The following is a 132,314-nucleotide window of genomic DNA, read 5'->3' as shown; positions in this document are numbered from 1 at the left end:
CTGTCCTTCTCCTGGGGAAGTCGCTTCCTGCAGTGCTGTGCTCCGCTGTGGAGGAGCAGTAGCTCAGGCTTTATTCCCTCGGGGTGATCTGGAGGGATCCTGTCACACAGCGAAGCAGCCGGGCTCATCGCCTCTGCTTCTGCCCGCCTTCAAACACCAAAACGCCCCCAAAGGCCGGCTGAAAGCCCAACTGGAGCAACTGCCGGAGTTGGACTGGTGGTACTGGTAGGGACTGGCCGCTAGATGGCACGGAGCGGCGGCGGACGGGCAGCCTCGGCCCGGGAGGCGGTTGTTTACTCCGGGAAGGCCGGAACGAGGAAGCGAGGGCGCCTGGCTCCATCCCTTCCTGCATCCCGAGCCAAGGAGCAGCCGGGCAGATCCAAGGCAGGGTGGGGTGTGCTGGGTGTCTCTCGGAGGAGGGCTGTTGCTCTCTGTCTCGTCTTGTGCGTGAAGGACTTGTCTGTACAGGCAGAGTTGCCCCAAATAACTCCTGGGGGGGGGGGGGAACCGACTGTTTTATCCCAGGAGAGGAGGAACGAGGCGTTCTCGTTTAACCCCCTCTTCTGGGACACGGCGGATGCTTCGTCCACGTCCTGCTGCTTGAGAACCGCTGGGCTCCAGCCATCCCAGCTGCAGCCCAACCCTGACGGAGCCGCTGCCGAGCCGGGGCTGTGGCGGGGCGAGGTGGGTCCCAGTCCCTCCTCCCAGTTACATCACGGGCAGCCCAGTTGTTGTTCAGCTTCGCTCGGTTCCTATTCCCACAGCTGCCTTTGGCACGCAGGAGGTGAAGCCCTGATGGGTCCTAGAAAAGCCCTGAAACTGCATTAAACAAGCAACAAACAACCTACAGAGATGGCTGCTCTGTAACTGGGCACCCAAAGATTTATTTTTTGAGATTTTATCTATATATTTAATCTGTAAGCTCCTTATTTTCCCCAGCTGCAGTGACCATGCCCTGGTGGCACACGCCCCGCAGCCAGCTGGCTCCGGACCTGCCTTGCTGCTCCATCCACACCCCAGAGGGGTGAAGGAACGAGGTGACTCCCAGCTGAGGCTGCTGGAGAAGAAACCCGGCCGTGCACACGCCTTGGCCTGCGTGGTTTTTTTTTTTTTCTTCCCAGAGTGGGTTGTTCGTAGCCCTTGTGTGTCACGTAGCACCCTGGCCTCTCTAGTCCCGCTTTCGATTCCTTCCTTGTACGAGAAGGGAAGGCCCTTGGTTCCTCAGCCTCTTCTTCCTTCATTTTCTGCGAGTGTTCGGGGCAGCTGTGGAACAAATCGAAGCTATAGTTGCTCGTGGCTGAGTCCCCTCCTGCCCCGGGCTGTAGGGCTATGTGTTCTGGAGGGGAAAAAACTGACCCTTTTGTTGCAGCTAGTTACAGATAATGCTTTCAGAAAAGGTTAGTGGAGCTGTCACACTCTCCAGAAGCGATGGAAATGTTCAAATGCCCCCCAAATGGTACAAAACCACCAGGTTTCGTTCGTAGCCTAACGTGTTGCTCCCCAACAGGATGGAGACAAGTTCTGGAGGATGCCAGAGTGCTACATTCGGGGCAGCACGATTAAATACCTGCGTATCCCCGACGAAATCATTGACATGGTGAAAGAGGAGGTGGTGTCCAAGGGCAGAGGCCGTGGTGGGATGCAGCAGCAGAAGCAACAGAAGGGCCGTGGCGTTGGAGGTGCTGGACGAGGTAACGATCCTGTTTGGTTTTCAGCTCGGAGAGGGGCGAGTCGGGATCTCTGCCGTTAAATTTCGCCTCTTGTGCAAGGAAAGGCTCTTGTTTCTCCGCTTCAAACGTGGGACTGGGTGTCTGGGAGAAGCTGGAGCCGCTCCTGTGTGCAAGATGTAGCCGAGCGAGTGTGTTGCCTCGCTTGTAAGGCAGCCTCTGCCGAAGAATAGAGAGGATTCGTGCCAGGGATGTGCCTCCCTCGTCCCTGGGGTTGGGCAGGAGCTTGAGAGAGTCTGAACTTGACTGTTGCTACCCCTCCTGGCTAGTTTGGGAGCGTGGCCCTACAAAACTGGTGTCTGTTAGCTCAGCGAGTCCGGGAGGGGAATGAAATGGCTCTTCTGTTTGAAAATAGACTGGGCTCTGACCGTGGCAGTGATAGGAAAACATCATCTTTTCCCCCATTATAAAGGGGCTTTTGATCTCCTGACTTGTTGATTTATTTATTTTTTTTTTTTAAATATCTGTGGGTTTGTGTTCCTCCTGCTCAACGTGAATAATTCGTGTTTCTGATAAAAGGGGAGGTCGCCACTTGGGAAGAAATAGGTCACCAAAACAACTCTGCCTTCCCTGCCCCGCTCTGCGTGGTTAGGGGATCTCAGAGCCCCTCAGCTCGGGGATATATTTGCTCTTTTCTCCCCAAGCTGGAAGCCCAAGGGCTGTTTCTCTCCTTTTCCCGCTCACCCCTCCTGCCACGTCTTTGTGACTTGCTTTGTGGTCACCTCGCTGGGCCCCGGGGTTGATCCCGGTACAGGCTTAGCCGGCAGCAGGAGCTTAAAACCCCGAGTGCTACAGCAAAATTGGGTTTGGGCTGGGAAATCTTGAGGTTTTAAAAGGAGCCCTGGGGACTGAGGCAGGGAGGGCGAAGCCTTTCTGCCGAGCACCCTTAACGAGCGTTTTGGCGACGCGAGGGATCCTGGTAGGACGGCTGGGATCGACCTGGGGCCATCACGCCACGCCGCGACGCGCAGACGTGCAGCGTCTCCAACTCCCAGGGACTTCTGGAGGGGAAAAACCCCTGTGACTTCTGCTGCCCTGGAAGCTCCAAGTGTGCGAGAGTGACCTTTACAACTCTGAAGGCGCCTTTTGTTTTCCCCTCCTTCCCTTTTCAGTGTCCAAAGCGCTTGGCATAACAGCTTTTTTGGATATGGGTATTTGGACAAACATTTTAGCTGAGATATTTTCTCTGCTGTGGAAATATCCACCTTGTGGAGAGCAGAGCTGAGCTCTGTTTGAGGTGGAGTTCCCTGCTGGTTTGATGTGCAGCTTGAATTCGCTGATGGAATATTTTAAAGGGAAGCTTCAGCGTTTGCTAATTAGCTACAAGGTTTGGCGCTCGTTACTGAGACACGAAGGGAGGAGGAAGACAAAAAAAAAAAAGGCAGGACAAGTTTGTGAAGAGGCCAGCAGGCAGAAGTAAAGCTATAATTGTGCACGCAGCTGAAAGGATTATTGTTTCTGACACTGGTAATCCTTCGTCTTTGACTTCTGGGCTTGCCAAACCGAGAAGCACGGCAGCCTTTGCTCGGCTTCGCTGCGAGCAGCCGGAGCCCCGCGAGCATCCCAAGGACTGCAGGGTTTGGAGCAATTTTTTTAGTGTGGTTTTTTTTTTTAAAATTTTTCTTCTGGTTTAGGGACGTCTCCTTGCTGAAACAACCAGCACAGAGGGCTCTAGAGATGCTCTCCTGCCTGGTGCCCGGAGTGGGTCTCCTCAGCTCTGCCTTTTGGGCTTTGTGAAAATGCCACACGGGTGTGTCGCTTGCAGGCCAAGATAAAAAAATGACTGCCCGGAATTGCTTTTTTTGGGGGGGAATCTGAGCAGGGAAGGGAGGGCGGGGGTGGGCTCAGCCGCTCCCATGACAAAGGTGGCCGCGGTTTTCGGGTACGAGGGTGCTCGTGGCCCTGGCAGCGCGCCGTACCCGGCGCCTGGCAGTGAGACTCAGAGGCAGGTGGGGGTTTTTTGTCCTGTTTTGTAGCTGAGCAGTCGAGTCACCCTCTTCGTTGCTTTTGCTTTGGCCTCACAGCTTTCAGGGCACACGGGACAACCTGCTCATCCCGCTGGATTTCGGTATCGCTTCCTTGGTTCCGTTTTTCAGAAGAAGTTAACTCCACGATGAGGGCAGGATTTACGAGGGGGGCATGTTAACACACGCTGAACTTGCTGGCGAGGGGGGACAAGTGTATGCACCCTGTAAATACGGGGTCTGGAACCAAGGGAGAAATCTAAAAGTCCCCTTTCTGCTTCTAAAAAAAAGGTGTGTGTTTGGGTAAAACAGGAATAACTGTAAAGCTCCGAGACGTCGCTGGCTGACGGGGATGCTGTTACCTCCGTGCTCTTTCTTTCTGCCCCGTAGGTGTGTTCGGTGGCCGTGGCCGAGGAATACCAGGCAGTGGAAGAGGCCAGCAGGAGAAGAAGCCGGGCAGACAAGCAGCAAAGCAGTGAGAGGCTGGCTGCCCCCTGGCTGGGGACAGTGCTGCCGTGCCGTTTGGGTTGTTTTTTTATCACCTCAGGACTTGCCATGTGTTCAAAAGCGTTCCCTTTCTACTCTTCCGTCAGTTGGTCAGTGCCCAAACCGCATAGTTTGGAAGCCCCTCGCAATTGAAGCTGGTAAAGAAGGAGTTCTTTGCCCCTTGTAGTCCACAAGTCATTGGAAATATTTTTTAAAGTCATTTGTCATTAAGGATCTACATTCTGTCTTCTCCTGGGAGTGAAAGCACTATGTAATTTTTCAGGGTCACCAGGTTTAATTTAAAAAAATTATCCTGTACAGAAGGCGAACACTTTCTGGATTGTTTGGATTATTATTACTATTTTTTTTATACTTGAAACTTGGGGAAACTTGTTGCATTTGTAACAGATGCGAGTGTTTTGGTTTAACAACACTGAACGTGAGGATATTGTGTCTTTACATGAGTAGTCTTAAGGGTTTGGGGTTTTTTTTTTTTAAAAACAACAAACTTTTAAGCTATCGCTTCTCTTCTGTTCCTGACCAGTCAGTTCTGTCTCTCTGCTGTGGCTTAAAGGAGAACTTGGGATGAACGTTGCATTGGCCCTCAAGGGTTGTTTCCAAGAGAGCTTTGTGATAAATGAAGGTTTCCCAATTCCTGTATTACTAATTTGACTTCAGATTAGAAGTTTCCTTTAAAGGAAAGGGATTTTCTGTGTGTTCTTGCGGGAGGCTGCTGTGCCCCTTACTCCTCATGGGTGTTGTGTTTTGGTTTGTTTTTTTTTTTTTTCTTCTGAAAAGCAACCGAGCTGTTAAGCTGATTTATTCCCCCCGCTTTGAAAACTCTCTCCCTCGTGCCTGTGACACACAGGCCTGAACCCTGACGCTGTTTCTCAAGCTGATTTCTCCTGGTACCTGGCGATTGACTTCTCTACATGTACCTGTCCTTTCCTTCTCTAGTCACCGATTGTCTTTCCCTGGGGACACAGAGCAGCGTGTGAGCGTGTCCCTCCTGTAGGTTAAGAAAGCTCCTGTGAATCCCCAGGTCGAGTTGCTCCAGTCTTCCATCCCACGGGGTGCAGGGTCCCGTGAGCAAAACGCACCCGCAAAATATCCTGGCTGATGGGAATTGAATGTCTGTGGGGGGGCATGGGGCGGGGGGAAGAAAGAGGCTCTGGCTGTGCCTTGACCCCCCCTGAATGGACGAGAGAGCTTAATTTTGGGGGGAAAAGCTGACATTGTGACTTGTTCTGAACAGTGGTTTTGGTTTTGTTTTTTTTTTTTTTTTAACAACTGGTTCCCATATTGAAGCTTACTCTCTGCCATCACCACTGCATTGAAAATGAGTGAAGAACATGCTTTTATATATACTTATTTTTTTAATGTTTATAGAACTTGTGCGCAGTGGTGAGTAGGAATAAACCACCAACCTCTACAAACCCGACTCCCTCTCTCTGTCTGCAGCGGCGCTGAGCCCCGCCTGACCCCGCGCAGCCGCCGGGCTTCCCCTAAACCCTTCCTCGAGCCCTGGTCTAAGGAATAAATCCCCGAGCAGATGGGCTAAACCTTTAATTTCTAACAGCAGCCGTGTGCTCTCCTCTCCTCGGCGAGGCGTTAACCAGCAGCGTGAGCACCCGATCCCCATCCTGGGCGAGCCGCCTTCTGCCGAGGAGCCACTTCCAGGCGCTGGGGACGGGGCACGTGTGTGTCCTCCCTCCTGGAAACTCGGTCTCAACGTAAACACCCGTGTGGCATTTTCACAAAGCCCAGGCTGAGCCCTGTGTCAGACTTTCCCTTCCCAACCTGCTCCCTCCCTTTCGAGTCCCTCCAGCCACAGAAACTCCATGGGTTACAGCTGCCCTGGTGAAAAAGGAAGCGACCGCAGCGCTGTCTGGATTTTTAGGTCTGTTCTGGCCAGATAAATCTTCACCGCAACAATGGGACCTTTGGCTTCGGCTCAGGGTTGAGTCCTCCAAGTACACCTTATCTCCTGGCGCAGCTCTGGAGCTCGTTAAGTTCTGCTTTTGTTTAATGACAACCCCAGGCTTTAGCAGCCTGCCCTGTTTGCCTCCCCCCTTCTTTTTTCCACCTTTGTAGGGATATTTTTTTTTGTCCTGAGCCGTGGCGGGGGGCAACTGGCCCCCTGAGGCAGCAGGTTGGGTGGAAGACGGCTCCGTCTGAAAGCAGCATCGATGAGACTCTCAGCTGTGGCTTTGGCCCTTTCTGCCCCAAAAATGGGGGCCGTATGTGCCGCCCCTGCCCCATGGCAGCACGGGGAGGCGAGCTGAAAAAAAAAAACAACACCCAACAAACCAACCCACCACCAAAACAGGGAGGAGCGAGATAAAAGCAACAACCAGAGAGGAGGAAGAAGGTCTGAACCTCGCTGCCGGCGTGGGTGGGTGTGCGCAGCCTGGCAGGGCGAACACGTCCTGGCCGGAAAGACGGGCTGGGTTGGGGGGGGGGGGGGGGGAAACGACCCAGCAAAGGCCCCCGTGAAAACCCCAAATCCCTCCCCGCTCCCTTCGCCTGGTGTTTTTGTGGTGGCCGGGCCCGTGGCAGCTCCGGCAGCCGTGGGGCCGTGTATCGGCGCTGCTGGCCGCCCCACGGTGACTCATAACTTCTGTGCCTCGCCGGGGAGGCAGCACAGGAATAGTTACACACCAGCCGCCTGCGACGCGGAGGGAGTGGCTGCCGAAATATTTCAGGGCTGCGCTAAGCAACTAAAAATACGCGTCAAACCCTCCTCCTCCTCCTCCTTTTTCCTTTTAAAATGTGTTTTCTTTCTTTCTATTTTTTTTTTTTTCCCCCCTCCCAATCCTTGGTTTTGATTGTTGGAGGCCTCCGCACCCGGGGGCAGCGCGGCCCCTGGGGGACCAGTGTGGGTTTGGGGGCAGGCGCTGGCTGGCCGGTGACTTCTTGTTTTCCCAGTTTGGTTCCTCTCTCCCTGCCTGCGGTGATGACTAAGAGGTGGCTTCCCCAGTGCCTCCAGTGCAAATCCCGGGGTGGCAAATGCTCTCCTGCTCGTTCCCTTTTGGGGAGGGGGGGGGGCAGCTCGGCGTGCTGGGAGGGCAGGGGGATGTGGGTGCATCTACATCTCGGGGGCACCTCGAGCTTTGGGTCCAGCCTGTGTCCTCGATCAGAGCTAAGGGTGTCAAGCGGTGGGTGGCACCTTGTCCCGGCTCCTGGCCGGAGCGGTGGAGCAGGATCAGGCCCCACCGGTGTAATGGGGTTGGTTGCACGCAGGGAACGGCCCCGTTGGGGCCGGGGAAATGAGGGGAGCAGGAGCTGTGGGGGGATCCGCCCCGCTTGGAGGATGCTCTGGTGGACGTGACCCCGCTGGAGGCTCGTCGTGCCTCGCCGAGGTCCGGCGGCGGCGTGGGTTCATCCGAAATCCGCGTTGCCTGCTCTGGGGTAAATATAGCCCGGCTGGCAGGTGGAGAGGCGCAGCGTGACTCAGTGGGCGCTCGCGGGGCCGAGCCGGGCTCCGGCGCCTCTGGGAATAGCAGCTTCGGCCCCCAGCCCCCAGCTGAGGTGACGGTGGCCCTGCCACCGGCTCCGTGGATGGGGACCGCCCCACTCGTGCGCCCCACGGGTCTGCCCTCCCGGGAGGCGGAAGGGGCTGCTGAATCATGACCCTCATTAAATGCTCATTAAGAAAATGAAGCTGCCGGCTCGCCGCGGGCATCGGGCCGCCACCGGCAGGACAACCTGCGGTGTCTCCGCTCTGGGGACAAGGGACACGTGGGATGAGCACCAGTGGTAGAGTGGGAGCACACAGAGGGGGACACAGCAGGATGAGCCCTTGGGGTGCTGCGACCCTCGGGGAGCGACGCCGGGGAGCGGTGGGGTTTTGCCAGCGGGTGCCGGCGGCTGGGCCCGGCCGGAGCGCGCGGCTTGTGGCTCGCATCCCTGGCCGCCGGCCAGCCGCTCTTCCAGGGAGGCCCCGGGGCCGGTTCGTTCCTCCCTGCAACTGATTAAAGCACCTACAGCCAAAGCTGGTTCTCATTTCGTCCCACCGCAGCCCCCGGCTTGCGACGGGGCGGGGGGCGCAGGCAGGGTGCGGGGCAGGAACGCGGCCCACGGGCGTTCGCCGGTGCCCGTGGGGCGCAGGCAGCCACGTCAAGGGGTGCGTCCTCGGCCAGGGGGTCCCTGCGTGGTGGTGGGGAGGTGGGGGGAGCCACCCTCCCCAGGTCCCTGTCCCTCGCCGAGCGGGTTTCGTCAGGACGGAAAGTCTGAACTTGCCGGTCCTGCCGCCGGCCGCGCCCCTAATGATGGGTTTGCGGCGGAAACATGGACGGCGGCGGCTTCACCTGCGAGCTCCGAGCCTCCGGAGACACCGGCACCGCCGCCATCCCTGGGTCAGGACACCGGGGGCTGGCAGGGACGGGAGGACCCCAGGCTGTCCCCACAGCCGGTGCCGTGTTGCACCATGCCCCACGCCGTGCCGTGCCATGCTGTCCCACGCCGTGCCGGTTGGCTGTGGTTGGGCACGCCGGGATTCCTCGCCACCCCTGCCCGCACCGGGAGGGCAGAGGGCACAGGGTCGGCGCGGCACCGGCACAGCCGTTGCCTTCGGCCCGGCGCCGCTGGCACGGGGTCCCACTGGGCCCCCCGCACCCCCAGGGCTGACGCCGCTGATTTATTGCCCTCGTTAGCGCAGGCCCGGGACCATCTGGCTCCAATTAGGGGCGGCTCAGGGTCACCCCGGCCCCGGTGTCGCTGCGGTCCCGCCGTGCACCGCGTGTCCCGGGCGAGCGGTGCTGGGACCCCTCGGCCTGCGCCGCGGGGGCCGTATCCTGCCAGCGCGGGGGGTTATCGTCGGTGACGTCAACTGGTGACGCCGATCCACCCCCTCAGCCGCCCGCGGGCTTGGCCGGCTGTGACGTGCGCCCGCTGCCACCACCGCTGCTGCCGCCACCGCCGCTTAACTCCTTCCCCGCTGCCGGTTGAGCGGGGCCGCGGGGGGGCCGGGGCCGGTTGACCCACCGTGCCGCAGCGCCAGGCCCAGCCGGAGCCATGATGGTGTGCCCCCTGGTGAACCGTGCTCGGCCGCCCGCCATGCGGTGGCGCGCACTGGTGCTCGCTGGGCAAACCCCACCGCCCCCGGTGACACCGGGACACACCAGCGGCAAACACCGGGGCTGTGGTGCCGGGGGGGGGGGGGGGGAGGGGCCAGTCTGTGACAAGGGAGGTGCCGGCGGGCACGCACGCCGTGGCGGCTCCGTCACACCGGGGCAGGGACCGGACGGGCGGGTGGTCTTCGGTGCGCCCGGGCACCGTCCAGCCCCGCCGCCGGTGCAGGCGGGTCACGGTATGGCCGCTCCCGGAGGATCCCGCCGAGGCCCCGCGGCCCGGCCCGGTGTGTTTATTGATTGATTGACTGATTTATTGATCGCTCAGGGGCCCGGCCCGGTGCCGGTGCTCGGTGCCGGGCCCGGTGCCCGCTCCGCCCCGCCCCTCCCTTTGTGCCCATCAACCCCGGCGGGGCGCGCGGCGCGGGGCCACGTGACCGCCCCTCCCCCTCTCCTCTCCTTTCCCCTCCCCCCCCCCCCCCCCCGCGCCCTGACGTCAGCCCAGGGGCCCTCGCGCTGTTGTCCCGTTTACCCCGCCGGTTTCCCCGGGCGACCGGCGGGGGCCAGGAGTGGGCGTGGCGCCACCTTCCCCGGGGCGGAGGCTCCTCCCCCCACTATGCAAACGAACGGCGGGCGAGGACGTCATCTGCAGCCAATAGGGGCCCGGCGTGGTGAGGTCACCGCGGCGGCTCCGCGTATTTAAGGCGGCGCGGGGGCCGCGGCGGCGGCAGACGCGTGTGTGCGCGCGCGCAGGAGCGGGGCCGCGGCCGGTGCTACCGGCGGCCTCCCCCGCCCTCCCCTCCCCCTCCCCGCGCTCCGGCGCAGCGACTCGCCCCGTTCGCTTCCCCTCCCCCCCGCCCCGGCGCCGTTCCCCCGCAGCCGGGCGGGGGAGGAGGATGGAAACACCCTTCTACCATGATGATGTGTTGAGCGGCCTCGGCAGCGGCTTCGCCCCGTCCTCCGGTAGCAGCGGGCTCCTCCTGCCCTTCCCCGGCGGCAGCATGATGAAGAAGGACGCGCTCGGGATGGCGTTACCGGAACAGGTGGCGGCGGCGTTGAAAGCACCGTCGAGCAGCGAAGCGGCGGGTTTGCTGGGTTCGGCCGAGCTGGGTCTGCTGAAGCTGGCGTCCCCCGAGCTGGAGCGGCTCATCATCCAGTCCAACGGGCTGGTGACCACCACACCGACCAGCGGGCAGTTCCTCTACCCCAAAGCCGCCGCCTCCGAGGAGCAGGAGTTCGCCGAGGGTTTCGTGAAAGCGCTGGAGGACTTGCACAAGCAGAACCAGCTGGGCGGCGGCGCGGCGGGGAGCGGCGGAGGAGGCGGCGGCGGCGCCGGTGCTGCTGGAGGAGGAGGAGGAGGAGGAGGCGGCAGCAGCAGCGCGGGCGAGTTGCCCGCCGCCGGCCTGGCCCCGGAGCCGCCGGTGTACGCCAACCTCAGCAGCTACCCGGCGGTGAGCTACGCCGCCGACCCCGGCCCCTTCGCGGCGCCGCCACCGCGGCTCCCCCCGCCGCCTCCACCCCCGCCGTTAAAGGACGAACCACAGATCGTCCCGGAGGTGCCGAGTTTCGGGGAGAGCCCGCCGCTCTCCCCCATCGACATGGACACGCAGGAGCGTATCAAGGCGGAACGAAAGAGGCTGAGGAATCGCATCGCCGCCTCCAAGTGCCGCAAGAGGAAGCTGGAGCGGATCTCCCGCCTGGAGGAGAAGGTGAAGAGCCTCAAGAGCCAGAACACGGAGCTGGCCTCCACCGCCAGCCTCCTCCGGGAGCAGGTCGCCCAGCTCAAGCAGAAGGTCCTCAGCCACGTCAACAGCGGCTGCCAGCTCCTGCCCCAGCACCAGCACCAGGTGCCGGCTTACTGACCCACGGGGGACCGAGGGGGGGCTCCCGCCCCGCTCCCCGGGCACGGACTGAGGGGGGGCGCGGGCACGGACTGAGCGGGGGGTGGCGGCCCCGCGGGGGTGAGGGAGGGAGAGGACAGTGTTTTCTGAGGCGGGGGTGGGGGGAAGCGGCCGCCCGCCCTCCCCCCTCGCCCCGCGAACGGACTGAGCGGGGGGAGCCCGGGCCGTCCCCCCGTGTCCCCCCGCCCGCCCGCCCCCGGCGGGACTCGCGGGCCCCCCGCGCCCGAGACATTCCAGTCAGGCCCCAGTAAAACCCCGCGACACGGAGACCCGCCTCTCGCTGTCTGCTGCGCCGGGGGAGAGCGGGGAGGGGAGGCGGGGGAGGGGGGGGGGGGGGGAACGGGGACGGATGGGCCTGGCGCGGGAAGGAAGCGGCGCGGCCGGCTGCCATCTTGGGGCGGGAACGGGGGGGGGGGGGGGGTGAGGGCCGCCGGCGGGGGGGGGGTGGGGGTCGGAAGGGAGGGATGTGGGGAGAGTCGGGGTTACCCTCGGGGATGGGGAGGAAGGGGGTTGTCTGGGAGTCCCGGGGTGGGGGGGTGGGGTACGAGGGGGGTGTTGGGGGTTAGGAGGGTTGGGGGGTGGAATTCCGTCAGGTGGTAGTGGAAGGTTGGGATGGGGATGGGGGGGGGGGGGGCTCCCTGGGGCTGAGGGGGGTGGTCTCGGGTTGTTTGGGTTCGGGTGTGGGTGTGTTTGGAGTTACTGGGGCTCCCGTGGGGCTGGGGGTTCCCCGCAGGTGGGGAAGGGACCCTGGCTGCTGATCCTGGCTGTGGCTCTGTCCCAACTGCTGGTCCTGCTAGACCCCTGGTGAACGTCCATGGGGGGGGGGGGTTCACTAACCCCCCTCTGCCACTGCCCTGGCACCACGGGATCACCCCGTGGCACCCGGCTGGGCCTCCACAGCTCCTCCCTGGACTTTGGCAACCGCCCGCCCGTCGCTTCCCGGCGCCACCATTGTTCTTGCTCCTGCTCCTCGTCCCCCACCTGCGAGGCCTGGTCCTTGCTCCATCCCATGGAGCAGCACCCAAGGGACAGACCCCTCTTTCCCCGGAGCGTTTGGGGACGGTGGCACCGACGGCAGGGAGCTTGGCCCAGCTGCCGCCGCGCCGCTCTGGCCTGTTCCAGCCATGGCGTGCCGAGCTGTGCCATGGCGTGCCGAGCTGTGCCATACCATGCCAACACCAAGGAGCTCGGCGTGCTGGGGCCCTGCCGTGGGTGGCAGCGGTAGGGGGGAGCATGGCCTCCCCAGGCGCCTGGCGTGGTGCTGGGCTGGCTGCGGTTTGCCGGGAGGAAGCGCCCTTCCTCGCTGCGCGGAAGCAGCCCCGGCGCGGCGCGGCCATGCTGCACCCCGGATGTGCTGCTCCGGCACCGAGACGGACGGGGCTGTCCCCTGGTCCCTGTGGCAAAGCCAGCGCAGCCCCATGGCTACCTCCAGCAGTGGGTCCGGTGTCCCCATGTGCCTGTGGCCCCAGGTCCCTGTGTCGCTGCATCCTCGTGTGCCCAAATCCCGAGGTCCCCCTGTGTCTGTGTCCCACATCTCTGTCTCCCCACGTCCCCAGATCCTTTTGTCCCCAAGTCCCCACATCTCGGTGACCCCATGTCCCCACGTCCTTTGTCCCCATGTCCTCACATCCCCCCCCACCCCGCGTCCCCACCTGCCCCCTCGTCCCCCCTCGGGGTGATGCAGCCGGGGGCGGCTCCTGCTGCCCGGGGACATGGGGGAAACTGAGGCACGGGGTGGGTAAGGGGCGGGGGGATCCTGCCGGGGGTCCGCAGCGTCCCGGGGCTGCGGTGCGTCCCGGGGCCGGTAGGGGGCGTCGCGGGCGGGGTCGCCCCCGCCTCTCCCGGGGCGGATAAAGGCGGCGGCGGAGCGGGCCCGGGGCGGCGGCATGGCCCGGGGCGGGCTCCTCCTGCTGCTGCTCTGCTGCACCTCTGCCCCGATCGCTGCAGGTACCGGGGGATGGGGGGGACCGAGCACCAGGGTGGGTCCGTGCACCCCGGGGGTCTCCATGAGGTCCTGGGGGCACTCGGGGTCTGCGCACCCCGCGGCACCGGGGAGGGCGGGGGGGGCTGTGTGCTTCCCGGTGGGTCCATGGCCTCCCCCTGCCCAACCCTGCAGCACCGGGTAACGGGGGGGGTGGGTGGTCCGGGGCACCGGGGAGGTACGGGAGGGGGTGCCCGGGTGCTCCCCCGCGCTCTGCACTGATGGGTTCGGTGTCCTCTAGGACCACCGGGCACTTGGAGGGGGGGTCCATGTGCCTCCCGGGGGGGTCTCTGCCCCACTTAGCCCAGCCCCTGATGCTTGCAGTGGGGCCAGTTCCATCCCTGCCCTGGGTGGCCGAGGACCTGTTGCACGGGGATGGGCTGCACCCGCTCCCCGGGGGTCCCAGGAGGCCGTTGGGGACTGTCCCCCCGGGGGGGGTCGCCAGGCTGGAGGTGAGCACCCTGCCCCTCCCGCAGCCGGCAGCACCCTGGGACAGGATGCAACCCCGGTGCTGCCAAACCGGCTGGGCCGGCTGGTGCTTGCGGTGGCGTGGGCGCTCCGGCACCGCCTTGGCACTCCAGGGGCAAAGCACCCCGGTACCCTGTGCTGCTGTGGGCCGTGCTGCACCGTGATCCCCCTGTTTCCAGCCTGGGCCCCCCAGCAGCCCCCCCTGCACCGCGAGGTGCCTCCGCTCACCCGTCTCGGCACGAAAGTCGGCACCCGGCGCTGGGTGCTTGGCCCTGGGTTCATCGCCATCTCGACGTAGGGTGGCAGCTGGGGGTGGGAACAGCTCATCCTCGTGGGCCCAGTGGCTGTGGGGAGCCCCAGCATGCAGCCACACTGGTCCCTCTGGGTGCTGGGGCTGGGTGCCAAGTTTGCCATGGGGCATTTCACTGCGGTGTCCCCTGTGGGGCTGGGCTGGCCCCACTCCTCCTCTTGTGCAAACAGGACTTTGGTGGATAAGGGCACTGCCGGCACTGCCCGACAAACCTGCCGTGTCCCACGTGGCCACGGAGGAGCCCCCTTCACAGCCCAGCCCCGAGCGCGTCTGGTGGGCGCTGCGAGGGCCGGGTTGGCGTGTGTCCCCATGCCGTGGCACATGCCCACCGCCGCCGTGCTGCTCTACTCGTCCCCAGCAGTGCCTCAACGTGCCATGACGGTTTGGGAGGCTCTTCCTGGATTTCTGGGATTGGGTATTGGCTAAATCCCTGTTTTCTGGTCCTCCGTGTGTGGTGAAACCACCTGGAAAACGAGCACTGTGAGACGGGGAGCTGGGGCAGGCACCACCACCCTTCCCGGGGCTCTGCCTGCCCCTGCCAGGGCTCTGCCACGTCCTGGCTGACCAGCTCTCTCCACGCTTTAGAGACAGAACACGGCGACAATGTCAACAGCACAGTGTCACCGTCTCCGTCCGGCTCAGCCACAGCCACCAGCCTGGGGACACGCAACATGTCTCTGTTCAGCTCTAGCTCAGGGACAGCCAGGGTGACACTGTCCAGCCCGGCCATGGCGTCGTCCCCGTCCAGCAAAGCGGGCACAGCACCACCTCCTCCCAGCTCAGCCACGGCATTGACTTCGGCCGGGACACTGGGCCCAGTGGGGTCTGCGACACCTTCATCTGACCCAGCTACGCTTCAATCTTCATCTGACCCAGCCACGACATCATCTCCCGCCGGGACAACAGGCTCAGCAGCACATCCAACACCTCCATCCAACACGACCGTGGCGCCGTCTCCATCCCACCCAGCTCTGCCCAGCTCCCTGGTCACAAAGCATCCATCCAGCCCAACAGCGCTGCCAGACCCATCCTCGCCTGGGCCCTCCAGGCCCCCTCCTGCTCCCAGCTCACCAGCACCCACGGTGAGCCCAGATCCCAGCAGCACCTTGGCCACCAGCTCCGGAAAGACACCGGCCATCGGCACGGACACTGCAGCCAACAACTCGGGTGAGAGCCAGGCACGGGGGGCACCGTGAGGGTAGGGGAGCCCCTGGACCTCCCCGTGGCCATGGGTGCAGCTGCAGCCCTGGCTCCCCCTTAGACCCCCCCCTGCTCAGGGGCTGCGCTCCCAGGATGGGGCAAGGGGGACTCTGCAGGACTCTGTGTGAGCCCAGAGCCCCCCTAGGCTGCCCCATCCTCCTTGGGGGGGGGCGAGTTGAGAGGTCCCCCTTTCTCCCCCAGCCTCTTCATCACTGGACCCCAGCTGGTCCCCCGTGGGTAGAAGTGACACAGGAGCTGGGTGCTGGGTCTGTGAGGGGTGAGACAGTGGCAGCGGGGGGAGCTGGAGCTGGTCTTGAGCCCCCTCTCACCCCAAGAGCCTCTGCGGTGCTCGGAGGCCGGGCACGAGGCTTGACGGTGCTCGGGAGGGTAACGGGGTGCCCATCTCGCCCCCGCAGCGCGGCCCCCCGCCAAATCCAACCCTGGCGCCATCGTCGTCATCTGCCTCTTTGTCTGCGTGCTGGTGGGGGGAGCAGCGGTGCTGGTGGTGCGGCTGTGCCGGCGCAGGACCCCCCCCTTCCACCGCCTGGATGAGGTGCCCATGGTGCGTGGGGAGGCTTGGGGGGTGGGGGGGGGGATGCTGCAGGGCCAGGCTGAGGGCGCTCACCCCCCCTTTTCTCTCTCTCTCTCTCTCTCTCTCTTCCCTAGAGCAAGGTGACAGAGGCGTCCCCCATCACCCACTACGGACCCAGGTGACCCCCCCGCCGCTGCCCCCCGGCCTCCCCACGCTGCTGAATAAAGAAGCTGCCTCCTTGGCTCTGGTTTCCCGTCTGCCCTACGCCCTGCACCCTGCCCAGGGAAAACCCCTGGTCCCAGGGGAGGCCCCAAACCGCTTTTGGGGTCCCCCGCCCTGGGCTGGAGGCCCTAGGGGTGCCCCTAGGCCGGGCAGGGTGGGTGCGGGGTGCTGTGCGGTGGTGCGCAGGGTGTGTGTGGGGGGGTGGGATGGGAGGGAGCGAGCGGCCAGGCACGCACGTCGCCTTCCTTCTGCTCCGTTGCACTCGGCCGGGGCCGCGGCACGCTGCGAGGACCGGGTGCCGGTAAGGGGCTGCGGGCGAGGGCGGGGGGCTGGCGGCAGCGGGGACCCCCATACCGGGGATTGGCATCCCCTGGGCTTGGGGCTGAGGCTGCTCTCGGTGCCAGCCGGGGTATGGGGGGGGGGGGGCCCTCAGCCCCGGGGGGACGGGGGGGCTTTGCAGGCACAACCGCCTGAGCCACCCCCCCACCCCCCGCTGCATCCCGGTTCCGTGCGGCCGGTGGGTAACGGGTGCCGGCGGTTGATCGTTAACGTGGTGCCAGGGGGTTAACGGCTTGGTGGGTGCTGCGGGCTGGGGGCCATCCCTGTGGCCTCGGGCCCATGTCCCCCCCGGGTGGCCGGTCCTCGTTCAGCCTTCGGGGGCACCGGGGGGCGGGGGGAGCTGAAACTCAAGGCGGGGGCTAAGCCCGAGCAGCCGCCGTGGCCGAGACCCGGCTCCCCCAAATCAGGGGCGGGAGAAACCGCGTATCCCGGGGCCTGGGCGGCCCCGGGAGGGGGCGAGGGGGGGGTCCCACTGCCTACCCCCTACCGGCCGCGGCTCCCGGAGCTCCCCCCCCCCCTGCAGGGACGGCGATGCGACGGAGCCGGACGGCGCTGCCCTTCCTCGGCGCGGAGGTGAGACGGACACCGGTGGCGGGGGGGGGGGCGAGGGGGGTGTCCCCGGGAGGGGGGTGGGGTGTCCCCGGTACGAGTGTCCCAGCTCTGGGCCCCCGGGCAGCAATAACCGGGATGGCGGCGCTCAGCGGTAGTTAATTATCCCCTTAATGGGCAGTTAATTATTATTCACCTCTGCGTAATTGCGCGCCGGCTCCGGGGTTTTTTTCCGGCGGGGTCCCGGGGGAGGCGGGGGATCCCCTCCGGTGGCCGGGGGGGGGGGTAGGGACAGGGACAGGGACAGGGACGGGGTGTCCCAGTGGCCCCCTGCGCTGCGGACTGAGCCGCTCCCGGTGCACCGGCTGTGCCATCAGCCCCTTGCCCCCCTCCTCCAGCTCCCGGTACCCCGGGGGTGCAGGGCGGCACCGTGCCCGGCAGGGGGCGCCCGCGCGCTACCGGCGCCCGGTGTTGGGGGGTTCCCCGGGGGAGGGACACCCCCGTCCGTCCGTCCGTCCGTTCTGGTGGGACACACACAACACACGGGACCACACGGACACCGAGCAGCACCCTGCAGCGCTCCCCGGTACCGGTACCCGCGCCCCTCACCGTCGCCCCGTTTCCCCGCAGCGCTGCCGCGACGCCGCCGAAGCCGCCCCGTCGGGAGCGGGAGCGGGAGCGGCGGTGGGAGCCGTTCGCCGACGTTTCTCCGGGAGCCCGTTGCTGCCGCCGCTGGGCTACCGGTTGGCGGAGGCGGCCCGCGTCCCCGAGCCCGAGGGCTCCCGGGTGGTCTTCACCATCGAGGAGAGCGGCCCCAGCAGCGGCGACGAGTCCGAGCCCCCCCGGTAAGAGCGGAACGGGGAGGAGGGGAAGTGTTTGCTCGCACCGGTGGCACCGGGATGGGGTTACCGGGCAGGGTGATGCCGTCGGTGCCGCTCCCGGTTTCAGCACCGGCGGGCGGACAGCGGCACCGGGGCACCGGCACCGGCACCGGCAGAGCATCCGGTGCCAGCGGCCGCTGCGGCACCGCTGGGCTTGGGACAAATCCCTCTGTCACTGTCCCCACTGCTCCACCCCCGGGATGTCCTTCCCGCTCACGGGCTGCTGCTGTCCCTGTCACCCGTGTCCCCATCACCTCCATCCCCAACACCCCATCCCTGTCCCCCACATCCCCAACACTCCGTCCCTGTCCCCCCAATCCTTACGACCCTGTCCCCGTCACCTCCATCCCCGTCACCTTGTCACCCTCATCCCAGTCACCCTCATCTGTCACCCTCATCCCTATCACCCCCATCTCTGTCCCCCCCATCCCTCATCCCTATCCCCATCCTCCTCACCCCCTCCTTGTCCCCATCCCCTCTCCCAGCTGGGTGGCACCACAGGGCTGGCCTGGCCCTGCCTGGAGGTGACCTCTGTCCCTCCCGCCGTGGCTTGGCCCCAGCTGCGCTGCTGCAGGGTTATTTTTGGGCTATTCTCCCCCCTGCCCCATGCCTGTCCCAGACCAGCTCGTGGGGACAGCACGGAGCTGGCACGGCTGAGGGACCTGACTCCGGTGTCACTTGCCGTCCACCCCCTGCACAGACACGTGTCCGACGGGGACAGCCGCAGGCCGGGAGAGGACAGGGACTGGCTGTCCTGGGGACAGGGACTGGCTGTCCTGTGGCCAGTCCTGCCCGGGCTGTCCCAGGGGCTGCCGGCTGCCAGGCAGCCCGGGGCGGGGGGGCCAGCTCTGCTCCTGCCCCACTGTCCCCTGATGTCCTTCTGTCCCAGCATCCCTCTGCCCTGATATCCCCACGATTGCGCTTGCAGTCCCTTGGAAGCGAGGGCGACCCCTCCACCAGCACCCCGATCTGGTGGGTTTCGGGGTCCCTGCAGGTGCTGCCGTGGCAGGGGGGCCCCACTGCCGTCCCTGGGTCCCTGCCAGCTGCCGGATATTTTTGTGGCCGTTGGGAACAGCAGGTATCCGTATCCACCCAGCTGCCGCGGCGGGGCCATGGCATCAGGCCTGGGCAGGCGCCAACTCCCACGGCCGGGCCAGCGGCTCCCCCGCGGGTGTCACTGCCACCGGCTGGGCTTCATCCCACTGCTCCCTGTCCCCATCGGGCACAGCCCTGGGGCTGGGGGGGGTGGCATGACGCGAGCCCTGGGGAGGGTTTGGCTCTCACAGGTCCCTCAACAGCCCCGCCACACCGCGTGTCCGGGATGCTCCAGGCTCAGTCGTGTCACTCGGTGGCACCGTGGCACGGCCACCGCTCATGTCCGGGTTGCTCGGGGCTCAGCGTGGTGTTTTGGCCGTGTGTTTTGGGCACAGCACCCCTGCCCTTTTGGGAGCAGCTGCCGCCTTGGGGACAGCAGGGTGGCCGGTGGCACAGGGCCAGCGAGGGGCCACGTGCCTGGGCAGCCGGGTGTACACCGGGGCGGTGCAGCCGGGGGGGACCCGCTCCATGTGCCGGCTGCCGGAGCCAGACAGTTGTTTAATTTCCCAGGCGCGGGCGGGGAGGGGGATGGAAAGTTTTTCCCGGGGACGCTGGAGCCGGCGCTGGGACGGCCACACGCTTCCTGCTCCGCATCGGCGGGCAGCGTGGCCTCGCCGCCGTGCCGGGGGTCCCTGAGCCCCGCCATGCTGCCCACCGTGCACCGCTCGCCGGGGGCTTCACCGGCACCGTCCCCCCGCAATTCCCCCCGCAATTCCCCCCGCAATTCCCCCGTCCTCTTCAGGAAGCTCCTGATGAACCAGAGCATCCGCCTGCAGCGGCGCTTCACCGTGGCACATCCCCTCTGGTAAGGGGGGGGGGACGCCGACGGGTCCCCGGCAAGGGGCCGCGCTCGGCCCTGGGCAGGTGGGAGGGGGCACCGGGCTGCGCTGCTGGGACGGGGTCAATGTGGACCCCCCCGATGCCGTAGCACGTCCCCAGGGCTGTTGGCCCACGGGGGACAAGCAGGGGACAGCGGGGGTCACCACGCAGCCAGGGGCCGAGCCAGGCAGCAGAGAGCCGCCGGCTGAGCACGGCTGAGCACGGACGCACTCATTGCAGCGATGGGCAGGCAGGGACCCGGTAGGTGCGATGGGTGCCTGCCCCACAGCGGGGGGGGGGGGGGGCTGTGGCAGGGGGGGAGAGGGGCTCTTCCCGGCACAGTGAAGCACCAAACCACCCACCGCAGCACAGCCGGGCACCTCTCTGCCCCCCCCCCGCCCTGCCCCCCTACAGCTTTGGAGCTACATAGGGCTTGGTTTGGGGTGCCCCTCTGCCCACCCCCCCCGGGGTGCCAGTGGGTGCCAGCCCCACCTGCGTGGGCACCGTGGGGATCAGCAGATCCCTCCTCAGCACAACAGCATCTATTTATAGCAGCCCCCAGCCCCCCCGCCATCCGGCACCGCTCGGCGGTTATTAATGCCGACAGCCCGTCACCGAAACGAGGGGGTTTAATTCGGCACCAGCCCCTTCGCGGGGGGCTTGTGTCTCCCCTGCCCGCCGCGGGGGCTCAGGGCTGTCCCTTGGGGTGGCAGCGGGGTCAGAGGTGGTGGCCCCGGGGCCTGGAACAGACGCGGGCATCACCCGCGGGGCTGTCGGAGCCACAATGCGGCTTTGTGTCCCCGGTACCATCGGGGACGCGAAGCAGAGGCAGGAAAACAAGGGGCTGCGGGATGGCGTGACGTGGTGCCTGGCCGGCGCTGCTGGGGACGGCCACGCCACAGGGACCGGGGCTGCCGGTGGCTTTGCCGGAGTGGGGAGATGCTGCCGGGCAGCCGGTGCCCGTCCCGAAGGCACTCCTGCATCGGGTAGGTGCCGAGCTCCCAGCGGCGCGATGGGGACGGGGTGGCCCCAAGTGGCACCCACGCTTTCCCGGTTCACCCAGTGCTTTGGGGTGACTTGTCCCCATCCCCACGGGGTGGTGGCAGCTGCGGGAGGGGACAGGGGTTGGGTGGCCCTCGCCGTGTTCCAGCGCGCAGCCTTTCCCATGACCCCAGGGCCAGCGGAGTGTGGGTTGGAGGGGGGGGGCGTGAGGCAGCCGTGGCCACCACAGGGACACCGCAGGGTCGCCGTCCCTGTGCCCGCATCCCCTGTGCCCCCATGGACCCGCACAGCAGTCAGGTGGCTCTGGTTGGGGTGTCCCCAGGCTGCCACCAGCGCGTCCCCAAGGGACAGGTCTTGGCTCACCCGGCGGTTTTTGTCCTTCGATGTCCCCTGGCTCTGTGCCGTGGCCAGGACACTGTCCCCCTCGTGGGACACAGCGCCCCGAGCCAGGCTGGATGGAGGCTTTGGGGCTTTCGAGGACTTGGAGCAATTGGGGACCGTGGTGTGGGGGACAGGGAGGGGACGGGACAGGCAGGACCCCTGTTCCTGGGGCCTCTGGAGCCGGGGGCTTCAGGGCAAGGGGGTCCTGTCCCGCCTGCGTGACATGGGGTCAACCCATCTTTGCTAGCTGGTGTCCCCAGTCCCAGACCCCACTGTGCTGGCGGGGTACTGAGGGGGTCCGCGTGCACTGAGTTGTGCCCGTTCTCAGCACCGGGGTAAGCAGCCGGCGGGGCCAGGCTGGGTGGTGGCCGGTGTCACCGCAGGGGCCACCGAGCCAGGGTGTGCTGGGCTGAGCGGGGTGGTGGCACGGAGAGCTTGGCAAACCTGTTGGCATCCCCTGGGCTGTGCCCCTACGCCTGTGGGCTGAGGTCCCCGTGCCACCTGCCCCTGTACCAGCCTTGTCCCCCTCTCCCCTCTCGCAGCTTTGACCTCGACAATGGCCCCCCAGGCCGGGGTGCGCTGGACCCCCAGGCCAGCCCTGGTGCGGGGCTGGTCCTGCAAGGCACCTTCCCCCACGGCCAGCGCCGCGAGTCCTTCCTCTACCGCTCCGACAGCGACTACGACCTGTCCCCAAAAGCCATGTCCCGCAACTCCTCCATCGCCAGTGACCTGTGAGTGTGTCCCCTGACCCCAAGACCCCTGGGACCCCCCTGGTCCCCTCCCTGAGCCTCACGCTCCCTTTTCTCCCGCAGGCATGGAGAAGACATGATCGTCACGCCGTTCGCCCAGGTAGGTGCCATCCCCGCGCTCTGGCGAGGAGGGGACACTGCACCCAGCTTCGGGGGGGGTGGTGTCCCAGGGCAGGGGGTCCCGCCTGGTCCCAGCCCTCTCTCTCACCCCCCCAGGTCCTGGCCAGCCTCCGCACCGTCCGGAGCAACCTGACCCACCTCCAGGACCGCGCCGGCATCAAGTGAGTTGGCCGCGGGATGGGAAGGCCGAGGGTTTCGCCTGGGTGGGGGGCTCTGACCCACGGCAACGGGGGACACACACACGCAGCACCCTGGGGGTCCCGGCTGCTCAGCCCCTTCATGTTTCGCAGGCGAGCATCGAGCAGCAGCCTGCCCTCCGGGAGCAAGGCCAGCCTCGCCGGTGAGTGCCGAGGGGGGGAAGACGGAGAGGATGCTTTTGGGGTGAGCTGGCTGTCCCTATATCCCCAGGGGTGGGTCCCGCTGGGTCCCCAACCAGTCAGGACAGAGCTGTGGCTTTGCCCTTTGGGATCCATGTCTGGTTTTCGGCAGCTCCTCCCGCCTGGCCGCCCTTCGCGCCGCGGCGGCAGTGGAAAGGCTCCCGTTGACGTCAAACCTTCCATTAATAAAACCCAGGCGGCGAGCGGGGCCCCGCGGGAGCCAGGCTGCCCCGGGGCTGGCCGTCCCCCCCCCCATGGGGACAGCATGGCACGCCGCGTGCCGGGACTGCCATGCGACGGGGACAGCGTGACGGGGCTGAGCCCCGCTACTCGGCGATGCTCGACCCCGTCCACCAGCCCCAACAAGTCCCCCGCATCCCCCTGTGCCCCCGGCTGCCCTGCTCAGGGGGTGATGTGAGCAGCCAAGCCGGTGAACCCCCGGGCTCGGTGTGGCACAGCCACCCACCGGGGCTCGGGGCACCGCAGCCGGGACCCTGCGTGTGCCCCCGTGCCGGGTCGCCGTGCCGTCGGCAGGTCCCTTGCCAAGCTGGTGGGTGCTTCCAGCAGAAGATGCCCACCAGAAGCTCTCGAGGGAGACCCTGGAGGAGCTGGACTGGTGCCTGGACCAGCTGGAGACGCTGCAGACCAGGCACTCGGTCAGCGAGATGGCTTCCAACAAGGTAAGGGTCCCCAGCACGGAGCTCCCCCCCCCCCCCCATCACCCTGGGGGGCACGGAGACCCCTGCGCTGCAGAGCACCCCCCCCCCCCCCAAGATGGGCAGCTGGGGGTCCTGCCTGCCCCCCTGCCCCGCTGAGCCCTGCCCGCGGCCCCGCAGTTCAGAAGGATGCTGAACCGGGAGCTGACGCACCTCTCGGAGACGAGCCGCTCGGGGAACCAGGTCTCCGAGTACATCTCCAGCACCTTCCTGGGTGAGGACAACCCCCCCCCCCCCCCTCCACCGGTGACACCGCCTGGTGTCACCTCTCTGCCAGCAGCAGGGTGGGCTTCGAGGCCGCAGGGACCTGGGCACGGATCCCGTGGCACCGGGTGCCCGTGGGGATGGGGCCAGGGGCTGGTCCCGTCTGCTCCTGGCAAAGGAATTAAATGGGGGGGAGCAGGGCGGGGGGCTTTGTCAGGCGTCCCCATGGGATTTGCTGCCTTGGAGGTGTCGCAGCTTTTGTCCTGGCTGGGACTGCTGGTGTATACTGGTGCTCACTGGTGCTTAGTGATGCACACCGGTGCACTGGGGCTGTTGGGGCCACCCCTGTGGCTCCGGGGGGGGGGGGGGCATCCAGAGCAGGGTGTGGGTCCCACAGCAGGCGGGTGACCCCGTGCGGGGGGGAGGGGGGGTGAGGGAAAGCGCTGGGCATCCCCCCACGCAGCCCCCCCGGTTGCCATGGTGTTGTGGTGTTATCCGTGCCAGCTGACGTCATCGGCGTGACCGGGGGGGGGGGGGGGGGGGGGGGATGCCGCCGGGGATGGGGGGGGGGGGATTGGCCTCCCACCCTGCTCACGGCCCCCCCCCCTCCCCATGCTGGCCCAGACAAGCAGCATGAGGTGGAGATCCCCTCGGCGCTGGCCAAGGACAAGGAGAAGGAGCGGAGGAAGCGTCCCATGTCCCAGATCAGCGGCGTCAGGAAGCTCACGCACGGCTCCAGCCTCGCCACCGCCGGCATCCCCCGCTTCGGGGTGCGGACGGACCAGGAGGGGCTGTTGGCCAAGGTGGGCCCCAGCGTGGGTGAACCCGGCTGGCCGTGGGGTCCCCGGTGCTGGCCCCGCATAGACCTTTGTCCCTCTGGTCCCCAGGAGCTGGAGGACACCAACAAGTGGGGGCTCAACGTGTTTAAAGTTGCCGAGTACTCGGGCAACCGCCCACTGACAGTCCTCATGTACAGCATCTTCCAGGTGAGCACCCCAAGGGGATGTCCCCGTCCCCGTGACCGAACGGGGACGAGCCACCTCCTGCCTCCCTGCAGGAGCGTGACCTGATGAAGACCTTCCACATCCCCGTCAACACCTTCATCACCTACATGCTGACGCTGGAGGACCACTACCACGCCGACGTGGCCTACCACAACAACATCCACGCCGCCGACGTGGCTCAGTCCACCCATGTCCTCCTCTCCACACCTGCGCTGGAGGTGAGTCCTGGTCACCCAAGGACACCGAGGCCACCAAGTGGGTCTGGTGAGGCCATAACACATCTGCAGTGCCTTTTTCCACCATGCCTAGGCTGTCTTCACGGACCTGGAGATCATGGCTGCCATCTTCGCCAGTGCCATCCATGATGTCGACCACCCCGGTGTCTCCAACCAGTTCCTCATCAACACCAGTGAGCTGGGGTGCAGGGATGGAGCTGGGGTGGGGGGGGGAATGGGGATGGGGGACCCCGGCATCCAGGAGCCACCCCAGGGTGACCGGCACCACCTTGCAGACTCAGAGCTGGCGCTGATGTACAACGACGCCTCGGTGCTGGAGAACCACCACCTGGCTGTGGGCTTCAAGCTTCTCCAGGAGGAGAACTGCGACATCTTCCAAAACCTGAGCAAGAAGCAGAGGCAGTCGCTCCGCAAAATGGTCATCGACATGGTACGGAGGGGTGGAGGGGGGGCTGGACCACCCCAGGGTGAGGGGTCTGGGCTGAGGGAGGGGCTTTGTGGTGGGGTCAGGCTGAGCCCTGTTCTCGGCTTGCCCTGCCCAGGTGCTGGCCACGGACATGTCCAAGCACATGAATCTGCTGGCGGATTTGAAAACCATGGTGGAGACCAAGAAGGTGACCAGTCTGGGGGTGCTGCTGCTGGACAACTACTCCGACCGGATCCAGGTGGATGCGGGGATGTGGGTGGGAAAATCTTCCTGGCATCGCAGGAGCCGGTCCTGGCTCCGGCCAGGGCTGCCAGGATGTCCTGTTTGGGTGCCACCATCCCTCTCAAGCCCAGTTGGCCATGGCCGGAGGGGGTTCCTGGCACAGGGGTGGTAGCCCTGGGGGACAAAGGACTTGGCGTGAGCGACGCCGTGTCCGCAGGTCCTGCAGAACATGGTGCACTGCGCCGACCTCAGCAACCCCACGAAGCCGCTGGAGCTGTACCGGCAATGGACCGACCGCATCATGGTGGAGTTCTTCCGCCAAGGTGACCGGGAGCGGGAGAAGGGGATGGAGATCAGCCCCATGTGTGACAAGCACACCGCCTCCGTGGAGAAGTCCCAGGTGGGGCAGCGGCGTGGGGCTGGGGTGTGGGGGGCCGCAGGGCCAGGCTGGGGGCTCAGCTCGACCTTCCCCTTCCCCCCTAGGTGGGCTTCATCGACTTCATCGCCCACCCGCTGTGGGAGACGTGGGCCGACCTGGTGCACCCCGATGCTCAGGAGATCCTGGACACGCTGGAGGACAACCGGGAGTGGTACCAGAGCATGATCCCGCGCAGCCCGTCCCCACCGCCCGAGGGACCTGGAGTGTCCCCCGCTGCCACCGACAAGTTCCAGTTCGAGCTGACGCTGGAGGAGGAGGAGGAGGGCGAGTCGGACACGGAGCTGGAGGGGGCTGAGAGCCCCTTGGATGAGGACAACAGCGGCTCCAAGACACCAGCCACGGACGACTCGGAGTTGGCCGACACGGAGCATCTCTCGCCTGACCCCGGGGACCAGGACTCACCCGTCACCCGCCCCAGGGACGTGGACAACCAGCGGGCACTGGAGGAGACGCTGCCGAAGGATGGCGGTGGCGGCGGGCGCTCGGTGCCGGGGCCCGAGGGCAGCCAGGGGCTGTGCCTGGACATGGAGGGCAACGTCACGTTCCTGCCCCTGGACACGTAGCGGCACCCGCCGGCGGGTCCCCTCGCCGCTGAGGGGGACGTGGGACTGGGCGCTGCCCCGGCAAGTGCTGGGAGCAGTGGAGGGCTGGGAGCGGAGAGCACCGGCACTGCAGGGACCAGGGCAGCCACTGGGACACGGAGGGACCCAAAACGTGTCCCCATGCGGGAGCTGGGCAGGTCCTGATGGGCATGAGGATGCTGCTCACCCTCTCCCAGCGACTGTCCCCTGCTCCCACCCACTGTCCCTGTGTACAGCTGCTGGGAAAGGTCCCTGTCCCCTTCAGACAGGCCTTGGGGACACTGTGCTCCTGCCCCATCCCAGCTCTGGGGATATCACACCCCACGGGGCTCCAGGAGGAGGTCGCCCACGGGGCCAAGCACAGCCAAAAGCATTTTGGTGTCTCTCCAGGTGGCCCCTCGCAGAACAGCAGCCCCACGGTGGGACAGCGGGGTGGGCGAAGGGTGCAGGTGGCAGCCCCCCCCCCCCCGCCCCCCCAGCACCTCAGCGTGGCCAGGCACCGGGGCACAGCATGGGCACGAGTCAGTGGTTTTATTTATTTGGGGACAGGTTCACTTTTTAAAGCCTTTTGTAGCTCACTTTTTAATACAAGCCTCACCTAGGTGCACTCACACGCGTTCCTGTAGCAGAAAGACCACGTTTCTGCTCCGTGATCAGCACTTGAAATGCTGCATTTGTACTTTGCACTGCGGCCCCAGCGGGCACTGTGACCCCCCCCAGGGCAGCCCCCGGGGTCCTTTCATTTTCTTCCTTCACCTCAGAGATTAAACACGGTTTGTTCTCCCCGAAACATGAGCCTCGTAAGCGCCTCTTTCCCGCGCGGCTGCCACGCGAGCTGTGGTGGCGCTGGCTGAGCCACTGTCCCCAGGGACCGGCGCGGCTGGTGGCCCCACGTCTCCCGCCGGGCGCTGGGCAAGGGCGCTGCTCCTTGTTTGAACAAAAGCGAGCTCCTCCCTGGAAACGTCGCTCCATCGCTGGCAAACACGACCGGCGAAGGTAAATATTTAATCGCCGGCTTGGCGCGGCGCAGAGCCCGCTCCCCGGCTCTTCCGCATCGCTCCCCACGGTGATTTATAGCCGCAAACACGGCCCCACCCGTGGCACTGCCTTGGCACGCGGGGCCCCACCAGCTCTCACCCACTTCACGCCCCGATCGGCAGTGGGGCCGCAGGAGCCGGACGCTCCTTTCCCAGCCCAGCCCAGCCCGGTTTCCAGGGCTTGGCCGGGAGGGCTGGGTGCCGCACGGGCTGGCGGGTGGCCCTGTGCCACCCCTGCCCCACGGGTGGGTGCTTGGCGTCCCCTGGTCTCTCCCAAGGGAGAGGGGCTGTGCGCCGGGAGGTTGATAGGGACCGGACGAGGCTCCCAGAGCTCCCTGTATGGCCTCGTGCCACACGCAGCTGTAGCCCCAGTCTCTCCGCCGGGCTGGGAGCGGGGCAGGAGGGGGTTGCAAAAGCCTTTTTCACCCCTTGCATGGCTGAGAGGCTGCAGCATCGATGCACCAAGGGGGACGGTGGCGTTCACGCCCCAAGGAGGTGGGGGGGCAGCACCCGTGGCGGCTGAATCCATCGCTGCATCCCGGTTGTGCCATGAGGGGCTGCCTGGGCCGTGCCCCTACCATGGGGGCTGCCGCCGGGCAGCCCCCAGTGCTCACCCAAAAAGCCAGGGGTGTCCGGCTCCCCCTTCCCACGGGTTATGGCATCCTCGGTGAGTCCCCGCGGTGCCGAGGAGCTGCACCAGGACATCGGCCCTCGGGTCCCCAACGCGCTGCCGCAGGGCAGGGCCGGCCTAGGAGGCTCCCCGGGGCCTGCGGGGCTGCGGGGCAGGGCAGAGGCAGGCCCGGGCGAGGGCAGGGCCCGGCGGGCAAGGGAGAGCCTCTGCCCCGGGGCCTGCGCAGCCCTCGGCCGGGCCCCCGCCACCCTCCCGCGGGGCCGCCATATGCTGCCTCCCCCTAATCCCCGCCGACTGCCTCAGGGCAAGGGAGGACGCAGGGGCCTGGGCAGGACATGGCGGCCCCGCTGCACATCCCCCCCTGGGCCGGGCGCTGGGAGCACCGGGCCTCGCCTCAGGGCCAGGTGCTCCTGTCAGGGGATAGGGTCAGGCTGCCTGTAGGCCTGAAGGGGGGCGGCGGGCCGCGTGTCGCGATAGGGGGTCATGTCGAGACAGGGGAGGCTGTGAGGGCTCCCTCCCCCGGCTGAGCGGAGATGGCTCGGCCTCCCCCTCAGCGGGAATGGTCCGCCCCGCGCCCCCCGCCCGGGGAGGGGATGGTTCAGCCCCCGGCCGCCGGGACGCCATCGGACCGCACCACTGCGCGCTGCGAGGGGAGGGCGGCGCCCACCACCGAAACAGGAGGGGTGTGGGGGGATGACACCACCCCGCCTTCCCCCCCCCCGGCGCGGCGTGGCACCCACCGGCTGTCCATCACAGAGCGCTGCCGGCCAATCAGCGCTTCCCCCGGGGGCCCGTCCGCTGACGTCAAGTTCATTTACATACATCGCCACGCCCACCACACAACCCCCACCACCCCCCCACCACCCCCCCCGCGGCGACGTCATCCGGGCTCTGCAACCGGCGCGCGCCGCTGCTGCAGTTGCTGCAGGAGGAGGAGGCGGCGGCGCGAGCGCGGGCTGGAGGTGAGCGCGCGCTCCCGCCCCCCCCCCCCCCCCCCCCCCCCCGCCTCCGCGCCCCCCGGGCACCCACCGGCACCGGCACCGGGGGCGGCGGCTGCACCGCGCCGGGGCGGGGAGGGGCGGGGGGCTCTGCCCGGGGAGGGGGTACCCGCCAGCTGGCGGGGATGGCGGCTGCAGCGAGGGGGGGGGCGATGATGATGATGCAGGGGTGGGGGGGAGGGGGGGTGGTGGTGGTTTCTCGGTGTACCGGGATGCAGCGGGGACCGGCCGGGTGCAGCGGGTTCGGGCCTGCGGGGAGGGGCTGGGGCTGAGCCCCCGCCTTGCAGCACCCTGCACCTCCTCCTTGCAGCACCCTGCAGCACCCTGCATCCCCCCGCCCCCAGCACCCTGCTCACCGCCCCCCCCCCCCCCCCCCCGCAGCACCCTGCACCCCCAGCATCCCGCGCCCCCGCAGCGCCCACCGCCCGCCATCCCCGCGCCCCACCCTGCAGCACCCCGCACCGCCCCGCAGCCCCCCCGGCGAGCACCCACCTCCCTGCACCCCCTGCCCGCCATCACCCCCCCACCCAGCGCCGAGCACGCACCCCGAAGCGAGCACGGCGGGTGGGGGCACCGCTGCAGGTGCCATTTTGCGGGGGGGGGGGGGGAGATGCAGGAGAGGCTGCAGCGCCTTGGCTGCCAGCTGCACCCCTGCCACAGGGTCGTGGCTCCCCCCCACCCTGTGCTGCCAAACACCGGGGTCGACGCACCCCGCTTTTGCTGCGGGCGCCTTCTTGGGGGTCCCTGCGCTGGGGGTGGCGGGGGGTGGCAGGTGATGGCCTGGCAGAGCCCTTCGGGGCCGAGTGACCCCGCTGGCGGCAGCACGCCTCGCCCTCGGTGATGCTCGCCCATCCCAAACCAAAATACGCCTTCACCGCGCCACCACCGGTGGGAAAACGGCTCTGGACCGCGGCACCGGGGGCCTGGCGGCGTCGCGTGAGTTTGCAACCACCGCCCCGGCCGTCCCCGGCGCGGCCTCTCCTCTGCCTTGCAGATGGCGTCCGCTACCGACTCCCGCTATGGGCAGAAGGAATCCTCGGACCAGAACTTCGATTACATGTTCAAGATCCTGATCATCGGCAATAGCAGCGTGGGGAAAACCTCCTTCCTCTTCCGGTACGCCGACGACTCCTTCACGCCCGCCTTCGTCAGCACCGTCGGCATCGACTTCAAGGTCAAGACCATCTATCGGAACGACAAGCGCATCAAGCTGCAGATCTGGGTGAGACCCCCCGGGGGGGTGTCCATCTTGGTCCCCCACGCCGGCACGGGGGTGCGTGGCGTGGCGTGGTGGGGGGCGGCGTGTTGCTCCGCTGTTTGCCGGGGCTGGAAGTGCCGGTGGGTGATGCCGGGAGTGATGCTGGGAGGGAGGGATGCGTCCCTGGGGACGTCGCTCTCACCCCAAGAGGTGGCCGGTGTCCCCAGGGGTGACATGCTGCTTCCCCCCCCCCTCCCCGCCACCCCCCCCCCCAGGACACGGCCGGGCAGGAGCGGTACCGCACCATCACCACCGCCTACTACCGCGGCGCCATGGGCTTCATCCTGATGTACGACATCACCAACGAGGAGTCCTTCAACGCCGTGCAGGACTGGTGAGCACCCGGGTGGGGCTCTGGGGACCCCCCCACCCCTCCTTTCACCGCCATCCCCCGCCCCGCTGCCATGCTCTGCACCACACCCCCACCCCCCCCCCCGCCCTCCACCGCATGATTTCCCCTCTTCGCCTTCTCCCGAAGGTCCACCCAGATCAAGACCTACTCCTGGGACAACGCCCAGGTCCTGCTGGTGGGGAACAAGTGTGACATGGAGGACGAGCGCGTCGTCTCCTCGGAGAAGGGCCGCCAGCTCGCCGAGCACCTGGGTGAGTCGTTGAGGGGGAGTGTGGTGTGGGTGGTGGCCACCTCAGCGCAGCCATCTTCCCGCAAATAATTTAATTAGGGGCTTCATTCCCTCGCTGGAGTCCTTCTGCTTCAATAGCAGCGGTGACTTGTCACCTAAGGGAAAAAAAAACAAAAAAAAATGTGTAATTAAGCCGCGAGCTCCGGGGCGTGATGGTGGTTTCTATTACAGCACCATAAACCCGCTGCCGAGAGGTGCTGGGTGGGGAAAACGGGGTGTCCCCCGGGTGGGCAGGTTGCAGCCGGGGGGGGGGGGGGGGCGTCCAGCACCCACAGCCCTTCAATATTTAACGAGGGGAGGAGGAGGAGGAGGAGCGGGGCGAGGGTTCTATATTGGGCAGCTGGATGCAGGGCGGCAGCGGGGGGGGGGGGGGGGGTTTGCAGCCCTGACGTGTCGCGTGTCGTCGTCCCCCCCCCCGCTGCCCGCCCCCCAGGTTTCGAGTTTTTTGAGGCCAGCGCCAAGGACAACATCAACGTCAAGCAGACCTTCGAGCGGCTGGTGGACATCATCTGCGAGAAGATGTCGGAGTCGCTGGACACGGCCGACCCGGCGGTCACCGGCGCCAAGCAGGGCCCGCAGCTCACGGACCAGCAGGCCCCCCCGCACCAGGACTGTGCCTGCTAGGGCCAGCCCCCCACCCCCTCCCCCCCAAAAATCGGTCAGTGCACCCCCCCCATCCCCCCCCCCGCTCCGCCTCCGCCCCCATCCCCTCTTCTTGGGATCCCGCGGGGGTTTTTGCTGCTGTTACCTCCGAAAGGGCTGCAGCCCCTCTAGGAGCGCCCCCCCCCGCCCCATTCAATTAGGCTGTGCCCCCCACCCCCCCTTAATTTATTTTTAAGCCTGGGCTGGTAGAAAACTCCCCCCGTTCTGCTTTTAATCGCTCCACGAGCCCCGCTCTCCGAGAAATCTTCATTTTCTCTGCTCGCCCCCACCGGCTCCCATCGCCCCCCCGCCCCGGTCCCGTCCCTCCCCAGGGAGCACGGACGGGCCCCCTGCCCAGGACGGGGGGCTGCGATGGGACCCCAAAAAACCTCCCATCCCGGCTGGGACTCCCCGTGTCCCCCCCCTCCCCAGCCTGGCAGCGGTCCCGCCTGCCCAAAGAGCTCCTGGGGGCTCTTTGTGCCCGGCTCTCCCCCACCCCCTCCCCGAGATGGATGGATATTTCCTAACTCTTGTTTATTTGTATAAATAGATGCTAATTTATGCTCCCGCCGTCTTCCTCCTTGTACATAAGAAAAAACTCCTTGTAAATAGGCGTAGGAAGTGACGCTGTGCGCGTGACCTGCTGTGCTGTGACCGTGTTGGTGCATTTATTATTATTATTATTATTATTATTATTTTTTCTCTCAGTGTGGTAACCTTGCTTGTGAATATCATGATCTTTTAAAAAAAATATATTATTTAAAGGTTTAAAACAACAACAACAACAAAAAAACCCACACGAGCGAGGCCAGCCAAGCCGCCTGTAGCAAATTAGCCCCGGTTTGGGGACGGGGAACCTTTGCAGAGCCCCCGGTTTTGGCTCGTGGGGGGCGAGTGGGGCTCGGAGGAGCAGTTGCTAATTTGCTCCAGGGCGTTCGGCTCCTCGTGTGTTCCTGTAGTACCGTGCTTCTGTGGAGACTGTGAATAAGTGGATATTCCTGTAGCAACGACGGACCCGGAGGTCTCGCTGCCCTCTATTTATTTTTCTTGGAGCGCTGTGTCTTTATTTTACAGATTTTTTTTCTCCCTTCCCTGACCGTGATCCCATCTTCCTCCCCTTCCCCTTCCCTCTTTTTTTGTGAAGTTTACTTATGGAAGAGTTACACTGTACTGTACAAATGTCAAAAGTGTCAAAAAAAAAAAAGAAAAAAGAAAAAAAAAAAAAAAAAAAAGAGTACAATTTCCTAAAAATCACTGTATTAAAGAAATGTTGTGAAGAAATAAATCAATGCTGATCACCGGTTCCTCGGGGTCATTGCAGGCAGAGGTGGGGCGGCGGGACGGTCGCGCCGCTCGGCGTCGATAACCTCGGCCCCGCGCTGCCGGAGAGGAGCAAAAACCCATCTGGTTTCTCCATTTGGCGTTCACCAAAGGGCTCCCGGCGCGGCTGAGCAGCTTGGCGGGGGGGTGGGCGGGATGGCGTGGCCCCCGCTGGGGGTGTGTGGCAGGAGGGACGAGGGCAGAGCTGGAGAGAAGGCACAGCTTTCAGCTTCAGGAGACCAAAAAAAAAACAAAGGCAAGTTTTCATCCCTGCTGGAAAGAAAGAAGTTTCCAGGTGCTGAAGTGAGTGTCCAGCTTGGCCGGGAAGCTGCGGGGGGGGTGGGATGAGGGGAGGTGCCACCCAAACCCTGGGGTTTTTTGGCCTTAAAAACCCCCAACCGCCTCCCTGTCGCCTCTGCTGCCGGCACCGCTATTTTTATGAAAAAAAAAGGGGCGGCTGCAGCCCAGCCCACGCCAGGGAGGTGGGGGCAAGGGGGAGAGAGAAGGAGCCGAGGCAGGGGGTGCAGGGGGGGCGGGGGTGCGGTGTGGAGTGCCTTCTCCCTTCCTCTGGAAGCCCAAAAGCAGCAGGGAAAGGGCTGAGGAGCGGCGCTGAGCGCCGGGGAGGGCGCAGCATCCCTCTGCCGAGCGGCCCGAGCGGGAGCACGGCAGGGACCCGGGGGGGCTGGCTCCGCGGGAGAGCAGAGGAGGGGAGCCAGGGGCCAGCCTTGCCCTGGAGAAGGGAAGACAAAAGGAACCCCAAAACGCTGGCTGCCGCAGAGGGGGGAGCGCTGGGGACCTTCCCCGGGGCGCCGGAGGCGAAGCGTGGCTGCGGCAGCTCCTCCCGGCCCCGGCGCTGCCGGCTCTGTGGAAGAAGATAAAAATTAATTCACTTCATGGGTCAAAATACCCAAAACATTGCAATCTGCGGATGAGATAATCAGCGAGATCCAGCCAGGCTGGAGACGGTGGCTGCGGTGGGCTCCGGCCACCGCGTCCGTCGGACGGAAGGCGCCACGGCCGCCACGACGCCCCGAAAACCGCTCGCCGCGGGCGGGAGCCGCCGAAAGCATCGCCGGGAGCCGCCGCCGCCTCTTCACAGCCCGGCGCCGCGCCGGTTCTCCCGCGGCGAGTCACGCTCGGCGCTCGGGGGGTTGCCGGGCTGGAAGGATAAAGAGAACCACGGCGCGGTCGGCGTGATGGCGGCCGGCGAGGCGCGGCCGCGTGGCACCGCAGTGCCGGCGCTCACCCTGTGCTTGAGGTAGGAGAGGTAGGTGTCCCAGCCCAGCGTGACGACGTTGACATAAACCACCCGGTACTTGGGCGGGACGAAGAGGAAATTCAGGAGCTGAGCCGCCGGCCAGACGCACCAGTCAGCCTGTCGGGAGCGAAGAGCAGCCGGGGGCTCCCCGCCGGACCCCAGGCCATGCCGGGGGGCGGGCGGGAGAGCTCGGAGAAGGTTGTATTTACCTTGTAAAACTCCCAAAATTTCTCCTTCAGCTCCTGCCAGCTCTCCTCGAGCGACTGGCCCTCCAGCGTGCCCATGCCTGCGGGGACAGATGGACGTCAGCGGCGACGGGAGCGCTCAGAAGGCTCCACGCTGGGATGGGAATGACCCTCTCTGCCGTGTGGGACACTAAAAAAACCGCCCCCCAAAATACCCCCCCCCCACCGTGGGAGGGAAGGGCAGCGGCGGCACCAGCCAGAGGGAGGGAGCTCCAGGAAACCCCCGCCACGGCGGGGGGTGGGGGGGGTGACAGGCGTCCCGGGCAGCGCGGGCCACGCTCGGGGGATGCGGCGACGTGGGCGCGAGGCGAGCGCCGGCCACGCACCGAGGAAGTACCAGGCGCCCAGGACGGGCGACGCCACGAGCTGGTCGATCAGGACTTTCTTCAGGACGGTTCTGAGCCCCCGTACGCCCCGTGCCGGGAAGGCAGCGTCCAGCCAGAGGTACCAGTAGTGCATCAGCGGGCCCATGCTGCAGCCGACGGCGAACATGCGCCCTGCAACGCAACACCGCTCCGGTGCATTATTGATGGGACAACCCCCCCCCCACCACCCCCAGGGCCGCCCCAAAAGCAGATCCAGCTCTCGGGGGAGGCACAAAGGGAGCCGTGCCGGGGAGCTGGACCCGAATTCCACCCGAGCAGGAGTTACCCAAGGTGTGGGGTTGCCCTGCGCCCCCTCGCCGGGTCTGTGGGTCACCCCCGCCCCCTCCAGCTCCCCCTCCTGCGGGGTGTCACCTGTGCGGGCCACTTGGGGCTGGGTGTCCGGGTGGTGGCGGCGGTGCCAGGCCTGCTGCAGGGTGTCGCCGGCGGCCAGCAGCGCGCCGCAGCTCGCCGTGTTGGTCAGGAGCAGGAGGCGGCCGGTGAAGAGCGGCTGCCAGCACCGCAGCAGCCGCCGGCCGCGCGCCAGCATCCTGCGGGCAGACCCCGGCGCCCCCCTGCCGCGGGGGTCAGCACGGATTGGGGGGGGGTGGGGGGTGGGGGGGGTGTGTGTCCCCCCAGTTCCCCTTGAGCTCACACCCCACCCCGCCCCGTCACGCCGTGTCCACCAGTCACCCAGGCTGCGCCTCCCAGTTCTTCCAGTTAGCATGGCTGTGCCCCCCAGTTCCCTGTGTGCTCCAGTTACCCATGCTGTACCCCCCCCAGTTCCCCCTGTGCCTCCCAGTTATCCATGCTGTGCCACCCAGTTCCCCCAGTTAGCACTGTTCTACCGCCCAGTTCCCCCTGTTCCCCCCAGTCATCCATGCTGCGCCCCTCAGTTCCCTGTGTTGTGCTGCCCAGTTCCCCCCAGTTATCCACGCTGTGCCACCCAGTTAGCACTGCTGTACCCCCCCCAGTTCCCCCTGTGCCTCCCAGTTATCCATGCTGTGCCACCCAGTTCCCTCAGTTAGCACTGTTCTACCCCCCAGTTCCCCCTGTTCCCCCCAGTCATCCATGCTGCGCCCCTCAGTTCCCCATGTTGTGCCGCCCAGTTCCCCCCAGTTATCCATGCTGTGCCCCCCAGTTAGCACTCCTGTACCCCCCCAGTTCCCCCTGTGCCTCCCAGTTATCCATGCTGTGCCCCTCAGTTATCCATGTTGTGCCCCCAGTTCCCCGTGCCCCCCAGTTATCCATGTTGTGCCCCCCAGTTCCCCCAGTTACCACTGCTGTACCCTCCCATGTCCCCCTGTACCCCCCATGTCCCCCTGTACTCCCCAGTTCTCCCTGTGCCTTCCAGTTATCCATGCTGTGCCACCCAGTTGCCCCAGTTATCCATGTTGTGCCCCCCTGTTCCCCCAGTTCCCCGAGTTATCCATGTTGTGCTCCCCAGTTCCCCCTGTTCCCCCCAGTTATCCATGCTGTGCTCCCCAGTTCCCCCAGTTAACACTGCTGTACCCCCCAGTTCCCCCTGTGCCCCTCAGTTCCCCTTACCCCCCCGTTACCCTGGCTGCACCCCCCAGTTATCCCTGCTGGACACCCCCCACTCACTCCAGTTACTCCCCAGCCCACCCCCATTTATTCCCCTGGGCCCCCCAGTTCCCTCTCCCGTGCCCCCAGTCCTCCCAGTTCCCCCTCCTGGACACCCCCCCGGCACCCTGGGCCCCCCCAGTTCCCTCCATGGACCCACCCAGACCCCCCCCCCCGCCCCCCATTCCCCCCCCCCCTCCGCTCACCGCCTCGCGCTTCCGCCACCGGCACGCGGAAAGGGCGGTGCGCCCCGTGACGGACGCCTTCCGCTTCCGGTGTCCGCCATGACACCTACCGAGGCACTGGAGGGCGCCATGACACCTACCGCGGCACAGGCGGCCGCCATGACACCTACCGAGGCAGCAGCGGGACCGGTGGGCCCAGCTCTCCCTCTGCCCCGCACCGCGGCGGGACACAGGCCGCCCCCTCCCCGCTCCCCCAAACACACGACTCCGGAGCCTCTCGTTTTTCCACTAAACCCATCCTTTTTATTCGCCGCTCGCTCGGTGCTCCCGCGCTGTCCCTCAGCGCCTGCAGTGGGCCAGGGCCTTCGGGGCCCCCGAGCCCCCGCAGGCTTCGGGCTTCTCCCCCTGCCAGAGAGCGGCTTGTAGAGCCCCGGTGGGGATGGGGGACGTGTCCCCCAGTCCCCCCGGCCTCCCCCTGGCCCCCCCATCCCACCTGATAGAGGCGGCAGATCAACCCCAGCAGCGAGGCCTCGGCCTGCATCTGCAGCTCGTCCGTGTGCTTCTGCATGGCGGGGGAGAGGGGGCTGGTCAGGGCGGGTGTCCCCACGGTGCCCCGGCCCTGCCCAGCACCCCAGTTCTGACCCCCCCCCTCCCCGCCGTACCCCATTGATGACGATCCAGGGCACGTATTTGTGCGGGGGGTCGAGCGCCTCCGTCAGCTGGGCGTTGCGGTGCATCAGGGCGGCCCCCGTGTCCCCCTGCACGCAGGCGGCGATGCGGCGCCCGTCCAGCTGCGGGGCGTAGACCTGCAGGCACTGCCGGGAGAGGGGACACACACACACACACAGAGAGGGAAGTCAGGGGGGGACGAGGACATCCCTGTGTTGGGGTACGGGGGACGGGGACATACGGCCTCCAGGTTCTTGGTGACGGAGCTGCCCGACTCCAGGCAGAAGATGACGGGGAAGTAAGTGCTGAAGTTCTTGGCCTCGTGCATCAGGCAGGTCTATGGGGACAGAGCGGGTGGTGAGGGGTCACCAGACCCTCCCCCACCATGCTGGCACTATGGGGACAGGGAGTAGGGATGGCCACCGTCACCTCGATCATGTTGCCCAAACACTCCTCCGGGCCGTGCTGGCACTGGAACTGCCACTTCCCGCTGACGTTCCTCTCCTGCAGGACCAACCAGTCTGAGCGGGGCCGGTGGCGCCGGGGCGAGCGCCCACGGCACCGGCTTGGGTTGGCTCCTACCTCAGCGTTGCCGTAGGGCACCAGGGTGATGCTCAGCGCCTCGGCGGGCAGCAGCAGCCAGGCGGTGAAGAGCTCCTGGACCAGAAACCCCCGGCACGCCGGGCACAGGCTCTCGTAGAAGAGGGTCACCTCCACGGGGGCGGCCGCCAGACGCGAGAGGTTGGCGCAGCGGCTCTCTGCCTGCGTGGGGGAAGGTTTCGGGGTACGTGGTGGTGGGGTACGCTTGCAGCCCGCCCCGTCCCTATTTGCAGGGGACGGGGCAAAGCTCCTGGGATGTGGGGCAGGAGTGGGACGAGGGTGTGCAGGGCCAGGAGGGAAGTGAGAGCGGCCATGGGCCCCCTGCAGCTGCAGGATCCCATCCGCTGTGGGCAGGCAGCGCTGGGGCTTTCCACGGGAACTTCCCCAAAATTTTGGGGGGGAAAACATATCTGGTGGTGCTGGGATGAGCCTGGGTGGGGGCACGGCCCAGCGCCCACTGCAGGGTGGTGGCTGCAGCCCCGCGGAGCTCGCAGGTTGCTGCCGGACCTGCCATCGTGGCGGTGTCACCATCCAGGGACGTTCAGGGCAGAATAAGCTGAAAAGCTGGTTTATGCCGCAAAAGCAGAAGTGCCAGCGGTGCCCGGGGAAGGGTCGGGGTCCAGCGGCAGCACGGCGCTTCCCCGGGTGTCCCTGCGAGCGCCGTGGTGCCGGCGTGGCGCGGGGGCTCTGAGCATCCCCGCGGCGTGCCGGCCTCTGCCACAGGGATGCTCAGAGCAGGCACTTGCTCCAGGTACCGTGGCCGGGCGATGCCATCCCCGCTCCCCATCCCCGCTCGCCAGGCCGGCACCCAGCCCTGCACGTGCCGTGTCGGTGGGACGTTGTCCCCGCACGCCGGGTGGCCCTGCCCTTCGGGGGCTGCCAGCGCGGGTGGGCAGCCGGGGGCAGCCCTGGGACCGGTGGCTCTGACCTGGCAGGCGACGGCGATCTCCGGCGAGCTGCACCAGAGGTGGGCCGGGTAGTCGCAGCTTGGGAAGGCCACCCCAAGCCCCGGGGCCAGCAGGGCCACCAGCGCCAGGGGAGCCAGCAGCGCCGCGGGGGCCATGGGGACGGTGGGGTGGTGTGGAGGCGAGCCCGGCCCCGCGAGGACTTTTAAAGCCCGTCTGCGCCCGCCTCCGCGCGCCCTTCCTGCCCGGCTCAACCGGCCTCCTCCGGTGACGCCGACGCTGCTGACTCACGCAGGGCCGCCTCGCTCCGGCCACCCAGTCCCCATGGTCCTGCAGACCCAAATCGGGGCTTTGGGGTCACGGTCCTTCGCCCCAGCCCCGCCGGCGGCTGCCGCTTCCCCGCAAGTTGTGACAGGTCTGGGACAGAAACCCAACCCCGAGCGGCCCACGCTTGGCGTCTCCCAAACAGGCAGGGGGGTGGCTCCTTGCCAGAGCCCCACCACGCTCTGCCGAGCCCCCAGGGAGCCCCCCGGGGCTGGGTGCAGGGGCTGAAGCCCCCCCCAGGCTGACAGCTCTGGGTGTGGGCAGGGGGTGCTGCCCAAATCAGCCCCTGGGCTCGCTTCTGGGGCAGAGCGTGGAGGAACTTCCCCCGCCGTTTATAGCCGCTGTTTCCATCCGCTTCTCGCCCCGTTGGGCTCTGCTGCCGCCTCCTCGCTCGCCTGCCCGCTGAGCCCGGGGCTGGCCGCCCGCAAGACCCCAGGGAGCGAAGTCCTGGCACAGCCCAGGCGATGGGTCACATCCTGCACCCACCCCAGGAGCTGGGGCACAGCCCCAACGCCCTCCTGCATCCGCTTCCCCGGCGTAACACCCCTCCCACAGACATCCCCACAACCAGTTCATTAATTCTGTTTATTTCTTTCTCTTTTTTTTTTCTTTTTTTTGGGTGTTTTTTTGGTGGGGTTTTTTTGAAGTACCGTACAAAAATTCTCTTACAGTAACAAATACTGGGTTTACATTAGTAAACATCAACAGAAAGAGCATAGAGAACTACTGCTGGTAACGAACAGCTGAAGTGGCAAGTTATTTATTATTGCATATACCTAGGAACTAACATCTCAGGAGCGCTCACGCAGCCGCCCCATCCTCTCCGAGCACAAAGAGAGCACGAGAGCCCTCGGGGGAGTTTACACGGGGGAGCGTGGAGCATCCCAAGCCGGGACACGGAGGGATAAGACCCGAGCTGTGCCCCGGGGGGGGGGGGGGGGGGGGGGGGGGAAGCAGGAACGGCCACGTTGCACCCACGGGAGGCGGGTGCGGGGCTTTGGTTGAGGGACACGGGGCGGCACAAGCAGCAAAGCACAGCCCAGGGCCTCGAAACACATCGCTACCGGGTTGCTCCGGCGGCGCGAACAGCACAAGCGAAAGCATCAAAGGACACATCACAACTAGCTTATTCTGGGGGAGCTGCGCCGCAGGCAGGGAGCTCAGGGCTGGGACTTCCACCCCAGGGAAGAAACGAGGGGAAAAAGCTGCGTTTTAGGGAGCCAAGTCAAGCACCGCCAGGGAAAGGCAGCCTCGGGGAAGGACCTTTTCCTCCTCGTTGTACATAGGACTTGTGAGCAGAGCCCTGGCGGGGATGGGCCACGGTGCTGGGTACCGGTGGGCAGCAACGGGAGTGCTGGAAGGTGTGGAGGGGGGACGGGGACCCGCTGAGCTGCCCAAGCTCCTGGGGAGGAAGAGGCTCCGCCTGGGCGGCAGGAAAGGCAGCACGGGGAGAACAGCAGAAATGAAGCCAAAAGGATTAAAAAACCCCAACGCATCAAGCTGGAATATCCCTGGCCAGCAGAGCCGGGGGCAGGGGGGGAGCACCAAGCGAAGAGTCGACAGGCGACGACTTGAAGCTGAGACTCTCCCAGAGGCTCCGCAGGTCCTGGCATGAGCCGGGAGCAAACCAGCCCCGAGCTCACGTTGCTGGGGTGGTGGGGGGGACATGGAGCCCGTGGGGTGAGCGGCTGGAGGATCCCACCCGCCTGCGGCCTGCCCTGTGGCGCACGGACGTGCTGGAAGCGCAGGGACGAGTGCGGGACCAGCAAAGAGTCCCCAAGCTCTGAAAATGTGCCACCGTGACCGGTGTGGGAGCCTGGCAGAAAGCTTTGGGGTGTTGGTGTGTGTCCCCCCCCCCAGCCACCCCACAGAACTACAGGGGGTCTCTGCAGAGAGGGCTATGAGCACCGGGGCCTCCCTGCCCCATTCCCACGTGCTCTCATCTCTCACGTGTCCGAGCTCAAACTAGTCCCTTAATTATCCCCGACAGCTTTTCCCAAGTGATCCCCAAAGCCAAACACAGCCTCTCCCGGGCTGTGGGCCCCGCAGCTCCCCCAAACTACTGCCTGCCCCTTCCGTGGGGGCTGCGATGGCTCAGGGACAGCACCGCTGTCCCGCATCCTCAGAGCACCAAACACCAACAAGCCAGAACCAAAACACAGGGCCCAGAGCGGGCATGCAGAGCAGGGAATGGGGTCTGTACAGTCAGGCATAGGAGAGCTGCCACATGCGACGGGAAGGGGACGTTTGGACCAGCAATCCCAGATCCAAAAGGATTTCGGGGACCAGCTCAGAGCAAGGCGAGCAGCAGAGCTGACAGGGGGAGGAGGGACAGCGCGGTCCCCGACGCAGACGGCACGTTGAGCAGAGCGTGAGCGCGCAGCACCCCCCAGGGCCGGCGGAGCCCGAGTCACAACACGAAAGAGAAGTGGCAAAGCCTACAGCATCCACCAGCCCGTCCTGAGGACACGGCCTCCAAAAGGGAAAGAGCCTCTCCGGCAAACCAAGAGGACAATCACTGCTGTCTTCAAGCCAGGCAGGCAGGATAACCCAGGAAAGCAAATGCCACCACGGCCTCAACTCCCAGCCCAGGTCCAGCTTTTAACGGCTCTCCCAGGGTCACCGCGTCTGTCGCCCTCGAGCCCTCTGGGAGCTCAAACACACCAAATCCCTGCCCACGGCCTCCAGCCGCGAGGGGCAGCGCTACGGCAACCCCCAGCTCCTTCACCCCCAGCCCCCATACAGTACTCAGGATTATAAGTGCTTTGCATACATAGTTCAACGTCATGCATATACATTTCTAGGCCCTTGGCCCAGCAGAGACACCGTCCTCCGGCGGCAGAGAGGTCCTTCATTTTGTGTAGGGCTCGTAGCGCGCGTCGGACTCTGGCCCCCTCCCGCTTCAGCTGGCAGGACCCGAGTCTGCAACAGCCTGGCCAGCTGCTGCCCTCGCGCTTGCGTGTCATAGCGGGAGTTCAGCAAACACCAGTACTGGGGAAGCAGCCGACTACGACAAGAACCATATTTACAGAGCTACAGTTAACTTCACCGGGTTACGTTCGCAGAGATTCACCGAAGACCGCCGGAAACCACGAGCTGTGCATCCCATAGATTCTGCCGGGAAAAACACGGGTACCAACACGAATTTCACAGCTTAGTTGGCACAACTAAGGCGAGAGATTCATCGCTAACCGGATCCTCCCTCCCCAGACAGCGACACTCAAGAGGTGGGTATGACACTAGGGAAGAAGACGGTGAGGTGGGGCACGGCACAGAGCGGAGACCTTGGCCGAGAAGCCCCCCAGAGGATGGGGTTTCTCCTTTCTAAACGAGTCTCTGCATGGAAGAGCAGCACCCCTCGTACCAGACACCACTGCAGCCCGCAAGACCACCGAGGGAAGCGAGAGTGGAGGATGCACACGCTCAACCGCCCAGCGGAGCCTCCTCTGGCATCCAGCAGCGAGCTCCTCGGTCCCAGCAGCGCTCGTGGCCGCTCGGCCGGGGTGGCGACCGACGCCGTAGCGCACCGAGGAATCGGGAACCTAGCTCTGCAGGGATGCGTAGCGGGGCGACCTGCCAGCAAGAAGGGGATCTGACCTGCTCGTCGGGGAAAGGGAAGGGGCTGTGCTCGCCCCCAGCAATTCAATCACAACTGGATCCCACCTCCTAGAGGCTGGAGCCCACTGGGAGTCAACAGCCCAGTGTTTTTGTCCCATCAGCCAACACGGGTTTCAGCTACTGACCAAAAGGGACATCAGGAACGGTCACAGACATCTCGGAGGCTCTGGAGGGGCAGGAGCACAGAGACTCAACTATACAGGGTGCAAGAGTCCAGAGCCAGAAAGCAGCGCCCTGGGGAGAAGCTGAAGGCAGCTGTTGTGTTGTGCACGGGCTGCTCATCTGGCTGGTGGCTGGGAAAGGACCGGGTGAGCCAGCGTGACATTCAGGGAGTCATTGTGCTGCACCAGGGACGTGTGCTTGTAGTGCAAGACCAGATCCTTGAGGGAGGCGTAGAGGTTGTAGGGTTCAGCGAACCCGTAGCCAGTCGCCGTTTTGTAGATCACGCAGTGCTTGGTGTCACCGTCCACCCTGCCAGGGAGACAAGGGAGCACGGGGTCAGCAGCACGCCAGGGAGCCCCGCTGGGACAGGGACAAGCGGAGCACAAGCACGTGCCACCAAAGCGGCCCAAAGATCCATCAGGCCCTGGCAGGAGGAGCCGAGGCAGAGGGGGAGACCTCGGGGAAGCCCGGCCTGACGCCTCCCGCCAGCCTCCAGCGCCTGGCGAGCGGAGGGCAGAGAGCGCAACGCAGCGCGGCCCCACCCTGCCACGTCTGCGCGGTGGGGGGGGGGGTTACTCACACCACGGAGCAGGCGTAGCATCCCTTCTGGCTGCTCTCGCGGATCAGGAAGGTGCCGTCCCGCTTGCCGCACAGCATCTCTTCGGCCTGCAAGCGGTTGATCTTCCCCACGTACCACGTCCGCTCCTCGTGGTGGGGCAGCTCCTCCTCGTCATCCATCATGGAGTACTGGCTGCAATCGAGCACGGGCAGGGTCAGACCTTCTTGGTTTGGGCACGCAGCCCCCGCATCTCCCCTCCCACGGCTAGCTGCCATCACTCCTTCCGGCCGGGGAAGACGTCCTCAGCTCCCAGATGGGAGGTGGGACTCGCCCCACAGCCCCGGAGCAGGCGGAATTGGCCGTGCAGATGCGCTCCTGCCGCCCCCTGCCCCCCCCTCAACACGCCAGCAGGGGCACTCACTCCTCTGTCTCGTTCTTGATGCCCAGCCACTCGTTGATCTTCTTCTGCCGGGCACCCTTCTGTGTCAGCCACCTGGGGGAAGGAGAGGCAGAGCTCAGCGCGGGCAGCGTGCCCGGCCCAGACATCACTTGTGCAGCCATCACCAGAGGGCAGCAGCCGTCCCCTTTGAGGGACCGCCCGTGCCCCGAGGCTGCAGGCTGCAGGGCTTGCTCCTGCACCGAGCAACCCTCCAGCCGGTCCAACAAGCCCCCAAAAGCCCTCAAGGAGCCAGCTGGATCGCTCCTGGGCCAGGCTGGAGGGGCAGCAGGAGCTCCCAGCCCTCCGCGGGGGCAGGCGCTACGTACACCAAATACTGGTCCCGCAGTTTGCGCAGCTGCATGAGGTCTGGCTTGAGGCTGTTCATGCGCTTGTCGATCTCCCGGTTCTCCGAGGCTTGTTTCTTCAGGTCCTGCTCCAGCTTCATCTTGCTGTCGTGGATCTCTGTGATGCGAGACTTGAGTTTCTCCGAGTTCATGAGGATCCTGGGAGAAAGAAGGGGCGGGGGGGGGGGAGGTTTAGGCTGTGAGCCAGAGGAGGCAGCCTGCCAGCTCCAGCCCACAGCACATTGCTGGAGAGACAAGGACTGCGCATGCCTCGGCTCTGCGCTGGGCCAGGATGATCCTTGCAGCCCCCAGAGCCCTTCCCCAGGCAGGGCAGGTCACCATCACCCCCCTGTCCTCACCGTTGCACCTCCTTCTCGTTGCCCTCCCGCCTGAAGCGCTCGATGTACTCCTTGCTGCATTTCTCCTGCGTCTGACACTGCTCCTCAAAGATCTTGATCGTCTCATTGAAGGCCTCGATTGCCGTCCTCTTCATCTGCAGCTCCTGAAAAGGGAGGGGAGAGCTGAGGAAGGGGGGAACGTTTGGGCAGATTTCTACCCATTTGCATCCCCTCCTTCCCCCTCCCCAAAGCAGCGCTGTCCTCGCTGCAGCCAAAATCCCCCCCCCTGCCCCCCCTCTTCAAAGCCCATTCTCTGGGGAGTCCCCTCCAGCCCAGGCGCAGACAAACAGGGCAGCGGGCGCCCAGTCTCTGCTCTCCTCTGTGCACAGCAGAGGGAGACGTCAGGGCAGCCCACGGGGGGGGAGGCAGCACCCACGTACCTGGGACGTGCGTGTGTACTCCTCATACAGCAGGTCGTACTCCCAGCTCTTGTCCTGGTACTGCTGGTGATAGACCTTTAGCTGCTCCCCGACGGCTTCCACGCTGTCCTCTTTCACCACTTGGTCCTGTCATACGCACAGCCTCGGTTGGGACCTGCTCCTGCCCTACCTCAGCCCCCCAGCCTGGCAGCCGGTCCCACGAAAAGAAGCCCTGCAGGGTGCCTGTCACCCCACAAAGCAGCGGCCCAGCATGAGGGAAGGGGTGGGGACACTGTCATCTACCAAAGGGTCAGGGATGGACGAGCAAGCGCCCCTGGTTCAGGCTGTGCCAGCCAGATGCGTCCCTCCAGCACAGGCCTCACCTGCTGGTACTTGGAGATGGGGTAGAGCAGCCTGGTGTCCAGCTTGGCGTTGTACTGGGCGAGCGACTCATGCCGGTAATGGGTGATGAGCTCCACCACTGAGCCGAAAGTCAGGGGCTCCGAGAAGCCGTACTTCCCTTCCCGGTGAAAGATCTTGATCAGCTTGTTATTGCCTCCCTTCCTGTAGCAGGGAGGGGAGAGGAGAGGGCACTTACCACCATCCCAGCAGCCTACACCGGCCCGACGTCTCGGGGACAGGGACACGTGCTGACAACTCCACCCCAGAGCAGCGGAGGCTCTCGGGGGACCCCAGCGCCCTACCTGAGCGTGAGCGTGTACTCTCCCTGGATCTTGCTGGATGCGTCGCGCACCAAGAAGGTACCATCCGGCGTGTCCCGTAGCTTCTCGTTCACCTCCTCCCTGCAAGGAACGTGATTGTCGTGGTCTGTGAGGTGCAACCAGAGCTGCCCTAAATAACTCGATGGACAGGGCACCCAGGATGTGAGCTGCTCGTCACCTCCTTACCGGGAAATGTCACCCCAGTACCACTCGGCGTCCTGCAAGGGCACGCTGTTCCCGTTGGCCAAGCTGGCTGCACTGGGCTTTGGCTTCGGCGGTTTTGGAGGCAAGGCTGTAGGAGAAGGAGGGTTGAAGCAGGGTGAGCCCAAGTTGTAGCTCCCCACAGGCAATGCCTTGGAGCGACGACTCCCTCCTCCCTGCAGTGAGCATCCTGGGATGCCCCCTTGGCCACCAGGCTATCAGGAGCTGCTCCAGGCACATCTACAGCAGCAGCTGAACGCCTCGAGCTGGCCTCCAGGCATGGCTGGGCTACAGAAATGCCCCTTGGCAACCCGCTCACGGGGGCAGAGGCTCCCCATCCACAGAGCACAAACACCAGCGCCTTGGGCCCCGAGGAAGGGACATCTCAGTACCTGGAGGCAACTGTTCCGGCTCCAATTCCTTCGTCTGCAGCAGCATCTCCAAAAACAGCACGGAGAAGTCAGGGCTGAGCTCTGGGCTGCAGGGGGAGAGCGGACAAGGAAGAACAGCAGTTGTGGGGGAGAACACGGCACCGCTCCCGTGGACCCCAGGCAAAGGGGCAGCCGGGGTCACCCCGTTCATCCCAGCTGCCAGATCCCAGGCTGACCCAGAAGCAAGGGCCCTGCCCCGGCTTTGAGTCCCACCTCTGGGCGCTGCCAGCAGTTTAACCCCACGTGCAGCGCGGCAGGGGCTGCGGGCAGACCCGCTGCTACGGGCTGGACTCCTCGTCCTGGCAGGCAGAGCAGCCGACTCTCGGTACAGGGCTGGAACCCGAAATCCTCACGTACCTGGCGCCAGGCAGCCGGAGGAGAAGGGGGCCGAAGATCTCTCCCAGGGCCCGAGGGTGGAGGCTGTTGCTCTCGGCCTGCTGCGATACCTTCCCCAGATGCCGGAGCAGGAACTGCAGGGTAAGCATGTTCTGGAGCGGGACCGCAGGCGACTCCAGGGCCAGCAGCAGCTGCTTCCGGCAATTCTCCGGCTGGGGGATCTCTGGGGAGGGAACAAGACACGATGGGAAGGGCTGGGACAGCCGGCACTGCTCTCCACGCTCTGGCCGCGTCATGGGAGCGCTGTCAGCAGCAGGGGCCGCGCACCAGACCCCAGAGGGACAGGACTTATTTCAACACCCCCAAACGCATCCATCCTGCCCAGCCACCCGTTCCCAAGCGCGGCCACGGGAGGCCCTTACCCTGCAGGACGCGGAGGATGTCTCCATGCACCGACACCGGCACCACGGGGGAGGGCAGGTCCTGCAGATAGCCCCGCAGGGCCTCGCCCAGGGAGTGCACCTCAAAGGGCTCCAGGTCACCCAGGGTCCAATCTGCCAGGGCACAGAGTTCCCGTGGGTGGCGGGCACAGCACCAGGCAGCCAGCTAGCAGCTCCGGTGCTGCCAGCACCCATCCCAGAGCCCAGCGCACAGCACCCGGGCAGCTATCCCAGGGCACGGCAGCCTGGCGCCACAAAGGGAGCTCAGGCAGCCCTCGGGCAGCAGCCCACACGACAGAGGATCCTGGAAGTGCGCCTTACACCCCAGAAATAAGCTGCCTCTGGGAATCCAGGCAGGTCCTTCCCCCAGCAGGGAGCAGAGGTCGTTTCTGAGCCCTGCCACAGGAATCCTGGGCACTCACGACTTGGGTGAGAGTTTTGTTCCCTGCTGCTGGTAGAGACAAGCGCAGACTGACCAGCCACACACTGAACCCAACGGGGAAAACACCTCCCTCGGCCCGGGCCGTTCCCTGAACGCAAGGCGCAGGCTGTTGGGACAGCACATAAAGCCTGTTCCAAAAGCAGCGCAGCCAGAGCTGACAGCACCATGCAGTTGGGGTTTGCAAGAACGTCTGTGGAAAGGGACAAACCAGCACAGTACTGGATGAGGCCCAAGCCCAGCCAAGAGGCGGACAGCTTCGAAGGCTCCCCGGCAGAGACATCAGCTGCCGGCACAGTGGAGCCAAGGCTCCAGCCACCAAGCTGAGCTCAAAGATCCTCCCCTGCTCATTAGTGGTGCGACAGAGCCAGAGAAGCCTCTGCCAGCCCATCGGCAGAGCACCCCGAGAGCGGGGCACCCCGAAGAGACAGCAGGAGACGAGCACAGGGGTTCACTGGTCGGCCTGCGAGTCTCTGAGCAGCGTCCCTTTGCTCCAGCCCATGGACAGCGGCAGGAATCCCCCCCCGCCCCGTGCTCCCATCCCTTCCACGTGAGACGGGGACATGTTGGGACTGGGATGGCCCAGCCCCACAGGCAGCGTGCCGGGAGTCAGGAACCGCCGGGGACAGGCGAGCCCAGCCTGGATTGCATTACTGCTGGCGCTGTCACATCCACTAATCTCCTCCATCTGAGCCGATTCGCCTCCTCACCGCGCCGAGCTGGTTCTTACCGGTTCTCAGTGCTTGCCTCAGTTCGGAGCCAGATGTCCTGTACAACATCTCGCTGTCTAACCCTGCGGAAGCGGAGAGACACCGCTGTTAGCTGCGAGCCGCGCCGCTCCCAGCACAGGCACCGTTTCGGTGCCAGCCTGGCAGCCGCGCACCCGCCGGGCAACAGCTAACGAGGCCTGGGTGGTGTCCAAGCCAACCTCCTGCAGATGCTGCTGCTGCTGCAGCCCCCTTGGTCCCCAGGACACCCGGTTCAGTGGTCCCGTTTTTCCCCCGACAGCACAGATCCGGGCTGGAAGTGCTTCCCAAACCCCAGCACCCATCCAGGACGTGTGTAGGTGTCCTGCATGCAGACCCAGCACCCTCATCCCAGGCCTCTGTGCAGGATGGGGCAGCGGGGTCAAGCCTATCTCTAGGGAACAGCAGCTCAAGCCAGGGAGGAGCGGGAGGGCCTCCCCTTCTGCAGGCAGCTGCGTCCTGCACGTCCCCTGCAGTCCAACGCCAACAGCTTTTAAAGACAGCTGCCTTCCCCTCTGCCCTCACTGGGGGGTTTCGGGGGGCTATCAGCCCCGCAGTGCTCAGCATCCCCACTTACCTTTCTTCTCAATAGCTTCCACCAGCTTCACCAGCAGCGGCGGTGCAATCTCAGGAGGGCTGAACTGCTCCTGCAAATCCGGGAGAGGAGACCCTAGGGGAGAGGGAGGGCGAGAAGGGGTCAGCCCCAGCTCAGACCCCAGCAGACGCTCTGCGGCAGAGCCTGGCCAGGCCACAACCAACGCTGCTGCCAACAGCAAGAAAAGCCGTGGCCCCCGCTGCGAGGCTGCAGCCCACGCCAACACCGCACGGAGGAGGCTGCGGGAACCTGCGAGCTGGCCCAGAAACCAGCGCTGATCGAGCCCAGCCTTGCGCCGAGCCCCCGATGGGGTGTGCGTGGAGGGATCCCTACTGCTCCCTGCAGAGGCTAGGAGGCAGAGCCTATCTCCCTGGGCACCCCAGCACCCCAGGGCAGGCAGCAGAGGGGTTACCAGGGCTCCTGGAGCTCAGGCTGGGTACGGTCCCTGCCCAGCCGAGGGGCTGCGCAGGGCTGGCGGAGGAGCACAGCCAGGGAGCTCGCTCACGGTGGTGAGCTGTGATTAATCCAGCGATTCAGACAGAACGCCAAGTCAGCAAATTCCTGCCCTTGATTGCTCGTTTAACATGGAAACCAGCCCTTTGCCTCTGCCTCCCCCTCCCCGTGAGCCCACAGCCTCCGTTCAAGCTCTTACAGGGCACAGAGCGCCCGCAGCACGGGACCGGGGTCCCTCCCTTCCTGGGGTATCTATGGCCCCGCATCGGGTGGCATTTCACTGCCACTTCCAAAAGATCTTGAGGTCCCAGGTCTTGGCACCCCCCTTCCCCTGTGCCGGAGGGGTGACGCATGCCGGGGCAGGAGCACGCAGGCCCGGCCGGGCAGCTGCCAGCGGGAGGCTTGCCGAAGGACGAGCTGTGCCAGGACCCATCTCGCTTCCAACTGAGCGCCAGCCGGTGCAGGAGGCTCCTCCGGGCTGGTCCACAGCACCAGGCAGACCCTGGGGAGCCCACGGTCGCTGAGGACACCCATCACGCTCCACTCTGGGGAGGCAGAGCCAAAAAGCTGCTCCCCATTGCGAAACACAGCTCTGTTGTCACGGATCTGACCCGAACTCGCCCGGTGTGGTCTCGCCACGAGGCGCCGCAAGCTGAAACTCCGCACCCGGCGGAGCCTCCCGCACCCACGGCCTTGCAGGGAGACAAAGCAGCTCGGGAAAGGGAAGCAACACGGGGCAGGCACCCAGCAGTTTTGCAAGGGTCTGTGCTGCTGGGGAGAGGGGCAATCCCCCACCAGAGAGGGCCCCTGGGCACGGGAAAGCGCCCAGCATGGCGCTGGTTGGGGTGGGGAAGCTGCAGGCAAGCTGCCAGGCTGGCAGCTTCGAGCCTGACCCTTGGGAAGGGCTGAAGGGAGAGTAAATACTGGTGTTGCCCACGTGGCCCAGCCGGGAATGTGCTGCTTCAGCAGGCAGCAGCTTGCCTTTTTTTTTTTTTTAATCAGGCAGCCTGTGCCGGAGCCAGCAGCGGCTCCAGAGCCTGCCGGGCCTCCGGGCTGGGCCGCTGCGAACAAGGCCACTCACAGCACGGCTGGGGCAGCTGCGGAAATATTTCCGAGCCGCGTTTTCCGTTCGCGTTCTCCGCGGAAGGCAAACACCAGCAGGTCGTAAATTCACCGGCAGAAAGCGCTGGGTCGCGGGTCTCGTCGCCCTGCGGGGCCAGCCCTGCTCCAGGGCTGCGTGACAGCCGCGGCGCTGGCCTTGCTTTGTGTGTGAGACACTGGGGAGCGAAGGGAGCCCTGCCAGGCAGGGCAAGACCCAGGGAAACGGGGCCGAAATGCCACCAGCTATGAGCTTCATGGGGCAGCCAAGAGACATCTCTGCAGACCACGAAGAAATAACACGGGCTGGGCTTAAACAGAGCTGCTCAGTTGCAAAAATGCCTCTCCCCACCAGCATCCTGGCAAGCTGCACGTAAAACGGCTTTGGGCATTTGAATTGCCACCCTGCAGGCCCTGGCTGTGCCCAAAGGGGAGGCTGGCTGTGGGGATGCACCCACAGGGGACGGGGCTGGCACCCAAACCCTGGCACCAGGCAGAATGCACGCAGGCTGGGTTTTGGTTTCTTTCCCAACCGCGTCTTCTCTGTCTGTCAGGAGCTTTGGCACGTATCTTCTTCCACATCCCAACGATCCCCACCCTGCGCAGGGCAGCGGCTTTGACCACTCAAGACACACCTCCACCAAGCCCCGCTTGGGGAGAAGAGGAGGAGAGAGCCCACGAAGGCATAAATACAGCCCCCGAGGGAGCGCAGGGCTGGATGCAGGCAAGGCCGACGCATCCACCGCAGAGCATGTCCCAGGCTCCCAAGAGGAGCTGCTTTCTTGGAAAGGCAGGTTGCGAGTGGGATGACTCAGGTCAGCGGCTCTGGCTGCCAACCCAAACGCACGGCCCGGCTGCATTCCCACCTTGCGGAGATGTTTCCTGGGGCTGGCCCTCCGGGCTCTGGGAGCAGGAGCATGGGAGGCAGCTGAAGGAAGCTGCACCAGCCCCACCACCCTGGTTTCTGAGACAGGGGCTCCTTTCTATTCCTCAAGACCCCAGCGATGGTTCACATTGCTCGAAGCTGTGGCTCCCATGCGGAGAGGGACAGGGAGGATGTAGGACTGTCGGCCAGGAGCGCGCTCCGATGCCCACCAGCTCCTGCTGCTGACCCTACTCCTCCTGTGTGCACCAGCACGAGGTCTCCTGCAAGGCACGGGAAGGCAAAGTGGGGCTACCACCCCTATTTGCCACCTCAGAGCACCTGCGGGCTGCTGAGCCCCTGACACAGGGTTTGTGTCTGGGAGCAAAAAAAAATAGGCAGCGCTGAGGCACAGCAGCTCTCCCAGCTCCCGGACCAGGTCCGTGCCAAGACCGGTGCTGGCTGGGAGGCAGCCGCAGGTGCAGGATGGCCCATGCCTGGCCTGAGGGCGGCTGCCCAGTCCCAGGGAGAGCTCTGTGATCCGTGGGGAGGGACGGGTGCCAGGCAGACAAGCAATTAGCTCCAGTTCTCGGAAGTACTCTTTTTAGACCCTGACTTTTCTCCTCTTGCCCAGAGACAAGTTATTGTGTGTGTCAGCAGGGCTGAGCGGCTCTTGGCAGGGAGCGACGCCGCAGGCGCTCCAGAGGCAGAGGCAGGGAGGTCGTTGGGAGAGGTCAGGACTTATTCCTAAAGCGGGGGAGCGGGACAAAACCCTCAGTGGAGCAGGGAGAGGGAGCAAGGACCACGGGGATCCTGGCTGGTTGTGGGCCAGAGAGAGAGAGAGAGAGACAGAGAGACAGAGAGAGAATGATCTTGGAGAGGTAAAAGCGGGACAAGGCTCGCCGCAAGAAGCTCTAAGCAGACTGGTAAGCTGGAGGAACAACGGGCTGCTTCTCTCAGCGAGGACTGAACACGAGCCCACAAGCCCCAGGCAACAAGACCGCGCTGCTGCCGGCAGAGCAACTCCGTGCTGCCGAGCCGAGGGCTTCACCGCTGCCCTCTGAAGCCACTCGCACACCGGGAGTGGAGGTCTCCTGGAGGACCACGGCGTGCAGCAGGGCTTACCTTGCTCCAGGGCCTCCTGCAGCCGGCAGCCGCTGGCCCCTGGCGTCGCGGGCAGGGGTCTCTGCACTCGGGGCCGGTGAGAAGGGACCGAGATCTTCACAGGCCCCACGTACTCCACGTACGTGCCGGGAAAGTCGCCCTTCTGCTTGGTCCGCTCGTTGACGCCCAGGATCCACCCAATTTGATTGGGGGTCTGCTCATCCCCATCTTTGAAGCCCAAGGCTTGCAGGGCCCCCTTGCTCACCACCAGGATGTCCCCAGGCAGCAGATCAATGTCCTCCTCGCGCTCCTTGCGGTAGGGGTAGAGCGCACGGTACTGGAATCCATCGGTGCTGCCCATTCTCTCTGCCGTGGGGAGAAGGGCTCTGAACGGCGAGGCAGCGTGTTTCGGGCAGGAAAGGAGGGATCTCAGAGGCAGCTCTCCCCCATCAGCACTCTGAACGTCTCTGCATGAACCAGCACCTCAGGAGCCTGGTCCGGGTGCCCCGGCACGCTTAGGTGCAGCCCCTTTTCCGTAGCTTGAAACCACGATTCAACCAAATTATGGAGCAAAGGGAGAAGGAGACAAACATAATCCAGCACTTGTGAGCGGGCATGCAGCAAAGAAACAGGAGATCAGGATCTGCTTCACCAAAAAAGAAGCAGGCTTCTTGGAGTCCAGGGGGCAAAAGCACAGGAGGCTTCCAGCCCAGCACGGTGTCGCACGCTACGTCTCCCTTCCCAGTGCCTGCAAAGAGAAGATGACTTGTCACTGCGCAGCCAGGCACCCCACGCCCTCCCGAGATGCAAACATTCAAACTAGGGGTTCAACTGAGCAGCTGAGAGAGGCAGGACTCGTTTCTCTTCTACCTACCAGCTGATGCCGAGCCCTGGATCCAACCAGGACATGCTAATACCAATTTACACTCCCAAAAGCAAGAGAGGAGCCAGGGGCTGCGGGCAGGAATGCCACCTCCTCTCTGCTACAGTCAGGCACCAGCTCTGCATCTTAAAGAGGTTCACTCCTGCTTCTTCAGCTTACCCTCCTCGAAGCACTTATGCAAACAAGAAGACAACAAATGGGACAAAACAGCCTTTATGCAGGAACTTTTGCATACAGAAAAGGGTGACCCTGCAACCACCAGCTGGAGGCCTTGAATAGGAGCAAAACAAACAGATTTAACCTTTCCTTGTTAAATCGATTAAATTTCACAGTTCACCTTTACATCTCCCCATGCAATCCCCCACAAAGTCGTTTTCTGAAGGCAGATGCCCACAAATGTAGGTTAACCAAGCTTTCAGCGAAAGGCTTTCGAGGTGCTTTGCCATTCCCACAGAGCAGCACTTCAAAGCTTTGCTCTGAGCAAAGTAGATTTTTGAACTTTTCAAAAGCAGCAACAGCATCAAGTGCGGGCATGGGTTCTTTTTGCCGAGATGGAGGTGAGAGGAGTGAAAATAATCTTTAGAAGCCTTCAAGTCTGCTTAAGAGCTGCTAACTGCCTTTCAGCTATTCAGCGAGAAATTGAAGAATATGCTGCCTGCCCTGCCCAGAAATCCACCAAAAAGAACAAACCTGGGTTATAACATGTTGTTGAAGGGATGTACGAGCTGGGACATTCCCACCAGTTGAGCACGTCCTCTTTTCCCATCCCCTCCCGGCTGCATGGGCCAGTTTTCCACCTCCCCCAGGCAAATCCCAGCGCTCCCATTCCTGCAGCCACGGCATGCGACCAAGGACCAGACCTACGAGGCACCGGGGCAGCCAGAAACCAGCCTTCCCAGGGACACCCTAGGCCTGCTGGAACGCTGCGGGTCCTATGAACAGCTTGAGTCGTTTTGGCCCAGAAACCGCCAAACCCAGCTCAAACTCTCGAGTCTCATCTGAAAACTATTAGCGAGCAGGAAGGCGCTTCTCAGGGCTGCAGGAGCCTCTGCGGAGGGAGGCGTGGAGGCAAAGGGAGCCAGGGCACCCTTCCCAGCAGGGTCAACGCACAACCAAGCGCGGCACGAAGCCAAGGCCGCTCTGACCGCTGGTTGGACCCTGCGAGAGGCACTAACGTTGGTGACCTGCAGTATTTCAAAATAACCCTTCCGGGCCAGCACCACATCACAGTTCATATCAGCTACAAAACCTTCTTTCCTCCTGCACACGCTACCGCCCCTGCACGCCACCAGAAAGCCTGAGCTCGGTGTGAGTCCCCTTTGAGAGAAGGCAGCTTCACCTCCCCGCAGCCAGGCTCTCCAGCCCAGCACCACGCTGCGGGCTCCTTCCCTCAGCAAAGGAGAAAGGCAAAAAGAGGCCGTGGCACACGAAACCTGTGCAGCAGCCAGGACCTGCGCTGGTTGCCTGAGTTTGGGCAAGCGTCCCAGCTGGGTTGTCTTGGCCAAGAATGAGCAGGCACTGCCCTGGGGGAGGAAAGGCACTTGCGGCCAGGCTCTGGCTCTCTGGGGAACAGGATTGAGCCTGATCCGGGTCGCTGGAGCGCTTCTCCGCAGCTCCAGGAGCAACATCAGGCTGCAGGACTCACGGAGAGACCCTGGGGAGAGCGGGTGTTTGCGGGAGAAGCAGCACATCCCAGCACAGCCGCTGTGCAAGCTCCCACCACGCCAGGAAGGCTGCCGCAGGGAACTCGCAGCAAAGCCCGCATTTCCCCAGTTCAACCAGCCGCGGCCAGGAAAATATTACTTCATAATCCAGAGCATAAAGAGAGATTTATGACCAGGCTCACTGCCTGCCCCTCGCCCCTCCGAACTCTGCCTGTCAGGGTCCCACGGAGGCGAGTCGGCAGCGCCGGGGGGCACCGTCTGACTGCCGGGGGCCCAAGTGGCTGCTGCCTGCTGGGAAAGACGCCGGCAGCTCCTGCTCCTCCCTGGACAGACCCCGTAACGCACCCAGAGGCAGTAAAGCCCAAACCCAGCGGGGTCGATGTTCCCCTCCAGCTCCTACCCGCAGATCCCAGCCCCGACTCCAGGCGCCTCAGACAAGCCGGTGCAGCCGAAGAGGCTGGAAGGACAAAACGCTCAGCCCTGGCAAACTTGTCGAGTAGCTTTTAAAAGCAGACCTGCGTGGAGGGGTGGGAAGAGGAGAAAGTTGCTCTGGAGCACCGAGTCTCTCCAAAGAGCAGGTCCCGCAGCTTCTGCTGCGCCGTGTGGCTCGACCGACTCCTTCCAACCTTCTTCTCTGTGGTGGGAAAGCAGAGATGCAGCTCTGTGCCACCCTGCTCTCCACCTCCCTCCCAGCAGGTCACTGGGCACATGAAAAAACACAGATAACTTAAGAGCCAGCCTGGTCCTGGAGCAGCCTCACCTGCCTTCCCCACGCTCAGCCCGTACGGGGATCAAGTGCCCGCGAATGGGGACGAGAAGCCCACCGGGAAACCCAAATCCACATGGTTAACGCCGACGCTGTCCTCTCCAGGGGAAACGCTTGTCCTCTGTCTGCCACGGACCCAGCGAGCGGCTTCCCAGGCTGAGCCGCGCGTGCGGGACGGCAGCTGCCAGTCGGGAAAGCACTGCACCCCACGGAGAACGGCCGGCCGAATCGGCGTGTCCCAAAGCCCTGGAGCAGCTCTTTGGAGGGAAGGCAATGCCGACAGCCTGGGACACGCAGGAGCCTGTCGGCTGGAAGCACACCTCCGAGCCGGGAGCTCTGCGTGCGCAGGAGAGAGGGAGCAGCTTGCCAAAAGATTTCAGCTGGGCCCGGCTCCAGGTTCACTCGGCTCTTGGAGAGGAACCTCGTGTGTCCGCGCTGGCGAGCACTTGCTTAGGCTTCTCTGAAAATCCCATGCATCAGACATCTAAATACCTTTGGTAAATCTATCTCAGCGCCCAGAAACAATCCTTCGATTCATTAACTGCTGTCAATACTTTCTTTGTTTAATACATCAGTTTGAAACAAAAAAAAAAAAAAACCCAACACATTACAAGTCTTTTTGTGTGTGCCCAGCACATAAATAAAAGCATCTTAACGTTTTAAATGTGGTTCCTGTGCTTTTTAACCCAGTTCCAAATGCAGTTCAAAGTGCAGCTTGACTTGAAGCGAGCCCGAGCATTACTTTCCCTCCAGTGAGGCGAAAGAATGCACAAAAATACTTAAAAGAAGAATATGCTTACAACAATCTACACAGCTCAAATCTTTTCAAGTTACATCAGATCCTCAGCGAGCTCAAAACCACCAAATCAAGTTCTGAACTGCAGAACGCTGCGTGTTAATGGGTTGCAAACAATGAGACCAAACCTTTCCTTTAATAAAAACAGAGAAAACACGACAACACGACGAAGGATGGAAATAAAAACGGACACGGAACCGCCTGCCACGTTGTGCTCTATCGTGACAACTGCAGCTGCAGCGAGTCTTTCTGACCAACGCAGCCAGGGCAGCTCTGCTGGCCCTGCACCCCACCAGAGCGGCAGAAGCCAGCGGTGCCAAGCACACCGTGGGTCACGCTGGTGCCCACAAGCACCCGAACCACCGAGCAGCACTGGGGTGGACAGGGGCAAAACCTCGGCAACCCCTGGTTTATCACCGGGGACAAACAGCACAGCAACCCCCCGCGCTTCTGGGCAGCTTCCCGGGCCGGCTCCCTCTCCGGCGCTGCTGAAGAGCCCAAATGATGACTTGGAAGGCTTGAGCCGCAAGCCAGGCCGTGGCAGAGGTGGCAACACCACGAGGAGCCGTGGAGGAACGAGCCGGGCGAGCCTGCAGGGAGCTGGACACGCTCCACCAGCTGCCCCGGGGGAAGCAGCCAGAGGAGCCGGGAGAGCCGGGGCCGTGCCGGGGGCTCACGCTCCCGGGCTGGCAATGGCCACGGTGCTGCCAAGCCAGCTGGTATTTCCCTCCAAACAGGGAAAAGCATCAGGGGAGGCGAGTTACACCGTGAGCCGTGCCCAAGCCAGGCTTGGTGTCCTGAGCAACCACATTGCAGCAGAGGCACGGGGCAGTCTAGGCCATTTTCACCTCTTTTCTCCCCAAGAAACGCTTCCCATGCAGCAGCAACAGAGCTCGAGGAGATGCAGCATCCTGCCCACGGCCACCAGCTGCCCTTTGCCAGGGATACACAGCATTTACTGCTCAGATTTGGTTTATTACATACCGTGCTTTATTCACCGAAGCCCAAGAAACTGCAGGAATATCTGAAACGTTTAACTGAAAAAAGTAAATGTTACGATTAGCGGGGACCTGAGGAGCCCAATAAATCCCTGTCTCGGGGTGACCAAAACCTTCCTCATTTTTGAGAGGCAACTGGAGGTCTCAGCGACCTCCTCCTCCAGGACTGGACAGTCTGAGAGCTTCTCAGGCAACCAGCAGACCAAGACTTCTCATACTGTCTGGAACCTTCTCCTGACATCGGATTTTCTTACTTTAGCTGAAGCTTGTCCTGTCTTACCCACCTCAGAAACTTTCTCCTCCTCCCTGCAAGAGCCTTTTACTTGGCCAGAGACCTTTACACACCAGCACTGAGCAGAGAAGGACCAAGCACCCTATACCAGCACCACTGCTTCACTCCAGGCTCCCTTTACACCAACCCCCCAAGCAGCGAGAACACACTGCTTCCATTTTAGGAGCATTCATGGGGCTGGGTTTCGGGACTTTTTTCAGAAATAAACCCAGGAGCTGTATTTTGGCTACTTCCCTCAAAAACTGCAGTTCTAAAAAAAACAAGTACATTAAAAAAAAAGTAAAAAAATCCAACTGCTCTTGCTGACTTATCTGCTTAAAATCACACTCCCCAGGGTATTTGGAACTTAGGACGATTTATTAGCAGCTCTGCACAGCGCAGCGATCACATGAAGTAACCTACAAAGTGAGAAGCAACCACGTTAGCAGGCCAGCATTATTCAGGTACTGGTTGAGAGAGATGAGACCTTCCAACTTGAGAAGTCCACTGTCCCTTCCTCTGTTTGCTTTTTATCTTCATTACTCGCTTACTTTAGCTCCAAGCTGTGGCTCCAGATACTCCCAGAGGAATTAAAAGAGCCCTCGATATTATAAATACTCTTTTTCATTGTAAACACACCCCAGCACTCGGAGCGAAGCGCCGGCGCTCTGACACGGCTCCAAACTGGCTCTGCAAACCACTCTGCTCCTCGCCACATTCCAGCTGAGCTGCGGTTTCTCCTCCAACCCAGAGCTTTTGTCCAGCGAGACCCAACTGCGGGCAGAAAGGATTTTCCTGTGCGCTTAAAACCTTGCTCTAGTGAGTTAAAAACTGAGGGTTTGGGGCAGCGATCACCTTTTGGAAGACCAAAGCCTCTCCGCGAACCGCACAGGCAGATTAAAGCACGATCTTCCCACGTCAGAGGACAGAGTCACCAAAGAAACCAAACCATAGCTTGGACTTTCCCACATCATGGAAGAGTCGATGACTAGAGCAGAGGCCAACCCAGCCTCGGGGACACACCAGCCCTTCGCATGTTAGGGAAGGGCGGTGGAATGGCCAGGAAAGCAGTGATTTAGGCTATATTTACTCAGCTGCCTCCATTCTCTGCTCTCACAGAGAAAGTCACAGGGCCAGTTCCCCAGTGGCTCTAAGAGCTGCTCGGGAAATAAAAGCCACGCATTAATGGGGAGGAGAGGCGGCCATTCCTCCGCCACGCCGGGCAAGGGTGCTGAAAGGCACAACGCTGATGCCACCACAGCTCTTTGCAGCTCTCGTGGAGCTCATTTGAGAGAGGTTTCCCCCCAGGGTTTTATTTCCCATCGAACAAAGACGGTTTTGGAGGTATGTGACCATGGGAAGCTTCCTCTTCAAGGGAGGATTGGAAGAGACACGGAGCACAAACCCCACTGGAATGAGGTGGGCTGGCCACCATCCCAGAGCCAGGGTTTGGGGGGCAACTGTGTCTAGAGAAAGCAAAGCTTGGGCTCCAGCACATCCAGTCGGACACGTGCACCCCTGGGCCATCTGGCCCAGGCCTGGGGTCTGCTGGGGCAGAACCGTGGTGGGGCCAAGCCTTCAACCCAGGCTGGAGCAGCGCAGCCCTGACAGGACGCTTTTCTCCAGCCCTGCCACCCAGACAGGGTGCCCAGGACCCCCCCGGCAACGGGGGCTGCACCCTGCCGAGGCGGGGGGTCCCTGCACTGGCACCCCTGCAGGGGGAATGGCACAGAGGTCCCCGTGCTGACACTGCTAGGGATGGAGACAGCCTGGGGGGGATCGGGGGGCACAGCCGCTGCAGGGGGAGGGGACAGGGCCAGCCTTGGCACCACGGCGGGGGGACACCCAGCTCTGGCACAAGGGACCTGCCCGGGCACCTCCGGGAGGGGTAGACAGGGCCGGCCCGGGGGGCGACACTGCCCTGGCAGTGGGACACCCTGCGCTGGCACCACCGGGAGGGGGATGGGGACAGCCCCGGTGCTGCCCCTGGGGAGGGGGTAAAGGCTCGGCCCCGGGGGCCCGGCGAGGCGCTCCCACCCAGGGCCCCCGCGGCGCCTCACGCTGAGGGGCCGCGCTCACCGTGGGTCCCGGCGCCGGCCCGCCCGCCGAGCCTTGGCTCTGGTTCCGATCCCGGCCTCCCTCTCCCCCCGGTCCCGGCCTCCCTCTCCCCTCGGTCCCGGTCCCGGCCCCGTCCCACCTCTCCGCCGGCCCCATCCGCCGCCGCTCGCCTCCAGCCCGCTCCTGCCTCCCAGCCCGGCGGCAGCCTGGGAAAGGGCACGAATACCTCCGGAACGGCCCGAACCCGCCCCGGAAAGAGCCGACCGATACCGGAGAGGCACGAACAAACCCGAAGCCTCGGCGGCCCCGCCCCTTCCTTCGGCCGCCGGCCGCGCTCGGGGCCCCGCCCCTCGCCCGAGCCGTTCCGGAAGGAGCCGAAGGATCGCGGGCGCCAATCACCGCTCGGTGCTGCGAGAGAGCGAGGCCGCGCCCCCTAGCGGCGGGTTGGGACCGCGGGTCGAGCACAGCACCGGGCACCGGGCACCGGGCACCGGGCACCGGGCACCGGGCACCGGGCACCGGGCACCGGGCACCGGGCACTGCACCGGGCATGGGGCACTGCACCGGGTACTGCACCGGGCATGGGGCACTGCATTGGGTACTGCACCGGGCGTGGGTAATGGCATCGGGACTGCACCGGGCATGGGGAATGGCACCGGGACTGCACCGGGCACTGCACTGGGCGTGGGGAACGGCACCGGGACTGCACCGGGCATGGGGAACTGCACCGGGTACTGCACCGGGCATGGGGAACGGCACCGGGACTGCACCGGGCATGGGGAACTGCTCCGGATACTGCACCGGGCATGGGGCACTGCATTGGGTACTGCACCAGGCACTGCACCGGGCATGGGGCACTGCACCGGGACTGCACTGGGCATGGGGAACTGCACCGGGTACTGCACCGGGCATGGGGAACTGCTCCGGATACTGCACCGGGCATGGGGCACTGCATTGGGTACTGCACCAGGCACTGCACTGGGCATGGGGCACTGCACCGGGACTGCACCGGGCGTGGGGAGCTGCTCCGGATACTGCACCGGGCATGGGGCACGGCACTGGGTACTGCACCAGGCACTGCACCAGGCATGGAGCACTGCACCGGGTACTGCACTGGGCATGGGGCACTGCACCAGGCATGGAGCACTGCACCGGGTACTGCACTGGGCATGGGGCACGGCCCCGGGCACTGGACCGAGCACTGCATCGGGCACTGCACCGGGCATGGGGCACAGCACCAGGCACCAGGCACTGCACCGGGCACGGGGCACCGCATGGAGCACCACATTGGGCAGTGGGTGCTGTGAACGCGGGGTACTGCATTGGGCACTGGGTGCTGCACCAGGCACTGCATGGGGCACTGGGTGCTGCACCGGGCGCTGCACCGGGCACTGAGCACTGCACCGGCTACCGCATCAGGCACCGGACACCGCACTGGGCACCCACAATCCAGGCCCGGTGCTGGAGCCAGGCTCGGTGCCAGGCGTTCCCCCAGCCCTCCCCTCCTCAGCTGGGACAGCCCTGGCACCCGCCAGCCCCAGCCAGTCCCCACTTCCCCCTCGCCATCCCCCCATGCAGCGGGCGCTCCCTGCACAGCCACGCTGCGGTGCTGGCAGCGCCGAACCCACACCCCGGCTGCAGACATCACGCCACGGCTCGTTGCAAGGAACAATTTTAATACAACATAAAACTTCCCGAAGGTCAGAACAGAGCTGGACGCTGGGCAGGAAGACACGGTCCCCTTGGCTTTTAAGATATCTTCCATTAAAATAATCCTTTTCCCGCTGTATCCACACCACCGGCACACGGCTGAGCCCCCCCTCCCATGGTGCCGGTGGGCAGGAGGTGCCCGGTGTCTCCCCTAAACCCCACTGCCTTCCCGAGACCTTCATACAGACGACAGAGGAAGAAGCAAAGGAAATGCCCAGCAGCGCCGGCTGCTCGTTTTTTGGGGTTAAACGGCACCGGTTTAATGGCAGGAGAAGCAGGAGACGGAGCCTGGTACAAACTGCACGTGCACAAAATAAACCAACACGCAGCCCAAAAATCCACCGGCTGCTTCAGGGTAGGAAACGCGCCCGCCGGCCGTGGTATGGGGATGCCCAACGGCACGGGGGGTCAGCAAACCGGGGACAGTCCTCCCATCGCCGGCATGAGGCTCAAAGCACTGGGGCAGCAAACCACGGCAGGGGGGCAAAGCTGGTACATGCATTATCAAATGGAAACATTTATATCATAGAAAACGGTAGAAATGGGGGGAAAATGCCAGGTTGAGCCATAATTCGTGGGATAAAAAGCGACGAGGGGGAGAGAGGGATGAAATTTCCAAATTACAAATGAAGAAGCAGCACAGGCACTCGCTGGGTTGCGGGTTTTTTTTTTTAAAAAAAATGAAATACTGGGTTTTTACGGCTGTCCGTATGCAGTGGCCAATGAACACCGCAGGGTGTGGGGGCAGAAGAAATGCAAAGAGCAAAAACCAACCCTAAAAATCCCGTTAGTATCCGCATCCGACTGCTCACCCTGCAGGAAGGGCTCTGTTTTTCCGGCCTGGAAGGGCCGATGCAGCCGGGTGGCTCCAAAAGGCTCTGAATAAAAAAAAATTAAAACCTTGACATCCGCTATATGCTTATAAAATGAACCATATGCATGATCATACAATGAACCATACGCACATAAAATCACCCCTCTGCATCCCAGCTTGGGCTGCCAGCGTTTGGGGGATGTTGCTGTGGGTTTCGGTTTTTGTTTTAATTTTAAATATTACGATTATCGCCCCCCTCCCCGCTGTGACGGGGGTTTCTTAGGAGATTTGGGGTGTTTCCAGCTAAAACTGAAGTTAAAAAGCAGGGAAAAGTGAGTGGGTCTTTGCAAGGTTAGAAAAGAGCGTGTCATCTGGCTGGGAGCTGGGAGACGCATGGAAAAGCCTGGGACCCCCAGCGGGGCCAGGTCAGACCCTGCCGACGGTCCTGCACTGCCTGCTTAGCTTATAAAAAGTAATAAATTAATTAACGAATATTTGCATCGAGTCCTTTCTGTACACAAAGGCTGGGGCCCTGCCGGGGAAATGCCACCGCCGGAAAAGCTCCCGCCTCTCTATAAAAATATGAGCATCTTTCGGGGAGTACAAAAAGCCTTCGGGGGAGGCGAAGTGCCGGGGCGCAGCCGGCCCGGCCAGCGCCGACGTCCAAAATGGCTCCGGGGACATTTAATCTCAGGATACGCCGCGTGGGATGGGTTATTCGGGGAGGCGGTGGGATGCCGCGGGGAGCCTGAACCATCCGTGGGTGCCGGCACGGGGCTCAGGCGTGCTCGGCCCCGCTCCATGCGCTGCCCCGGGGGGCCAGGAGCTGAGCACCTCCTGGCTCCTGGCCCTGTGCCGGCAGCACCGGCGGCACCCGCGGTGGTTGCCGGTGGCCGGTCGCTCTCTCCCCGCAGTTCCGGTGCTGCCGGGAGCCGCGGTCCCGATGCTTGCATCCATCCTGCCGCAGCGAGGAGATGCTGCCATCCGGCTGCTCGGTGTTGCCGATGGGGTAGGAGCCCTGGCATTCCCACTCGGCCACCGCCGGCTCCTGCTCGTCGCTCTCGGAGCCCTGCACCGCAATCTGCGGGACCGGGCTGGGCTTTGGCTTCGGCTCCGTGCCAGCCGTGCCGCCGCACCACAGAGCTGCGCTCTGCCCGGCTTCGCTCTTGCCGCCGTCTTCGCTCGCCGGCACCGGCTCTGGCTCATCGAAACTCACTTCTTGAACCGCTTCTTGTTTCTTGAAGGAGTCCCGGCGCTCGGAGAGGTTCAAGCGCCGCATGACCACCACCTCCTGGTCCCGGTCGTGCCTCTCCCCAAGCCGGGAGCTGGCAGGGTGATAACCGTGCTCCCCGGCATACACCGGCGCTTCGCCCTCCCCGATGGCCTCCCCATCCATCACAGGCATCTCCAGCCCCAGCTTGCGGCTGCCGCCGGTTTTCTTCTCTGCCAGGATGGTGACGATCTTCTCGGCCGACTGGACGCGTTTGAGGAGGGGGGAGCGGGGGCAGTCGGCGCTGCGGGGTCGTGAGCTCTGCCGGACGATGGTGGGGGGGGAGAGGGTCTTGCCCTGGAAGGAATGGGGGGTTTTGGGGTACCCAGGGAGTGGGGATGGGGAACGCTGGGGAGAAGGTGGGCGCTGGGCAGAGGAAGGGGTGCAGGCGAGGGGCGAGGGGGGGATGCTGCTGGTGGATTTGCGACGTCCCACTTTGTAGCGTTGCCCACCCAGTTTGGGCGCTAGCCCGTGCAGGGAGCTGGGGCGCACGTGGCCGGCGGGTGACGTTGGGGTGCTGGAGGAGGGAGAGGTGCTCTGCGGGGACACAGCATCTGCCACACAGAGAGAAACACGTCACCGCGAGGGATGGAGGGACACACGGCATCACCGCTGCACCTGGAGCAAATACCCGCCCCCCTCGCCGCAGGTTGGGGTACCTGAGGGCAGGTCGGGAGCGGGGCTGCGGCACGGCGTCGTGGGACCTGGGGACAGGCTGTGCGTGGGGGACTCCGGGAGGCTCTCGCTGGAGGACAGCGAGTGATGGAGACCGGAGGAGAAGCTGCGGCTGGTGTGCAGGACCGACGACTGCTTGGAGATCTTCTTGAAAAGGGATTTTCTCCTGGGGAGGACAAAGGTGGCAGGAAAAGGAAGAGTCTCAGCTTCTCCTTAAAGCTGGTGGCCCCAAGTCTGCCGAGCCAGTGCCGGCAGGACCGTACCCCGCTGGACACCCTGGTATGGCAAAGATCCCCCCGCCCCGGTATGGCGCACACCGGGACAAATGCCATTTTATCCCACCCTGGTTCTACCCACCTGTCCTGGCCGTCCCTTTTCCTGCTCTTCTTACTCCTCCGTGCCATCCTCGTCTTGGAACTGTTTTTCCGAGCGGGACCAATTTTAATGGAGGTGTTCTCCAGGGCGGTGGTCCGCAGGGCCACTTTATTCCCGCTCTGAGAGATGGAAAATGAATCGCTGCAGCGTGTTGGATCCGAGCACCGGATCCAAAGGGGCTCTGCCTCGGCTGCTGGCAGAGGTGATGCCGGGGAGCCGCTGGACCGATGCACCGGTGTTGAGCGAGCGCAGTGGCACCGGTCACCTACCTTCAGCAGCAGCTCCACGACGTCCCGGTGAACTAAACCCAGCACTGACTCGCCGTTCACGTGTGTGATGAGATCACCCGCCCTCAGCCCCGCTTCCTGCGCAGGGCTCCCCTCTTCCACGCTCTGCGATCCAAAGACCGGTATTTCACTCGGATGCAAGCCTGAGTTATCCCCTGGGGTTTTCCCGTCGGGAAACGTGGTGCCTGGCACCACTGCTGCCTCCTTAGGCAGAGCCCAGAGCACGTACCCAGACCATATGGTGGACGGTATAGACGTCGCTGTCGCCCATGTAGACGCGGATGGCTCGCAGGGTGAAGCCGTACTTCTTGCCCGAGCTGTGGATGATGATGGGGGGCCGCAGGCTGGTGATGGCGAGGGATGAGTCTCGGCTTGGGGAGGAGTCACGGGAAGAGGGGTTGGATGAGAGAGAGTGGGGGGAGATGGGGCTCATCAGGGCACCGCCGCCAAAGTCATCTGCAAGCAGGAGAAGCCGGCTCAGCCCGGGAAAACCACGTGGCAACGGCCATCCAGCGGGATAAACCGTGCGGCACACGGACCTGATGTGATGATGAGGGACAAGGCTGAGACGGAGGCAGATTTGGGGACACGGCTGCCTGGTGAGGCTCTCTGCCTGTCTGGCACATCCTTCTGGCTGCTCAGCCGACGGCTCCCACCTGGCTCCAGGCCCCGAGGAGTCGAGTTTTTGGTGCCAGTGCTGTTGCTCCGGAGGCGGATGCGGTTCAGGCTGACAAGATCAGCTGCACAGAGGGGAGGAAGAAAGGTTTAGGGATGTGGAGAACCCACCCCATGCCGTGTGGGACCCTGGCTGCCCCCTGGAGCATCCCACACCGGTGCCCGCAGCCTACGCACCGGATAACGCTGACGGCTTCACCGCGCTGCCTGTCCCTGCGTCAGGGTCTCCCAGCACAAACTTGGGTCTCTCTGGCTTGGAGGGCGCCACACAAGGGCTTTCATCCTCTGAGGAGAAGGCAAACTTGGGCATGGTGTCCAGGCTGTAGGTGCTGGGCAGCGCGGCTGGGCTGCGGCTTCGCTCGTGCCGGGAGGTGTACGGTGTGGAGCTGCAGGACGTCCAGGAGCGGAGCCTGCGTGGGGAGAGCAGGAGGGCTCAGGACAACCATAAATGGGCGAGGGGGATGGCACCGAGCCGCTGCAGCACCCCAGGACAAGTCCCACAGATGCCTCTGCAAACCCTCAGTGCCGCCACAAACTCTCAGTGCCGCCACAAACTCTCAGTGCCGCCACAAACTCTCGGGGCTGGCACAAACCCTCGGTGCCGGCACAAACCCTCAGGGCTGGCACAAACCCTCGGTGCCGGCACAAACCCTCGGTGCCGGCACAAACCCTCAGGGCTGGCACAAACCCTCGGTGCCGGCACAAACCCTCGGTGCCGGCACAAGCCCACATCAGCCCTGCATCCTCCATCTCACCACGCACCGGGGCTCTGTGCCCGCCAGCCGGTTCCTGTCCTCATCTCCCGAGTGCCTGTCCCATCGCTCCTCTTTGTCGTCGCTGTGACTCCGGTCGGAGGACGAGAGGCTGAGGTTGGAGTTAACTGCCAGGAATTCGGAGCTGCTGTACACCTGAGGAGGAGACGAGCGGTCAGCAAGGAGCAGAAATTCAGGAATCCCCAGGTGCTCCAGCATCAGCCGGGACACCGACGCTTGGCACAATGGTGCCGGCCGCAGCGCCCGTTGTTTCAGCTGCCGGAGGAGGGATTGGAGCACCTTGCTGAAGCGATGGGAGCAGGAGGAGAACTGCCCGATCTCCACGGATGATTCCTCGTCGTTGGTTTCTTCATCCTCCGAGTCCAAGTGGCGGTACCTCTCGGAGCGAGCTGAAAGCAAGAGCCAGAGCAGGCAGGGATGTCACCCTGCCTGCAACACGCCACGTCCTGCCTGCCTGTGGGGCCCCGGTGGGACCTGCACCCATGGGGAGCTGCATTGCAGCTGACAGCCTGGTCCCAAAGCCCAGGAGAGTTTTGGGGTGAGAAAGTAAGGCTTTTGGTAAGGCCGAACAGCCTGGAAACAGGATTGCGTCTGTTTTGTGACTTTGGTTGTAAAGCAACCAACTTCACCCAGGAGGTTTTTCGTCTCCCGCAGGAGCATCCGACCCGCAGCTGGGATGAGGGATTGGCAGAGGCAGGAGAGGGAAAAGGGGATGGATTTGGCCTCACTGTCGAAGTAGCTGGTGTCGTCCTCCGACTCCAGCTGGGGGATGAACTCGGCCTTCTGCCGCAGCAGCCCGTTCCAGTCCAGGTGGAGGAAGAAGGCATGGTGCTTCACCTCGTGGGCACCCCCTGCCAAGCAGAGAAACCCACGTCAGGGGGATGGGGCAGGATCCAGGACGCTCCCGCTGCCAGCCCGGACAGCACGGTCTCTCCTCCGTGCAGAGCAAATGGCATAAACAGGATGGCCCAGAGCCCTGCGCTGCCTTCCTGGGGTGAACCCTGAGCAGGGGACCTCCTCCGAGCATCCTCAACGTGGCAGGACATGCTTTGGTTTCAGAAAATGACTTGACATGAATTAGGGTTCCAGGTAAACCCCCCCTCCCCAAAGCGTTGTGCGGGATCTGCCACGCGTACCGGTGCCCAAGCGCTCGAGGGGACACTGTCTCAGCAACCGCGTGATCAGGTCCTGAGCGTCCGCAGGAAGAGCCTCGTCCCCTTCTGGCCACATAATTTCATCTGCAAGGAAAGAGGGAAAGGAGTTTGGAGTGGCTGGAAGAATTTGGAGATGACGGGCGGTTGTGATGATGCGAGGTTGCAGGAGAAGTCACTTCTGGGCAAGAGGAGAGTCCTCCAGGAGCCACAGCAGAGGAAAGCATCCTCCCAAACTGGGAAATCAAAGCCTGAGGAGCCTCCTTACTGTTCAAACAAGTATGAAATGAAGGAATGAAGCTCTCCACATGTTAAGGACAAGCCATGACTGCTGGGAAGGGCGAACTGAGGAGCAAAGTTGCCAGCGACACTCACCACTGATGACCTGCCCGAAGAGCTCCTCGGGGGTGTCTCCAAAGAAGGGGACGCAGCCCACCAGGAACTCATAGAGGATGATGCCCATGGCCCACCAGTCGACGGGCTTCCCGTAGCCTTGTATGAGGATGACTTCTGGGGCGATGTACTCCGGAGTGCCACACACCTGCACGGGAAGCAGTGGCTGACACCTCTGCAATGACCTTTGCAACAGGTCCCGAGGCTATCGGGGTCCCTGGTGACAGCAGATTGGCCAGGCAGAGCAGGACCTCATACCTGCTTGTCCATGAACTCCCGAGTGTCCTTCTCCATATGCCCTTCGTAGAGGTTTGTGGTCATGTTCATCAAGCCGATTTTCGACAGACCGAAGTCTGTCAGCTTTATGTGGCCCATGGAGGTGATGAGCAAACTGCAAGAGAAGACAGATGCCCCACAATGATGCCATTTGCTTCTGGGAAGACCTGAGCAGAACCAGCTGCACCCCAGGACCTCTGGTCCTGGTGCAACAGCGCAGAACTAGGTCCTTGGGCACCAAAACCCATGACTTCATTCTGCTTTATCCTCTTGGCTTGGATCAGTACCTCTCCCTTCACCATCCAAACCCAAACCCATCCTTGCTCAGACCTGACCCACGTCCTCACTTGTCGGGTTTGAGGTCCCGGTGGACGATGCCGTAGTTGTGGAGATACTCCAGCGCGAGAACAGTCTCGGCAAAGTACATCTTCGCCATGTCAACGGGCAGCGGGCCCATGTTCTTCAGCAACGTGGCACAATCCCCCCCTGTGGATACATGGGTCCTCCTGAGCGTGGGGGGCTCAGAGGAGGCGGGGAGGTCAGCGGGCAGGGCTATGCTGCCTCTCCTGCCAAGCAGGCTCTCAGCCAGACCCTCCCGTCCCTTCTCGGAGCAATGTTGATCCCTGGACATGGGGCACAAACGCTCTCGTAGGTGAGCATGGCCACTACCTTCACCAAGGTGAGACTCAGGATCACAAAAGCATCTCCTTGTGCTTCCCTCTGCTTCCTGGAGCAAAGTAAGGCAGTGGCCTCGATGCTCAGACACTGATAACCTCCCCTCCTCATGGCACCGTCCAGCCCCAGATCCCGTTCTCACCTTCCACGTACTCCATCACCATGCAGAGGTGTCGCTTCGTCTCGAAGGAGCAGAACATGCTGACCACGAAGGGGTTCTCCGCAAAGGTGAGGATGTCCCTCTCCACGAACACCTGCTGGATCTGGTTCCTCAGGATGAGGTTCTGCTTGTTGATTTTCTTCAAGGCGAAGCGCTGCCGTGTCTCCCTGTGCCTCACCAGGTACACGGCCCTAGGAGACAGCAAAACGGCTGGACATCAAAACATGTCCTCCAACCATCAGGACTGACCATGCAGCACTGTGGGGCTCGGACGGGGATGACTTTGGAGACACCTACAGACGGAGACAAGGGTTAGGAACTTCCCAACTCACCCATAAGCCCCGTTGCTGATCAGCTTGATGGTCTCAAAGTCCCCCTCGCAAGGCTTCCTCCGAGGAGCGGTGGCCAAAGGCTGGTTCTGAATAGAGACAGAAGGTTTTTAAGGTTTCCTGGCGTGCCATCACTATGAATGCAGGCAGGAATTCACCAAGCACCATCACATATCTCCTCCAAGTGCTCCTCACTGCCAGAGGACATCCCTCCCTGAGCCCTCTCCAGCCACAGACCCCAAACCAGAAGACCAAGATGCTCTGCAGATCAAGAGCCCACTCTGAGCTCTGTCCGCTCAAAAAGCCAGATGAGGGACTGTGAGATATTACACCTGAATACAGCAGTCACCCTTGGGGACAACCCAAATCAACATCTCCCAGCCTAAGATAGCAGAGGAGCTGCTGCAAGGAGTTTCAGTGTGGGGTGAGGCAGGGCGAAGCTGGAGGCAGCAGGTGGGACATGCAGGTAGGACCGTGCTCACCTCACAGGCATCATCGTTCTCCGGCGTGATGGTGTTCCCGCTGTCAAAGTGATCCAGCTGGACCATTTCTGTGGAACACAGGGATGGTTCCCACCTTCTTCGTGCTCAACCCCCACCAAAATAACCCTCCACCAACCACTCTCCCTCCAAAATCAGAGATTTAGCTGCATGCTTTGCTCGAAATATCGTATGGAGAAATTCAGGTCATGGCGTTAAGAGGTTCAACACAAGGTTAAACATTTATATAATTCTCTTTTTTCCATAGTCATTCCCATGTTCTTCGGGGATTATGATTTCCCCCTGCAAGGCCATGGCTTCCTATGGATTAAGCGTTCTTGAGCTTAATCTGCTTTGCTGAACGTGTTGGGAGCAATAACAAGGGATGTGGGACTGGCCAGGAGACTTGGACGCTGTCCTGGTCCTGCTGTGACCCACCCCATGACACCAGCTCAGCCCCACCAGTCCCCCTGCCACCACCCAGCACTCGTTCACGCTTGCCAGTGGCCAAACTGAGAGTCCACATCCCACTGCAGACCTTGGGGCCACCAACCCAAGTGGTTCCCTACCCTCCAGTGGGTCCTTGACGAGCCCTAGTTGGCTGATGATGTATCGGGGAATATCGGTCTTTACTCCCTGTCCAACTTTGGCGTGTCCTTCTGCAGCTTCCAGGAGATGGTAAAACTCCTCTGGGTCAAACTCCTGGATGGGGAAAACCAAGCAGAGCTGAGGAGTGAGACTTTGCAGAGTTAAACCTTTCCTCTAAGCCTTGCAGGTGACACCTGTAACTGGGGACAGGTTCTGGATGCTTGCAGGAGAAAGCTCAACGCTCTGCTCCTGTTTCTAGCATCGTTCCCCCGTCGTGCCCCATGTCAATGGCTGATGGAATAAAAATGTAGCCCCATGTATTGGCCTTGGAGGGGAAATCAAGGAGAGCCCACCAGCAGCACGCTTCATCGCAGCTCCTTCTTCCAGCTGCAGGAACCACAACACAAAGGCGAGTGCTTTAGAAATTCAGCACAACAGCTAAAAAAACACCTGAAAATGGGTGAGGAAGCTTGCCAAGAAGTTCCTATCTCCCTACTCCGCCAGGAAAAAACAGCTTCTCCTCTCTGAGAAATGTCTCTAATGCTAGGAACGGTCTTAGCTCCTTGTACAGCCTAGCCAGGATGGTGAGAAACAGCTGTTCCCATGGTGGATCAGGCAAGGTGGTGAGAAGATGCCTTGTCTTTCATGGTCTGCACCAGCCCAGCGAGGAGGCAAAGCCATGAAAGACAAGACACATTGGGAACTGTCATGTCTTACCAGGCACTCCAGAAGGCGAGCAGGACGGGAGATGATGATCAGCAGCTTCCTCACCAGTTGGTCGATGAACTTCACCTCCTCGCTCTCTGAACGTTCCTGAGCCTGCCGGAGAGGAGACAGAAGCCAGGCATCTAACAGCGGCCTCAGGAGATGGCACAAGGCAGGGAGCTGCCCCGTACTCACATCTCGGAGCATCTTCTCGAGCTTCTCCTGCAGCTCCATGAAGTAGCGGGAGGTGATGAGAGCTCCCTGGGACTTTGCCAGGCAGTCGCGGGCCAGCTCGATGATCTGGTGGTGGATGAAGCCCAGCACCCCGTCTGCCAGCGGCAGAGTGCTGCTTGGAGAGAAGTTTGTGATGGTGTCCTGCAGACGCTCTTCCATTTGGGCTGTGGCCTGCAAGGCAGAATGGATGGTGATGCCCAGGAACATGTGCCCCCCATACCATGCCTTGGGTTTGGCCAGCCAGGATCTCAAGCTACCACCTCCCACAGCTCCAATATCCACGTGCACATCCTGGCCCCAGCTGGGACCCAGCTTCCAGCAGGCTGGAAAAGCTCCACCAAAGTCTCCAGAGACCTCTGCCTGCATGTGTGATGATGCAGACTCACAGGTCCCTGCCTCCCCAGTTCATGACCACATCTCCAGTGTCCTCCAGTGTCCCCTGGTATCTACCCATGCATCCTATATTCCAGCACAGAGAAGAGGCTGTTCTGGACAAGATGCCGGCAGGATGCTGTGGAGGAACTAATGTGCTTGTCCTCCCCAGTCCCAGCAGTTACCTTTGGGAACCGCTCCTTGTAGACATGGTTCATCATCACAACCTCATTATCAAACGTTCCACTTGTCCGTCCAGGGCTGCAGAGGGAGGAAACCAGTTGCGTTACAAGGTCCAAGTCGTTTATATCCATGCAAACAGCTACTACCCCTGGAGAGCAATTTGTTCCCCCCTCCTAACTCTTGATCCCAAGCGGCTCACCCGAGAGGAGCCGTCAGCCTCGGGCCAGCACTTCCAGCAGCATCCCTCCCACCGTGCATGGATCTGTAGGTCCCTGGAACCTGGTCCAGGGAAGGTTAACCTCCTGCAGACCCAGGTCTCCAAACTCAAGTCACTTGAAAATCCGGAGCTGAGAGGTTGGTGCATCAGTCAACTTGGTTTTGAAGAGTGAGCTCATCCTTTCCCTCCTCTGGATCCCACAACCGTTCACCATCGTTGCCCTTTCTGCAGCTCACCAGCAAAAAAACCCAACCAAGCCCCGTGGTGGACACAGGGACCTTCATTAAACAAGGCTTCTCTCTTACCCTCACCCAACGTCGCCTCTCTCAGGCCCCTGCCTGGTGATCCCATTATGCAAAGCAAGTCACAGGAGCGGCCAGCAACTCATTAACCACTATCTAATAAACGTGCTGATTAAAACCAGACCCGAGCCACTCGCTGCCAGCCCCAGCTCAGCGTTTGCCGTGCCACCCCAACTACAGAGCCAGCATCTCCTTGGTGAAAACCTCACCACCTACAAAACCCTGTCAGATAATTAATCTGATTTTAATGAAATTTCAGCCGGCAACATGCAGGACTACAGCTCTGCCTCCGGCGCAAATTGGGTTGGGAGATTTTTCAGTGGGAAAAGAGGATTTAACCGAAATATCCCCTGTAAAAAGCACAAGCTGCTGGTGCTGGACAAGCAGAAACGTGACCAGCTCCTTGCATGGGACACAGTCTTGGAGCAGTAACACAGAGCTCAGCAGGTCCGTAGGGTAGCTCGGACAATGCTATGGCCGCCAACTTGATGGTGTCTTCAAATTTTCCTCTCTCCAGCCTGCAAAGGCCCATCCTCCTACGCTCCTTGTTTCTTGCAGAGTCAAAGGCCAGCCTGATGCTCAGCCCCAGCAAACACGGGTGGTGTTTCCCGACCCAAGCCCAGAAATGGGATTTTTAACCCTGTAAGGATGGCCACTGCTTGGACTTCTGCTTGGTGGTCCCCTTCTCTCCACCAAACCCTTTGAGACAATTGAGCAAGAAGCTGCAAACCAACTATTTTGGAACATAGCGCGCTTTCTCCAGCTTCAGCCCCAGGAAACCTCACTCTCAGGTGTCATCTACTGCCAGGACAGCAATGCTACATCCAGACAGCTAAGAAGATGCTGAGGATCAGACCCTAATGCCCAAAATCATGGAACTTAGGAGCACAGGATCATAGGCTCATGGAATGGTTTGGGTAGGAAGGGACCTTTAAAGGTCATCTAGTCCAACCGCCCTGCAACGAGCAGGGACATCCTCAACTAGATCAGGTTGCTCAGAGCCCCATCGAACTTGACCTTGAATATTTCCAGGGATAGGGCTTCTACAACCTCAAGGCACAGCTTCCCCACTCCCCTGCAAGGGGAAAACCCATATTGGGGTCAACACCTTGGGACGGGCTTAGCAGGACTAGGATGTCCCAGGAGCAGCTCAGGAGAGGGCAGAGGATGCGCTGGATGGGCCGGCACCCAGTGCATCATCCCGGCAGCACCGTGGGTGCTCCCCACAGTGGGGGCCATACCTGAGGCTCCTGGATCGTGGGCGCAGGCAGGGCGAGTGCCGCCCCTCCTCGTCCGTGACGCTCTCCGTACTGCGGAAATGCTTAGAAAGGAAATGCAGCTCGTCGGGGGTGGGCTGGTACGGGAGCTGGTGCAGGCGCTCCTGGGAGGACGAAGATGACTGGAAAGAAGGACAGACACGGGGGGATCAGAAGATGGATCCATGCTTCCCAGCAGCGGGGTGGAAACCAGCAAACCCACGAGGAAAACATTTCTTGGAGCCTCTTAGGAGGCTGGAAACGTTGATGGGCAGCACGCTCTGCGCTCGGTAACATGGAATACGGACGGCAAGGCCAGCCAGGGGAGGTCTGCGCTGCACACTCCCACCCCAAAACCTCCGCCCTGCTCTCCCACCCAAGCTGGCTCCGCTGAGCCCCATCCCTTGTACCCGCAGCATCCCGGGCTGCTCCCCTTGCATGGTCGGGATGCGTCCAGTGCCCACTCGGCACGCAGGGATGCTGCAACACCCAGGGATGCTGTAAGCCCTTCACCAGGCTCTATGGCTTTTTTTAAAGCACTTTTGGAAAGCATGATGCAGCTAAAGCACACGGTCCTCCAGGAATGGAGGGGCTGCCTAGGAACCGATGCCATGGGGCTTGGGAGGTGTTTCACCAAAAATCGAGGGTTTGGGGCTCTTCTCGCCTGCTGCCATGAGAAAGCAAACATTACCGAGACAGTAGAGCTGGGCGTGTTCGTCCCATAGCCAGAGGAGGGTAGCGAAGCCAGTGACCACCTTCTGCCATCAGCCCTGTGAGTGCAAATGTGCTGATCACACACAGGAAAAAAACCAACATCTAAATGCAGATAAATAACGTCAGAGTGATAAGGATGGGGAAGAGGACGCAGGTTTGGCTTGAATAATAAAGCCCTGAAACCTCTTTTCAGAACGGACTGGAATTGGGTGAAATAAGAGGGGTTTGCAGGGGCGGGGGGCTGTTCTGCAATGCCAGCTTGCAGGCATCCATGGGGACAGTGACAGCGAACAGAGTCCCTGTGAAGGGACAGCACTCGGTCAGGTGGTGGAATCCCTTTCAGACAGAAAAAAAACCAAACCTGTGTGAATCTGAGTTTAAATTAGCGCAAAATTCAGCCTTCTGGGACTTTGTTCTGTGAGAAATCAGGATTCCTAAAGACCCATCCTGAGACAACAGGCGTCACGGAGCAGAGCCCGGTTATAAACAGGAAGGCAACAGCTCCGACGCAGGCGAAAGCTTCCTCTTGGAGACGTTTCTAATGGATGGGGCAACATCCACGTCAAGATGAGGCCCTTCACCTCTCACTGCCGTTTCCCGTGCGGGGCCAAGGACAGCAGGAGCTGGCAGGGCGCCGGATCCGGCACCACCGCGTGCCCTCGCCGCCGGCAAGCTCTCAACCCCCCCCAGCCCCGCAGTTCGGCTTTTCACTCTGTCACAAGCATGAAAACCATCTGTAAGCCTCCAGCTTTTTTCCATGTGACGATCGATGGGTTAAAACCAGCCGTCCGCCCCCATGTGTGCAATTAATTAATTAGTTAAACAGGATTTTGGCATCTGTGTCTGGAGCAGTGCGGGCTGGGGAGGGGATGCAGCAAGATTTTCCTCCCTGGGGACCCGGCTGAGCATCCGTCCCTGGACATCTGCCGAGCATCCGTAAGGGGCGCTTGGAGTGGGGCTGAGCTCGGGCTGAGCTCGTGGTCGGGGGCAGTGTGATGTGAACGGGGGTATTTCTGCTCCTGGAGCTGCAGGGAGCCCAGTCCCAGAGCAGCATCTCCTGCCGGGGATGCACACAAAGAAGGGCCGTGCCGAGGCAAAGCAGACATCTCCCCGGCACGCAGCCCTAGCCCGTCCCTGGTACTCGCCTGTCAGTCCGAGGAGCATGGCTGGGATGGTGGGAGGCACCGTTCACGGCAGAGCAAACAGCAGCGGAGCAAAAATGAGGGAGAAACAAATGCAAAAAAAAAAAAAAAAAATCAAAACAAATCACTTGAGATCAACAGAACAGTGGGTGAATGATAATTATTAGTGAATATTAATGGTCTGGAAGGGCCAGGAGCTCACCTGCGAGCGAAGGGGAAGTTGATGGAGGTGCTAGCGGAGAAGTTGCGTGGGCTGTCCAAGGGGCTGCTCCCAGCTGCAGGGAGAAAGGGGGAAAAGTCACCCCCATACCCACCCCAGCACGATGCCCCGGGTGCCATGGGCTGCTCCTTCAGGGGAAAGAGGGGGTAAATCACTTCCCAAGCTATTCCCTCCTGGAAAAGGCACCCGTGGCCAGGAGCCAGCCTGCTGCTGCTAACAAGGTGCTGCAGAAGCAGAAGGGTTACTCTCCAAAACATTCGGGTAATTTCGGGAGATGCTCAAGTCATCCCCCGGGACATCCCTTACCTGTTGGCACGGAGAGCGGGGAGAGAGGCCGCGAGAGGGTCGGAGAGGGGGTGCCCACCACTAAGCTCTTCCTATTGCTGCTTCGGCAACTAGGAAGGAAAAAGAAGGAATTAATTTGGGGAAGCAGAGGACGGGCAGGGCTGGACGGGCTCAAGCACGTACGGGTCCTCTTGTACATGATGCCCCGTGCCAGGGGACACGGCGACTGTCACCCCATCGATTACAGATCTCCCGCCGCAGGGAGGATCCATCCCCAGCTCAGCGCCGCTGCAGGCAGGCTGACAGGGTTATTTTTAATGATGAACCGTCTCGTCGAGGTCCCACTTCTGGTTTTGGCTCGCTGGGGAGGGCAGAAGCAGGCGGCCCCTTGGGCAACGGGCCGAGGGCAAGAACAGAAAAAAGGGATGTAAAAGGAGGAAGCGATGGAAATGCCAAGCGGTCACAACCCGACTTGCTCCATCGCCTGGAAAATGCCTGCCAGTTTCAAGAAACCTCCCTACACTTGGTGGTCCCCAGGTCACGGCGGGGAGGACAGTCGGTCCCCGACCCCCTGAGACTTTGCAGTGTCACTGGGTGTTTGCGATGCCCCGGCAGGGGTCCGGCTCGGCCCCGCTCCAGCAGGCAGCAGGAGGAAGCCACATGCGCCGGGGGAAAAGCAGCACCACGCACAGGTCCATGCCGACAGCACCAGCACCTCAAACACCCCCAAACTCCCATCTTGGTACCACACTCCTGCATCCCACAGAGCTCCCCTGAAACAACCCCACGGCCACATCCACAAGCGCCGGGTCTCCATATCACCATCACCATTCCCACCCTCCCAACTCACAAGATTTCAATCCTTCTTGCAGGAATTTCCTTTTTCCTTTCCTTTCAGCCTTTCTCCAAGCCCCGAGCCCAAGGCTGCCTTGCAAGCATGGCCCAGCCTTGAAAAGCCCACCTGCTCGCAGGGATGCTGCAGCCCAGTGCCTGCCGTACGCAGCCCATTTCAACCCCATTTAAAATAAGATCAGCTCGTTTAAGTTCTCTTTCACTCTGCCGAGAGGGAACTGCAAATATCCACAGCACAGAGCAGAAGCTCAAGCACGAGGACAACCTTCCCCTTCCTCTATCTGCGCTTCCTCGGGCTGCAAATTCTGCAAAGGTGACACCGAATTTCCTTGCCAGGCTGGGAACAGGAACCCACACGGATGCCACCAATTAAAGGACATTGTTTAACATCACGCCGCGGTCAGATACGCTTGCAAGATCGAGAGCATGAGCCAGGAGCGAAGGGATTCTCCCTGGATCCCCAAACCAGAAACAAAAGTAGATGCGGTATCCGGGGCGCAAAGGATGGTGTTCCACAACATGCTGTCCCTCCAGATGCATGTATGGAGCACCAATGCATGGCCAACGCTGGCGACACATGGTCAGAGCTCCACACATGATGCCTGGCACCCTGGCACCTCCCGCTGGCATCTCCCCCCACTACAGGGCTCCTCTTGCTCCCACCCTAAAACCGGGAGCCCCAACTCTTCTGCTCAAGACTGAAGGTCTCAGCCGTGTCAGCGACTGGGGAGGCTGCTTGTCCCGTCCCCCCCCCCCAACACTCTCCTCTGCTGGCTGCACCCAGGATGAGGGGTCCCTGGGTGTCCCCTTGGGACACAGCCCTCCCTGCCCTGCCCACCCTGAGCTCACCCGGAGCTGCAGCGGCTTCAGAAGGCTCGGAGCCTCCTGGAGCTGAGCCACGATGCTGGGGGGCGGGGGGGAGGCAGGAACCTTCCCCCACCGCTCCGACCATTCACCCCTTCCCACCCTGCCCGGCCCCTCCATTTGCTTTTCTTGCTTAAACACAGCTTTGAACACCCATGGCAGCACCCACAGCTGCGAACTCAGGGCCCAGCACCCACCCCCGGAGCAAGAGCAAACCACAGCTTCTCGCCACCGGCGGCTCTGCGTGCCGGATGGGAAACTGAGGCACTGCGAGCAAACCCGCTCCACCACCGCAGCGGCACAAGCAGAGGTTTATCAACCAGGAGGGCTGCAGAGAGCAGCCAGCGTTGGCGTGGCTTCACCGTCCTGCCGCAGGGACCGGGGTGGACGTGCATCTGGGTCTTGCAGCGGGTGGCGGGGGGGGGGACACACATCCCAGGGGACGAGGGGCTCGCTCCCGCTTGCTCCGTTTCATTTTGGAAGTGAAAACAAACCTTCAACGAAGCAAGTTCCAGTAATGGTGACACAGAGGGAGGCCGACGTTTCCTGTTTCCGCGCGCTCCACCCTCGGCTCCGCAACCATCTTGCATCACTTTAACCCCCCTGCGCCTGCTGCATCATCCACAGCTGGTTCCCATCCTTCACGCACGGAAACCTCGGGCTCGAAACAAGCCTCGGGGTAGAGACGAGCTGCCGAGCCCTGAAGGCAGGAGCTAGGGCTGCTGCCCTCTCTGCCTCCATCCCCTAATTGCACGTTTGGTACCAAAAATGGAGTGGAAAATCGCCGTCAGCATCTCCCGCGCTGCTCATGCTGAGGCTGCCCCGGCGCTGCCGTGGCCGTCCAGCACTTATTGCAAAGGATGCGGAAAGTGTGTGACAGCCAGTCACCCCGCAGCCTGGAGCAAAATAACGTGTCACCCGTCCCGAGGCTGCCTACGAGGAGGAACCAGCACCTCCCACTGCCTACCAGCACTCACACCAGTACCCAGCCTCGGCATGGCATGGCCGGGGATGGCTGCAGGCAGGAGACAGAGCAATACCTGGCGGCTTCCCGCAGGCTGCCTCCTCGGAGCTGCGGGAAGGGCAGGATCCGGCCACGCAGCACAACACCGACGTTTCTCACCGGCAAATGGCACCACCAGGACCCGTCCGAGCGGCGTTGGGTGGCAAGGAACCAGCACCAAGGGTCGTGCTAAACCACCCAGCCGTAGGCAGGGCCATCCCCGGGAAGCACACGGAGGGGCTGCAGCATCCCGCTGCTCTCTCGCAGGATCTGACCCCTAAAACTTGTCAGGATGGCAAAGCGTCGTGTGTCAGATTCCAGCCCGGTGCTGGACACTGCCGGAGGGGGGGGTGTGAATACTGGGCAGAAAGCCAGCGGTTTGGGGCAAAGTGGGTGCAGGGTGGTGGGAGCAGCGTGGCTGCGAGGGCAGGGTCAGGCCGATAAGGGAGCGGGCGCAGTCTCAAAGGGCGAGCAGGCGGCTCCGCTCCCGGCTGCGTGACTCAGAGCACGAGTCGGCACTCCCGGCTCTCTTCTTCGCGTGGCTGCGGACAACATTTTTCCTCCATATTCCCCCAAATGGGCACAGGGTGTTCACATGCCTGGAGATCTGGGGAAGTGCCATGGATCCCCACGTCCTGGAAAAATCAGTTTCCAGTGGGACGACTTTATGTTTAACGTTGAAACCCACTGAACCAAGCAGCTGCATCCCAAGTTGCTCCATGACATTTCTCCTCCGCGACTTGTGACGGCTGCCTCCGGGGATGGAAGTTGGGATGGGGGAGGCTCGGGACCAGGGTCTGGAGGGTGAAATCCAACGCACAACCCCACCACATCTTCAGAACCCCACCAGGCACCCGGCATCGCTCTGCGAAGCCGCTCTGGCCCCTTGTCCCAACCCAGCCGAAAGCCTGGCACTGCGGATGCTCTTATTAACCCTCCCCAGAGCATTGAGCAACACACCAGGCACCTCCCATGAGTAAAATCCCAAATCCTTGCAGGGAATCGCGGGGTAACGAGTTGGGTATAGACTTATTTATTTCTTTGCGCTGCAAAACAGCCTAAAGAAACTGCCCCGCGCCCTGGCATGCATCCCTGCACGTCCCCGTGCCGCGGTTTCCCATTAGCGGGTAGGAAATGGTACCTGTTACGTCTGCTGGCACACTTCTCTGCGGTGTGCGAGGTGTGAACAGCCATCCATGGAGAAGAAGAGCCCCATCAGCCACCGAACCACCAGCCGTCCTGCCCCACGCCGACCCTCTCAGCATCCCCCCGCAGGAAATTAGGATCCCTCAGACCTCTTAATCCCACTAAATAACAGCATATGCTTTCTGCCCTCTGTAAAGTAGGCCAGACCAGTTCTCGCCGTGGATTCTAGGAATACCGATGAAAGAAGAGCAAATCCTCTGCCCTTCATGAGAATTACAGCCTCATCATGCTCGGCTGGAGACAGATGACTGCCTAGATCATCTCTCCAATTACACAGCTCTCCCAGGGCCCTCTTGGCTCTGCTCCCCCACGGTTGGAAAACCCCATCCAACACCTTTTCTTATTTATTAAGCACCCCTTTTGCCCGTCCTCGTGTGCCAGCAGCAGTAATTCCCACAGCCCAGGTGAAGCAGGCACCTTCCCAGGATGGGATCGGTGCTGGATGGATTCATTCGCTAAGCAACCGCGTCGCTTCGTGCCAGCCCACAGCAACATTAAAAGACGTTCACAATGGGAATATCTCCCCTCTGCCTCCGCACTGTCTTAAACACCTTTTTTATATAAAGGGTTTTATGCCTGGCCCAGCTGCAGCACCCCAAATCTGCTGGATGGAGGTGCCAGCCCCTCCACCCAGGGGGTTCATCGCACCTCTCCCAGGGCTGGCAGAGCTGCCTGTCCCCCTCCTTGGGGACACGTCCCACCTACCTGCCTGGGTCAAACCTGGCGTTGCAGCTGGAGACCTGGGGCAGCCCCCCCCCAGCACCCCGCTTATGCAGCAGCCCCCGACACTGCCCAAGGGTGCGTGAGCCCTTTGCCCCCAGCTTTGCCCCCCTGCAGCTCTGCCCGTGGCTTGCTGCAAGGGACTGGCCCCTTCCCACCCCTGGGCTCCCTGAGGACCCTCACCCTGGCTCAGGACATGTCACCACATGGGACATGTCCCATCAATGCGGTGCCCACCTCAGCGCAGGGGGTCACGGGGGTATTTCCCCCCTGCCTTGGGCATGCAAGACCCTTCTCCACCCCAACATGCACCCTGCTGCAGAGACCAAACCCCACCCCCCACCCCCCCCCAGCACTGGTGCACAGCACCCCAAAACGTGCATCCCCTAATGCCCCAGGACCCTAAACCCTGCACCCCCCATGGCACTGGGCTCCCAATCAACACACCCTCAGCCCACCCCACCCCGGCAACCTCGGGGCTCTGAGGGTGCACCCTCAGTGCACAGCACCCCCCCAAAAAAGATGCAACCCCCCCAAAACACACACCTCGGTGTACACCCCCCGGTGCAAAGACATCCCCCCCCCAAACCCATGCACCTCTGCGTGCCCCCTGGTGCAAAGACCCCCACCCCCCGCCCAAACCACGCACGGCAGTGCACAGCCTCCCCCCCCCCAGACCACGCACCCCGGCGCCCACCCGTCCATGCACGGTGTCGTTCCCCCCCCCCAGCTCAAGCACCCCACTGCACCCCACCCCCGGTGCAACCCCCCCCCCCCCCCCCAGCTGCACGGTCATTCCCGAGGTGCAAATCCCCCCCCCCCCCCCCCCAACCCACGTACGGCTCCCCCCCACCCCAAGCCCGCCGGGGTGGGCCCCCCCCGCGGTGCAAAGCCCCCCTCCAAACCACACACCCCAGTGCACGGTGTCGTCGTCCCCCCCACCCCCGCCGGGGAGTCCCCCCTCCGGTGCAAAGCCCCCCCCCCCCAAACCACACACCCCGGTGCACGATCGTTCCCGCGGTGCAAAGCCCCCCCCAAACCACACACCCCGGTGCACGGTTCCCCCCACCCCAGGCCCGCCGGGGACCCCTCCCCCGATGCAAAGCCCCCCCCCCCCCCCCCACGGTTCCCCCCACCCCAGGCCCGCCGGGGACCCCTCTCCCGGTGCAAAGCCCCCCCCCCCCCCCCCAACCCACGCACCCCGGTGCACGGTTCCCCCACGCCCGCCGGGGTGCCGCCCCCCCCGGTGCAAAGCGCCCCCCCCTCCAAACCACACACCCCGGTGCACGGTTCCCCCCGACCCCACGCCCGCCGGGGAGCCCCCCCCCCCCCCCGGTGCAGCCCCCCCCCCAGCCGCCCGGTACCTCTTGGAGCGCTGGAGCAGGGCGCCGGCGGCCCGCTGGCCCCGGTAACCGGGCGGGGCCGCTCCCCAGCAGCTCGGGTCCGACATCGCGGGCGGTTCGGCCCCGCCGGGGCCCGGCCGCATCCACCGGTACGGCCGAACGGCGCCACCGGGGACGCGCGGGGGCCGGGACCGCGCCGGGGGTTGGGACCGGGGCCGGGCCGGGCTCCCGCCGCCTCCCGCCGCCCGCCCGCCCCTTCCCGCCCGGCGGCGCTGGGGGTTACCATGGAGACGGGCAGCGCCCCGAAACGGGGTCGGGGTTTCCATGGAGACGGGGGGAGCACCCCCAAAAGGAGGGGGGGAGGGGGGGAAATGAGGGGGGGGTTTACCATAGAAACGAGGCAGCGCCCCGTTATGGGGTGGGGGTTGTCGTAGGCGGGGGGGGCAGCACCCCAAAACTGGGATCGGGGTTACCATGGAAATGGGGCATCACCCCCAAAATGGGCTCCGGGTTGCCATAGAGATGAGGTGGACCTTCAAAATGGGGGCCTGGGGTTACCATAGAGACGGGGCAGCACCCCAAAATGGGGTCAGGGTTACCATGGAAAAGGGGCATCACCCCAAAACGGGCTCCGGGATGCCATAGAGATGAGGTGGACCCCCAAAATAGGGGCCTGGGGTTACTGTAGAGATGGGGCAGCACCCCAAAATGGGGTCAAGGTTAACATAGAAACAGGGCAGCACCCCAAAAGGGGTGCAGGGTTGCCATAGAGATGGGGCAGCACCCCAAAATAGGGTCAAGGTTACTATAGAGATGAGACATCACCCCAAAATGGTGGCTTGGGCTTAACCTAGAGATGGGGCAGCGCCCCAAAATAGGGTCAAGGTTACCACGGAGGTGCAGCATCTGCTGTTGATGCATTCAAGGGGCACAAGTGTCCCCCCCCAAGTCAGCAGGGGTGGCCCCAAAGCCTGGGGTTCCCTTGGGGGGGAGCACTCCGCTAACGGCACCCTGCCACCCATGGGATGCTGCGCTCAGAGGGCGGCCACCCGGCAGCACCCCGCCACCTCGCAACCTCCCTCCCACACCGGCTTTCATGTTTAATCCGGGAGATCCCGAGCAAAGACCCGGTGACATCCATTCTCCTCGGTGCCGGTGACAAAACCCCGCATGGTGGCAACGCCGCGGCCACCGGTGCCTCCCGAGCCGCATGGGATGGTATCACCACGCTTGCCAGGCGGCAGCCAGCCGGTGCCACGGCCAGGAATCCCGGTGCCGGTGGGTTTGGGCAGAGTTTCAGCGTGGCGAAAGGACAGCGTTGAGCCTGGCAGCACCAAACCCACCAGCACCAAACCCGGCAGCACCACGCTTCCCCAGCTGCGAGATGCCGGCACGTGGAGGCACCCCGGGGCGCTGCCAGGATGCTTGTCCCCGTCCTCGTCCCCGTTGCGAGCACCCCAAAAAAAAATGCCGTCCCCAAGGCCTCGGCTGAGCAACCGCGTGGCCGCGCTTGTTTTCCCACGTGCCGCAGGGGCAAGGGGTGGCCAGGCAGGGCTAGCGGAGGGAGCGGGGCAGGCAGGGATGCCCGTGTGCTGGCAGAGCGCGGGCAGCACCCTGGCTCCTGCCTGTCTGCCCGCAACAAATGGCTCTGCCTGTTGCTGAGCAGCGGCAGAGCTCCCCGCCCGGTTCCCTCTCGCCCGGTGCCAGCCGCTCTCGCTGGCAGATGGATGGAGGCACCTGGCGTCACCCATGGGTGCCAGGCAGGCCACAGCTCTGCCCCACAGGGCACAGGGCTGGGGCGGGACCGCTGGGTGCCAGCACACCCGCTGCACCTTGTCCCCGGGGCAGAGCGCAGCCGGCACGCACCGCAGCGGCAGCACTCAGCAGGGCACCGCAAAGGGTTTGTGGTATTTCGGGTGGGGGGAACCCGTCCCCCAGACCAGCCCCCCCCCCCCTTCCCTTTCCCCACGGCGGAGCAGAAAAAGGTGATGAGGGAGGTTTCGCGGGCGGGAGGAAGGTGCCATCCCCACTCCCACCCTCCTCCCACCACAGTGCCCTGCCCTGGTCCGATTTCGAGGGGATCCCCCCCCTCAAAACAAGGATGCTCGGAGCCTGAGGTCAAGATACTGTGATGGGGTTCTCATCGGGGCTCCCCAAAATGGACCAATTGGTAGCAGAGATGGAGCCCACCGGCACGGCCAGGCCACTTTCGGTGTGTGCAGGGCTGGGGACAGATCCCGGCGATGTTGGCCCACGTGCCCCGCAGACGACAGCGCTGCTTTTGGGCCCCCCCAGGGCATCCCGAGTGGGGGGGACCCACCTTGCTGCCCCCGTCTCCACCTCTCCCCCCACCCTTTCACCAGAGCTGGTAGCCACAGTGCCCAGGGAGGGTTGGGGGGGGGGTGTCTTACCTCCAGGGGTGCAGGGTTAGTAAGGGGCTGCAGGGGCTGCAGGGGCTCAGCAGCGTTGGGCTCTGGCTGCTCGGAGACAAGCTGCAAGGCAAGACGCGCCGGCGTGGCGTCAGTGGGTGCCAGCGGGCACCCCGGTGGTGCAGCCCCCCGGCCGGGCTGGGTGGTCCAGAGGGGGCCAGGGGCCAGGAGCAGAGGGGAGACAAGGGCTGGAGCCAGGGGGCCAGGCAGGGTGTGGAGAGGGGAGCGGGGCAGAGCTGGAGGGGGGGCGCAGAGGACAGCAGGGACATTGTGGGGTCTAAGGCTGCGGAGGGGGAAGACACCGGGTGGTCTGGTGCTGCCGGGAGAGGGGGGGATCACTGGGGAGGGGTGGTGGGGTGGGGTGTCCGGGGCTGTGGATGCAGGAGGAATGACTGGGATCTGCAGCCCGGGAGTGGGGATCCAGTGGGATGGGGATGAACTGGGATGGGATGCTCTGGGATGGGGATAAACCGGGATGGGGGATGGACCGAGATGGGGATAGATCGGGTTGTGGGATGTAGCGGGATGGGGATGTAGCGGGATGGGGATGCAGCGGGATGGGGATGCAGCGAGATGAGAATGGACAGGGATGGGATGCTCTGGGATGGGGATAGACTGGAATGGAGGATGCTCCGGGATGGGGATGGACCGGGATGGGGGACGCTCCGGGATGAGGACGGACCGGGATGGGGGATGGACCGGGATGGGGGACGCTCCGGGATGGGGATGTAGCGGGATGAGAATGGACCGGGATGGGATGCTCTGGGATGGGGATGCAGCGGGACCGGGATGCAGCGGGACCGGGATGCCCCGGGGTCCCGCCGCCCGCCCCGAGGGGCCGGTAGCGGCGCGCCCCGCCCCGGCTCCGACTCCGACTGACTCACTCCAAGGTCAGCGAGGGGATCTTCAGCCCGTCCCGCCGCGACTTCATGCCGCCGCCGCCGCCGCCCCGCTCCCCGCGCCGCCGCCGCCGCCGCCGCCGCCGCCGCCGCACCGGCTGCCCCCGCGCTGGGCGGCTCCCGCGGGCGGGCGGCAGCGGCGGCCCCGCCGGGGTTCCCTGCTCGGCCCGCCGGGCCCGGGCCCGCCCCTGCGGCACGGCTCGGCTCTGCTCGGCACGGCTTGGCACGGCACGGCAGCCCCCGGGCCGCCGGCGCACCCGACCCAGCCTGGCCCGGTCCAGCGGCGGCTCCGGTCCGTACCGTTCCCGGGATGTGCTGGGGCGCTGCTGGTGCGGAGACATCGCAGCCGCAGCGCAGCTCCAGCCCCAGTATAGCCCCAGTGCATCCCTAACGCAGCCCCAGCCCCAGTATAGCCCCAGTGCATCCCTAACGCAGCCCCAGTATAGCCCCAGTGCATCCCTAACGCAGCCCCAGTATAGCCCCAGTGCATCCCTAACACAGCCCCAGTGCACCTCTAACACAGTCCCAGTATGGCTCCAGTGCACCTCTAACACTGCCCCAGTATGGCTCCAGTGCACCCCTGACACAGCTCCAGTGTCCCTCCAGAGCATCTCTAACACAGCCCCAGTACGGTCCCAGCATGGCCCCAACATCCCTCCAGTGCCCTCCCCCAGCACACAGCCCCATGACCCCCTAACAGCCCCAGCCCAGCGCCGAGACCCGCCATGTGCTACCGCCACAACACCCCAAAACACCCCTGAACGGCCCCAGTACACCCCAACACACAAACCCAGTAGTGTAGGTTCACAACAGTCTCCTACCACACTCCAGTACACCCTGGTATACCCCAATACCACTTAGAACGCACCAATACACCCCAGCACACCCCAATACACCAGCAGCAGAGCACAGCACACCCCAGTACATCCCAGTACACCCCAGCACACGCATAATTAGGTCCCTCCAGTATCAGAGAATGCGGCAATGCCCTCTGGGATTTAGGCACAACGAGCCCCGGCACCATCTGACGTCTGTCCCCGCTGCCCCCCGCAGTGCCGGTGCTGGGTCCCCGAGCGCGTCCCTCCCGGTGACATCCCATCCCGCGCCCCGGGTGGCCCAGCTCGGGGACTTACGCTCTTCCTCGGCGCGGCAGGCTCAGCTCCTTCTGCAACGAGAAAAGCGAGAAGCAGGGTCAGAGCGTGGCCCTGGGCGTTCGGGGGGTGCCCACGTACAGGACCCCCACCTCCTGCCAGCCATGGCCATGTGCCTGGCAGCATCCCCACTGCCCGCAGCTGGTCCCCGGCACCAGGCTGTCACCGCAGGATCTGTCCCTGCTCACCGTGCCGGGGGTGCCCCAGCTCTGCCGTGCCGGGTGAGGGTGACAAATCACCCGCCCAGGGTCAGCACAAGGGGACATCTCCTTCCAAAGTCCCCAGGGCTGGTGGCCCCGTGCCCAGGCGCGGGAGCGAGGGCATAAGGGTGGTGGAGCAGGAGCAGCACCCCGCTGCCTGGCTGAAGCGGGGTCCGGGGTGGTGGCTGTGCCTTGTCCCCCACTCCGTCCCCCCAACCCCGGGTGCGGGGAGCAGCCGATGGCCCCCACACTGTTTATTTTTCCAGTTGCTGGGAATATTTCTTGCAAGAGCTGTTTGCTCGCAGGTGGTGCAACGGGGCAAAGGGCAGCTCTGCGGGCAGGAACCCTGGCCCACGCCATCTTTCCGCTGCGGCAGGCACCGGCCAGCTCCGGCACAGACCCAGCGGCCACCTGTGTGCCACCGGGCAGGTCACAGAGAGTGGCACGGATCCCACCAGCACGCTGCGAGGGGCACGGTGTGAACGGGCTGTGCTGTGGCACACCATGGGATGCTGGCACACGTGGCGGGTGCATGTGCTGGCTAATGGCCCGTCATCACCCTCGTCCTGTGCCCACCGCCGGTGCCCGCTGGCCCCGTACCCCCTAAGCAGCTTAGACACGTTCCTGGCACGGGCAGGGAGCTCCCCGCGGGCAGGGGCTGCTGCCACCCCTGCGAGGACACACGGCAGCACCCATGCACCCCACATCCCCCGGGGGCGCCCGCACCCCATCCTGCTGCCCACGCCACACAGCCCCTGCGGAAATCCCGGGATTGGGGCGCTCTGCAACGCAGTGATGCAGCAGCATTGCCATGGCAACGGGTGACATCATGCCTGGGTGCACAGGGACTCCGCAGCTCCGGGGCCCACGGGTGTGTGTGTCTGCCCTGGGGTGGCGTGGGTGCTTGGAGCGGGTGTGGGTGCGGGGGGTGGGTGCCTGAGGTGGGGGTGGGTGTCCCAGTGCACCCAGCAGCACTGGGTGACCACAGGCCTGGGCTGGGGAAGGGGGTGCAGGGTCCCTGCGTGGAGCAGGAGACCCCCAGGACCCTCACCCAGCCCTGCCGTCACCCAGCCTGGGTCCCCACTCACACCCGTGGCCGTGCTGCCGGCCACCCGCCCCCGAGCAGAGGATGAGGCAGAGAAAGGTGACGCTGAGGGTTTTACTGCTCAGCCACGAGCAGATGGGACAGTGGCACAGAGGACAGACACCCTTGTCCCCCATGCTCACCCCCTACCCTACGGCACGGCCTCCCCACTCATCTATGGGTGCAGAGCGGTCCTGTGGCACCCAACACCCATCGCTGCCAAGGGGCTCTCCAGCCACGCTGCATCCCTGGGGACAGCCAGAGCATCCCCCGGGGGCCCTGGCGACCCCCACGGGGCAGCGCCACAGGGCCAGCACCCACAAAGTGCCCCACGCGCCCATCCAGCACAGTGCATTTCCCATCAGCAAGTCCTGGTGGGAGCCAGGATTAACCATCAGCTGATCCGTGATGCGGGGACGGCATCGGGGACGGCAGCGCTGCTCAGCGCTTGGGGATTAGCTCCCTGGTGGAAGCCCCTTCCCACCCCTCCTGCCACGGGCGTCCGGGCACGCAGCTGGGGCTGCATGGCTCTGCTCTCCCCAGGGATGACCAGGAATGACACCCACAGCCAAAAGCCCAAAAGCCCGTGGCCGTGGCTCCATCCATCTGCATCCGTGGGGAGGCAGCTCCAGCGCAGGGCCCCTTCCCAGGGCTGAGCGTGCAGCGGAGCGCCGCTGCCCCGCGGAGCTGCCAGCTCGGATGAAGGCAGCGCCGTGCCATCCTCCAACCGCCCAGACAGCTCGGACCAGGCCCCCCGGTTATTGCGGCTCCGTTCTGCAGAAGGGGATGGAGGTGTGAGGTCACCCGGAAAATCGGGCTCTGTGAGCTGGGGGGGGTGCCCGTGGTCACCACTCCTCCAAGCACAGCAGTGGGTGCTGGGATCCTGTGGGGAGTGAGTGCGGGATGGCGAGGGACGATGGGTGCCCCTGGGCCTGCCCGGAGCAGGAGCACAAGGGTGATGGAGGGGGTGGTTGTTCGGAGGGGCAAATCGGTGCTGGTACGGCGGTTCGGCACAAACTGGGCTGGAGGGACCACGGGGCTCCCACGGGAACCCCCAGCCCCTGCACAGGTGGGTGCCCCCCCCCCCCCCCAGCACCCCACGGTGTGGCTGGGGCTTGTCCCCTTCCCTGCTCCTGGTGTTGGGTGCCCGGCTCCTGTCCCACCCGTCACACGCTGCTCACACGCAGCCCCCACCTCTCACACACGCAGCGCCCACCTCTCGCACACGCAGCGCCCACTTCTTGCACACACACACACACACAGAGCGCCCACCTCTCACTCACAGCACCCACCTCTTGCACACACGCACCCACCTCACGGTCATGCACAGCACCCAGGGAGCTCATCTCCCACTCTCAGCACCCACCTCTCACACGCAGCACCCACCTCTTGCACCCACCCAGAGCACCCAACTCCCACACGCAGCACCCACCTCTTGCACCCACCCAGAAGCACCCAACTCCCACCGAGCACCCAACTCCCACTCACAGCACCCACCTCTCACCCACAGCACCCGCCCACCCCCACCCCCGCCCCCGCAGCACCCACCCCTTGCAGACCCGCACCCAGAGCGCCCACCTCACCCCAGGCTCACCGGGGCTGCGCTCCCCGCCCCCCCCCCCGCTCCCCCCCGCCCCCGCCCCGCCGGGCCCCGGGCCGCCGCCGGTGCCCCGCTCCCCGTACCCGGTGCCCGGTGCTCACCTGGAGGCCCCGGCGCCGCAGGATGCTGGGCTCGTCCATCCCGCCGCGCCCGCCGCCGCCTCCCGCTGCGCCCGCTCCGCCCGGTGCGCCCGGTCCGCCCCGCCGCCGCCGCCCGGTGCGCCCGGGGCGCCGCCCAGCGGCCCCGCCGCGTCACCGGACGCGCATCAGCACCGAGCCCGGGGCTGGCACGGCACGGCACGGCACGGCACGGGGCTGGCACAGCCTGCTTGGCTCAGTACGGCTCGGCACGGCAAGGTCTGGCACGGCACGGCACAGGGCTGGTGCGGCACGGCATGGCGTGGCATGGAGCTGGCACGGCACGGCATGGGGCTGGCATGGCATGGAACAGTTTGGGGGTGGCACAGTCTGCCTGGCTCGGTACAGCCCAGCATGGCGGGGGCTGGCATGGCACAGCACAGCATGGCACGGCAAGGGGCTGGCACAAGGCTGGCACGGTCTGCCTGGCTTGGTACAGCCCGGCATGGCGGGGTCTGGCACGGCATGGCACGGCTAGGGGCTGTCACAGGGCTGTCACAGTCTATCTGGCCCGGTGCAGCCCAGTATAGCAGGGTCTGGCACATCATGGCACGGCAAGGGGCTGGCACAGGGATGGCGCAGTCTGCCTGGCTTGGTACGGCACGGCACAGACCAGGGCTGGCACAGCAGGGCACAGGGTGGAAAGAGCCCCCCTGGCTCGGTGTGGTCCAGCCCAGGCCTGTCCCGCACCTGGCCCGGCACAGCCCAGCACTGCCCGGTACATTCCAGCATGGCACAGCACGGCCCAGTCTGGCACGGCATGGGCCAGCACGGCACAGCCTGGCACGACATGGTACAGCATGGCCTGGCCCGGTTCAGCATGGCATGACACAGCCTAGCCCAGGACAGCACAGCCCTGCTGCATGTTGCGGCACGGCAAAGCCCGGCATGGCTCGGCTTGGCACGGCATGGCACGGCTTGGTGCGTACCCCCACCCGGGTGGGCGGGACACAGCGAGGCGGGAGGGCAGGGGACCCCCTGTGCCCCCACCCCGGCCGTGCCCACGGCAGCGGGACGGAGGGGTCCTGGCAGCGCCGTCCTGGCGCAGGGACGCTCCCGCCACCGCTGCCCTCCGGCCCCGAGCAAAAGCCGCACAAGGGGCCACTTTCTGTGGGAACAAGGGGACTCTGTGCGCGGCCCTCGGTGCCACCCGGCTCCACCGTCCTGGGGTCACCCGCCCCGTCACGCGGCTGCTGGCGTCCCAGTGACACCGCGCTCACTGGGGCTTTGTTCACAGCCGCAGGGGACAAGTTGTGCTGAGGATGGGCACAGGAGCCCGGTTTCGGCAAGAGCCGTGCTCACACACGCGTTGCCGAAACCCCCAACAACCCCAACCTTGAGATTCGCCCGGTTATGGGCAGGGGGTCAAAAACTCGCCATGAAGTTTGCAATAAAAAAAAAAACCCCAAAGCCCCCCAAAACCCCAAGGCATCTCTTTGGCTTACCTTGTGCTTCTCGCCGGGCCGGGGCACGCGGGGCAGGGTTTGGCAAGTCCCAGCAGGCGTGCTGGCAGAAAAAGGGGGATATTTTGGTTGCTTTCTCTTTTGCTTTTGGTAAAAGTGCGGCATGCTACCACATCTCGCGCTCTGCACTGCCTGGGAACAGCCGCCCTTCGGCAAGCTTTTAGCAGAAGAGGAAACGTCGGGCACGGGGAGCTGCGCCAAGCGCCGGGGCTGCCGCCGCGCTGGTGGGGGGCACCCACTGGGTGCTGGGGGAGCGGGCAATCAGGAAAGGCAGCGGAGTCCCCGGTCTGGCACGGGACACCCTGGGTGGCCGATGCTGGGGTGGCTGCTGGTGGCGCTGGTGGCACCGGCGCGGGGCGGTAAGTGCTCCTGCGGCGACGGGAGAGATAACTTCAGAAAACTTTCAATGAGCGATTTGGGGGCGATAAGGCCCGGGGAGGTGTCGCTGCGATGGAGACGCTCACCTGAAACCGCAGGGACAGAGTAAAGCCGGGTGAATCCCTGCCGGCAGCGGGCAGGACCCGGGGCGAGCGGCGCCAGAGAGTGCTGCATCCCCAGGGAGGGGGGGAAGTGGTATTTTTTGGGTGAGAATCGCCCGTGTGGCTGCTCCAGTCCCCCGGGTGAGCAACACAGTGATCAGGCAATGACTACGCCGCTGCTCCATCTTGGCCTTGCCCGACCTGCTGGGGTTTGGGGTGCGGGAGCCCCCAAATGCTGCCCCTCTCCCGCAGGCACCGCTACAGCCCCCGGCTTCTCCTGCTGGAAGCAATGCAGCCCCCCCCGGTTCCTCTGCTCCTGGCCGCCCCACGGCCCCGCCGGCAACACCTCCTACCTCCTGACGCTTTGGTGAGTCGGGCGCCGCGGCAGGGACGGGCACCGCGTCCTGGAGCGTCCGTGGGATGGGTCCTGACCAGCACACGCGGGGACACACGGGGACATGTGCCCTCCGCACCCCAAGCAAACCCGGAGGGTGGGCGCTGCCCCATCCGGACCTGACCTTGTCCCCGCTCGCCCCCCTCCAGCTACGCGACGCCCAGGCCCTGCCGGCGGTTCGAGGTGGGCACGAGCACGACCTACACCCTGAACCCTCACCGCATTTACGTCCTCACCAACGCCACGGCCTGGGTGGAGGCGCGCTGGGGGGACCACGTCCACAGGACCCCCAACCTCACGCTGTACCTCAACAAGGCCGGTAAGCACCGGTGGGGCTGGTCTGGGTGCCAGCCCTGGTGCCAATAACCACGAGACCACCTCGTCTTCACAGTCAAGCTGGATCCGCCGCCCACCGGGATGCCCTTCACCAAGACCGGCGGCCGGCTGCGGCTGCAGATGCCGCGGCCACCCTGCCACCATGGGGACCAGCCACCGCAGAGAGAGGCTCGCTTTCGGGGGACGGGTGACGGCAGGTGGACGCAGGTAAGACCATTTGCTGGCGCCGGTGGTGACCGACGGGATGGTCAGGAGCGTCATGGCAGCCCCGGCAGCCTGGGGAGCGCGGGAAGCTCGGTGACGGCACCACCGCCCCCCCCCCCCCCCCAAACCCAGCTGTGTCCCATCTGTTTCGTGGCGTTATCGGCTCTGCCCCGTTCTCCCGGCCGCAGGATCCTGCTGCTGCCTGTAACAGGATCAGGCCGCAATTCGCAGGGATTACACAGGCAAAACCTCAGATTATTCTAATGATGACGACGGATGAAATCTGGACACTTGTCCCCAGTGAAACCCCCTCGCAGCTGGGGATCCCCCACCCCTCTCGATTGCTGCCAGGGGGGTCCCAGGGCTGAAGGAGTGGTACCCCCGCTGAGGGGACCCTCCTGGCTACCATGTCCCCTGCACCCCGTGCGGCTCTCCCAGCCCCTGGGATGTTTGGGGGACACAGGGTAGCATCTGCTTTCACGTCCCAGTAACATACTGGTTTTACTGGATGGGTCCCTCCATCCCTGGTTCTCTCTGCAGGTGACCTGTGAGACGGTGATGGACGAGGATGACTCAGGTCGGTTTAGCCTGCAGGGACAAGCATCTCCCGGGGGTGACCCCAGGTCCTGCAGGGGCGGGCTCTGCCCTGTGCTCCCCCCTGGCCCCCCAGCACCCAGTGATGGCCAAAAGCTGGGGAAAAGGCGGGGGGGGTGTCACCCACTGCCTGACCCTGCCACCCCACAGTAGTGACCTGTGCCCTGCGGGGCGATGGCGCCTTCGAGGTCCAGCTCCGCCACAAGACCCCCCACTGGAGCAGCTACTGGAGTGACTGGAGCAGCTCCATCTTCATTCCCGAGGGTGAGGAAGAGGAGAGGAGGCGGGTGGGATCCCAACGGCTCCTGAACATGCCGATAGCCCAGCTGGGCTCGTTCCTCTTGCAGAAATCCTGGCGAGCCCGGCGCTGAGCTACCAGCTGGGCAAACTGGGGAGAGATGGGCAGCGGGTGCTGAGGCTGGGCTGGCAGGTACAGCAGCATCCCCTGGTCCTGGGTGTCCTCCCACCATTTCATCCCCTGAGCCATCCCCTCTCCCTCCCCCAGCGAGCCCCCGAGGAGCAGGGGGACGTCACCTACACGCTGCATGCCCGCATGCTGGCGTGCCGCTGCGCCGAGCTGGCCGAGGAGGACGCCGTGGTGCTGGGGAGGGAGGCGACGGCGCACAACCTCACCCTCTCTGGGGCCGAGTACGAAATCCTGCTGACGGCGGCCAACGCCGCCGGGACGGGGCCGGCACGGCAGCTCCGTGTGCCGGCAGAGCAGCGTGCAGGTACCTGCCCTGCGGAAGGATCGAGCTCCCCAGCAGCCAAGAGGGAGTTATTTTCCCAGCCATCCCTCACACCCCTTGTTTCATCCCAGATCTTGACTTCAAGGACATCAGCGTGGCCAACGGCACCGTGACGGCGCAGTGGGAATCACCAGGCCCTGGCTTTGTCTACTGCTTCGAGCAGCAGCCGCTGCCAGGACCCCCGAAACCAGGCGTTTGCATCCAACGGGATTTCCCTGCCAAGAGCATCCATGTGGAGAGAGGCAAGGGAGTGCCACGAGCCCCGTGCCCGTCCCTCCAACCTGGGGCTGAATCCTGGCAGGGCTTTAAACACCATCCCCGTTCCTACCCCAGGAGCACTGGAAGCACCAGCATGTTACCGCCTCGCCGTGCACGGCTGGGCCCCGGCACGGGGCTGGGCCACCTTCGCCCTGCAGCACCGCTACACCGGCAACGGTACGTACGGAAACAGGGCGCACCCGTGCCCAGTTTAACTGCAAAAAGGAGGGGGGGGGTTTCCCCAAATCTCCCCTATTTTTTTTTTGCACCCCCCTAACACCACGTGCAGCCTCGCTGGCCGTGCCCATCCGCATCAACGCCAGCGCCCGGGATGACGCCGTCGTCCTCTGGTGGAGCCCGTCCCGCCGTGCCGCCTGTCCCGGGGTGCTGGCCAAGTACCTCGTCTGCCACGCGGCCGAGGGGGACAGTGTGATATGTGAGTGGGACCCCCCCATCCCCGTGGGGCAGGGGGAGGGTCCTGCCTGTAACCTGCAGGCAGCTGCCAGGCTACCGCCTGCTTGTTCCCGTTTGCCCAGACGGCGAAGCGGACGCCGCGGCATCGCACTACACCCTCCAAAACCTACGGCCCGGCACAGCCTACAGGGTGGGCGTTTGGGAGGTGACGATGGAGAGCGGGGGGACCTGCGGCGCTTGGTGGCACTTCCAGACCAAGGCGCTGGGTAATGGCTGGAGGTCCCATCCCCTCCCCGGTCCCTGTGGGGTGCTCTCCATGGGGTGCTTGCCCTCACCCCCAAAATGGCTCTCGTATCCCACACGGGGTGCTGGGGACAGGAATGTCACTGCTCAGCCGTGCCTGTCCCCAGGTCCCCCGGGAGCAGCGTGGAAATCCAACCTGAAGTACCTGGGCATCTCACTCAGTCTCCCTGCCGTGGCTGCCATCTACCAGCTGAGTAAAAAGAGGTGACGGCAGCACCCTCGGCACCACCCTGCTCCGGCCACCCCCTCCTCCCCCATTACCCACCCCCTCACCAACCATCCCCTCCCCAGGGCTCACCACCTCCTCTTCCCACCCCTGCCCAAGCCCGTGGGCAGCAAAGCCATCCAGTTCTCCGCCGGCGAAATGAGCCAGGTGAGATGGAAGGTGCAGGAGGGGCCAGATCCTGCACCCCAGCAGGCGCCCGCGCACGGCCCTGGCACGGGACGTTCCCACCCCAAATTCATCCAACCCCCAGGGCCAGCCCCGGCCAGGCTTCGTGGAGCCCTTGGAGAGGTTCAGCCCGGCTGAGCTGCTGATACCGGAGCCGAATCCCAGCAAGGAGATGACGGACGCCGGCACACGGCCTGGCACGCCGCAGCCCTGCCCCGCGGCTGAAGAACCGGCGGTGGCGTGTCCCTTGGGCTGGGAGAAGGAGCTGCCATTTGCCTACCGCAGGCAGGAGGTGCTGAGCCTGGTGGGATCGCCACCGCCTGGCAGCACCAGCTGGACCAGCCACCCACCCAGCGAGGAGGAGGAGGAGGAGGAGGAAGAGGAGGGAAGGCAGGGGCTGCGCCAGCCGCTGGTGCCCATTGCCCTGCTCATCTCCGACAAACCCGTCATCATCAGGGATGAGGAAGGATGGGACCAATCGCCGGAGAAGTTGGTGCCGTAGCCGCTGCCGGACCAAGGGGCAGCGGGGATGGAAGGCAGGAGGGAGACGAGGCGGGGTCCCCACGGGAAGCTGAGCACCCGCGTGGGATGGTGAGCACCCACGCTGTGGGCTCGTGGTCGCACCAGGACTTTCAGGGGGGTTTTCTGGTTTCCAGGACATGGAAGGCGATGCCTCCGGATGCGGCGTTGCATGGGGCCGGGTTCTGGCCGCGCACTCCTCAGCCTCAACCTGATAAATAATGAGGGAAGGCGGGTGCAGAGCCCGTCCGGGGCTGAGGGTATTTCCTTGGCCCGATCGGGGGGAAAGGCAGAGCTTCATCCCGGCTGGCTGCCTCCTACCGCAGCTGAGGCCAGCATCGCCCCGGCGGGATGGGGGCACAAACAGCCCCAGCACCAAACACCGGCTACTTGCAAAAAATAAAATGCTAAATTTAAAAATAAATGCAAAAATGATTAAAAAAAAAAAAAAGAAAGAAAATAAATACACAAAGCAGCACGGCTGAGATGGCTTCGTGTGCCTGACCAGGCAGATTACAGCAAGGATTTAGAGCTGAGGGCAATCCACAGCACTGGGGAGGAGGCAGCTGGGCAGCAGGGCCAGGATTGGGGGGGACCCGGGGGCAGGCAGGGCCCCCCCAGCACCCCTGCATGGGGCCTCGCTGCCGCCTTGGCCCTTATCTGGGGCAGAACTGGAGATGCTGGTGAAGATGAAGAGCGGTTTGTGGTTTTGTCTGCCCTGCCTGCCGGGACTGGAAGTGTCAGCGTTTACTTGCTGAGAGCGCAAAAAATTTAAAGGGAAAAAAAAAAAAAAAAAAAAAAAAAGAAAAGAAGGGGGTTAGTAGCACGGGGAAGTCCAGAGAAAGGCAACTCTGGCAGAGCCACGGTGTCTCTGCCACAGCCGCCGGCGTATGGTTCGGCCTCCTCGCTGCTGCATTTAACCCCAGTCGTGTTTTGCAAAGGATTTCACCAAAATTACGCTCACGGCACCGGCACGCGTGGGTGGAAACCGCGCTGATACCGACCGGAGATAACGCGCCGGGGAGGCGCATGGCTGCGTTTCGGCACGTTCCCCCACACGATCTGCGCCGGCTGTGGGTGCACCGGGATTTTCGGCTCTTCCCGGTACTCCGGGGATGGGGACGGCTGCGATGGTGTCCTTCCCGTGGCTGGGGGTCCCGGCTGGCTGCGTGCGTGCAGGAACCCCTCCACCATGCCCACCGCCGCCATGCCCGCTGGTGTCCAGCACCGCACGTCCAAGGAATCTCAGCTGCCAGCAGAGCCACGAGGTGGCACCAGCCCCACGTCCCCACGGCGCTTCTCCACCTCCCGGCAGAGCAAATCCATCTTTCCCTCCACGCCATAAATCACCCCACGCGCCCCTGCGTGGCCAGCAAGTTCCATCCTTGCCCTCCGGCACCCCAAATCCCCGGGGATCGCCTGGAGGGCAGGGATCCGGCCTCCTCCCCTCCCCAGAAACGCAGCCGGGGAGATCAGATTTAGGGATTTTATTAGGATTTGGGCGATGCCGGGCTCGCCCTCGGAGCGCACCAGGCCAGCCACGTGCAGAGGAAGTATTCGGTTACCGGCTCAGTGCGAGCACACGCTCGGCTTTCAGCCCCGGCCCCTGTTTACAGCCCATTTTTGGGGCCGGAGCGGTGAAGGAAGCTGCACCAGGGTCACAGCTCGGCACAGTTGGGCAGCATCGGTAAACACATTGCCCGGCTCGAAGCCAGCGCCGCCGCTGCCGGTTAATCATTCCTGTTCGTGGAACAAGTTCATGCCAGGACAGCCAGTCCCGACTGCTGCAGTAAAAACACCCCGGGGAGACGCGGCGGGGGGGAGGGAGACCCCCCCATTGCCCCTGCGGGGTCACCCTCTGGGGATCCATCCCACCCACGGTGTTGCTCACATCCCCCCCTCCGATGTCTGCGGGGACAGCCCCATCCCCACTGACAGCCCCGTGCATCCTTTCCCACACACGTCCCGAGTTGGTCAGTGCTCTGCCAGGACCACAGTGCCACGCAGAGCCCCCCAGGAAAACTAATTAAGCCGGCCTTGCCAATTAGTGCGAGTGAGCGGCTTGGGACTTTCTAATTTGTTTAAATTTCACAGGGCTGTTTTCCAGAGGAGTCTCTGGGAGCTGCTCTCAGCCCAGCAACCCGAGGAACAGCTGCCAGGCCAGCTTTCGCAGGCAGGAGGTGACCTTTCCGGCTCCTCCGTCTGGAGCTGACCCCGTGCGGGACCCAGACGCGCCGCGGGGCATCGGTTACGCCTGGCGAGAGCTGCCGCCACCTGCAGCCTGAGGACGGGCAACTCGTTACACCGAGGACAGCTCGGGGGTAAGCAGCAAAAAGCCATCACAACGTGGCGGGGAAGACAAACAGCTCAGCCCAGCGCATCGCATCGGCATCGATCCCAAAGGCACCCTGAGCCACGGCGTCCCCCCCAGCTTCGGGGTCTTCCCAGGGGAGTAGAGCGGAGCAGCCCCAGCCCTCTGCGCACACGTACCCCGACACCTTCACAAGCAGCTAATTTCAGACCCCGTTGCCTTTTATTTTTAGACGAGGACATCCGATTGTGTCCTGCAATGCCTTTTTATGCTGCCCGATACACTGACTGTTTCTGCACGGCTGTTTACACCCGACGGGGCCAGCGCTGCCCAAATACTGCGGGCGAAGGCGCCGTTTGCTGGGGTGAATGCTGAGCATCCCTGCCCTAAAGGGGAAAAACCTCCCCCTATTCTCCGCACCCCCGTTCCCGCAGGGTCCTGGTGACTTGTCCCCAAAAGCAAATGGCACCGGGGACAGACGGGGGTGGATTTACCCTGCGCCGCCTCCTCTTGCTCTTGCTAAGCGGAAAACTTCAGTGCTGCATCCTGAGAGAGCACACAGCGCAGCCAGCCGGAGCTGCGGGAAGATGCTCGGAGCCTGGGGATTGGCTTTGGGTTCCCTGATTTTGGAGGATGCAAGCTCAGGCCGGCGCCAGAGGAAAACCACGAAATAGCTGGAGGGGTTTGCTACAGCCCCATAAACATCAGCTCTTGGGGGGTCCAAGCCCCCGGGGAAGGCGAGGTCCCATCCCTGCGAGTCCAGGCTGGGATTTTTGCTCCCAGATCGAGGGGTTTAACCTGTTTCCCAGCCTCGGGGGGAACACAAAGCCGCAGAGCAACAGCCTGGGTTTAGCACGGGCAGCAAACTCCTGCAACCCTTTCCCTCGTCCATCCATCCCTCTCCCAGCCCTTTCCCCGCACCCAGCACCCTTTCTCCCTCCCCGAGCCCCAACCCAGCGAAAAGCCGATGCCAGCGAAGCGTTTGAGCCCAGCCCGACCGCGAGCCATGGCAGGGAGGAGGAGATTATTTGCCGGGCAAAAAGCCACCACTGCCACCACCTACACAATGCCACCCGCTCCCAGGGGGATTAGGTGACCATTCAGGAGCTGCTTTGCCTTAATCTCTAAGCAAACAAACGAATCCCTAGGATATTTTTTATTATTCTTAAGCAGAACTCAAGGGCTGTATCACACCCAGGGGCAGACGGCTCATCCATTCCCCCAGCCACGGCACTGCAAAACCCCCCCCGCGGCCAAGATGCCCGGCAGATCCTCAGGGTCGAAAAACCTGGGGAATTTTTGCTTTTCCTCCCTAAAAAAAGCTTTTGGGGTTCTTCCACCTAAAAAAATAAACCCACCCCAAACCTCTCCCAGCCTCACCAGCACAGGCATCCCAGCTGCGCCCGTGCAGCGGGGAAGGGGCTGCGGGGACGGCAGCTGGGCGGATGGCCGCAGCTGGACAGACGGCCGCCGGCCACAGCTGGGCTCGGCTTGTTTTGGAAGTCACGGGTGTTTCAGCGCCGGCGTTTCGCAACCGTACGAGTGTCACAACAACAACAACAGCGACGACGGCAGTTTTACTTTGCAAACAGGGCCCGCGGCCGCCCAGCACCCCCGGCTCTTTCCTGCTCGCGGCAAGCTCCGCTCGCTTGCTGCAACAGCTTCACCCGGGCGAGCGCTACTTCCAAACCCGAGAACGGAAAATGACTTGAAGCACCATCAAAACTGAGGAGTCAACATTTCCCCCCCCCCGCTCCCACCAAGAGGCGCTCAGAGCTGCCCCATCCCCTGCAGGGCTGCGCTGGATGCTCAGATCACTGCAAGATCCCACCGGGACGCTGCGTGCCCCAGCACGCGAGCGGGGAGAAGCGGTTCGAAACCGTCTTCTCCCTCTGCCACGCGAGAAACGCCCGGGTGGCGGCAAGAAATATCTCCTTTCTGCAGTTCTAATGTTTTCGGATGGCTGCTCTCAGGGCTGGCAGCCCTGGGGGCAGCTCAGCCTCTGGCACTGCCAAAGCTTTCCAGGCTTTGGCAGCAGCCTGGAGCGGCAAAGCCACAGCTGTTGTCTTTTTTTTTCCCCCCCCAAACAAAACTTTATAGTAATAATAATAAAAGAAATCACAAAGTAAAGGCCTCAGGGAGCCAGGCAGCTGCCTCCCCGCGCTTCCCGGCTATCGGGTGATCTGGAAGGAAAGGACGCGGCGCCCTTATCGGCGCACACACATTCCCTGCCCGCTTGGCAGCGGAACTGTCCAGAGGTTTGTGGCGTAAACATATTTTGCTCGAGCGGGTGGCCGGGGTTGAGCTAAGGATAGCTGGCTCGGTAGGAACCACTGAACCCCCTTCAAAAAACATCCCATTTTTACAGCAACCCCCTATCTGTGCCCACAGGGAAAGGGCTGATCCTGGAGCGAGCAACCAGCCAAGCTTTGTGGCGATAAATACAGGACCAAAAGCAAACCCCCCCGCCCCCCCCCGCCGATCTGCTCTCCCAGTGTTTACCAGCTCTTTGCAAGCAGATTGACTCTCCCTCATTTTTTTCACACACAAAACCGCCGGGAAAGCAGAGTGAACCGGCTCGGGGCCCGCCGGGACCGTCCGGCGGTGCCACAACCGCCCTCCCCGCCGGCGCTGCCCGCCACGGCCACCTCCAACCGGCTAGGACCCCCGGGGCTATCGCTGCCTCCATCGCCGTGCCGGGATATGGTGGCATTTACACAGCTGCTTAGCAGGAAAATCCCTCTCCCTGCTCCGCATAAGCCCTTGCATTTAAAAATAATTGGGTGCAGGCTTGCTAACAAGGTTGGTAGATGGGGAGGGGTGGTTAATTGCAAGCTCCTGGTGATGTGTGGGTATCCCTGCAAGCTGGCTCAGACCCTTCTTCTCCCCCAAATTTGGCTCGGCCTGAGGTTTTTTATTGAAATCAGTGCAAAATTGCTGCTTCTTGCAGGGGAGGAGGGAAGAAAAAAGGAGCACAATGCTGTTTCTGGACACTTTGAGATTGGGGAGGGGGAGGAACGGGTCAGAGCCGTGGGGTTCACCCCATCACAGGGGCTGCCGTGGGAGCAGGGCCGAGGTGGAGGGGGATGGGGTGCAGCGGGGGTGATGGCCCCCCCGGTCCTCACCTCTCAGCAGGGGACGGCCGTGGCCCCACCAGCACCCCACCGGTGAGGGCGGCAGGGCCGCTTGCTTCCTCCCTGGTGACAAACACCCCTTGCGAGCAAGGTTTGAGACGCGGTGGTCGGGGCGTGAGATGTCACCGTGTCGTGACCCCCGAGAGGCAGGAGGGGACGGGCCCCCTGCTCCCGACAGGGGGTTTCCACACGACTTGTGGAGCATCACCCGGGGGTGACGGCGACCCTGGCCGGGGTGGGGAGCGGCGCTGGGAGCAAAGTCCCATCACACCACGTTCCTGGCATGGGGCACAGCCGTGTCACCCACAGATCCCAGCCTGTCCCCGCATGCCGGCGTGGGAGCCGTGCCACATCCTCAGCTGGGCCAGCGCCATCGCCACGCACCCTGTTTGTGCCAACGTGTCACGCACCGCCGTCGGCTGACTCGGGAGGAGGGAGGTGGGTTGTTTTTTTTTTTTTACTGTTGTTGTTTTTTTGAACAAAGCCAAAATATTTGCATCCCCGCGGGGACGGCTCTGGGTCGCCGAGCCCTGGACGCCACACTGGGGTCCCAGCGGGAGAGGGAACACCCGGCTCGGTGGGGAGGGTCCCCACCGTCAGCCGGCGCCGGCGGCTCCATCCCCCAGTCCCTGCTGTTTATACATAGACATGTTTGTGCACAGCGCCCGGCCCCTTCCTTGCTCCCAAACAACTGGATAAAAGTCAAAAAGTCACAAAAGTTTTCCATTACCCGAGGGAGGGAGCCGTGACCGCACGAGGGGCCAGGCAGCCCTGCAGCCAGGGACCCCAAATAGGGAGCTTGGCCCCAGAAAAACAAGAGGTCGGGTTTGATATAGTGAATAAAGGCGATGGTTTGCTCCCGGCAGCGCACAGCACCAGCCAGCCCCGTGGTAAATCCAGCATCGGTAACGCCTGCCGCCATCAGGGCTTGTGGGGCGTCTCGGTGAGCACCGTGATGCCCGCTCTCACCGGCACCGTGCTCCCAGGGAACGGGGCACATGGCCTGTGCAACACGTCCATCCGCCTGCTCCAGACCCCATTTTTTGGGCATCAACCAACCCTGGTTTCTCCGCAGTTTCCCCCTGCACCCGGAGGGGCTCGCTGCCTGCACCGGCCCAAGCCGCAGCTCCGGGGAAAAAAGCTGCGATTCCTGTCGAGCCGGCGGGGAAAGCCCCGGCGCAGGGATGCGGGGACTTTGCCTGCGGTTTCCGTGGGTGGGAGCGGCTCCGGCAAACAGGAGGCTGAGTCAGCGGGCTGAGGATGGCTGCGATGCCGCCCCGGCATGTCGGAGTGCACGGCTGCTTCCCGGCAGAGCTCTGCCACCGCCATGCGAAGGGACTCCCTGGAGACGCTGCTGGGGCCAAGCTGGGCTGTTCGCAGCACTGGAGCGAAACCAAAGCAAGGCCCAAAGCTGCTGGGGACCGTGTGCGTGTCCCCGAGGTGCTCAGGGACCCGCTGGCGCAGCGTGGGTCCCGTAACCCGGAGATGAGCAGGTCCCCGTGCTCCTGAGCACCCATCAGCGCCGACTCGCTGCTCCCCAGGGTGCGAGCGGTGCGAGCCCAGCATCCCACCGGCTGCAAAGATGCTGAATTTGGGCAGCGCATCAACCCTGTCCCCAGCGCAGGGGACTGAGCAGGGCGTCCCCTTTAGGGCAAAAAAATTCCAGATTTCTCATCACCGACCACCCTCTCGCCCTCCCCCAAACAGACCAGCCCCCAGTGCCCCCATGGTGGCTGTTTTGGGGTGAGCTGCACCCCGCAGGGCTCAGCCCAGCTGGGATGGGGGAAGGCAGCGCGTGTTTTGGGAGCTGGATGGGTGCCCAGGGCGGGAGGCAGCAGCCGCGCAGCTAATCCCTGGCCCTCGCACGGCTGCGCCGGCGCCGGCACATTCTGTCCCCGCCAGCGCCGGGATGGCCGCGAGCTTCGCGTGTCACCCTCCCCTCGGCACGGCCGTGCTGGTGGCCCCCGGCTGCTGACCCTCCGCCGGAGGACAACAGCCTCAAGCGAAGGCCACGGCCACCGTGCTGGGACCAAGCATCCTCCGGCGACAGGGAGAGCTGGGGGAAAGGAGCAGCCCCCCAACATGCTGCGGTGCAGTGAGGGAGGGGTCCCAGCCCCCGAGGCAGAGGAGTCCCACGTGTTTTGGGGGCTGAAGGGCAAAAAGGAAAACAGAGGAGCACAGCAGAGCAGGATGGGGGGGCGGGGGGGCGGTGTTTCCATGCCCCTCGCGAGAAGCAGATTTTGCCGGGTGGTCTGGGAAGCATTTTCCAACGCGCGGGGCCAAGAGCTATAAATACTCGCGGCGCTGTCCTTGCGTAACGCGCCTCCTCTCCAGCATCAGGGCCTCGTGCTGCGGCCGGCATCGCCGCACATGGCACGGAGCCGTCCCGGCTCAGCAGACCCCAGGGAGCCCCCGAGTGCCCCAAACTCCCCCCCCCCCCCCGCCCCAAACAGGAGAACAGGCCGAGCTGTTCAATAAGGACTTTGGAGCTGGGGAAGGTAAACAGCAGAAGGTTGGAGGGAGCACCGGCGGCACTGCCAGCGGTTGTGAAAGCGCTGCCCGGGGGGGGGGGGGGGGGTCTGTGCCTCGCTCCGGCTCTGAATACCCAGACAAGGTATTTTTAGCCCCTCTGGGATTCAGAGGCGCAGCCCTTTGCTGGCAAGAGACCCAGACCAGCCGTGCCCCCCCCCCCCCCGCCCCGCCTCGCTGCGCTACTGTCCAGCTTTACAAGAAAAAACCGGAGGCATTTGCAAGAATCCCTGCTGGAAAGATCCCTCCCACGTGGGGACCGGGAGTGGTGCCCACTGGCATTGGGTTCCCCAGCCCGGCATGGCCTGTCCCCGTGGCTGTCACCGTCACGGCGTGACGTCCTTTCCCAGAATGGCGCAGCAGGACGGACCGGGAGCTCGGCGGCTTTCCTCCCCCTCCGGCCCTGGGAATAAGCATCCCCTTGTGCAGCCGGGGCAGATGATCAGGGTCTGACCAGCCCCCGGCCATCTCTGCCGCTCGGTGTTTGCCGGCACAGAATGGCTCCCTTGTGCCGCGCTGCGGCGTGGCAGAGGTTGGCTGGGGCGGGGGCCGATCACAGGGTTTCCTTCGGAGGCATCTTTAACCAGGGGGTTGCACCGCTGCAGTTTGTGCCCTCTTTGATGTCACCAAAAAGCTCCAGCGCAGCCGAAGCGCGAGGCCACGCAGCACCGGCCACCGCTACGGCGAGCGGCAGATCTGGGCGTGCATCTCCCCCAACGAGGGTGCAACCAAATTCACCGCGAGGCCGGTTAATCCTCTTCCGAGGAAGATTACTCAGTGGGGCCGGGGATGCCAAATAAAAATCAGATTTGAATAAAGGTTGCACGAGCACCAGGCTCTGGCAGGCAAACAGGGAGGGGGACGAGTTATCTCGCTGGGCTATGGCCGAGTGCCGGGGCCACCACAGGAGCACGTGCTCCGATGCAGCCGCGGTGCTGAGCCGCTCGGCAAACAACAAGGAAAAATTAAAAAAGGGGTGGGGGGAAGTCACATTCCAGCGGCAATACTTTTAAACAGCACAGTCTGTGGAAGACATAACTAAAGCCCTGACTCAAGCCCTCCTTCGCACGCACCAAGATTTGCTGCGCTCAGCACAGAGGTGGCGCAGAGAAATGCCGTTAAAACCCCAATCCCAACCCAAGGAAGCAGGTGAAGGAACCTCCCTGCAGCCATTCCCAGCCGGCACAGTGTGGGGCTGATCCCAGCCCTCCTCAGCCACAGCTGAGCCACCCCAGGGGGGTCCCAGCTCCCAGTTGGACCTGCTGGGTTCCTGCCAGGCTCTCAGGATGGAGGAGAGCGTGTCTGCCTTCCGACAGCCCGGACACAAATAGGAAGGGAGTGTGGAAAAATACAACGGGGTCGCTCGCAGCCCTGCTAAGCCGGTGATGGGAAAAGGGCCAAACCCGCACGGTGGTGGAGGAGCCGGAGGCATGGCGCAGAGCACCGCTCTCGGCACTCCCTGGGGGAGCCCGACATGCCGGCAGGGCTGGGGAGGGGGGTCTGAGCATGAGGCACCAATCCTGCTGGGAAGCAGCGCTGGCCGAGTGACCCAGTTAATCCCAGTGCAGAGTGGGACTGGGCGCAGGGTGGAGCTGGGTGCCCGCGGGGTGACGAAGCGAGGGCAGGGAGGGAGCGCTCCCACTCCTCCCTGCCGACAGCCACATGAGCTGCACGGCTCCGGGCAACGGGAAGCAGAAAGAGAGCAACAGAAAAATATCCAGGCAACATCTAGATTTGAAGAATTTATTTCAAACAAAAATTCCCCAACAAAAAGTCGTACAAAAACAATAGAGACACAAGGGTGGTCATTACCAAAGTGTTCACAGATACAAAAAAAAAAAAAATAATCATCTGAGCAATCCCCAGCGAGCAGAGCGCGGCCCCAGCGCGGAGGCTAAGGCACGCTTGGCTTTGGTGGTGGGTGGGGAAGCAAGAAGCCCCACGGGCAGGATTGTCTCAGTGAGGGAATGCAAAGGTCCTCAGCACCCAAACTCTGCTCAGGTCACGCTGGAGCGAGCGGGGTCAGCCCCTGGCACCCACGCTCTTGCAGTCCTGGCTCCAACACCCGGCTCAGCGGTTCCCCACACCCGGGAGCACAAATTGCTGTTGTGCCCTCACCACACCAGGGCCACCAACCCCTCTACAGGCTCAGCACCAAGCCCATCCTGAGCAGGACTCTCGGCCTGGAAGGACTAATTTCAACTCCACATCTCGCATCAGCATTTGTGGCTGCCACCAGCCTCGGACCAGGCTTCCTTCTCATCTCCTTGGCCACCAGGGAGATGCCAGGGCCACAGCTCCAACACCCCCGTGGTGGTACCGCACTTTGGGGGTTGGTTTTCAGCCCCACCATGGGGGAGGCATCAGCACATTGTGCAGGTTTAGGGCTGACACACAGGAAGAAGCTTTCCTGGTTTCGGTAAGCAGCACCAAAACGCTGCCACAGATCATAAATTCATCCCCCAGGTCCTCTGCCCTGGCAACAGCCCACGGAAGCCTTTACTGTTTTGGTGGACTAGCTCAAACCATTCACCCTGCAGGTATCACCAGGCTCATGGCAAAGATTATCGGCAGCAGGCAATGTCTCTGCTTCATCTGGCCAGAAAAAGGCCTTTTACTTTCTTAGGGAACTGCGATCCTGGTGAGCTACTGCGGGAGAAGGGCTGCACCTGCATCACCACGGGACTCAAACCCCAGCAAGATTAAAATATCCTCTAGACATCCCAAGAAATAACTCCAAGCTCCTGTTTTCCACGACAGGAGTTGCCAGAGCACGGCCACCGCAGGCAAGGGGAGAGCAAACATCCCCCCTTCGAACCCTAAAATCCCGGGGCAGTTGTTAACCTTCCGCGTCCTGCCCAACCACACACGGAGCTGCTCCACACCACGAGGTCTCACGTACTCTCCTACCATGCACGAGTCCACACCACCACGCTCGGTGTCGGTCCGTGGGACAGTCACGACAAGAGTCGTGGAGGGCAGTGAGCGAAGCCGGGGTCTCGGCGCTGCAGGAGCTCCGGTCTCACGGCCGCCGCGTCCCCGTTTCCAGACTGAAGTGCTGCGAGGGTGCAAGCTTCCACCCCGAGGGACGGCCACGCTATCAACCACATCCGATGAGCTTCTCTCAACAGGTCATGCAGCGCGGACGGATGCTGTCTGAAGGAGGGTTTGGATCAATCTGCGAAGCCAAGTTGAGAGTCAGAAACCTCGGCACTGGGCACACCCCAACCATCTCCACCAGCCCTCCCAGCCCAGGGGGATTTGTTACCTCCGAATACAGCGGAGGTGGTCGGAAGCGGAACTCCTGGATGTAGGCGAAGAAGGGACCTTCCAGGATGCCGCCCAGTTCGCTGCGGCACGGCGGAGCCAGGCTTTGCTCGGCCTCCGGGCTGGACACGACCGCTGAATATTCAGGGGGAGCTGAAGAGAGAAGAGAACCATCAGGGAACAGGAAACACTCTCCATTAATGGGAGACACGCAGGTAAAAGGGCTTCAAATCCATTGTTTCCCAAACCCTCCCAGCTCCCTGGGGAAGAAATCCAGGAGATGCAGCACCACAAGCAAAAAATTAAGTACAAAAAAAAGTCCTGGAGCAAGAGATAAGGTTGGGACCTTGCTCTGACCCTCGCTATCCAGAGCAGGTTGACCAGGGGGTTTTGCAATACCCAGATCCTGAGGAGAGGGAGATGCTCACCCTCCGGCTGCTCCGGGATGGAGCTCAGCCAGTCCAGGTTGACGCTGTACTGGCTGCTGACGCTGGACGTGCGGCTCCCGAACGGATGCAGCGGGATGGTTCCGATGACGAGCGGCAGTTCGAGGAGCAGCTTGGACGTTCCAGGAATATCCACGCAAACCTTCAGAGAGAGGAGACAGCAGGGAAGCTGAGCTGTTGGTGTGTTCCCAGTCTGGAGGGGCAGACATCTCCCCAGAGCACCGGCTCGAGCTGGCCAGGAGGGAATTCTTGCAGCAGGATGCAAAGGGAGATGCAAATGCTCCTGCACGAGTGGCAACGGGGCAGCGGGGAGAGCAACCACAGCCGCACAGGGGGAACCCAAACCTGACCCAAATCACCAGCCCCAAAATCTCTGCGCCAGCCCAAAGCGGGCGCAATGAGCGCCGTGAGAAGGGGAACGCTCAGCACCGAGCTGAGCCGCCCGCGGTGCTCCCCACGAGGTCCCTCACCTTCAGGGAGTATTCGACCTGGATGATGCGGCACTGGAGGATGGACGGACCCACCGGCGGGATCTTCAGCGCCCGCCCGTGCCACACTTCCCGCTTCCCCGCTGCAATGGAGTCACCGACGATGCTGGTCACCACCGACTTCTTCTGCTTCTTGGTGCCCCGCGCGATGAAGGTCTGCGTCTGGATGATGGCCGCCTTGGGCACCACCGCTCGGCTGGTGCAGTTGTCGATCTCAGCAAAGATAGGGATGACCTCACCTACCAAAACAGACGCCCATGTTGGAGGAGGGGAGATGGAGCCCGGTGGTCCTGCCTCACGAAATTCCTGCATAGGGTCACCGAGGGTTGGCCATGCTACCCGGCACTGCCGGTACAAGGTTTCACCTAGCAGGCGCCCGTCCCGAGGGGTCTGCCCACATCAGGTGCGCACACGAAAGCTCTCCGACTGATTTCGTGCCAGAAGATGAGAGCCCTGCTGACAATGACCCCAAATCGCCTCCCGCCGGGGTCTACCCCAGAGCCCACAGAGGTCCAAGGGCACCAGCACGTCGTCTCACCTGGGGTATAGCCTTTTCGGTCGATCTTGGCAGTCACAGACACCTGGCCACGATTGCAGTACCAGGCACGAGCAAGTTTCTCCTTAGCACCTGCCTGGGGAGCCTGGAGAAAGGGAAATATTTAAACTATTTAGTAAGAAAGTACGAAACTCAAAGCAAGCACCTCCCTGGCACCGAGAACCTGCCAGGGAGCATCAGCAACTTCTCAGGTATCTGATGCAAGATGCTGTCGCAATGCACTGAAGTTTCCAAAAAACTAAGACACAGATGACCTCTGCCCAGCCCAGGTAATGCCAGAGGGCACAAGTTACACGGGGGGGGGGGGGGGGGGAATACTCCTTCTGGAAATCAGGCCTGAGTTGTAATGCCAGAGGGGAGGCAGAAACCTTCCCCATGGGCTTCCTCAGGGAAGTTTTGGATGCCACTGCCCCGAGGCAGAGCAGGGGGAGCTCACCAGCAGCGCAGGCGTGTTGATGTCGATGGGTTCAATCACGGTGAACTCCTTCTTCGCTTTCTTCACTGTCGACCAGGGTCTGTGCAGTTTGGCTTTCACCCAGTAGCGCACGCTGCCGTGCTTTCCCTCGAAGGAGGTAGCCAGGGTCCTGTGTATAAGGAAGTTCAGAAGGGCTTTGCTGAAGGAATCTCATTTTTGAGGTGCCCCATCCCCCCTCCCAGGACCTGTGTCATGGACCAAGCGGTTTCTCTTCCCCCTTTGCATTAAGGCAACAAAAAAACCGTCAACTTACTCGGGGAGCTGGAAGGTGAAGGGGAACTCGTGCCTTCCTGCCTGCAGGACAGTGACCTCACCATTGTCTGTGGGCAAAACAGATTTAAGACGATTATCTCCCTCCTGCAGAACTTCCTCCCTGGGCAAATCGGTGGCGGAGACGTACAGTACACAGCGAAAGAGCAGCACGACGGCACAGGAATATTTCTGCCATGGTTAAACTGCAGCAGCAGCAGTCACACAGCTGTGACACGAGAGCCGGGCACCGTCTGCTTTCTACATGTCTCCGGGCACGGACGACCCAGGGGCACCTCCTCGGAGAGCCAGGCAGCTTCCCCGGGTGGGCTCTGCTTCACCCTGCAGCCACCCTGCACTGCGGCTCAGCAGCAAGAGCCCGGAGATGCCCGGCCAAGCCAGAAGCAGCTTGGGGAGGGTGGCCAGCCAAGCCCCCCTGTGCCCCCCCAGGGTTTGAACCCCCATCCTGCCTGCATTGCACAGAGCAACCGAGGTTGGAGGGGACCTCTGGGGATCACCTAGTCCACCCCCCGTGCTCAAAGCAAGCTCCTGAACCTCCACAGGAGTTTTACAACGCTGCTTCCCTGCCAGGGAGCACCCACAGCAAAGGGGGAGCCTTGGAGGGGTGCCAGTCCCTAACCGGGGTGCCTTGTACAGCACCAGTGTCCAGCTGCGCACCCCAGGATCCTGGGGTGCACTCAGCACTCAAGGCATCTGCAGCAGACCTATGCACCCAGTCCCCAAAGTGCCCGGACCCTAAGGCACTCCACGCACCCACATTTCAGCCCGCTGGGGCGTCGTGCGCCCAGCAGCTGGGGTGCCCCTGGCACCCACATTTCAGCCCGCTGGGGCGTTGTGCGCCCAGCAGCTGGGGTGCCCCTGGCACCCACATTTCAGCCCGCTGGGGCGTCGTGCGCCCAGCAGCCCGGGTGCCCCTGGCACCCACATTTCAGCTCGCTGGGGCGTCGTGCGCCCAGCAGCCGGGGTGCCCCTGGCACCCACATTTCAGCCCGCTGGGGCGTTGTGCGCCCAGCAGCCGGGGTGCCCCTGGCACCCACATTTCAGCCCGCTGGGGCGTCGTGCACCCAGCAGCCGGGGTGTCCCTGGCACCCACATTTCAGCCCACTAGGGTGTCATGCGCCCAACAGCCAGGGTGCCCCTGGCACCCACATTTCAGCCCGCTGGGGCATCGTGCACCCAGCAGCCCGGGTGCCCCTGGCACCCACATTTCAGCCCACTAGGGTGTCATGCGCCCAGCAGCCGGGGTGTCCCTGGCACCCACATTTCAGCCCACTAGGGTGTCATGCGCCCAGCAGCTGGGGTGTCCCTGGCTGCCCTTTACACGCGTTATTTCAGCCCCGGGGGGTCTCCGGTGCACCCACGCCCCCGCTCACGGCGCCCCCGGGCGCACCCCGGGGGTGCGGGCCCGGGGGAAGGGGGTGCCGTACCTGGGGGTGCCAGCAGCGTGTCTCGGTGGCTGAGAAACTCCACCTGGTCGCTGTAGCTCTGCGTGTAGGCGGTGCTGGAGCCGGCGCTGCGGGACTCGGTCCAGTGAACGCGGGCAGCGCCCATCGCCCGCAGCCTCAGGGCTCCGACCCGCGCCGCCGCCGCCAGCTCCAGCACCACACGGCCCGACACCGCCTGCCCGGGGCTGAAGGCTACCGGGCCGTCCCGCTCCGTTCCCTCCAGCACGATGGAGAAGCGTTTAAGGCGATCGAAGATCATGGCGAAAGGCCCCGGCCCGCGCGGCACCACCACCCGCTCTCGCCGCCGCCCGGCGCGTTTTAAGCACCCGGCGCGCCCGGGGGCGGCCCCGGCGGGGCGGGACGGGACGGGGCGGCCCCGCCGGGCCCTGCAAAACAAGGCAGCGAGCATGTGCGGGCCGCCCTCCCCCCGCAACGCCCCCCCCCCCCCCCCCGGCTTTTCCCGGCTCCGGGAGGAGGAGGGGGGGGCGGCTGTGGGTCCCGTCCCGGCGTGGGGTGTCGTCCCGTCCCCCCCGCCCCCCCCCCCAAGCTCCTCCGGCTGCCCCACGAGCAAGACATCCCGAGGGGCGGCTGGAGGGCGGCAGCCCACGGGAATGTGGCCGGGAGCAGGGTGGGGGAAGGGGCTGAGCACTGCCAGCCCTGCCGTGGATAACCGCCTGTCTGATGCTGTGGTGCTCAGTGTCCATCAAAGACCCCCTCCATCCCACCCCATGCCATCCCACCCCATCCTATTTACATCCCATGCCATCCCACCCCATGCCATCCCACCCCATCCTATTTACATCCCATGCCATCCCACCCCATGCCATCCCACCCCATCCTATTTACATCCCGTGCCATCCCACCCCATGCCATCCCACCCCATCCTATTTACATCCCATGCCATCCCACCCCATCCCATCTACATCCTATCTACATCCCATTCCACCCTACCCCACCCCATCCCATCCCATCTACATCCTGGACTCGGCACCGGCCAGAATCGGCGTTCCCGGGGTCACAGCCAGCGGCTGTGCCGGGGGGGTTTCCCACTCGGAGCAGCAGCCCCTTTCGTTCCAGTTCCCGCAGGCGGGAGGCCGAGGGCGGCACACGGATGGATCCACATCCTTCCTTTCCCAAGAGCCGTTCCCAGGGGTTCGGAACAGGCTGCAACTGGATCTGGGCTCCTTGCGCAGCGTGGCTGGGCCAACTGGCGACGAAGGGAAAACCGGTCTGGGACACGGCTTCACTTATTTCTAAGAAATGAAGAACTGGCTCCCGTTCAGCTTGTGCAATTGCAGAGTGAGCAATACATCTTCCCTGCGCTTTTTAACCAGGCGAGCACTGGTTTTCTACCAGCTCGTACTGGGGTTTGTGTGGTGCCGCTCCAAAACCCAGCGACAAATTACACCTGCATGGGCAAGCGCGGCGTGGGGACTCGCTCTGTCGGCAGCATCTGCTGCTGCTGGCGCTCAGCCGAGGTAAAAGCACAAAAACTGTGAACTGGCGATTCTCAGGGTGGACATCACCATTAGCAGCACCCCCGAGATGCTGTAAAAGGGAGGAGAAAGGGGTCTGTGCCCTGCCAAAAGGGTTAACGCAGCTTTAGAAACTTCCACTTTAATCATGATTGTCACATTTGCAGAGCACCAGAGCTCTCCACCCCGGGCACGGGACGGGGATAAGAGAAAACAGGCATTAAAAATGTTACTCAGCGTTTGGCCACCGAAGTTTTGAGGATTTTTCAAGCTGCTCCCAACCGTGCTGGGCAGGACCTGCTGTGCTGAATGGGGTTGATCTCAGCCCCTGAAAATGAGCTGGGCTGAAGCCTTGCAAAGCTCCAGCCGTCTCCAAAGGCTAACTGGAATTGTTTGTCTCCCTCCCCAAGGGAAGGGAACTGTGTTTTATTTCATGTGCACGACCATTTGCTGCCACAAGCAAACATGAATCATAGCAAACACTGTAAAGGGAGAGGGAAAGAAGGAAGGGAGGCCACGTCACAGCATGAGTTCACGGGTGATGCCAGCTCTGGGAAGGCGCCTGCTGTCCCCCCTCTGCGATGCACGGTGACATTAGAGGTGGTGGGGCTCTCCAGAGGGGCTGGAGGCTCGGGCTAAGGCAGCTCCATCCCGCACTTGGCGTCTCCCTCCTCCCGCCTGTCGGCACACACCCCTCAGCCCGTGACTCAGCCTTCGCCCACGGGATGAGAAGCTCCGCAAACCTCCCTCCCGTGTCAGCTGCACGAGATGTCCACAGCCACCCCTCGTTGCCTCCACGTGAGGTGGGAAGCCCCTCTCTGACCTCTTCGGGACCCCAGCGCCGGGAGAGGGTCTATCCTGGTGGGACCACGGCCAAGGGCTTGCTCCAGGGTGCCCAAACCCAACGAAAAGCCAGGCCAGGCTGGGTGCAGGCAAGATCTCCAACTCTTCAGCCCCACCTAGAGTCTGGCCAGGCTGAAGCCGGTCCTAACAGGAGCTGACACCCTGCCCGGCTCAGAAGGGGCTTCTCCTCCCCTGACCTGCTGCTCAGGGACCTGGGGGCTTCTCCCCACGGACCCTGAAGCCACCCATGGGTCCCTGGAAAGCCAGAGAGAGGGGAACGCAGCAGGCCAAAAGGCGCATCAGCAGCTCTACCCTGACCCAGCATGGGGACAAGGCGGGACGACGCGGAGCCTTGCACAAGCGCGCGCGCTCCCGGCTTGAGGAACGAGCTCCGTCCCTGCCAGACCTGCGAGCGTTGCGTGTGTACGAGGACTGAGGTGCTGATCGAGGGCCACCCCACAACGGAACGAGAGCCCCGACGTGCTCCTAGCCCGTGTGCCGTAACTCTCCTGGATGTTTCCATGAACATAAAACAGCTTCCAGATGTTTGCCTCTCACCGGGGCAGGACTGACACCCCTGGGAAGTGCTGAGGGACCCTCGGAAAGGAGGGATCTGCACAAAAAGCATTTATGTTTCCTAGGGCTCTCTCACATCACCTCATGCAGAAGAGTCCAGGGCCTCCCTTGCCTTGCCTTTGCCCATTAATCCCCCATATTCTCCTCTTTTCCTGCTCCCTAAGATGATTACACAATACACATTTAAAGGCACTGCCACCAGTCTGAACATCCTTCTTCCACCCTTTTTCTTGTCTCACAGAGCAGCACCCGGGTGCCAGCACTCACCACCCTGCCAGGAAACTGCAGATAAACTCACGGGCTCAGGGGAGAGCAGAAGGGAGGGCTCTTATCTCTGCCTAGCTTCCCTCCTCTGCACTGCCTTGTTACCATGACAAAACCTGCATTTTTTAAACAACCACGCAGACACGGTTGATCTCACCGAGGAGCAGCAAGAAGGGAGCAGTCACAGTCACAGGGACCTTCAGAGGATGGCACGTTTTCAGCAGCTTCTCGCCAGCTGACATCGGGAAGGTCTTCACGCTGCCGTTGGGGACAGCGGGCCAGAACAGGACCCAGCGGGATCCGAAGGAAGCGATTTTGGCTGCGGAACAGCACTTCGCCGCAGCCCACGGCCTTCGCTCCCTTAAAACGCTCCTGTGATCACGCGCCCGTGTCCCTCTCACAAAGCCGAAGAGGAATCCGCGTACGGAGAGACAATAAAATCCCAGCCCACAAGTTCTGGCGAGGCTCTCTGCTCCCCAAGGAGCCCAGTTCAGCTCTCCTCGTGCGGGAGGCGAGGGCCAGAAACCATCAGCTGCAAGCTACGGGAGTGCAGGGTGCTGGCGAGGCCGAGCAGCTCGTGCAACTCCTCCAGCCCCTGGCCAGGCGCCCTTCTCCAGATGGCTCCAGGAGCTTCTATCATACACAGTCCCTGCAGCAAAATCCAAACACGCTCGCAGCAGCTCGTGGCTTCCCTACAGACCTTCGCTGCAGAGTTAATGGGGAATAAACCCCAACCCTGTCACCTTACAGCTAATGTGGACACTGTCCAAGTGACCAAGCGCTCAGGACCTTCTCTGCTCGAGGGTTCTCCCCTGTCCTCAGCTGTAAGCGTGACGCTCAGCACGGTTGTAGCTGCAAAAGGGCCACCCTTAGGCGCAGCACTGCCAAAAGACCGGAGCTCCAGAGTAATGCGGGTGTTTGGAGCAGATGGCAAAGTACAGTCAGTCATCCAGAAACGGAGAATGAGCCCCCCAGTGCAGTCTGGAGACAAGAACAGCACCGGGAAGGCAGCTCACATCCTAGTTCCATCCCTCCCGTTTCCTCCTGCAACCTCTATGTTTCCCAGCTAGGGCTGGCACCACTTTCTGGGTGGCACTTGGCCACTGACACAGTTAAACGCCCTCAGCGTAAGCGAAGTCCTACGGCCCTCTCCGAGGCTGGGTGGCACGTAGCCCTGTGTCCCAGGCAGTAATAACAAGGCCATCAGAAGCGGGGAAAGGGGGAGAAAAAAGCCACAGAGCCATGACTGTAACGCTGTCGTTGGAGGGGAGTACAGAACACATGCACTTCCATAAGAAAAGACAGAGTTAATGAGCGGACGGACGGCTGAGATGCCCCATATCCCTCAGCTCTGGGTCATTTCACCCCAACCACACAAAGAATTCAAGTGGCTTGTCCTCTTGCAGTACCTCTAAGCAACGTGCCAGCTGGGCATGCGGTCCCAGCATCAGGAAACCGAGAACAAATATTTACTGAACTACTAAGTGCTCTTTCCACACTTGCGAACAGACACTTCTATTTGCACTTCCCTGTGCAAACAGAACAAAAGCCACAACTCTTTCGTGCTCAACAGCCCCGAGTTTGCAGGCAGCCTCCTAGAAACCGGCAGCACAGAAACCCTCGGCGAAGGTGAGAAGAGGGTGTCCAAGAGGGACAACCCCGCTTGGGCTGGCGAGCGCCCACCAGGGCAGAAGGCCGCCTGCAGCCCAAAGGGGGGGGGGGGGTGTCCCAACCCAACGCCCTGGAGCAAAGACCCACCCCCCACGCCCCAGCCTTACCGGGGACGAGCTGGCAGCGGCGGTGCAGGAAGGTCTGGTAGGCTGTGTAGTCACGGTAGATGGTGTTGAATCCCACGCTGTGGCTCTCCAGCCAGTGCGTGGTGGCGCGCCCGCGAGCGCACACCTCCAGCGCCCGCAGCCGCAGCGGGGCCCGCAGCTCCAGCTGCACCCGCCCGTGCAGCAGCTCCCCGCTGCCGTATGCGCCCCACGCTCGCCCGTCCTCCAGCTCCACCGCCAAGCTCCGCACGCACCCCAGGGGCTGCATCGCGGCTGGCCCGGTTTAGCCGGCAGCTCCGGGAGGCTGGGCCCTGCCCGGGCTGAGGCGAGCGGGGCAGGCAGTTGCGCACCCTCCAGGGAGGGGAGGAAAAAGCAAAGGCTACACCGAGATCCCCTAATTTATCCCTGCCCTGAAGGGGCCCAGCCCTGCGGACCGAATCTTCCCCAGGGTTGGACTGAAACTTGTTTTGCAGCGAGGCTTTCGTGTTGACCTCATGCGCGTGAGGCCAACGCTGCGCCAAGGATGGGGCCGCGGAGACGAGTGACGTGTTTTTAAACCGATCGAGAAATAACATGACTTCATCTTATCTCTGAGTCACAGACACTGTCGGCGTGCAACTGGTACGTGCTGGTGGCTCCGTCGGCAGGGAGGGGTGTCACGCACCACCAAGCGTGCTGGCCGATTTCACGTAGCTGGGGGAATCACAGAATCGGCCTTCCCGGTTCAGGCATTCCTGGGGCATTGCTGGAAGGGGTGGGAGAGCCGTTTAGAAAGCAGAGACCCTCACCCCCAAAGCCAGTTGGACTTTCTGTGTTTGAAGTCACATCAAAATCCACGTGAACAAGAAAGTGAATAACCACCAGGTCCTCCCAGCAACAGCTCCCCAGCCAGCTGGTTCCACCAGAAGGGTGATGTTCACCACTTATCGCCAGTGAACCGCGGCTGTTTCTGCGGTAGCACAGGTGGCAATGCCACCTCCGGGTCACATAAAAGTAATGGGGCAGACTGGCAGCAGATGCAAGTCCCAAATGATGAAATTTAGGTGTTTAAATCGAGGTGCTGGCAACGTAGTGGCGTGAGATACTGACGTGAGGTGCCTGGATGCATCTGCAAGACCTGAGTCTGCGGCTTCTTTGAAGGGCGTGTGGAGCAAAGATTGTCCCTTTCCTGAGCGACACAGAGTCAAATCCCAAGGGGAAAGCACGGGGGCTGGTGGGCACAAAGTGCAGCGACTGGAAATGGTTTAGTAACTGGTGCCCAAATGCTTTGGTGCTGGTTCCCAGCGCGTGCGAACCCAGGCATCTGCATCAAAAGGTGGAGAAGAGCTTGTGAAGAGGCAGGTGTGCCAAGGCGGCAGCTGACCCCGCTCGCTCGGCGCCCCAAGGCAGGGGGCTGACCGGCCCCCACTGATCCCTCTTCCAAATACCTGTATCCCAGGGTTAGTGCAAGCTCAGCATTCAGGAAACCCACGTGAGTTATCAACTCGACAAAAATACACGGCTCCCCTCTAGGAAAACAGCCCACTCATCACAAGCTGGGGAGAGCTGCCTCTCTGCCCTACTGTTCACTGACCTTTGGTTTCAGGCCTTGACACCAAAATCCAAACAGATAATAAGGGAATATTCCAGCCCACACACAGCCCTGACAGTGCCTCCCACTTTGCTTCTGATCTCCTGCCCTTTCTCTGAGCTTCCCCCTACCCCACCTGCTTCCTCCTGCCCCAGCGCCTGCCCAGAGGCGCTCGGTGGGTCTTGCAATCCAGAGAGATGTCTCACCCACGTCTTTGGGCTAATCTCCCAGTGTTTATTCTTGCTGTCACACCACCTTCTCGTGTCCTCGCGCAATTTGAGAAACAAATGTTCCCTGTAGTAACGCACAGATGGGCCAAGAGCAGGGCACCAGGATGGCTAAGAGGTTACACCATGTGTAGGCAGTCCACAGTGCAGCAAGTTCTGGGCAGTCACTGAAGAAGGGAGAACATCATGGTGTGAAGAGCACCTTCCTCCGGGGACAGTATCCTTTCAGGGTCCCCAGGGGGACGCAGCTCACTTGGGAGTTTGCCTTTTGGATTTCTGCTGGGCCTCCGGACTTGGGCATGAACTCATCTTTCTGCTCAGCCCTGAAGAGGTCCTGCGCCCTCCAGGGTAGCCCCAGGTGGGAGCATTTGATCTGAGGAGAGAGAAAAGCTTTCGGCACACGGGGACGGGGCTGGGGAAGACGCAGCGCCTACATCTGAGCCCCGTGTTGCTACCTGAAGGGTCACCCCCGCTGAGCCGCTGCGGTCTGTGCCCGCCTGCGTCCTCTCTCTCTGGCAGATGCACAGTCTTCTCTGCTGGTGGTGCAAGGAGACGTTTGCCCTGGTTGGACCCCTCTAGCCATGCCAGTTCTCCACCTCTGATCCTCTGTGAGGGACAAAATCACCTTCCCCCCTCCCTCCAACGTTCCTTGGCTTCAGGATTCGGTTGCTGGTCCTTCCTCCCCTCTTCGAAGATTTTTCTCGGCTACAACTCTGCTCCCCACAGAGCATTTCCTCGAGACTGGAGGCAGACGGGACTTGAAGCACGGCTGCCCCATCTCACGTCGCTCAAGAGCACGCACCAAACCTGGTGATGTTAACGGGGAGGCTACAGCTTCCCTGGGTATCATCCCGCTTCCCCAAGCTGCCCTGTGGTAAATCCAAGCTTCTTAAGGCTCTACCTGCTGTAGCACATCTTCGGAAAGTCATTGTTTCTGCTGTCTGTGTGGGATCAGCATGGCCTGCGTGGTTGTGACAGAACTTTCACCGGCTGCCAGATGGAATTGAAATAAAAAGTGAATTCAAGGCAGTAAATTAGGAGGCGACATCAGAAAAGCGTCGCAGCTTGACTTGCAGTCACAGTTCCGCGTGCGCTTCCATTAACGAGAGGAAAAGACAGGCTTTGCTGTCGGCACTTTGCTGAAAACCTTTGCCCAGACAGAAACAATTCTCAGGGTGAGGAGGTAAATGAAGAAATTCACATGGTGGTTACAGGAATATCACTCCATATGCTAGTTATGGAGCTGCTCCAGAAGCCTGGGGCCAAGGGAAAAAAAAATCCATTCAACTGTGATCTGTTCCACATTTAGCAAAACAAATGGCTCAAAACCAGAGGCATGGCATGAAGGGACCTCTCCCTCAGCTGCAGAGCACTGGCCATCAGAAACAGGAGGCAACGTCAGAGGAGGATTTTCTTAATGCCTTCCATGACCAGCTCTAATCACATCCCTTCCTGAGGTCGCATCAGCACAGCTTTTGATCAAAATCCTCTCCTTCCTCCCAAATACAAATGCAAAACAACTCCTAAAAACACATGTAGCAAAGGAGAAAGATCAAGCCCCTGGGTCATGTCCCAGCCATCATTCACGTCACGCTGAACGTTGCTGTACGATGGGAGTGAACGCCTGCGGCTGGCACAGGCCCCAAAGGGGCTGGTAAGCGAGATGTCACTTGGGGCAGTGAAAGTGCCTGAGATCAGGAGCCGCTGTGAGAACCACCAGCAGCAGGCAGGAGGCTGCACAAGGCTGTCCTGCCCGGTTTTGGGGCAACAGTCTCATTTTACTCAAGACAGGCTGCTGCACCGGTGCCTTCCTGCCACCTCCAACCTGAGAAGCCTGGGCTGCCTCCCTTCCCAGAGCACCGGGCCTCGCTGCCCCTTGCGCTGAGCCGGGAGAACCCCAGCAGGCTTCCCCCAGCACCACGACAGCCTGAGCAACGTGACCTTACCGTGGTAGTTGAAGAGGATGTGGCTCTGACGGTGGCTCTTGCCGTCTGCCATCACCCTCTGGCTCCGGCAGGGCGGCTGGTAGTCCGACTGCTGCGTTGTGCTGAAGAAACAGGAGCCCGAACACTCGTCGCCCAGGCAGACGTTGCTTCGATGTTCCCGAAGGAGCAAGTCGGGCTTCGGTGCGAGGTTCCACCTGTCAGTCTGGAGAACACAAGAGCTGCTTTAACAGCAACAGGCTGCGGCGGGGAAAGGCACCCTGCTGCGCGTTACACCCTGCTGCGCGTTACACCCTGCTGCACGTTACACCCTGCTGCACGCTACACCCTGCGCAGCCCAGAGTGGGCAGAAGGGCCAACGGCATCAGCTTTAGGTGCCAGAGTAGGAAAAAAAAAGAGAGTCTCCACCCGAGCAACACCCGCAGAGCAAAGCTGGGAACAGACCTCGGGGTAGGAGAGCTGTGTAGTAGTAGTTCTTGCCAATGCTTGATTTCTCTCAGGGTCTTCGTCACCTCTGGGGATGGATGAGGTGTATTTGTCTGGACGGATAAGAGTCACAGGCTCTGGCAAAAGCAAGAGTGAAGGACGTCAGGGCAGCCTGGTCTCTGAACGATTCACAGCTACGGCAGCTTCTCCCCGTGCAACAGAGCACAGGAATGAACACAGCTATTTAACCTGCCAGGGAAGTGGGGTGAGGATGAAACAGAGCCTCACAGTGATGCCACTGGTGCTGAGTAAGCAAAAACTAGAAAACATTAAAAATATAAAATTATATCCACATTATAGGAATGTAGTATATCTTCATTTATCATTACATCACTGAAACCAAGTGCTAAAACTACTGCTCAGCTCGTTATAAACCCCAGCAGTGGTCTGTACACGTTGCCTCTGTGTCACAGACCTACCCTACCTAGACTGTGGACTGGGAAGAGCTCTGACGTCGAGGTGGAGAATCTGGTGAGACCATCCCCCAGCTGCAGGTTCGTGCGGCGGATCTGGGAGGCAGCACATGCCTTGTCATAGACTCTGCAAGATATCAGATACAAGCTGCTTAACTAGCAATGTTCATCAGAAAGAGCAGTTCCTGGGGATGCCTGTTGGGTTCTCCTGCTGATACCTGTGTGTCCTCTTGTCTGGGGCTCTGTAGGTGTGTTTCTGCTCGCTCACAGATCCACCGCTTCTGGGATCCCCAAATTTAATAGAAGACGTGTGCTGAAGGGAAGCCAAGAGAGCTATGGAACAGCCACTTAAAGCACAACCCCTTTGTTTCCCCTCTCGGTCTTCCCATCCATCCGGTTTGCACTCGCACAGATCCCACCCCTTTCAGGACAGAATTCAACAGGGGAACGTGCTGCCCTTTAACCGAGTCTTGGTCCTCCCCAAATCCTGCTGTTACCTTTTCGCTTGGCTTTGCAGGCAGACTCCATTCACCCTTAAACTGTGCTTGGTAAGAAGTGTGGTAACAGGGCTGTCCATCCCCTTCCACAGCGGGGCTCCATCCTGCCAAAGAGCCAGAAGGGAAAACGAACGGTGTTATTTCTAAAAACGCTCTGTTTGCCCCTGGAAGGAAACATTAACGATATTGGAGCTGCAATCTCGAGGCAGCTGCTCTTTTAGCATTTTCATCCTCCTGAATCCGCTTCGTACGAAGCGGCAAAGCAATTGACAGAGGATTGCAGCGAGGTGAGCCGCAGCACCGCAGAACGTGGATGCGGTGCATCAGAAGCGACGCAGCTCTGGTGTGAAATCCGCAGCCACCGAGGACACAGCAAGTGTTTCTACGCAAAAGCCTGGCTGGCGAGTGGCTCTAGTTAGTGCTATTAACCTGCTTTATGAGCACCAGGTTGATTTACTCAGCTATAAAAAGGGAAAGCAAAAGATCCAAATAGCTCTAACAGCTTCCAGTGCTCGCAGTGTGACTCAGAGCGAAGCCACCAAACCCACCGGTGCCCACGAAGCCCGTGTGGCACCAAGGCCTGCAGGGAAGGTCTGGTGGGGACAGCGCAGTCTGTAAAACAGCTCACCCCTGCGCGACTGCCATGGCCTGGCAGCGGGCTGGATCTCACGTGCTGGGTACGAGAAGGCGTAGAGGGATGGAGGGAGCCTTATTTTCTCTCTGTCTCCACAGGGAATATCATCCTTCCATTTCTTGTCCGTGGGCAGGGGGGGTCTCTGAAGAGGGGTGTGGGGACAGGGGAAGCTCTCCCTCGTCGCTGAGGAGAGGACGTGGATGCGGGGGTCTGTGTGCATGCGGACATGCGACTCTGGGCGAACAAACGGGGTCACCGGCTGCAGGGGCCTCTCTGGGAACGCCAGGCGAGTTTCCGAGCAGGTTTCCCCGCCGTCATGCCGAGCCGGGCCCAGCACCCCCCCGCTGCGGGGTGGCGGGGCTGGCGCCGGCCTGTAAACCCCCGAGAAAGGGGGGAACTGGGTGTGAGAAAATGGCTGCCAGGCGCTTCCCGGCGCCCAGCGCTCAGCCCCCAACCGAACGTGGGACGCCTTCAGGAAGGGAATCCCCGTGAGGGGCGCTGGGATCAGCGGCACCTCCATCGAGGAGACACAAGGCCGCGGTCAGGCTTCGGCACCCGCTAGGCCGCGTCGCCATGGTGACGGCTCCGCCACCTTCCCGGCGAACCCCGCGCCGTGACGTCACATTCCCGGAAGCGTTGCTATGGCGGCGGGCGCGTTCAGCGGCCTGGTCGCCGCGTTAGAGACCTACCGCGGCCGCGACCGGGTGGTGAGTGGCGGGAGCGGCCCGGCGGGGCCCTGTCCTGCCGGTACGGCCGGGCTCTCACCGGGCTGCGCCTCCGCAGGTCCGTGCGCTCTGCTATGGCTGTCAGCTGGCGGGCGGGGCGCTGGCCGGGCCGCAGGCCCCCCCCTCCGGCCTGCCCGGGAGCCTCCTGGCCGTGTCGGCCCAGCTGAGCGCCTGCCGCACGATCCTGCGCCTCTTCGACGACTTGGCCGCGCTCAGCTACAGCTGCAGCTACGGGCTGGGCCCCAAGGTGAGCGAGCGCGGGGCACGGGGTGCACTGACGGCCTCCCCGGCCAGGCCGCGGGTGCCAAGGCGTGTCCCCCGTGCTCCCCGCAGGACGAGGACGGCCTGGTGCGGGGGCTGTCGGTGCTCTGCAACTTGGCCAACCAGCTCTACTACCCCTGCGAGCACGTCGCGTGGGCGGCTGACGCCGGCATCGTCCGCGTCGGCTCTCAGAAGTGGTGGACGCTGAGCACGGCGCTCTGGGCCTTGGCCCTGCTCCTGGGCATCCTGCGGTAAGGCTGGCTGGGCTGCCGCCCTCTGCGGTGGGAAGGAGCCGGGCAGGGGCTGAACCGTGTTCCCTCTAATCAGGCTGAGTGAAGGACCCTCTCGGCTGCAGGAGGGGGCTCTTCCTCACCGATGCAGTTAACACTAGTGAAAAAGACCCTCCCCTTTGATGCTAGTGGAGAAATAACTCTGCTGTCTGGTTTTCAGATCCCTGAGAATCCTGTTCCAGTTGAGGCAAAAGTTGAGGCAGCACAAGGGGTATGATTTCAGCTGGCTTAATCCAGATATATCTGTTCTCGTTTGTGAGCTGTCGCTCATTGTTGTTACATTACGGGCTATCACTAACGTTACTTTTGCTTCCAACAGCACATCTTCGCCTCTGAGTCGAAAGAAAACGAAAGCTCAAGTGAAGGCTGAAGTTTTGAGCATCCTGACAGACGTGGCAGATCTCTCCAACGCAATCCACTGGCTGCCTCCGGGGTTTCTTTGGGCTGGATGCTTTCCTCCATGGTTAGTAGGTCTCCTGGGGACCATATCTTCCCTGATTGGTATCTACCAGGCATCTAGAGGAGGAAATTCTGAAGCTGTATAAGCCATAATTAAGCTTCAGGGGTCCAGTTTTTACAGTCAGAACACTTTGGTGAGGCAAGGTGTGTTTTAACTGTCTTGGGTGTCGATGGTTGTAATTTCACACGTCCCGTAATTGGGACTGGGGTCAAGATGTCTGTTACAGAGAGGATTGTTCACGGTTAACAATTTTTTATTACCCTTCATCAGAGAAATCTTTCAGGCAAATCCTCTGAAAATGAAGAAATCTCCTAGGATTGGTAAAATAGAGGGGGAGGAAGGTCACTTCCATCCTTCCTCCCTCTGCCCCAGAGGACAAAGGCAACCCTCGGGTCCTCACTGTCCCTTCAGAGAGCACAAAGTCAGCGCTGGGCGGAGAAACGGCCGCGGTTCCGTCACACAAAGCTGCTCCGGGCCGGATCCTGCGAGCCGGAGCTCAGCCCTTGGGGCCTCGTGCGAACCAGGGGCTGACCCGGATCGTGGAAGTTTCTCCCTCGGCTCTTTCGCTGTTGGAGCCCAGCGCGGCTGCTCCCCCCCAGGAGCCAGCGGTGGTGACGGCCGCGGTCCTTCGGAGGCGAGAGGGGACAGAAGGAGCAGTGCCAGCAGTGCCTTGAGCTTCCTTCTCATCCGTGTTGCTCACTGAAGGGGAAATACTGGAAGTTGAGGCTTCCCAGTTAAACCAGAAGCAGCGCTGAGCCCCCAGCTGTGCCTTTACGGAATGCCACCGGGTGGAGGAGCTCTTCCACCAGGCTCTGGCAGCAGCCAACGGACTCTTTTTTTTTCTTTTAAAGGGGAAAAAAAAAAAAAAGCAGGAAATTTATTAATCACCTTTCAAAGGACCAATGCCAAGATGAGTTTTACAGTTCGATTTCTAGGCGGGGCCGATAATAAACGAGACGAATGCTTCAAAGGTGGCCTTGAGTGATGATTCCTTCTGATAACTGGGCAAATGTCCTTGATTGGGTTCTAGCAAGTTCCCAACAGCACCGAGGCGACAGAAAACTCTTTGTGCTGCCCGAGCTGCAGCTCCCCATCTGGTCCCAGCCTTCCTTCTCCCGAAATAATTCAGAGCACCTGACTAACTGCTGTGGAAATGCAGCTTTTGACAACAATTCTGCTTAGTCGGCGCGGTGCTCCCGCTCCCCGCAGTTCCAGGAGGTTTGACCTCTTGTTCTTTGTCGTTTTTGGCACGGACACGGGCACGACCTCCTGCCCGTGTTCAAAGAGCAGAGCGAGGTCTCGATGCTCTTTATCCTTCGCCCCGTCCTTGCTGTTTCTCTGGAACTTCACCCAGAAGACGCTTCCTGACTGTGCTCAGAACCTGGTGTCAGATTTATAGGTTTTGGTACAACTCAAGGCTTTATCTCATTTTTTTTTTTCTCTGCTTGTGCCCGAGCCGGTGCAGCCCCCAGGTCCCGCCGCTCGGGGACAGCCCCGTCCTGTCACAAGCTGCGGTGGCTCCTGCTGCAATTTAATAAGGAACCAGTTTCTATCGTTTTGTATTAACCTCGTTAAACCATTCCTTCAGAACACGCTCTCCCGCTTCCCACGGGACAAGGAGCAGCTACAGGGATGTAAAACCCCCCAAACTCCCCCACCTCCGATGCCCAATGAGCAAACCAGCCCTTTCGACGTAGAGAAAGGACACCCTGAGCTGGCCTGAGTGCGTTTGCTTTGTCCGCTTCTTCATCGAGCGATTTTAAATCGCCGCCGGTGAAGCGCGGGACGTACCAAAACACGCAAAGATAAAGCAAAATCTGCTAATTCAGGGTTTCTGAAATTCCTGTTTTTCTGTAGAGCTCTTTTGGTCCCCACTGACGTGTAACAAAGCACCTTTGGTGGCCGCTGCCGACTGCCCGCTGGTTTTTAGCACAAGACCTTTGCGGGCAGGCCCGACCCTCCCAAAACCTGAGGGGTTTTGCCGTTTTTGCCGGTTTTCCCCTGCCCTGCTGCCGCCCTCAGCCCCGCTCGGCTCCAGCTTCTCCCCGTCCCGGCCAACATTTGCTGAGCGGGGCCGGTTTGCTCGGGCCGTGACCTCCCTTTGTCAGCAAGCCGGGATCTAAAGGCCGTGAGCAGCGGAGCTGCTGATTCCAGCTCGGCACCCCGGCTCCTGCTTTTATGGCCCCTTTTTGGCACGGTGACGCCATCAGCGAAGCTCCACGAGCTTTACGAGCGCCCGGCCGGCTGCACCGGCCCCTTTTCGGCTGCCTGAGCCTCACTGCGGGGGGGAGCGGTGCTCCTCCCCCGCGAGAGCTGCTCCAGACCGAGGGGGGGAGCAGCGGGGCGAGGCGTAGGACCGGGAACGACCCACGGACACGCCGCCGCCGGGCAGGAAGGGGTTAAGGGGGGGGGGGGGGCAATGTGGAGACGGACGGACGACGCGCATGCGCACGCGGCGCGCCGGCTCCCATTCACAAAAGAACGAGCGAAGGGCGCTGCGGGCGCTGATTGGCTGTGCCGGAGCGCTGGGCGGGGCGGGGCCGGCGGCGGAGCGGCCACGCGGCGGCGGGGCGCGGCGCGGCGCAGAGCGGCGGGTGAGCGCGGAGCGGGGTGCGGGGCCGCGGCGGTGCGGGGTGGGCGCGGGCGGCACCGGGAGCGCACGTCGCCCCTTCCCTCCCTCCTTCCCCTCTCCGGGATTACGCGGGGCCCGGCGGAGCCGTGTCTTGCACCGGCGTTTGATCCGGGACCGCCCGGTGTCCTCGCTTCGGTCTGCGCTGGGCGAGCCCCGCCGCTGCGGGACGCCCCCCTCCCTCCCCCGAGCTCTCCGTACCGGCCCGGCACCGCGCTTCCACCGCAGCCCTCCGGTGCGCACCCCAGCTGCACGCCCGCCGGTCCCGGGTGCCGGTAAGCGCGCTGCCGGGCTTTCCCTGCTGACGGCCCGGTTTTTGCCCCGCAGAGCGGCCTCACCACCATGTCGGTCAGCAGCCACGAGAATCGGAAATCCCGCTCGAGCTCCGGCTCCATGAACATCCACCTTTTCCACAAACCGGGCCACGCCGACAGCCTCCTCACCCACCTCAACCTGCTCCGCAAACGGCACCTCTTCACCGACGTGGTGCTGCGAGCGGGGAACCGGGCCTTCCACTGCCACCGGGCCGTCCTGGCCTCCTGCAGCCGCTACTTCGACGCTATGTTCAGCGGGGGCCTGAAAGAGAGCAGAGATGCTGAGGTCAACTTCCACGACTCCCTGCACCCCGAGGTGCTGGAGCTGCTGCTGGACTACGCCTACTCGGCCCGGGTGCTGATTAACGAGGAGAACGCGGAGTCCTTGCTGGAGGCAGGGGACATGTTGCAGTTCCAGGACATTCGGGATGCTTCGGCCGACTTTCTGGAGAAGAATCTTTACCCTGGGAATTGCCTGAACATGCTGCTGCTGTCCGATGCCCACTGCTGCGAGCGTCTGCTGGAGCTGTCCTGGAGGATGGCGTTGGCCAACTTCACCTCGCTCTGCAAGACCGAAGACTTCCTCCGACTGCCCAAAGACAAGCTGCTGGAGCTGGTGGCAAGCGAAGAGCTCGAGGTAGAGGATGAGACGTTGGTCTACGAAGCTGTTATAGGTTGGATCCGTTACGATTTGCCCCGACGCCATGAAGTTCTGCCAGAGCTGCTGCGCTCCGTCCGCCTGGCCCTTCTGCCCGAGTCCTACCTGCGGAAGCAAGTGGCCTGCGAGAAGCTGGTGACCAGCCACAAGCTGGGGGAGGAGATCGTGGCCGACGCCGTACGGTGCAAAATGAAGATCCTGCAAAACGACGGCCTTGTGACAGGGTGCTGTGCCCGACCCCGCAAGGTCAGCCAGGCCCTGCTGCTGCTCGGCGGCCAGACCTTCATGTGCGACAAGATTTATATGCTGGATCATAAAACCAGCGAGATCATTCCTCGTGCCGACATCCCAAGCCCTCGTAAGGAGTGCAGTGCCTGCGCCATCGGGTGCAAAGTGTACATCACCGGCGGCAAAGGCTCCGAGAACGGCGCTTCCAAAGACGTCTGGGTTTACGACACCCTCCACGACGAGTGGGCCAAAGCTGCTCCCATGCTGGTGGCGCGGTTCGGCCACGGCTCCGCTGAGCTGGACCACTGTCTGTACGTGGTGGGGGGTCACACAGCCGTGAGCGGTGCCTTCCCGGCCTCTCCCTCCGTCTCTCTCAAGCAAGTGGAACACTACGACCCGCAGCTGGACAAATGGTCCTTGGTGGCTCCTCTCCGAGAAGGCGTAAGCAACGCCGCCGTGGTGGGAGCCAAGATGAAGCTGTTTGTTTTCGGTGGCACCAGCGCCAACCAGGAGAAGCTGCCCAAGGTGCAGTGCTTCGACCCCTGCCAGAACCGCTGGACGGTGCCCACCAGCTGCCCCCAGCCCTGGCGGTACACGGCCGCCGCCGTGGTGGGCAGCCACATCATTGTCATCGGAGGGGACACGGAGTTCTCCGCCAGCTCCGCTTACCGCTTCCACAGTGACACCTACCAGTGGTCCAAATTTGGGGATGTCACCGCTAAGCGCATCAGCTGCCGCGCTGTTACGTCGGGTAACAGACTGTACGTGGTGGGGGGCTACTGCGGGGCTCAGCGCTGCAAAACGCTGGACTGTTACGACCCATCATCCGACACTTGGAGCAGCGTCACGACAGTGCCTTACTCCCTCATCCCCACCGCCTTCGTCAGCACCTGGAAGTACCTGTCTGCCTGAGTCACGGTGCGGCGAAGAACCTGGAAGGTAAAATAGTTGCGGATCAACCCAGAGTTCCTCTATATGACTTTGCGCTGCACAAAGGTTAAACCCTGAGGGGCAGATGCACGTGGAGCCAGACTGGAGTTGTCCCAGAGAACAGCCTTGTGCGAGCATCAGCTCCAAAAACGTGCTTCCAGGCTGGTAGTTTGGGATCTAAAACGCTGCAGGAGAGAGAACGGCTCTTGAGGTGCTGAAATGCTGCGGGGAGAAGATTAGTATAAATAACAGGACTCTTAACCTGGCATCCTGGCGCTTCCAGTGAGTCTGGGCCTAGTCAAAGATTTTGGGGAATGCTTTCTGCGAGGAGGATTGGATGTCGTCCCTGGTACAGCAAGCTCGCCGAGCCGCTCGTTACGTTAACAGGCAGGCCGTCTGCAGGAGCTGGGACAGACCGCGCGGTGCCATGGGGGACTGGCTGCTGCTTTTAGCACAGCCTCCTCCTCCTGGTGCCACGGTTAATCTGTTAGTGGCACCCAAATGTCTTGTGGGACGTGAGGGCTGTGAGCTGGTGCCAGAACAAGATTATAGCTGGGATTTAGTCCCAGAATGGTTGGTAATTGCATTTGTAAGACAAGCTCTGTCTACATATAAACACAGGGCTTCTCCGCTTCTAATTATTCTCTGGTGTCCCTTTCATGCCGTTTCTTTCCTGCTACACAGCGATTAACTTTTTAAAACTTTGCAACTGGAATGAAACCTTTCCAAAGGCTCTTGGCAGAAAAGATGCCAGGGAGGCACAGATCCCTGCAGGTTTTTTTTTTTTTTTTCTTTTCCCCTTGCGAGAGATGTACTACCCACGTGAACTCATTTAGAGTAATAAAATATCCCGCGATTCCTATAGCAGGTTCCTGGATGTAGAGGGCAACACGCAGCAGTCACGCCACACTGGCAGCGTTCCTGGGTCGGCTGCACGCTGGGCTCCCCCTATTCCCTTCTGCACTACAGGCCTCACACCCGGTTTTGCCAGTGTCTCCCTTCACCAAGGATCCAGACGGGAGGCACGGGCGGTAGGAGCGCCTCCTGCCGAGCGCGGGCTGTGCACTGGATGCCAGCCCTTGCGTGGGTCTCGTTAGCAGCAGCCGGGCTCTGAGCTTCGGCTTTGAACCGCTGCTGTAAAAATCCCCTTTGTTCAGAGCAGGGAGGGGACAAGCGCGGAGGGACCTCCTTGGGCTGGCAGCTCGTGCTGACCCTTGAGACGGCAAAAAGTTTCCAAGGTTTCTCCTAACTCGTGTGACCTCAGAGCAGGAACCAGAGGAATGTTTTTTACTTCTTTCCTTGAATATTTTATGCTAGATTTACTAGAAGGGACAAAGGAAGCTCCTAAGTAACTGGCAGCCCACTCTGGCCGGCGCTGCCGTGACTCGGCATGCAGGCAGCACCATAGGCAGTTGCCCGAAATGTCTTAACACGTGACAGTACTTTGCCCACGGGCTGGTTCTGTACATTTATATTATTTTTTTTATATATATACAGCAGTTGTGTGTGTTTATTACTCAGCCTGGAGCTGCTTCAATAAATCTGAATAAAATCCATAGTGTCCTGTGCCTGCTCTGTATGCTTAAGCTGCAAGTTTTCCCAGCCCCTACTTGTGATAATGTTTAGCAAAATAGCGAAGAGCATTCCCTGCTTGAGTCCAGCTCTTTGTCAGCCGTCAGGGGCTCAGATCTTCCTACATCTTTGTAACGTGGGGCTTAGGAAAGCTCAGGTCTCGTTCTGTCTTCCAGCTTTGAAGGACACACAAATCTGTTTAAAACTCCAACGATTAAGCTAGTCTCTGCCCTTACCTGGGGTCATCCTCTGCAACGCTGGCTTTCCTCCCTGCCAGCAATAATGGAGGAAAGCACTGCCACCTCCCTCCCCAAGGGCTCTGTGCTCCGGGCGCTGGTGGGGGCAGCGGTTGGGAAGAAAAAAGCTCAGTTCAGGGTGGGAGGTAGGAGACAGGGATCGGCATGGTCAGAGGAAACAGGCACTGAAGGTGCAACCAACTGTCTCACCACAGAAGCATGGTTTGGGTGTGATCCATTATTCAATTTCAGAGTTAAATAAATCAATGTCACAACCCTTCCTAGCTGCTAGTGTAGGCAAGAACTGGCAAGACTGGAAGGAAGCAAGCTGCCCTGCTGGTGGTAGCTGAAGCAGATAAACCGACTTCATTTGACTTCATTTCCACCCTGTTTTCTGGTGCCATTTTCAGGCCCCAGGCTGGGCCTTTTTTTTTCCATTTACCCTTGCTGTGCCACAGCTCCAGCGCTTGCCGAGCCCAAGGGGAGGCTTGTGCACCAGGCTGCAGGGAGACGAACCCACAGCCTGCCCCGCAGGCCGGGTCTGGAGCGCCCCGGGGCCCCGCAGGCCGGGTCCGGAGCGCCCCGGGCAGCAGCAGCGGGAGCACAGGCAGACAGGCAAGCTTGCAGCCCGGGGACTAGGAGCCAGCGAGAAGCATCTCCATCCCTGTTAGCGAGCAGGGAGCTGCTTCACCTTTGTTCCATCTGCAGCTATTCCTGAGGGTTGGACAAAGTCCGGCTTTGCTCAGCGGGTCGGAGGAGCGGAGGTTTCGTTCACGGCCATTTGAGCAGCAGCTGTTTTATTTACGCTGCCAAGCAATAGAGGTTGGCTCCCAGCCACGTCCGCCTTTTGCACCAGGGACAAAGTTGCTTCTAGCAACGCGGGGCTCTGTCTGCCTCCTGCTCCCGGCGCTGGGGTGATATCTGAGCCACGCTCGCGGCATTTTCAGCCAGGGGAGCCAGTGGCCCCCGCTGCTGAAGCCTTTGCAAGTGTCTGTGAATTGTTCCCTCATTTCAAACTATCCTTATAACTAACTACCTCCCAGGGAAAACTGGCACTTCAAGCACACCCGAGCTTCGCTGCTCCGCAGTGGCTCCCCACGGCTGGCAACAAAGCCAGGGCTGCATTTCATTGCTTCGTGCTCCTTCATCTGGCAGAAAGCCCCCCCCCCCCCGTGCTGTCCCTCCAGCTCCACCTCCTCCTGGCAGGAACCAGCTCCCGGCACAGCAGGGAGCACCCCTTGGGGAAAACTAGACACCTTCTTCTCTTGCATGCTTGATGTCGTCCCAACAGACCTGTTCTCCCAGTTTGACATTTCCATGCATCGATCCAATCGCTGCCTCAGTGCTGGGGCCAGGAGATTTAGGCCAACTGGGCTGCAGGTGAGTTAGTGGTTGATTTGCTTACTGGGACAGAAATCCTCTCGAATTAGTATTTAGAACCTCCACATAGCTCAAAGCTAGGCCTCTCCTAGCCCAGAACCCCACTGTGTGGCTGCGGGAGCTAGACCCCATCCCACAATCACATCTGGAAGAGGCAACACATACAGGCATCGCTAGGCTGAAAGCCAAAACACTCCAAGTGGGACATTGCTGTCCCATGGGACGTTCCTCTTCTCACACAGAGCCTGCAAGTCACCACAGCCAGAGAAATACAGCATCAGACCGACCCACCTCCCTCGTGGCCACAGCCAGCGTTGATTTTAAGCGAACTATGCCGCTTCTTACGTTCGTAGGTGCGTTCTGCTCAGCAGACGCTGCTGCTGGAGTGCTGGGGCAGCACACAGCCTTTCATCCTTCTCCACTGTGGATGGCCAGTGCCGTTCATTGTGAAAAACCCAAGCACGGCAGTAACTGGGAAATTCCCTTTTTCTGGCTAAGGTGGGATAGGGATCATTGCAGTGTTCTGCAGCAAAGCAGCCACGCACCTGGCAAAGAACTGGAGCACACGCTGCTGCTGCTACAGTGACAATTCATGGCAGCCGGGGAAAAACAACACCCTGTGATTTTGTCCGTGGCTTCACATGTTTTAGAAAGGCAAAAAGGACATTAAACCTGTCTGAAATCCCCTGGAAGGTCTGCATATCACATGATAAGGTATCACACAACATCTGTGTATCTGCCACCTCTGGGATGGCTGCAGGTCTAGCAACACGCTCTGCCCCACGCAGCGAAAAGCCACCAACTGCTGCTCTGACATCTACGTCGTGCTGCTCAGCGAGGGTTTTCCATGCTCCCGTGTGCCCGGAGCCCCGTAACAAAGCAATCCCTGCCCTGTTTGAGCCCCCTCCGCACGCGACGCTGTCCCAGAGCCAGGGAACACGCATCGCACACTCCCAACGCTGCCCGCTCCAAGAGGGTTTTGGCTTTTATCCTCTGCCAGATCCCACGGGCCCAGAAGCAGCAAACAATGTAGGCACCACACAAGGACAAGCCCCAGAGCCCTTGTCTGCTGAGCCTTGGGCTGGCCCCCATCGCCGGGATGAGAAATTAAACCGGATTTGAGTCACAGGGGTGAGGAAAGGGAAAGGCAGAAACCAGCACATTCCCACTGTCGGAGCACACCAGGGAGCCAATATCCTTTGTGCATGTTTGTCCTCAAGCATCTGGCTTGCCGATGAACGTATGGGAACCATCAGCCCCGTCTCTCCCACATGAAAGAGGAAGGTTTAGCATAAAGCTGGTCATTGCCTATAGCCTCAGAATGATTCATCCAAATAGAAAGAATGTGGTTTGGGTTTCGGGTTAATTAGCTACAGATTTTAACGAGAGACAAGGCAGGGCGGAGCTGCTGGAAGACTGGTATGAGCAAGTTAACAGCTCTGAAGGCACCGCCATCCGTCCCGAACTCACACCCTCTCCTGAAATCACACCCTTCTTGTGAAAAACGGGGAACGTGTCTCACAGGCGAGCGACAGCGTTATCAGCGATACTGTCAGTCAGGGTGTTCCAAGCAGCCACCAAAAGAATGTCTGCCCTGCTGTGGCGGCAAGAACTGAAGCGTAAGGCAGAAACACCCACACTCCTTTGAACACCGGTGGCTGCAGCAGCACCCAACTTCTAACAGATGCAAATCCTGCCCAAGATTTCAACTTGCCCCTGCTGAGCTCTGGGCTGCTGCAGCCGGGCAGTT

At 62.5% G+C, this 132,314-nt stretch overlaps 13 protein-coding genes across 16 annotated transcripts in view; 7 read left to right on the top strand and 6 right to left on the bottom strand.

Annotated features, from left to right (window-relative positions):
- LSM4 (LSM4 homolog, U6 small nuclear RNA and mRNA degradation associated) overlaps positions 1-4,506 on the top strand; it is a 5,995-nt gene extending 1,489 nt beyond the window's left edge. The window contains exons 4-5 of the mRNA XM_086477509.1: positions 1,508-1,691; positions 4,082-4,506. Of these exons, the coding sequence (XP_086333635.1) occupies positions 1,508-1,691; positions 4,082-4,170 (273 nt within the window). The 3' untranslated portion in view covers positions 4,171-4,506. The remainder of the gene's footprint in view (positions 1-1,507; positions 1,692-4,081) is intronic.
- A 5,612-nt stretch (positions 4,507-10,118) lies between these two features.
- Positions 10,119-11,111, top strand: JUND (JunD proto-oncogene, AP-1 transcription factor subunit). Its single transcript, XM_086477574.1, has one exon. The coding sequence runs from the start codon at positions 10,146-10,148 to the stop codon at positions 11,109-11,111; it is 966 nt and encodes a 321-aa protein (XP_086333700.1). The 5' UTR covers positions 10,119-10,145.
- Positions 11,112-19,371: 8,260 nt separating this feature from the next.
- Positions 19,372-25,986, top strand: PDE4C (phosphodiesterase 4C). 2 transcript variants are annotated; one of them, XM_086477610.1, is made up of 15 exons: positions 19,372-19,532; positions 21,472-21,660; positions 21,742-21,778; positions 21,895-21,959; positions 22,089-22,138; positions 22,743-22,855; positions 23,012-23,105; positions 23,720-23,898; positions 23,983-24,081; positions 24,153-24,317; positions 24,409-24,508; positions 24,611-24,765; positions 24,878-25,000; positions 25,202-25,384; positions 25,468-25,986. In XM_086477610.1, the coding sequence occupies exons 1-15, from the start codon at positions 19,372-19,374 to the stop codon at positions 25,984-25,986; spliced, it is 2,232 nt and encodes a 743-aa protein (XP_086333736.1). The 2 variants fall into 2 exon arrangements, with proteins under 2 accessions (XP_086333736.1, XP_086333737.1); XM_086477611.1 differs by lacking the exon at positions 19,372-19,532 and adding an exon at positions 20,486-20,532 and having other exon boundaries at positions 22,710-22,855.
- Positions 25,987-29,664: 3,678 nt separating this feature from the next.
- On the top strand, positions 29,665-31,193 carry RAB3A (RAB3A, member RAS oncogene family). The gene is made up of 4 exons (XM_086477761.1): positions 29,665-29,892; positions 30,144-30,262; positions 30,407-30,531; positions 31,003-31,193. The coding sequence occupies exons 1-4, from the start codon at positions 29,665-29,667 to the stop codon at positions 31,191-31,193; spliced, it is 663 nt and encodes a 220-aa protein (XP_086333887.1).
- Positions 31,194-33,624: 2,431 nt separating this feature from the next.
- On the bottom strand, positions 33,625-34,946 carry MPV17L2 (MPV17 mitochondrial inner membrane protein like 2). The gene is made up of 5 exons (XM_086477614.1): positions 34,772-34,946; positions 34,361-34,531; positions 33,999-34,075; positions 33,778-33,906; positions 33,625-33,690 (listed from the first exon to the last, which is right to left on the bottom strand). The coding sequence occupies exons 1-5, from the start codon at positions 34,944-34,946 to the stop codon at positions 33,625-33,627; spliced, it is 618 nt and encodes a 205-aa protein (XP_086333740.1).
- Positions 34,947-36,504: 1,558 nt separating this feature from the next.
- IFI30 (IFI30 lysosomal thiol reductase) lies at positions 36,505-38,497 on the bottom strand. Its single transcript, XM_086477618.1, has 7 exons — positions 38,363-38,497; positions 37,417-37,596; positions 37,264-37,338; positions 37,076-37,171; positions 36,828-36,980; positions 36,659-36,727; positions 36,505-36,570 (listed from the first exon to the last, which is right to left on the bottom strand). The coding sequence occupies exons 1-7, from the start codon at positions 38,495-38,497 to the stop codon at positions 36,505-36,507; spliced, it is 774 nt and encodes a 257-aa protein (XP_086333744.1).
- A 3,683-nt stretch (positions 38,498-42,180) lies between these two features.
- PIK3R2 (phosphoinositide-3-kinase regulatory subunit 2) lies at positions 42,181-52,339 on the bottom strand. Its single transcript, XM_086477762.1, has 15 exons — positions 51,991-52,339; positions 48,435-48,527; positions 47,842-47,904; positions 46,655-46,786; positions 46,254-46,455; positions 45,858-45,943; positions 45,451-45,556; positions 45,247-45,345; positions 44,926-45,106; positions 44,564-44,689; positions 44,145-44,287; positions 43,768-43,944; positions 43,424-43,495; positions 43,024-43,194; positions 42,181-42,752 (listed from the first exon to the last, which is right to left on the bottom strand). Exons 1-15 carry the CDS (start codon positions 52,328-52,330, stop codon positions 42,560-42,562), a joined length of 2,184 nt encoding a protein of 727 aa, XP_086333888.1. The 5' UTR covers positions 52,331-52,339; the 3' UTR covers positions 42,181-42,559.
- Positions 52,340-62,707: 10,368 nt separating this feature from the next.
- On the bottom strand, positions 62,708-85,013 carry MAST3 (microtubule associated serine/threonine kinase 3). 2 transcript variants are annotated; one of them, XM_086477398.1, is made up of 28 exons: positions 84,967-85,013; positions 84,065-84,145; positions 75,687-75,775; positions 75,363-75,435; positions 75,164-75,184; positions 73,996-74,074; positions 73,290-73,447; positions 71,532-71,607; positions 70,936-71,145; positions 70,753-70,854; positions 70,017-70,149; positions 69,451-69,518; positions 68,972-69,057; positions 68,622-68,830; positions 68,152-68,290; positions 67,787-67,919; positions 67,511-67,676; positions 67,121-67,222; positions 66,713-66,835; positions 66,264-66,373; positions 65,974-66,119; positions 65,389-65,621; positions 65,076-65,276; positions 64,766-64,992; positions 64,519-64,641; positions 64,232-64,368; positions 63,859-64,040; positions 62,708-63,753 (listed from the first exon to the last, which is right to left on the bottom strand). In XM_086477398.1, exons 1-28 carry the CDS (start codon positions 85,011-85,013, stop codon positions 62,708-62,710), a joined length of 4,500 nt encoding a protein of 1,499 aa, XP_086333524.1. The 2 variants fall into 2 exon arrangements, with proteins under 2 accessions (XP_086333524.1, XP_086333525.1); XM_086477399.1 differs by lacking the exons at positions 84,065-84,145; positions 84,967-85,013 and adding an exon at positions 81,675-81,760.
- Positions 85,014-90,929: 5,916 nt separating this feature from the next.
- Positions 90,930-95,240, top strand: IL12RB1 (interleukin 12 receptor subunit beta 1). Its single transcript, XM_086477685.1, has 15 exons — positions 90,930-90,975; positions 91,348-91,462; positions 91,639-91,808; positions 91,881-92,032; positions 92,570-92,606; positions 92,777-92,887; positions 92,971-93,053; positions 93,129-93,354; positions 93,444-93,614; positions 93,706-93,807; positions 93,920-94,066; positions 94,167-94,310; positions 94,455-94,551; positions 94,639-94,720; positions 94,824-95,240. The coding sequence occupies exons 1-15, from the start codon at positions 90,930-90,932 to the stop codon at positions 95,238-95,240; spliced, it is 2,100 nt and encodes a 699-aa protein (XP_086333811.1).
- Positions 95,241-104,960: 9,720 nt separating this feature from the next.
- ARRDC2 (arrestin domain containing 2) lies at positions 104,961-110,474 on the bottom strand. Of its 2 annotated transcripts, none has more exons than XM_086477298.1 (8): positions 110,161-110,474; positions 108,717-108,783; positions 108,425-108,572; positions 107,971-108,073; positions 107,415-107,671; positions 106,927-107,086; positions 106,500-106,651; positions 104,961-106,409 (listed from the first exon to the last, which is right to left on the bottom strand). In XM_086477298.1, the coding sequence occupies exons 1-8, from the start codon at positions 110,435-110,437 to the stop codon at positions 106,356-106,358; spliced, it is 1,218 nt and encodes a 405-aa protein (XP_086333424.1). In that variant the 5' UTR covers positions 110,438-110,474; the 3' UTR covers positions 104,961-106,355. The 2 variants fall into 2 exon arrangements, with proteins under 2 accessions (XP_086333424.1, XP_086333425.1); XM_086477299.1 differs by having other exon boundaries at positions 108,717-108,813; positions 110,191-110,474.
- Positions 110,475-115,767: 5,293 nt separating this feature from the next.
- Positions 115,768-121,401, bottom strand: SAXO5 (stabilizer of axonemal microtubules 5). Its single transcript, XM_086477760.1, has 8 exons — positions 120,796-121,401; positions 120,248-120,351; positions 119,762-119,877; positions 119,296-119,414; positions 118,850-119,056; positions 117,162-117,281; positions 116,201-116,279; positions 115,768-115,856 (listed from the first exon to the last, which is right to left on the bottom strand). Exons 1-8 carry the CDS (start codon positions 121,399-121,401, stop codon positions 115,768-115,770), a joined length of 1,440 nt encoding a protein of 479 aa, XP_086333886.1.
- Positions 121,402-121,522: 121 nt separating this feature from the next.
- Positions 121,523-123,581, top strand: PEX11G (peroxisomal biogenesis factor 11 gamma). Its single transcript, XM_086477530.1, has 5 exons — positions 121,523-121,588; positions 121,665-121,853; positions 121,940-122,118; positions 122,318-122,368; positions 122,477-123,581. Exons 1-5 carry the CDS (start codon positions 121,523-121,525, stop codon positions 122,700-122,702), a joined length of 711 nt encoding a protein of 236 aa, XP_086333656.1. The 3' UTR covers positions 122,703-123,581.
- Positions 123,582-125,588: 2,007 nt separating this feature from the next.
- Positions 125,589-127,581, top strand: LOC104347692 (ectoderm-neural cortex protein 1). Its single transcript, XM_009952799.2, has one exon. It carries the CDS (start codon positions 125,589-125,591, stop codon positions 127,356-127,358), a length of 1,770 nt encoding a protein of 589 aa, XP_009951101.2. The 3' UTR covers positions 127,359-127,581.
- The last annotated feature ends 4,733 nt before the right edge of the window (positions 127,582-132,314 follow it).

The sequence above is a fragment of the Leptosomus discolor genome, chromosome 24 (genome assembly GCF_034619465.1).
Source record: "Leptosomus discolor isolate bLepDis1 chromosome 24, bLepDis1.hap2, whole genome shotgun sequence".
NCBI classification, from domain to species: Eukaryota; Metazoa; Chordata; class Aves; order Leptosomiformes; family Leptosomidae; genus Leptosomus; species Leptosomus discolor.
Note: the sequence above shows the minus strand (reverse complement) of the source record. Positions and strands in the feature narration are given on the sequence as shown.

Bases quoted from the DNA above. Each gene is read 5' to 3' on its own strand.
- JUND (XM_086477574.1), top strand. From the start codon at position 10,146: ATGGAAACACCCTTCTACCATGATGATGTGTTGAGCGGCCTCGGCAGC.
- PDE4C (XM_086477610.1), top strand. From the start codon at position 19,372: ATGCTGCCCACCGTGCACCGCTCGCCGGGGGCTTCACCGGCACCGTCC. The intron at 24,082-24,152 runs GTGAGCACCCCA...GCCTCCCTGCAG, and splicing joins TCATGTACAGCATCTTCCAG to GAGCGTGACCTGATGAAGAC. The intron at 24,766-24,877 runs GTACGGAGGGGT...TGCCCTGCCCAG, and splicing joins GCAAAATGGTCATCGACATG to GTGCTGGCCACGGACATGTC.
- RAB3A (XM_086477761.1), top strand. From the start codon at position 29,665: ATGGCGTCCGCTACCGACTCCCGCTATGGGCAGAAGGAATCCTCGGAC. The intron at 29,893-30,143 runs GTGAGACCCCCC...CCCCCCCCCCAG, and splicing joins GCATCAAGCTGCAGATCTGG to GACACGGCCGGGCAGGAGCG. The intron at 30,532-31,002 runs GTGAGTCGTTGA...CCCGCCCCCCAG, and splicing joins CCAGCTCGCCGAGCACCTGG to GTTTCGAGTTTTTTGAGGCC.
- MPV17L2 (XM_086477614.1), bottom strand. From the start codon at position 34,946: ATGCTGGCGCGCGGCCGGCGGCTGCTGCGGTGCTGGCAGCCGCTCTTC. The intron at 34,532-34,771 runs GTGACACCCCGC...GTTGCGTTGCAG, and splicing joins GCCCCAAGTGGCCCGCACAG to GGCGCATGTTCGCCGTCGGC. The intron at 33,907-33,998 runs GTAAATACAACC...CGCTCCCGACAG, and splicing joins AATTTTGGGAGTTTTACAAG to GCTGACTGGTGCGTCTGGCC.
- IFI30 (XM_086477618.1), bottom strand. From the start codon at position 38,497: ATGGCCCCCGCGGCGCTGCTGGCTCCCCTGGCGCTGGTGGCCCTGCTG. The intron at 36,728-36,827 runs GTACGGCGGGGA...CCCGCCATGCAG, and splicing joins CCTGGATCGTCATCAATGGG to AAGCACACGGACGAGCTGCA. The intron at 36,571-36,658 runs GTGGGATGGGGG...GCTCTCTGGCAG, and splicing joins TGATCTGCCGCCTCTATCAG to GGGGAGAAGCCCGAAGCCTG.
- PIK3R2 (XM_086477762.1), bottom strand. From the start codon at position 52,330: ATGGGCAGCACCGATGGATTCCAGTACCGTGCGCTCTACCCCTACCGC. The intron at 48,528-51,990 runs GTAAGCCCTGCT...CCTCTCCCCTAG, and splicing joins GCAGGAGGCCCTGGAGCAAG to GGTCTCCTCTCCCGGATTTG. The intron at 43,945-44,144 runs GTGAGGACAGGG...TCTTTCTCCCAG, and splicing joins AACGAGAAGGAGGTGCAACG to GATCCTCATGAACTCGGAGA.
- MAST3 (XM_086477398.1), bottom strand. From the start codon at position 85,013: ATGAAGTCGCGGCGGGACGGGCTGAAGATCCCCTCGCTGACCTTGGA. The intron at 67,677-67,786 runs GTATGAGGTCCT...CTTCCCGTGCAG, and splicing joins GGGAGTTCATGGACAAGCAG to GTGTGTGGCACTCCGGAGTA. The intron at 64,993-65,075 runs GTCCGTGTGCCG...TCCTGCTTGCAG, and splicing joins GTCCCTCATCATCACATCAG to ATGACTTTGGCGGCGGTGCC.
- IL12RB1 (XM_086477685.1), top strand. From the start codon at position 90,930: ATGCTGGGGTGGCTGCTGGTGGCGCTGGTGGCACCGGCGCGGGGCG. The intron at 91,809-91,880 runs GTAAGCACCGGT...TCGTCTTCACAG, and splicing joins GCTGTACCTCAACAAGGCCG to TCAAGCTGGATCCGCCGCCC. The intron at 93,808-93,919 runs GTACGTACGGAA...CACCACGTGCAG, and splicing joins GCACCGCTACACCGGCAACG to CCTCGCTGGCCGTGCCCATC.
- ARRDC2 (XM_086477298.1), bottom strand. From the start codon at position 110,437: ATGATCTTCGATCGCCTTAAACGCTTCTCCATCGTGCTGGAGGGAACG. The intron at 108,074-108,424 runs GTGAGCTCCCCC...CCCTTTCTCCAG, and splicing joins TCAACACGCCTGCGCTGCTG to GCTCCCCAGGCAGGTGCTAA. The intron at 106,410-106,499 runs GTAACAAATCCC...TTGGCTTCGCAG, and splicing joins CACCTCCGCTGTATTCGGAG to ATTGATCCAAACCCTCCTTC.
- SAXO5 (XM_086477760.1), bottom strand. From the start codon at position 121,401: ATGGAGGTGCCGCTGATCCCAGCGCCCCTCACGGGGATTCCCTTCCTG. The intron at 119,878-120,247 runs GTAACAGCAGGA...GATATCTTGCAG, and splicing joins CTGCAAAGCCAAGCGAAAAG to AGTCTATGACAAGGCATGTG. The intron at 116,280-117,161 runs GTGAGCTGCGTC...TGTGTCGCTCAG, and splicing joins TCCAAAAGGCAAACTCCCAA to GAAAGGGACAATCTTTGCTC.
- PEX11G (XM_086477530.1), top strand. From the start codon at position 121,523: ATGGCGGCGGGCGCGTTCAGCGGCCTGGTCGCCGCGTTAGAGACCTAC. The intron at 121,589-121,664 runs GTGAGTGGCGGG...GCGCCTCCGCAG, and splicing joins ACCGCGGCCGCGACCGGGTG to GTCCGTGCGCTCTGCTATGG. The intron at 122,119-122,317 runs GTAAGGCTGGCT...TCTGGTTTTCAG, and splicing joins CTGCTCCTGGGCATCCTGCG to ATCCCTGAGAATCCTGTTCC.
- LOC104347692 (XM_009952799.2), top strand. From the start codon at position 125,589: ATGTCGGTCAGCAGCCACGAGAATCGGAAATCCCGCTCGAGCTCCGGC.